Source organism: Apodemus sylvaticus, chromosome 18 (assembly GCF_947179515.1).
Source record: "Apodemus sylvaticus chromosome 18, mApoSyl1.1, whole genome shotgun sequence".
NCBI classification, from domain to species: Eukaryota; Metazoa; Chordata; class Mammalia; order Rodentia; family Muridae; genus Apodemus; species Apodemus sylvaticus.
Genome location: NC_067489.1, coordinates 59528765 through 59672943, shown reverse-complemented (window position 1 = coordinate 59672943; position 144179 = coordinate 59528765). Strand labels below are relative to the sequence as shown.

At 37.3% G+C, this 144179-nt stretch overlaps 1 protein-coding gene and 1 pseudogene across 1 annotated transcript; both read left to right on the top strand.

The window, feature by feature from the left end:
- The first annotated feature begins 14480 nt into the window (after positions 1-14480).
- Positions 14481-15328, top strand: LOC127668483 (40S ribosomal protein S3a-like; annotated as a pseudogene).
- A 43128-nt stretch (positions 15329-58456) lies between these two features.
- Positions 58457-143414, top strand: Anxa10 (annexin A10). The gene is made up of 12 exons (XM_052162128.1): positions 58457-58687; positions 103579-103660; positions 107722-107816; positions 124104-124217; positions 125860-125950; positions 128517-128596; positions 135918-135971; positions 136064-136157; positions 137335-137430; positions 139339-139397; positions 140093-140215; positions 143216-143414. The coding sequence occupies exons 1-12, from the start codon at positions 58457-58459 to the stop codon at positions 143282-143284; spliced, it is 1188 nt and encodes a 395-aa protein (XP_052018088.1). The 3' UTR covers positions 143285-143414.
- Positions 143415-144179: the final 765 nt, after the last annotated feature.

Here is a 144179-nt window from a genome sequence, read left to right as displayed (position 1 = left end):
TCTGATCTCTCTGGAGTCCGAGAACCAAGATGGAGGCGAGTCTCTCATGACTGGCGGGAGGCAGAGTTCTGATGTGGTTTCTGTGTGGTGAAAGGCACCATAAATCCGCCACTGCTTGCAGCCTGGCTGACCAGCGAAGATCAGTGGTCACGGGCGCAGGACCTGCCTGAACCCTGTCACCTTGGTTCCACTGCTGATGGCCCTTCAGATGGACCAGCCACTGCTGCCACAGCGGCTGCTCCTCCTTAATCGAGTCTTGATGTTCTTGTCATACAGATCTTTCACATGTTTGGTAAGAGTCACCCCAAGGTACTTTATACTGTTAGTGGCTATTGTGAAGGGGGTCATTTCTCTAATTTCTTTCTCAGCCTGGTTATCCTTTGAGTATAGGAAGGCTACTGATTTGCTTGAGTTGATTTTATAACCTGCCACTTTGCTGAAGTTGTTTATCAGCTGTAGGAGTTCTCTAGTGGAGTTTTTTGGGTCACTTAGGTAGACTATCATATCATCTGCAAATAATGATAGTTTGACTTCTTCCTTTCCAATTTGTATCCCTTTGACCTCCTTACGTTGTATCGCTGATACCAAAACCACACAAAAATCCAATGAAAAAAGAGAACTTTAGACCAATTTCCCTTATGAATATCGATGCAAAAATACTCAATAAAATTCTTGCCAACTGAATCCAAGAACACATCAAAATGATCATTCAGTATGATCCAGTAGGCTTCATCCAAGGGTTGCAGGGATGGTTCAATATATGGAAATCCATCAATGTAATCCACTACATAAACAAACTCAAAGAAAAAAACCACATGGTCACTTCATTGGATGCTGAAAAAGCATTTGACAAAATTCAGCATCCTTTCATGCTTAAAGTCTTGGAAAGAACAGGAATTCAAGGCCCATACCTAAACATAGTAAAAGCAATATACAGCAAACCAGTAGCCAGCATCAAACTAAATGGAGAGAAACTTGAAACTTGAAGCATAGTCACTTATGAAAATCAATTTTCTTTCAGTGTTGTTCTACTGTTCAGGATGTTGTAGATTTCTGCAAGGTATCATTGTTGTTGCTGCTGTTAATGATTTAGACTGATTTCCTAGTAAGAATTACTAAAATAGGAGTATTGATATCCTTTAAAATTGTGCATCAATCTACAGTTATTTTCTTCTTCTCATTATCTATGTTGTTTTCATGTGTTAGTCTAGAATTAGAGACATTTATTTTCAGAGTTATTTTGCTTAAAAACTCATCGATTATGTCTCTAATGGTAGGTATATAAGCTTTCTAATCACTTAACTTTTATGAATGCTATGATTGGAGCTTTCTACATTGTAATAGAACAGTAGACTATATCCTGGAGAGAATTTTTCTTTTAACATATGATAGCCTATTTTATCAGTTCCTATGTATTTAAATTATCTTGAATTTTATATACCTGCTTTTCTCTTTCTCCTTGCTTCTCATATGTTTGTGTATATCTGTGCAATCTAACCTGCCTGAAATGCATGATCCTCCATCTTCATCATCACAGGTGCTGGAAATAAAGATATGCCACCATGACCAGCTTCAAATTAAGTTTAGACATTTCTATATGAAATACAAAGTTACAAAATTCCAATTTTGCATGTTTTTCCTTTCTATTCAATACCTGGAAAATATACTTTGACTATTAGTTAGACTGTTCTCTTTTAGAAAAACTTTGCTCACTAAACTTATCTATATTCTTTTTAGTTTGTGTCTACTTTTAAATTTAATTTTTATTTTTGCACTTTAGAAAATGTGTCAATGTATATTTTATAATAGCATCTATAATTATATATTATAGGCACTCAGTGTTCTGATTTGTAGATTATAGTTACCAATAAAAAATTTTGGCTTCACCTTAGTCTTCAGGGAAATGCAAATCAGAACAACTCTGAGATTCTACCTCACATCAGTGAGAATGGCTAAGATCACTCAGGCTACAGCAGCTGCTGGCAAGGATGTGGATAAAGAGGAACACTCCTCCATTGCTGGTGGGATTGCAAGCTGGTACAAACACTCTGGAAATCAGTCTGGCAGTTCCTCAGAAAATTGGAACTATTTCTACCTAAGGATCCAGCTATACAACTCCTGGGCATATACCCAAAAGATGCTCCAACATATAACAAAACACATGCTCCACTGTGTTCATAGAAGCCTTATTTATAATAGCCAGAAGCTGGAAACAACCCTGATGTTCCTCAGCATAGAAATGGATACAGAAAGTGTGGCACATTTACACAATCTGTGGATACAACTCACAGACCATATGAAACCCAAGAAGAAAGAAGACCACAGCAAAGTGTGGATGCTACAGTCCTACTCAAAAGGGGGAAGAAAATAATATTGGAGAGAAGAAGGAAAGAGGGATCTTGGAGGAAGAGAAAAGGGAGAGAGAAAAAAGGGGACAGTTCAGATATAGGAGGTAATGAGGTAGAAATAAAGAGGGTCATGGATATGAAAGGAGTTGTGTAGCAGTGAGGGAGAGGGAACTGGAGGTAGCCAGTAGAACGTCCCAGATGCCAGGGACCTACGAGATTCCCAGGATCCAACAGGGAGGAAATTAGCTAAAATACCCAACAAAAGGACAATACAACCTGTAGAGACCATATCCAACAGATAGGCATGAACCCCAGTTGAGAGATGGTGCCACCCCAGCCACCTCAAAAATATTAAATCCAGAATTCCTCATGTCTAAATGAAATATAGGGACAAAGAGTAGAGCAGATACTGAAGGAAAGACCATCCAGAGACAGCCATACCTAGGGATCCATCCCATCTACAGACACCAAACCCAGACACTATTATTGATACCAAGAAGCACTTGCTGATATAGCTGTCCCTGAGAGGCTCTGACAGAACCTGACCAATATAGATGTGGATGAATGCAGCAAAACATCAGACTGAGCATGGGGACCACAATGGAGAAGGTAGGGCAAGGACTGAAGAGCTGAAGGGGTTTGAAACCCCATAGGAAGAACAACAATATCATCCAACCAAACCCCCTATCCCCCAGAGCTCCCAGGGTCTAAACGCTCATGCAAAGAGAACACATGGTGGGACTCATGGCTCTAGCTGGTTAGGTAGCAGAGGATGGCCTTATCAGGCACTACTTGGAGGGGAGCCCCCTTGGTCCTGTGGAGGCTTGATGCCCCAGTGTAGGGGAATGCTAGGGTGCAAAGTCAGGAGCATGTGGGTATGTGAAAGAGTACCCTCATAGAATCAGGGAGAGAGGGGAATAAGGGAGTTGTGGAGGGGAAACTGGGAAGGAGGATAACATATGAAATGTAAATAAATAAAATGACCAATAAAAAAGGAAAATTAAATTTAAAAAGAACTACATCTCAAAAAAAAGTGGCTTCAAATATTTATTCCTTTTAGAAGAACACCTGTGAGCCCATGGAATGGCCCAGTGGATAATGGTGACTGCCACACAAGCTTAGCAACTGGAGTTCTATCATCTGAACCCAATAAATGTGGAAACATAGAACTCAACTGCATGCAGTTATATAGACTTGCACTCATACCAGGGCAAGCACACACATCCTACAGCATACATACACACACGATAATAATGAAATCAAAATGTAAAAATTAAAACAGCAGTTGTATACATGCTAAATGTGTAATGCTCCCCCACATGTAGCTAATGAATGTTTTTAAAGTACTTTCCTACTTAGGTCTATCATTTAACCTGAGTGGCTCCTGACACTATTTTTTAAGTGCTCTGATTTTGCTGACCAATGCTTTTTAACTTTAGTGTCTTGCATTCATTCTGCTTGCCCGCTGAATATTTATTTGAAAAAGGAATCCTGATGTTTTGGGCAAAACTCAAAAGAAAGTAAACCATCCATGATTTTTTTGATAGCAAGTAGTGTATAAAACATGACAGGGTATTGCCAATGCTTTATTTTTGGCTACCCTACAGGACTTGACAGAGTCATAAAATATGAATAGAATCAGCTGAGCTTCATCTGGAAACTTCATCTGCAATGCCTAGCCTTCATAATGCTGGAAGGTTTTATGTGCATTTCTGTAAGAAGTAATCTTACCTACCAGTGAATCTAGCAAGCTAAAATAATGATTGTTCTGACATGATATGCCCAGTAGTATACACTACAGGTATTAATATTATGGGATTATCCAACCACCTTCCAGTTGTCTCTAAGGCCCTACTTCATAAAGTAAAACCTATACCTGTTACTGATAAGGTGGCCAAGAACCTGTGACTATCTGAGTCACAGGCCCTAAAAGAGAACTTATTACCATTATTCTGCCAAAGAGACATACAATTAAAATAATTACTGATGATTTGTGTCTATACCCATAGATCAATCTTTCTGTCCTCATTGGAGAAGCCTCTTCTTTTAGTAAATGGAAATTATCATAGACACTCCTATTTTATCAAGATACAGTGAAAAAGTAACTGTGGAACAGAAGCCCTAAATGGGAAATCCACAATATGTACAACAACACTACTTAGGGTTCATAACTCTTCACAGAAGTGGGGCAAAATATTTTTAAAACCAGAGATGAATAAAGAAAATGTGGTACATTATACAACGGAGTATTACTCAGCTGGTAAAAAGAATGACATCATGAGATTTTCAGATGAATGGATGGAACTAGAAAAATCATCCTAAAGGAGGTAACTCAGACCCAGAAACACAAACTTGGTATGTACTCACGTATAAGTGGATATTAGCTGTACTTTTCATAGGCCTAGAGAGGCTAAGCAACAAGAAGAGCTTAAGGGGAAATATAAGGGTCTTCATAGGAAGAGAAAATGTAATAGATTTCATGGGTAGACTGTAGGTTGATTTGGATGAGAACAGGAGGGATCAGGTCTGGGAGAAAAGGAGAATACTGGGAGAAACAAATGGAATTGGGGTCATTTCTGGGGTGAGGTGAAAATTCTAGGGACTCTGTAGGAGTGACCTTAGCAAAGGCTCCTGGTAATAGCATTCGTGGAGCCCGAGCCAGCTGCCTTCTGTAAACAGACAAGGCCTCAAGTGGAGGGGTTGGGACACCAACCCAGCCACAAAACGTTGGGCCTACAGTTTGTTCTGCATGTAGAGTGTTTGGGGGCTGGGGCCTAGCAGAATCATCATCAAACAGACCAGAAAGACTTCATCCAGAAGCAGATGGGAGCACATGGAGAGCCCCACAGTCAAACATTGGGCAGAGATGGGGTATCCTAAGAAGGAGTGGAGAGAAGGATCAGAGGAATCAGAGGGGTTAGGAGCATGATGAGAATGTGGCCTGCACAGGGAACACAGGAGTGGCAGAGCAGAAGGGACAGGGTCTGTCCATCTAAACTCCTCCTGTACCCAGGAACTGGGCAGTGTCCCAGACATCTGTGCATGGATCCTGCCAGGGGAGAACTGCTCTGGAGGGAATAATTTGATTCCTGGGTTTGGAGGTGAGGCTACAATCTTCTCTCTTGAGACTGAGAAAGCAGGTACAGCCAGGAACACAGGGAACACAGAACTGGCAGAGCAGTTGGGACAGGATCCATCCAGGCTCCACCTGCACCCAGGAGCTGGGCAGCACCAGAGCACTCTGCGCCAGGAGAGAGCCAGACACCCAGGAATATAGAAACAGGCGTGCAGGCACACAGCAGGGACATGCACCAGCCAGAGACAGCAGGACCAACTAACACCAGAGATAACCAGATGGCAAAAGGCAAACATAGGAATGTTACCAACAGGAATCAAGGCAACATAGCACCATCCAAACCCCATTCACCCACAACAGCCAGTCCTGGATACCCCAACATACCAGAAAAGCAAGATATGGATTTAAAAATCACAGCTCACATAAAGCCAGACACTCTGAAGCTAATAGAAAAGAAACTGGAGAAGACCCTTGAGGACATCGGTACAGGGAGAAAGTTTCTGAACAGAACACCAATAGCGTATGCTCTAAGAGCAAGAATTGACAAATGGGACCTCATAAAATTACAAAGTTTCTGTAAGGCAAAGGACACCATCAAGAGGACAAATCGGCAACCAACAAATTGGGAAAAGATCTTCACCAATCCTACATCAGATAGAGGGCTAATATCCAATATATATAAAGAACTCAAGAAGTTAGACTCCAGAAAACCGAACAACCCTATTAAAAAATGGGGTACAGAGTTAAACAAAGAATTCTCACCTGAAGAACTTCGGATGGCGGAGAAGCATCTTAAAAATGCTCAACTTCATTAGTCATTAGGGAAATGCAAATCAAAACAACCCTAAGATTTCATCTTACACCAGTCAGAATGGCTAAGATTAAAAATTCAGGAGACAGCAGGTGTTGGAGAGGGTGTGGAGAAAGAGGAACACTCCTCCACTGCTGGTGGGGTTGCAAATTGGTACAACCACTCTGGAAAGCAGTCTGGCAGTTCCTCCGAAAACTGGGCACCTCACTTCCAGCAGATCCTGCTATACCACTCCTGGGCATATACCCAGAAGACTCCCCACCATGTAATAAGGATACATGCTCTACTATGTTCATAGCAGCCCTATTTATAATTGCCAGATGCTGGAAAGAACCCAGGTATCCCTCAACAGAAGAGTGGATGCAAAAAATGTGGTATATCTACACAATGGAGTACTATTCAGCCATTAGAAACAATGAATTCATGAAATTCTTAGGCAAATGGATGGAGCTAGAGAATATCATACTAAGTGAGGTAACCCAGACTCAAAAGGTGAATCATGGTATGCACTCACTAATAAGTGGATATTAACCTAGAAAACTGGAATACCCTAAACATAATCCACACATCAAATGAGGTACAAGAAGAAAGGAGGAGTGGCTCCTGGTTCTGGAAAGACTCAGTGAAACAGTATTCAGCAAAACCAGAACGGGGAAGTGGGAAGGGGTGGGTGGGAGAACAGGGGAAGAGAAGGGGGCTTACGGGACTTTCGGGGAGTGGGGGGGGGGCTGGAAAAGGGAAATCATTTGAAATGTAAATAAATTATATGGAATAATAAAAAAAAAATCACAGCTCATGATGCTGATAGAGGGCTTCAAGAAGGACACAAATAACTCCCTTAAAGAAATACAAGAGAACACAGGTAAACAGGGAGACACCTTTAAAGAATTACAGAAAAGCACAACAAAACAGGTGAAGGAATTGAACAAAACTATCCAGTATCTAAAAATTGAGGTAGAACCAATAAAGAAATCACTAAGAGAAACAACTCTGGACATAGAAAACCTAAGAAAGTCAGGAGTCATGGATGCAAGCATCAACAACAGAATACAAGAAATAGAAGAGAGAATCTCAGATGCAGAAGATAACATAGAAAGCATTGATGCAACAGTCAAAGAAAATGAAAAATGCAAAAAGCTTCTGACCCAAAACATCCAGGAAATCCAGGACAAAATGGGAAGACCAAACATAAGGATTATATGTAAAGAAGAGAGTGAAGATTTCCAACTTAAAGGGCCAGTAAATGTCTTCAACAAAATTATAGAAGAAAACTTCCCTAACCTAAAGAAAGAGATGCTCATGAACATACAAGAAGACTACAGAATTCCAAATAGGTTGAACAAGAAAAGAAATTTCTCCCATCATATAATAATTAAAACACCAAATGCACTGAACAAAGAAAGAATATTAAAAGCAGTAAGGGAAAAGGACAAGTAACATATAAAGGCAGATCTAGCAGAATTACCCCAGAATTCTAGCCAAAGTCTATGAAAGTCAGAAGTTCCTGGGCAGATGTCATACAGAACCTAAGGGAACACAAATGCCAACCCAGGCTACTATACTCAGCAAAACTCTCAATTACCAAAAATGGAGAAACCAAGGTATTCCATAACAAAAACAAATTTATACAATATCTTTCCACAAATCCAGCCCTTCAAGGATAATGAATTGGAAACACCAACAAAAGGAGGGAAACTTCACACTAGAAAAAGCAAGAAATTAATCTTTTAATAAACCAAAAAAGAAGAAAGACACACAAACATAACTTTACCTCTAATAACAAAAATAATAGGAAGCAACAATTACTTCTCCTTAATATATCTTAATATCAATGGATTCAATTCTCTAATAAAAAGACATACACTAACTGACTGGATGCATAAGCAGGACCCAACATTTTGCTGCATACAGGAAACTCACCTCAGGCACAAAGACAGCCACTGCCTCAGAGTAAAAGGCTGGAAAACAATTTTCCAAGCAAATGGTCCCAAGAAACTAGCTGGAGTAGCCATTCCAATAGCAAACAAAATCGACTTTTAACCTAAAGTAATCAAAAAAGATAAGGAGGACATTTCATACTCATCAAAGAAAAAATCTACCAAGATGAACTCTCAATTCTTAAAATATATGCCCCAAATACAAGGGCACCCAAATTCATAAAAGAAACTTTACTAAAGCTCAAAGCACACATTGCACCCCACACAATAATAGTGGGAGACTTCAACACTGCATTCTCAACACTGGACAGATCAGGGACACACAAACTAATAAGAGAAACAGTGAAACTAACAGAAGTTATGAACCAAATGGATTTAACAGATATCTATAGAACATTTTATCCTAAAACAAAAGAATATACCTTCTTCTCAGCACCTCACAGTACCTTCTGCAAATTGACCATATACTCAGTCACAAAACAGACCTTAGCAGATATAAGGAGATTAAAATCATTCCATGTACCTTACCAGATCACCATGGACTAAAGCTGGTTTTCAATAACAACAAAAACAACAGAAAGCCCGCATACACATGAAAACTGAGGAACATTATACTCAATGATAATGTGCTCAAGGAAGAAATAAAGAAAGAAATTAAAGACTTTTTAGAATTTAATGAAAACAAAAGCACAACATATCCAAACTTATGGGACACAATGAAATAGTGCTAACAGGCAAACTTAGTTCTGAGTGCCTCTAAAAAGAAACTGGAAAGAGCATACACTAACAGCTTAACAGTACAGCTGAAGGCTCTAGAATGAAAAGAAGCAAATACACTCAAGAGGAGTAGATGGCAGAAAATCATCAAACTCAGGGCTGAAGTCAACCAAGTAGAAACAAAAAGAAATATACAAAGAATCAACAAAACAAGGATCTGGTTCTTTAAAAAAGTCAACAAGATAGATAAACCTTTAGCCAAACTGACCAAAGTGCACATAGACAGTATCCAAATCAGCAAAATCAGAAATGAAAAGGGAGACATAACAACAAATACTGAGGAAACTCAAAAAAATCATCAGATCCTACTACAAGAGCCTATACTCAACAACAGTGGAAAATCTAGATGAAATGGACAATTTTCTAGGCAGATACCAGGTACCAAAGTTATATCAGGGTCAGATAAATGATCTAAACAATCCCATAAACTCTAAAGAAATAGAAGCAGTCATTAATAGTCTCCCAACCAAAAAACCCCAGGACCAAATGGGCTCAATACAGAGTTCTATCAGACCTTCAAAGAAGACCTAATACCAATACTCTTCAAACTATTCCACAAAATAGAAATAGATGGAACACTACCCAATTCATTTTATAAAGCCACAATTACTCTGATACCTAAACCACACAAAGACACAACAAAGAAGGAGAACTTTAGACCAATTTCCCTTATGGATATCAATGCAGAAATACTCAATTAAATTCTTGCCAACCCAATACAAGAATCCAAGAACATATCAAAATGATCATCCACCATGATCAAGTAGGCTTCATCCCAGGGGTGCAACGATGTTTAAATATACAAAAATCCATCAATGTAATCCACTATATAAACAAACTCAAAGAAAAAAACCCACATGATCATTTCATTAGATTCTGAGAAAGCATTTAACAAAATTTAACACCTCTTCTTGATAAAAGTCTTGAAAAGATCAGGACTTTAAGGCCCAAAGTAAAAGCAATACACAGCAAACCAGTAGACAACATCAAACTAAATGGAGAGAAACTTGAAGCAATACCACTGAAATCAGGGACTAGACAAGCCTGTCCACTCTCACCCTACCTGCTCAATATAGTACTTGAAATCCTAGCCAGAGAAATTAGACAACAAAAGGTCAGAGGGATTCAAATTGGAAAGGAAGAAGTCAAAGTATCACTATTTGTAGATGATATCATAGTATATTTAAATGACCCCAAAAAATTCCACGAGAGAAATCCTAAACCTGATAAACAACTTCAGCAAAATGGCTGGATATAAAATTAACTCAAACAAATCAGTACCCTTCCTATACTCAAGGGAAAAAGAGGCTGAGAAAAAATTAGGGAAATGATACCCCTCTCAATAGTTACAAATAATATAAAATACCTTGGTGTGACTCTAACCAACTAAGTGAAATATCTGTATGACAAGAACTTCAAGTCTCTGAAGAAAGGAATTGAAGAAAATCACAAAAGATGGAAAAATCTCCCAAGATCGTGTATTGGTAGGGTTAATATAGTAAAAATTGGCCATCTTGCTGAAAGCAATCTATTCAATGCAATCCCCATCAAAATTCCAACTCAATTCTTCATACAGTTAGAAAGATCAATTTCCAAATTTATTTGGAATAACAGAAAACCCAGGATATCGAAAACTATTCTCAAAAATAAAAGAACTTCTCATGGACTCACCACCCCTGACCTGAAGCTATACTACAGAGCAATATGATAAAAAAAACTGCATGGTATCGGTACAATGACAGACAGGTAGATTAATGATTCCATTAATCAGAATTGAAGGCCAAGAAATGAACCCTCATACCTGTGGTCACTTGATCTTTGACAAAGGAGCTAAAACCATCCATTTAAAAAATAGACAGCATCTTCAACAAATGGTGCTGGGTCAATTGGCAGTCAACATGTAGAAGGATGCAAATTGATCCATTCTTATCTCCCTGTACAAAGCTCAAGTCCAAGTGGATCAAGGACCTCCACATAAAACCAGATGCAGTGAATCTAACAGAAGAGAAAATGTGGAAGAACCTGGAGCACATGGGCACAGGGGAAATTTTCCTGAATAGAACACCAATAGTTTATGCTTTAAGATCAAGAATTGCAAAGCTTCTTTAAGTCAAAGAACACTGTCAATAGGACAAAATGGCAACCAACAGATTGGGAAAAGATCTTTACCAATCCTACATCCAATAGAGGGCTAATATCCAATATATACAAAGAATTCTAGAAGTTAGACTCCAGAGAACCAAATAACCCTATTAAAAATGGGGTACAGAGCTAAACAAAGAATTCTCAACTGAGGAATACTGGATGACTGAGAAACAACTAAAGAAATGTTCAACATCCTTAATCATCAGGGAACTGCAAATCAAAACAACCCTGAGATTCCACCTCACACTAATCAGAATGGCCAAGATCAAAAACTCAGGGGACAGCAAATGCTGTGGAGGATGTGACAAAGAGGAACACTCCTCCATTGCTGGTGGGATTTCAAGCTGGTAAAGTCACTCTGGAAATCACTTTAGTGGTTCCTCAGAAAATTGGACATAGTACTACTTGAGGACCCAGCTATACCACTCCTGGGCCTATACCCAGAAGATGCTCAACATGTAATAAGGACACATGCTCCACTATGTTCATAGCAGCCTTGTTTATAATAGCCAGAAGCTGGAAAGAACCCAGATGTCCCTCATCAGAGGAATGGATACAGGAAATGTGGTACATTTACACAATGGAGTACTACTCAGCTATTACAAACAATGAATTCATGAAATTCTTTGGCAAATGTATGGAGCTAGAAACTATCATCCTGAGTGAGGTAACCCAATCACAAAAGAGCACACATGGTATGCACTCTCTGTTAAGTGGTTATTAGCCCAAAAGCTTAGAAAATCCAAGATACAACTCACAGTCCACATGAAGCTCAAGAAGGAAGAACAAAGTGAGGGCATTTTGATCCTTATTGGAAAGTGGATCAAAATACCCATGGCTCACAGCCAACCAATAGAATGAACATAAAGTCACCAATGGAGCAGCTAGAGAAAGGACTCAAGGAGCTGAAGAGGTCTGCAGCCCCATAGGAGGAACAATATTATGTTACAACCAGTACCTCCAGAGCTCCCAGGGACTAAACCACCAACCAAAGTTTACACATGGAGGGACCCATGGCTCTAGCTGCATATGTAGCAGAGGATGGCCTTTTCAGACATCAATGAGAGGAGAGGCCATTGGTCCTGTGAAGGCTTGATTCCTCAGAATAGGGGAATGCAAGTCAGGAAATTGGGGTGGGGGGGTTGCTTGGAAAGGGGATCCATTTGAAATATAAATAAAGCAAATATCTAATAACAAAGACAAATAATTTTTAAATGAAAAAGTAAAATTCCCATAATCTCATTAATCTGCTCTCATATTTTTATACATTAGTTCTCAATATACAGCAAATAAAACATGTTTCAAGAGAATCAAATTTTGTAACACTAGAGAATCCAATATAAAAGCAAGGGGAAGAAAATACTTTTATAATTGACATTGAAAGGTTAAACTTACGTTTTTTGTAAAAAAAAGAAAAAAAGACTGTAGCCTGCAGAATTAGCTGGCCTGAACTTATTGAGGAGAGGAGAAATCAGGAAGCCTTAGAGATTTGACCTAGGTCTTCTGCATATATGCTACAGCTTAGTAGCTTGGAGTTCTTATAAGAATTCTAACAGAGGAAGGAAGGGTGTCCCTGACTCTTTTGTCTACTTGTGGGACCCCTTTCTTCCTAGTGGTTTGTCTCATCTAGCCTTGATGTATGTATATGCACAGTCTCATTGTAGCTTGTGAGGCCTTTGGATGATATCCCTGGGAGGCCTGCTCTTCTCTGAGAGTGTGGAGCAGAGGGGTGTGAATCCAGTGGAGAGAGGAAGCTGAGAGGAAGAGGAAATTGGGAGAGGAGAGGGAGGGGTAACTGCATTGGAAAATAAAGAAAACAATGGTAGATGACTTCAAAGAAATAGTGTTTTCCAGACTGAGCAAGGCATTTCCATATGAACTCACAGCCATTGAGAGAGCAGGGACAAATTCTGCATAAGCTCAAGCCACACTAAATTCCAGCAAGGAGATTGGCAGTATCAGTAAATCCCACCACTAGATGAGAAGCTATTGGTATTGGATAGCTTCTGGGAAGAGAGCCAAGAAGGTTAACCATAGTCCAGCAGCCAGATTCACACCCAAGAATAGTTGGGTAACAGAAAGTGGACTTTACAAATAAGTCAGAGGAAGAGGAGGAAGAGGCAGCAGTATACAAAATTTGTGTGAGTTAAGAACTGATAGTTGGCCCTGATCCTAGAAAGGCTTGATCTAGCATTGGAGGGGAGTACCAGGACAGAGAAATAGGAAGGAGGTGATTGGAGAATGGGTGGAGAGAAGAAGGCTTATGGGACATATGTGGAGGGGGGAACTGGGAAAGGGGAAATCATTTGGAATGTAAACAAAGAATATAGAAAATTTAAAAAGAACTGAAGGTTGGGTACATTTGGAAAGTAGGGGGTAGATCTGGGAAGTGTTGGAGGAAGGAAAATAAATATAATCAAAAATCACTATATGAAAGTGCCAAAGGATTAATATAAAGCATCTGGATGAGAAATCTGGTCTAGGCTTAGAACTCATTCTATTCAAGTATGTTCACTTAAGGCCACCTGTTATATCAAAGTTCAAAACACGAACTTCATAAACTTTACCCATGGGTAATAGTTTATGAGTTCCTCATTAAGAATATTAATAAATGAGGAGAAAATGACAATTATAAAAGATTACAAAAAAGAAAAATCATATTAGATATGGCAATTTGAATTCTGACACCAACAGCTTCTGTCTCCCAGAAAAAGAAAATTTGAATCTGAAGCTTTGTGTTTAAGCACGTTTATAACAGAAGGCTTGGGAGGTACCTCAGAAGAAACAGAGCTGCAGTGTTGGCAACAGAGCTAGCTTGCCAAGCATAATCTATTGAAGGAAAAGAAGTTGTTGGAATATGAACAGTACTGTTTTTCTTTAGCTGAATGTGTATGTTTTTAATTAGAAGAGTTTGAAACTCTTCAAATTTTAAAGGTTGTCTTCATTAGCAAACATTTATCACAAACGTTGAAATATTTTCTCTTCACTTGTAGGGAATTTGCAACCTGGCAATAATTTCATTTGTCAGTTTTGCATTAAGTTAAAAAAAGAACAGCTGATTCCTTAACATCTAAAATGTGTGTTCAAGCACCTAATCTGTGGTAATGTTATAAAAAGAAACTTCAGGGTGAGTTAAGACATTCATAGTAAAGAGTGAAAGAAAAATATTGGTAGCATGAGTTGAAAATCTTTTCAAGTCCAGTGTCTCTGAGCTTACCTTATCTCTGTGTAAGTGGTGTATCAATCCATACAGTAGGTAGGAAAAAGGAAGTGATTAGCTTTCAATGAAGTAGTAATCTCATGTAATAGGTGCACAGTTTATGATAAACAGTACCTATGAAAAAGTTGCTTACCTAAGCAACAGTGATCCAAAAACCCAAGCTTAAATGGTTGTTAGTGACATACAAAAAAATAAAGATGCATTTTTGGCTGAATGGCACCAAGCAGCCAGCAAGAACAAATACCTAATGAAAGGCTGGGAGAAAGGGGCCAAGAAGAAAGCGGTTGACCCATTTTCTAAAAATAGCTGGTATGATACAAAATCTCTGTCTATGTTCAGTATTAGAAACATTGGGAAAAACACTAGTCAGAAGGACTCAAGGATCCAAAATTGCATCTAAAGTCTTCAAGGGTCATGTTTTTTAAGTTAGCCTTGCCATTCTACAGAATGACAAAGTTACATTTAGAAAATTCAAGCCAATTACTGTGGACATTCAGGGTAAAGCTGTCTGACTGACTTCCGTGACCTAGATCTTACCCAGAACAAAATGTCTTCTATGGTCAGAAAGTGACAGCCCATAATTTAACCTCATTTTGATGTCAAGATGACTGATGGGTATTTGCTGATTTATCTGTGTTGGTTTCACTAAAAAAAATGCAGCAATCAGATACACAAGACATCTTTTGCGCAGCAGTAGACGGTCTGACAGATCTGGAAGAAGATGATGAAAATCATGACCCCAAGAAGTACAGACAAATGACTTGAAGAAATGGTTAATAAACTGAATCCAGATAGCATTGGGAAAGACACAGAAAAGATTTGCCAGTCCATTTATTCTTTCCATGATGTCTTTGTTAAAAAAGTAAAAATGCTGAAGAAACACAAGTTGGAATTGGTAAACTCACAGAGCTCCACAGTGAAGAGGGTAGTTGTGGGGAAACAGCTGGTGATGAGACAGGGGCTAAAACTGAATGAGCTGATGGATATGCACCACCAGTCCAAGAATCTGTTTAAATCCATGCTTTTAATAGTGACAAATAAAAGTCCTGGTTGTAAAAAATAATTAAATAAAGATGAATGGTGAACTCAGCTTTGCTTACAAAGTTGGAACAATTAAAGACAGGACCTGCATATATGTGTGGGTGTTTTAGACAAAGGGTTTCAGGAGGGCATAGGAACAGGAATCTGCAATCAGTTGTATCCAAGACACTTGATAATTTATTTCCTTTCACATAAGAAAGTAACTTATGTGTTATTAGGCAAAATCGTTTTTCTTAGTTTTTACTTTCATGAAAATAAAAAATTGTGACAAATGTAGTTTACTACACACATTGTGCTAAGCTTGTCTTTTACAGCCATATAGTCATAAAAACAGATCTTGCAATCATTTCATCCCAAAAATGATTACTCTAAACTTAGTAGAAAGAATAAAATCATTTAGGTTTAAAGAGACCCTAAACATAAACATAAAATCAAGCATGTAGATCACTTTGCATCCAAATCAACTTGAATAAAAACTTAGTTACTTTTTTGTTTGTTTGTTTTTTTGTTTTTTTTTCTTAGTTACTTTTATTGATGGAGAAATTTACAAAGAAGCATTTGGTTTGTTTTTTTTTCATTTTTTTCTTTATTGATATATTTTTATTTACATTTCATTTATTTACATTTCAAATGATTTCCCCTTTTCTAGGTCTTCACTCCCCGAAAGTCCCATAAGCCCTCTTCCCTCCCCCGTTCCTCCATCTACCCCTTCCCACTTCCCTGTTCTGGTATTCCCCCTATACTGTTGCACTGAGTCTTTCCAGAACCAGGGGCCACTCCTACATTCTTTTTGGAAATCATTTAATATATGGATTATGCCTTGGGTATTCAAAGTTTCTAGGCTAATATCCACTTATCAGTGAGTGCATACCATGATTGATCTTTAGAGACTGTGTTACCTCACTTAGTATGATGCTCTCCAGCTCCATCCATTTGTCTAAGAATTTCATGAATTCATTGTTTCTAATGGCTGAATAGTACTCCATTGTGTATATATACCACATTTTTTGTATCCATTCCTCCATTGAGGGACACCTGAGTTCTTTCCAGCTTCTGGCTATTATAAATAGGGCTGCTATGAACATAGTGGAGCATGTGTCCTTATTGCATGCTGAAGAATCCTCTGGTTATATGACCAGGAGTGGTATAGCAGGGTCCTCAGGAAGTGTCATGCTCAGATTTCTGAGGAACTGCCAGACTGATTTCCAAAGTGGTTGCACCATCTTGCAATCCCACCAGCAGTGAAGGAGTGTTCCTCTTTCTCCACATCCTCACCAACACCTGCTGTCTCCTGAATTTTTGACCTTAGCCATTCTGACTGGTGTGAGGTAAGATTTATTTATGTTATGTTTGTTGGCTATACTGTTGTTCTTTTCAGATGCATCAGCAGAGGGCATCAGACCCCATGTCATTGCTGGGAATTGAACTCAGGGCTTCACTGCTCTTAACTGTTGAGTCATCTCTCCAGCCCTGATATAATTTTCTTTTAAATAACATTTCCTGGGGTATTTCTATATGTACTAGTATACCCATTGTATCATTGAGGGTTCCCTAAGAAACAACCAATAGGAGATTAGGTTCCAAAATAGACAAAGCACAGTCTCAATGTGTGTCTAAAACCCTGAGACCCAGGAACTCTGGCAGCATAAATTTCAGTCTAAAAATCAACAAGTTCATGCTCACCCAGCCAGTGCCCTTTATGAGAATCTGAAGCCAGAGAACGCAATGTTAGGACATTAGGACATTTCAAATGATCAAACAGCAACAGTTCTCCCTCAGCTTTACACAGAGCAGATGGGAATGAAAATAAGATCAACTACTATAGAAAGCAATATGGAGTTTCTTCCAGAACACAAAAGTAGACCTACCCAGGCAGACACTCTACTTCAAGATACTTCCTGAAGGACTAGGGTCAGGTGTCACAGAGATGCTGGTACAGCAACATTTGTTGCAGCATTAGTCACGGTAGCAAAATGACAGAATAGGCACATGCCTGACAACAGAGGAATAAGAAAAATGTGTTTTGTATGCACAGGGAAATCTTATTAATCTAACAAGATCAGTAAAATTATGCCATTTATAAGAAAAGTAGATATAACTGGAGAGTGCCGAGTTAGGTAAAGCAAGACCCAGAGGAAAAAATATCATGTTTTCCTCTCAGTTCTGGATGCTACACTAGATACATAAAACCAATACATGCACATATGACAGAAAAGTACAAGGAAAATTATCTAGAAGAGAGGGGATTGATGAGGCAGTGGTTGAAGACTGACTGATGGGAGCCAGAAATGAGGAAGGGCATATGGTCAAAGTATATTACGTGTTTGAATAAAAGTGCCCTAAGGAAGCTGTTTGCAACGAATTTACACCATTTTTTTTTCTTTAAGGAGATTGGGAAATGCCCTCAGTTCAATACTTCAGTGATTAGACAAGACACTCATAGTAAGGAAAGACATCAATATTTCTCAATCTTTTAACTTAAATGTTGCTCTCATCCAGAGTATTCTCACAGACACACCTAGAAAAATCTTTGTCTGCCTGCCTCGGCACTCTGTGGAACAATAAATTTAAGTCACAAAAAGGACCTGGGTGGGAAAGGGGACAGGGAGAAAAGGGGAATGTGATCAGGTATTGGATGGAGGGAACAGGACTGAAGACCTGAGGGCCAGCAGAAAGAATTGAAACAGGAAACCTTAGGAGATAGGAGGTGGTAGACCCTTCAAAAGGTACCAGAGACCTGGGACATGGGAGACTCACAGGACTCAAAAGGGGGGGGCCTTAGGTGAAATGCCCTTCAATGGGAAGAGGGAATTTGCAGAGCCCATCTCCAGCAGAAAGACAGGGCATCAAGTAAGGGAGGGGATTGTCATCCCACAGTCAAAACTCTGACCATAATTGTTCCTGTCTGAAAGAACTGCAGGGATGGAAATGGAGAGGAACCTGAGGAAAAAAAGGTCCAGAGACAGGCCCAAACTGGGATCCAGCTCAAGGGGAGGCCCCAAGGCCTGACATTATTACGGAGGCTACGGTATGCTCACAAAAAGGGGCCTATCATCACTGTTTTCCAAAGACCTAACAAGTAGCTGAAAGAGTCAGATGCAGATACTTATGGCCAATCAATGGACAGAAGCTGCTGACTGCTGTGGTTGAATTAGGGAAAAACTGGGAGAATCTGAAGAGGAGGGTGACCCTTTAGGAGAACCAGCAGTCTCAACTAACCTCCATTCCCGAGATCTCTCAGACACTGGGCCACCAACCAGGCAGCAAACACAAAGCTGATATGAGGCCTCTGGCACATATACAGCAGAGAACTGCCTGGTCTGGCCTCAGTGACAGAAGATGCACCTAACCCCCAAGAGACTGGAGGTCCCAGGGAGTGGGGAGGTCTGGTGGGGTAAGGAGTGGGAGTCTGGGGATGGAAAGGGGAAGGAGGTATAGGATGTGGAACAGTCAGAGGGTAGACTGAGAGGGGGATAAAACCTGGACTTTAAAAAAAGATTAAATAAAACTTTTTAAAAAATAATTATCAAATTTATCTGATCAAAAATTTTATAACACAATTTAGATTTTCACTGGTAAACTTTATTATCTTAAACTATTCCATTAATTCTATTTAATTGATTTGGGAAAATATTAATTGTACCAATGTTGAGGAAATTCAATGAATAAAATCCAAAATGCACAACTAGAATTATGAACATGTATAAAGCCAGTCAATGATAAACCTCTGAGAAAGTCTAAAACTTTTTGAACAATCTGGAAAGTGTGATTCACTGCTGTAAATTTCTCATCTCTACAAACTTATGATCTATATATGTATGAATACAATTTTACACACACACACTAAACTGATGCACATATCACTTTAGCTAAGTTGGAGCTATTGTTCTCAATTTCCTTTTTGCATGTGGTTCAAGGTTAGAGTTTCTCAAGTGAAACATTGGGAAGGTCAAATCAAAGTAGCAGTCATTTTCATGGGACCTTCAGACCTCTAGAACCAGGATGTCATATCAACACTGTTGATGGATTGTGTTTCAGTGTGGATACGGATTGTATCACCTCCACTACCCCAACCTCTACTGAATGACGTCATCTGAAGTTTCTGACAGGCACAGTGTGATGGCAAAGGGAACATGCTAAGCCTGAAGCTCAATCTAGACAGAAAAGATGGAGGCAGCATGTGATGCAGCCTCAGGCTTGTCCGTGTGAGTGTCATTTGTCCTGGGGGTTCTTTTGTTTTCTTTGATCCCAGTGCATGACAGCTTCTGCCATGTCTCCTCCTGTGACTTACCTGGAACAAGGATTTACATAAGACACAGAAAAGGGCCTCCTAAAACCCACCACAGCAATTTCACAGCTGCACAGTGTCTGATTATTATTGTAATGAAGTCCTCACTTCCTGATGTTCATAATCACAGACTGCAACTTGATACTAAGATGCCAGGCATCACCATAACAACAAGCAAAGCCTGTCCTCATATAATGCGCTACAAAGGAAATTCATCATATATTCCTGGTCAAAAGGAAAATAAAGTCTAACTTTGTAAAAGCCAAAGTTAACCCTCAGACAAACATATATTAAAATATGCATAAATTAATTGGCCCATGTTGCCAAAATGTCAAGGTCATACAGCTCAAGAATCTTAAGAAGTTTTTCAAGTTAGAGGAGAATTAGAAACACTACAGCAGAAAGCAATTCAGGCTCCTTGATTAGATCCTAAGGAAAGAACAAAAATAGATATAAATGCCATTAGTGGGACTGCTGGCAAGACTGAGCACGGCATGGGGATCAGGCAGGAACATGCTGTGCTCCATTTCATCATCCGCAGCACTGCACCAAGAGTCAGGAAGGACTTCTTTGCCCTTAGGTAATACCAAAAAACATAGATAAAAGCACACCCTTATGGTGAATTCCTATGCATTCAAATGATACAGAATGCAGGTTTATCATAGGACAGTATGAATGCTGAAAAATTTGAAAATATGAGAAAAAAAGGACACGAAAAGAGACTGCAAGTGAGGATGCAGATTGAAAGAAAGTTGGTAAATGGTGTAAGCAAACATTGAATGGATATTCTTTTCATTTGTTTTCTCCATATAATTTTTCTGTAACTTTGAAATTATATGAAATAATTTTCCCACCAAATATTAAGTGGCAACCTGATATTTCCAAGACTTTCAGCTAAGTATATTATAAACTTCTGAGGATGGATCATGTAGACATATATATATATATATATATATATATATATATATATACACACACACAGATGTTATAGGAAGCTAATATTTCTTTGAACAGTTAAGCCATGATAATCACAATCGTGTGCATTCTTGAAAGTTATTTCATGGAGAACTTTCATAGTCACTTTAAAACCTTAAGCATTCAGGCTTAAAATTCAATGCCTTATTTATATAGATTTTGAACCTAATAGCTTAAATTGATAAGAGAACCATCCTCCCTATGTTACAAAAGTAAATTATGAAATGAAAACATCATGCCACAAGAATGTTAAATTCTAATTCACAACATCTAAGAATTACAAATTTTCATATTCAAAATGATCTTTCTATAATAATTTAAAAGACATCAGCAGATACTATGTGTTCAATTATCTGAATTACTTTGAAATATAAGGTGAAGTGTTGAAATTGCTAATTAAATATTGTATCATTCAGAGACAGGAGTTTTTAATAATAATAGAATATAACTATACTTTAAGGAAAAACACACCATATTCATTGCCAGCATTTTAATCAAGGCAAGTATTGGTATTATTTATAATAAATACAAAGAATGATGGGAAATTACTCCTATGTTGTGTTTTTATATATTCTTATCATATCAACTTCATAATATATTTAATATTTATTGTATTCTTATGGCTGGTACCTTGAATGAGAAATATCCCCCAGAGGTGCATGTGCTTAAATGGGTCCTAAGGTTGTTTGGAAAGTTATGGAATCTCTAGAAGATGGAGGCTATCTGGAAGGAGGTGCAGGCATTCCTACCTTATAGCCTGAGTCCACTTTCTATCCACGCTGCTTCCTGAGTGTGAATGGAATATGACCATCCATTTCCCTAGCCCCATGATTTCCTTGTTCATGACTATGTTTCCCTGAAATGATGGAATGATCTCTTTGAACTCAATAAATAAACCAGAATATACCCTTAATTGTGCCTTGCCAGATAGTTGGCTATAGCAACAATAAAAGCAACTTTGACAGAATGCTAAAAGAGTTGTTAAAATTTTATATACATATATATATAATTATATATAAATGAATATAAATATATATAAATAATATATAGATATAGTAAATAATTAAATATCTTATTTATATATAAATTATATATATATGTACATATACATGTGTGTATATGTGCTCACAGAGAATTGAAGTTCAACTTTACACAGTAATTTTTAATGAAGCAAAACATACACTTTTATTTGACATGATTAGACTGGAAAAGAAAAATCTGGACATGCCTTTGGCATTTTTAATTCAATTAACAAAACTTTTCTTGGAAATAGAAATATACACACATATATATGTACATATATCTATGGGCCAGTAAAATGGTTCACTGGGTAATGATGCTTGTCAGCAAGCTAAAGGACAGAAAGGAGGAATCTGCCATGGGCCAGATTTGCGTGGGCAGGAGAAACATCAATTAACAAGGAGTTTTATATCTGGGGAATAACTTAAAATTGTCCTAGGTATGCCCAATCTAGGCATTTAGTTTATAAATAAAATATCTGTCTTGCATGTCTTTTATACTAGCTTATTAGAACATTAATTTCAACAACAGGAAGCGATACTATTAGGAGGTATGGAAAGTAAGTGTGGTCTCCTAACCCTTGAGAAACTTGAGGCCACAGGGAGTAGGGAGGCCTGACAGGTTGTGGAGGCATGTAGGAGGGTAGGGACATCCTCTTGGGGAGGAGGAATGGGATGAGTTCAGAACAGGGGGGAGATAATGACTGGACTGTAAAAATGTTTAAAGATAATAAAAATCAAAAGTAGGTGTGGTTGTGTGGGAGGAAGTATGTCAATGTGTAGGTGGACTTTGAGGTCCTATGCTCTGGCTCCACCCAGTTCAGAAGAGACCTTCTTCCTATCTGCACATGAGACAGTCTCTCCTGGCTGCCTTTGCATCAAGACACAGAAGTCACAGCTCCGTCTCCAGCACCATGTTTTCCTGCATGCTGCCATGTTTTCTGCCAGAGGACTAATCCTCTGAAACTGTAAGCCAGCCCCAGTGAAAGATTTGCCTTTATAAAGTTGCCTTGGTTCCACAATCTGTCCATTAGTGAGAGGAGTGTGCAGGGAGGGACTCATGGCTCCAGATACATATGCAGAAGAGGTTGGCCTTGTCTGACATCCATGGGAGGGGAAGCTCTTGATACTGTGGAGGTTTGGTGCCCCAACATAGGGGGATGCTGGAGCAGTGGGGTGGGAGAGAGTGGGTAGGTGGGGGAGCACCCCTGTCCCGACCCCAGGACAGTCAACAGGGTCCCTGTACCACCTAGGAGAAGGCGAGAGATAAGAGACGCGAGAGATGGACAGCAAGACAGTATTCTGATCAAGTTGTCAAATTTTATTTTTTACACAAGGCAATTTAAAAGAAAGCATGCAGGGTTTGGGAGGGGTAAGGGGGAACAATTTCAGGGGGCTGGCATCATTTCTAAGAAAGAGTTCCTCATGATTTCTGGGAAAAGCTAGTTATTGCTGCTGGAATCTTGGCATGATAAAGGGGGTCATGAGGAAGTAAAGTGGAAAGGAGTTGTTATAGTAATCTATCCACAGATGAGCTTCGACAGGAGGGGGTTTTGAGATCTAAGTGAGAATGACTCCTGGTATCGAGATCTCCTGGCATAGAGATCTAAGTGAGGATGGCTCCTGGCACACCCTCATAAAGGCAAAGGAGAGGGGAAGAGGGCAGATATGGGATGAGGATTTGTGGAAGTGTAACAGGGAAGGGGCATATCATTTGAGATGTAAACAAATGCAATGATTAATAATTTTAAAAAAGTTGCCCTGGTCATGGTGTCTCTTCCTAACAATGAAAACCCTAAGACAATATTCTTGTTGTAGATTGTATGCATGTAGCCTCAACACAATCAGAAGCTAAAGGCTAGTGTGACTGGCTTTGTCCTTCTGGACTATACTGAGTTAACTGTAATATCACCTTTTCATTTCTATCTTCATCCAGAGGAATGATAATGGTGGATTAAATATTTCTAATTATCTACTGTGCTCTGTTACCATCGGAAGCCCTACTTGCTATAGATTATACACATAAGAAAAGTAGCAACCTCTTCTTTTTACACATGCTTCAAACAGATAAAACAGAGTATATAAAAGCACATTTTTACTGTTCACAGGGAATTGAAGTTCAGCTTTACACAGTAATTTTGAATGAAGCAAAACATACACTATTATTTGACATGATTAGGCTGGAAAAGAAAACTCTGGACATGCCTTTGGCATTTTTAATTCAATTAAAAAAACTTTTCTTGGAAATAGATACACAACACAGACTGTCTAAATCAAGCTAATTAGCCAACATCTGCAGTACTCTACACTCTTGGGTATTCATTTTGATAACAGTTAACATCTACTATTGACAGACAGTATGAATCTGAGGATAAAGGCCCTATCTGTCAAACACAAAGCCTGAGTTAGATTTTAACATCCCAAATTATAGAATAAAATCCTGCACGTTGTCCGCTGAACTCTACATGGATGCCCCAATCTCTCTGCCTCTGTCTCTGTCTCTCTTTCTCTGTCTCTGTGTCTCTGTCTCTGTGTCTCTGTCTCTGTGTCTCTCGGCATATCTATCTATCTATCAATCTTTCTTTCTATCTATCTATCTATCTATCTATCTGTCTGTCTGTCTGTCTGTCTATCTCTTTATCTCTTTCTCAAGCATACACCGAGTAAATACAAGTTTGAACTTATGAAATAAAGACAAAAACTCCTGAGCAATTTTTGGTTAAAATTTACCAATCCTAGGAAAGGCTGGAAAATCAATAAACTAGAGGGCAGCCTGTTCTACATAGTCAGGTCCAGGTCAGCCCAGGTTCCTTAGTGAGACCAGGTCTTACAAAGCAAACAAAGAGGCAAGTAACAAACAAAACAAAGCAAAGCAAAATATGTTTTAACAAAAAATGATAGGGACACAGACAACTTTATATTTAATAGGCAATATTACTGTCACAATACTTCTAAATATTAAATCATTTATATCAAATCCACAACAGTAAGATTCTGAAGTTCAATGTGACTCCCTATGAATCAGTTTTGCTAAAGAAAAATTATGGTGTGCTTGTTTGTGTGTGTGTGTGTGTGTGTGTGTGTGTGTGTGTGTATGAGTGTTGTGGTGTGTGTCATGTATGTGGTGGTACTCTATTAGTGATTTTGAGTTAATGTGTGATACTAGAACAAAGATAAACATTGACTGGTTCCTCATCTCCATGGAGAAGCAGCTATATGCTCCATGTATGGTAAACCAAATGTATGACCATTTTTGAATTTACTAGCATTACTTGTGCTGTTAAAATGACTTTGGTTAAGGGTTTGAGAGAGTAAAAAAACAAAAACCCTTCCTGTGGACTACAATTATAATAGTTCTCTATATCTGTCAAGTTTAAATAAAAAGTTTCAGTAGGCTTTTCAATGCTCTGAAAACAAAGTAACCAAAGAAAATTGGCTTCATTCCCTTTTGCATACAATTTCACTTTTATTATAAATAATAAAAGTTTAATATTCAAGGTAGTCTGGATGAATCATTCCTCTAGATTGGCTTCCTAGTGTTCTGATGACAGACTCTTATTACAAACCCAAAACTATGTTAAGAGGAAACCTAGTATGGTAGAGACTACCTATGATCCAACATTCAGAAGGCTGAACTGAAAAAATTATAACTTTGAATCCAACCTGAGACTTACAATGAGGCTGTGTTTCCTTTTAAAAAGTTAAAGGTTAACAAATTAGATATCTTCTTCATTTACCTACATCGACTTGCAGTCAGACAGACACAGAGACACATTCACATAGAGAAACAGACACTTCAATGTAAAGTTCAAATATAGATAGATAGATAGATAGATAGATAGATAGATAGATAGATAGATAGATAGATGGTTGATGATAAATAACCTAAATTTAGAAAACAATATAATATATAAATTATGAAATTTAAAAATTAAATCCGGAGGCTAAGTAAATATTTGATATGTCACACAAAAATAACAACACAGAGAAGAATATGAAGGATAATAATAAAAACTTGGGACTATATTGTTTTGATTTGTGATGCATTTTATGCTACTTAATTTTATAAATAAACCTGGTTTTAACAGCCAATCTAAATGTTTGGAATCTATGGGCATAACCATACTCTTTTAAATATTATGTTAACTATAACTGTGTTGAGTAAATATCATCATTGGAACAATGTTTTACAGAGATAAAATTTTATGTGTAGACAATACAGAACACCAGAAAACCACACAAATATGCATTTATATAATAAAAACCTGTAGTCCTGGGTGCAGAAAAATAGCTTAGCAGGTAATAGGTTTTGCCATGCCACAAAACCTGGCTCACATGGCCCCCCAAGTAATACATAAGTACATACACAGATACACACACACACACACACACACACAATATATATACACACACAAATATACACACACATTTATGAATATATATACATGAATGCAAACATACACAATGCAATAAAGTACCATTATGTTAGTCAATTTAACCAAATTATATATGACACATAAAACAATAAAAATGTAAATTCAGTCTGACTTTTACGAACAAATATTTTCATACTGTAGAGTGAAAAGTCACCACACATTCAACTCTAAAAGGAAAACTATCATATTTAAGGTAAAAAGAAATGGCCTAATCAAATTGAACAGTACAAGCGGTAAGCACGCGTAAGACCATTCAACAATTACACACACCTTCCATTTAATTTAAGGACTGTTTCTAGAAAAATCCCAGATCTTCTTCCTCATTGTCGAACAAAGGGAAATTGCAGGCTTTTGTTTTGTTTTGTTTCGTTTTGTTTGGTTTTACACTCTTCCCCTTCTATCCCCTAACATTCTATGCTATGTACAGAGCCATATTGGGGCAGTCATGCACAGGGTCAGAGTTTGACTTTGGTCAAGGTTAACTTCTCCCAGATAGCCAGGATCCTGCTCCACCTAGGGTGGAGTGCTTGAAGTAAAGGTTGAAGTAAAGGTTAAGTTCATTGTTCCTCCAGGTCTAGGAATTCCTGAATTAAGCAGGTGACCCACCCAGCTGCTGGAGCAGTCAAGACGAGGACCTCCAAGAGAAGCTAGACAACTTCCACAGGAACTCAGCCCAGAGTCTGGGGGAAAGGGTTTGCCCAAACTGTTAAAAGGTCTGGCGCCATTAAAGTTTCTGGCTTTGATCAGTGAATATTGTCTTAGCCATACTTCTTTTCGCCCCTCTTCCCTATTTATCCCTCAGCTTCTGTTCCAGAAACCCACTTCGTAATAGCTGCAGGCAGCTATGGAACCCAACAGTGCAGGTGCCTGAAGACACCAAAAGAGGATGTTAGATTACTGGACCTGGACCTGGCCAGCAGATGTGTGTAGACTGAAATGGGTGCTGGGAACAAAACTTGGGCTGACTATAGTAGCCACACACATCCATAGAGACATCATTCCAGCTCCAGAACTGCTTTCTTAACTAGTCACTGACATCTCAAATACCCAAAATTTCCAGTCAATGCAGATGAAACAAAAACCACCCAGCTGCACACATATTGGCAGACCCTTCCATCCTGTTCTGTGCCCACCACACAGCTAATATCCCACATCTTATAGACATACCTGCAAAATGACTTTGGTGAGGAATTTTGTCCTCGTTTTTAAGCCAGTTTCAACTGTTTGAAACACCAGATGTTACATCAGAGGCCACTACCAGAATCCCTCTAATAAATGTTTCATTTCCTCACTAGAGTGCTGGGATAGTCCCCCATCACCAGTGCTCACAGATGCGTGCCAGTCAGACACTGTGACTTTATCAGTTTCCTTTTGTTTTGCTGAGCTGATGATAATGTAAACGTTCTCTGCAGAGTTAGTCTGTCCATTCTTTCATTAATATCATCTGGGGCTTGAATGGATAAAGTTCAGCTATGTAGGACCTGCTTAGACGAACAAGGTCTGGAATTCAATCCTGAGCACTGAAAACAAATGAGTCCTGCCCTTAACTATTTCCTAGAAGAGGTTTATAGAGTTTGTCAGTCTTTCAGTACAGGAAAGTTACTATGTGTACATTAATCTTAGAAACATCAACCACAAATACTTTTTTTTGAACAATTCTAGGTCAGTGTTTTTCTTAATTTTTTTTATTTATTTTCTATATTCTTTGTTTACATTCTAGAAGCCTTCCACTTTCCCAGTCCACCCCCCCCACCCATATGTTCCAAAGTCCTCCTCTCTCCATCCATTCTCCTATCTTTCCCCCTCCCTGTTCTCTGTCCTGGTACTCCCCTACAATGCTGGATCAAGCCTTTCCAGGATTAGGGCCCTCTTCTTCCTTCTTCATGGGAATCATTTGATATGCTAATTGTATCTTCAGTATTCAGAGGTTCAGGGCTAATTAATATCCACTTATCAATAATTGCATTCCATGTGTATGTATTCTTTTGTGATTGTGTTACCTCGCTTAGGATGATATTTTCCAGTTCCATCCATTTGCCTAAAAAATTCATGTACTTTTTATGATACAAGTTTCCTTTTGATTTTTTAAATCCCATGTGTCTTTATGTGTTTTGCCTTCATGTATGTCTGATCATGCATGTCTGGTGCCTGAGGAAGCCATGGAGTCATATTCCCTGGGACTGGAATTACAGGCAGTTGTGAGCTACTGGGTTCATATAAATGTGTGTGTGTGTGTGTGTGTGTGTGTGTGTGTGTGTGTGTGTGTGTGTGTGTGTGTGTGATCAATGATAAAAATCAAGGAACGAGAAGCATGGAAAATAGAGATGGGAAATTACTTTCATCTTCCTAATCTTCAGACCATTAAAAGCATTACATTTACTTGATGAATGAATATTTAGTTAACACCATAAAAAATCAATTACCTTTTGCAGTCGTCTGCATGTGCAGTACCTATTGTGCTGAGATGGTCACAATTCTACATTTAAACTAAGAGCTGTTAATAAAAGTGCTTGCTTAAAAAGAAAATCAGTTCACTTTACAAATGAAACTAAGGTTAGTACCAATTACCAGTTGTCAAGGCAACAGTTGAATACACAAAGGTGGGCATTTTGTTCCTTTAGCTTATTCAGTTAGCTACCTACATGGAGCATAGGATATGAAGTTAAAATTACAATGTTGGGGTCAGATCTTTCCCCCTTAGCCTTTACACACTACCATTAACATTATCTTGCAACACTATTAATTAGCTTTGATTGTCTCCTTGTCTAGCTTTGAAAGCACATAATTATAGAGTATTTATATTCTACAACGTCCCTGTATTGCTAGTTAGAAAAATATTCTAATATTGTGAGATTATATTTAAAAAAAACTCATTTTGTTCAATGTTAAAAAGATGGTTCATGCAGTCACTTGCCTTTCATATAAATCATATACAAAACTTTAAAAACACAAATTTATGTAACATTGGAAACCTTAAAAAAATCTTTTATTGTAATTGTATTGTTTTCTGATTCTTTGAATTTTAAAATCACACATAAGATCATTTGTCTGAAAGCTAATTTTATGCAATTATTTTTGCATTTCTTAAATATTAATTTGTAATTGGTAGCTTTATATCTCCAGTGTAACAAAAGATAATTTTCTCCTACCTGAATACACTATGTAAATTGTCTGTTTAAATCAGACTGTTTAAAAATCTTTAGTAAATGTAGTATGCTTTATTATTTATCTGTATTAATCTCTCATAAAATTTTTGATATTTCTTCACCACTTGTTTGTGAATAATTTTAAAAGAATTACACAACCATAGTGAGGCTATTTACAGTAAGGATATTAGAAACTAGATTGGTAGCTCTCATAGCATAAACCAGAGAAACATCTATCTAGAGAGACCTATGGGATCAGATTAAAAATTTCATACACAGAATCTGTTAGTCTGATTAGAAAATCCTACTTGTTAAGAAAATGTGTACAAAAAGTTTCAGACGTCAGACTTCTCCAACACCAGATTATAGATACATGTTTGCTTATGGCATAAAAGAAAACTTGAAGCTAGAAGTGTTTAATAAGAAGATAATACACATTAAGGTGAAGTTTTATCAGCATTTCTGGTGTTAATTTGACCTCAAGTAGATGATGGTAACTCCCCTTTTCAGCAAAATTAAATTTATAGCTCAATGTTTATTCTTAATATTTTTAATATGGGATACACAGTACTAGTCCATATACATATTTTTGCTCAAAAGCAGAAAATAGACCAAATTGGTAGGAGAAGCATCTCTAAGCTAGATAATTGTCTATGGAGATCAACAACCCCAATTCTATCAATCTTGAAGTTTAGAGCTGTTTGAACATATTGAATTGTCTCTCTAGCAGACCATATCTTAAAGCTTGTGGTTTGATAATAGCAAGAAACACAAATGCCAGGCCATGCTAACAAGAGAAGTACAGAAAAACAGAAGACAGTTCATAGGAAAATTTTTAATCCTGGACTTCAAGGTCTCTATCCCCCTTGACACTCAGTCACAAAATATTTTTGCTCTCCCATGAACTGATCCTGACACCCACCTCTCTGCCCAACTCACTTGTCCTACTCCAGGGGTTCCTGGGATAACCCACACCTATTTGGCCAGGCCTTGGCCTCTGATCTGCTCCATTTATCCCTGAAACTAAACTCATATAGTATGTAGATGACATTCTCCTTGGCAGTACATCCCTACAAACTAGCCAAACTAACACCTCTGCTTTTTGAAATTTCTTATGTAGTTCTTTTTATTTCTATTTGGTTGATTTCAACCCTGAGTTTGATTATTTCCTACTGTCTACTCCTCTTGGATGTATTTGCTTCTTTTTGTTCTAGAGCTTTCAGATGTGCTGTCAAACTGCTAGTGTATACTCTCTCCAGTTTCTTTTTGGAGACACTTAAAGCTATGAGTTTTCCTTTTAGCACTGTTTTCATTATGTCCCATAAGTTTTGTTATGTTGTGCCTTCATTTTCATTAAATTCTACAAAGTTTCTAATTTCAGAGGTGGATGCTTGAAGCCAACCATTGAACTGAGCATGGGATTCTCAATGGAGGAATTAGAGAAAGGACTAAAGGAGCTGGAGGGGTTTGCAACCCCATAGAAAGAATAACATTATCAACCAACCAGACTCTCCAGAGCTCTCAGAGATTAAACCACCAACCAAAGAGTAGACATGGAGGGACCCTTGGCTCCAACCACATATGTAGCAGATGGTGACCTTGTCTGGCATCAATGAGAAGAGAAGCCCTTGGTCCTGTGAAGGCTAGATGCCCCAGTATTGGGGAATTCAAGAGCAGGGAGACAGAGTTTGCAAGTGGGTGGGGTAACACCCTCATAGAAGCAGGGAGAGGAGAGATGGGATAGGGAGTTTCAGGTGATGAAACCAGGAAATGGGGATAACATTTGAAATGGAAGTAAAGAAAATATCTAATTAAAACAGATTTTCATGCTTAAATTATAATCTACAAGGGATTCCAAAAATCCTGCTGTGCCCTAATGTCTGATACTGAGATGATTGGGGGCACAAGCCAGATAACATTTTGTCTCTACAGCCTACATCCCTACTATAAATCACTGACACTTGACAAATTCTGTCCTATCTATGTCAGCTCTTTCATCCTAACACCCAATTCTTTTCTTACCTTTTTAAAACCTAGCTGCAATCTACCCTGGAGAATTTGAATTTCATAAGGACTTTTACTGCTTCTTGTAAAATCTATCAAATTTCAGACCCCAACTCCAGATATCACAGCCCTCCTTTTTCCTACCCATGAGGCCAGAGGCTCTTTCCCCAGATACCCACATGCCCAGAGCCAAAGTGGATAAGCGCCTCCTGGTCTTGGGGAACACATTCTCAGGGTAGGTGGAGGCATTACTGACCATCAACAAAAGGGCTCTTGGCACTCTCTGACCTCCTTTGAGGGATCACTTCTCACTTTGGAACACCTACCTACCTCCAATCAGACAATAATCCTAAATTCACCTCCTTTATTTTCCCAACCCTAAAGCCCTGAACATTCCTTAGCCTTTCCATATCCTATACCATTTCCAGTCCTCAGAAAGAAAGAATGAAGTAACAGCTGTTTAAAAAAAAAAAAACACCCGTGTCAAACAGTCACAAGAATATCACCTCCATTTGGCAAAACTCCTGTCACTGGCCATTTTCAGGTTATAGACTCCTCAAGCCACCTCTTTCTGTTTCATTGTTTGATCTCATGTATGGACCACCAGTTCAGATTCTCAGTCTTTCACTGTAACCTTTGTCTTTCCCTGATCACCTACTCACCCTCCTACTCTGTCATCTCTGCTCCCCCCTATGGAACTTTACTGATCACTGTATACCTTGGCCACACACTAAGTCCTGTCTACTCCCTATCAACATTGGAGATAAGGTCCTTCTTTCCCCTCTAAACCTTCATTTCTCATCACTTTCCCTAGATGGCAAGCTCCTTGGAGATAATTCTTGAGACCCTGAAAGCTGCTAAGCTTGAGGGTCTCCCCCATTGGTTTCACCTATCACACCTCAAGCCCTTTTCTCCCCAGCCTCAAGATAATTTCCCTTCCTACCTATCAACCCCAACAGGACACTGCTCCATTAAGTTTCAGAGGATGCTGAGATCAACCACTTAGTCCCCAGTTCCAGAAGAATGAACCTTCGTTCACCCTGGCAGTCATGCTCATCTCTACTGGATTGGGAGTATACACTTTTTTTTCTTTCCCTCGTATTTGCTTCTATCGAGGGTAATACTTATATATGGAAACTCGAGGTTCAAGAAACCCTCACTTATAACAAACAGTACTTCCAAATAAGGTCTGGAAACTTCCATAACAGGCTGTCAGGAGCCAATTAGAATTCCCATCACACTTAAGTCTATTCCTCCTCCTTTATGTAATGACTATTTTATCTGCTTCCTCTGTGACCAGACAGATAGTTGTGGTTAAGAATTGCCAGACAAGTATGGAAGCTGCCCATATTGGCCTTGCCAATACTATTTGCCATACATAAGAAACTCTTTTATCAACAAATTAGGGCCTTCTAGCAGAGACTGAAGAAAAGGCCACCCAGAAACTGTCCTTCCTGGGGATTCATCCTATAAACAGTCACCAAACCCTGACACTATTATGGATGACAAGAAGTGCATACTGAAAGGAACCTGTTATGGTTATCTCCAGAGGGGCCCTGCCAGAGCCTTCCACATAGAGAGGCACACACTAGCAGCCAAGCATTGGACTGAGCAAGGGGTTCCCAATGGAGGAGTTGGTGGGAGGACTGGAGGAGCTTCGGGTGTTTGCAGTCCCATGGGAAAAATGATGATATCAGCCAACAAGATGGCCCAGGGCTCCCGGGGACTAAGCCATCAACCATGGTACACATGGTTCCAGCCAAAAGAGTGTCAGAGGAATGCCTTGTCAGGCATCAGTGGGAGGAGAGGTCCTTGGTCATGTGAAGGCACAATAGATGCCCCAGCGTGGGGAAATCCAGGGAAGTCATGGGAGTGGGTTGTGTGGAGAGGCATACTCTTGGAGGCAGGGGATGGGAGAACAGATTGGGGTTTTGGTGAGGGGTTAACCAGGAAGGAGTAAAACATTTGAAATGTAAATGAAGAATATATTCAATAAAAAAAAAAAACAGGACCCTCTATATCCAGGACCCATGGGATCCCTGGTAAGAAATGGTCTTTCCTAGAAAATTCTGCTGTTGCTTAAACCACAGACACCCAGTGAGCATGATTAATATCCAGAGAAAATATACACCGAATACCCAACCCCTGAAGATAGGGAAAGTAGAAGCGATAATTAAACACTCCCCCAAGGACATTGCCTCTTTGACATCCTCTCTCCTTAATAGTACAAACTTATCATTTTGTCTATTAATTCAGAATCTGACTTCAGCCTACCAACTCTTTAATGTCACCCAACCTGTCTGCTTTGGAGAATACTAGTTGTGTGTTCTTCCTGTGTCCTGACCTACAGGACAGTCAACAGGGTTCCCTGGACCACCTAGGAGAGAATGGGGGACAAGAGACACAAGAGACAGACAGCAAGAGAGTATTCTGATCAAGCTGTCAAATTTTATTGTTTTACACACTGTGATATAAAGGAAAGCAAGTGATAGGGAGGGGGTAAAGGGGGCAAGACATTATCTTTAGGGAACAATCTCGGGGGCATGCATTGTATTTCGGGAACAGTTTCTCAGGATTGTCTCTCAGAATCTCATAGAAAAGCAGCTGAATCTCAAGGAAATTGGCTAGGTAAAATGATCACAAGGAGGTGAAGTGGAAAGGAGTTGCTATGGTAACCTAACCACAGGTCAGCTCTGTTTGTTCTAGCCCACTCAGGTGAGCTCCGTGTGTGCTGACCACCTTGCTACTTGGCTAACTTGAAAGCTAGTATTTTTCCTTCTAAAAGCAAACTTGAGCATGTAACATAAAAGGAGGAGGTTTGGAGATCTATATGAGAATGGCTCCTGGCACTCCTGGAACTCATAATTGCCACTACAGCTTCACCCATCAAATGACCTTACCTTGCCATTGACCAAATGCCCTGACCCTGGTGTTGCTGTGACTCCCTACCTTTTTCACATCAACTCTTTGGCATGACAAACTCTTCTAAGGCATCTGGGACACATTTTGTGAGGGCATTAAATCCCCTAGTCTGCAGCAAAACAGCAATCCAGTGCCCTGCAATCTATAACATTCCAATATTTGGGGCATTCAAGTCTACTATAACCTACCTGCTAGTTGGGCAGGAGTTTGTATGCTAGCATTTCTCTTCCTCAGGTGGGGGTGAAACATGAAGAAGAACCTCTATCAGTTCAGGTCCTGTATTCAATAGCTGTCCACAATAATAAATGAAAAGTTCAAATTTTGCCCCTCCTGGCTATCATGGAAATAGCTGTAGGCATTGCCATGGATACAGCAGGACTGACCACTTTCCTGACTTTGTATCTTTAGTTTTCTTTCCAGCTCATTCAGGACCTCCAGCAGATTGTCCAAACCATACTCACATTTCAAGGGCAAATTGACTCCCAAGCTGTGGTGGTAGTCTGATAGGGACTAGATCTTCTTACAACTGAAAAAGATGACCTTTGCCTCTTCTTCCAAGAGGAATACTGCTTCTATGTCAGCCAACCAGGTATAGTAAGAAGCAAAATCTAGCAACTTCGAACATAACTAGAAAAATGAAAGGAACAGAGCAACACCTTCAACCCTTGAGCCTTCAGAAGCCTCAAATGGAAGTGGGTATCGCCCTTTATGACCCATCACCTTCTCATTTTCCTGCTATTACAAATATTCCCCTGCTTTATCAATTTGTTCTCTACAATTTTTCTAAAGACAAAATTTAAAAGAAAAAAATTATTAATCAAAGAGTTACTGTTACAAGACTATCGTCCACTAGCCACAGAGCCTGAGATTCATGACTACTGAGTGTGCCCTGATTGTGAGGACCAACAAGTGCCCCTACAATGACTATGCCCCCAGACAACAGAAAGTAGTCTATGGAACACAGCACCCTCATCTTTTATAATAAAGAAAAAGGAGAAATGTTAGTAACCAGACATCTTCACCGCCTGCCCCAGGGACCTAGCTACAACAGTCTACATCATCACTAGCTGCCAAGATGTCTTCATGAGTCCCATATCTTCCTGATGTGTGTGTGTGTGTGTGTGTGTGTGTGTGTGTGTGTGTGTACTATATCCTTAAAGCCAGTGCCTCCTCTCCTTGCTCTTTTTTTCCCTCCAACCCTTTCTGAGAAGTACCTCTGACAAGCCCTCCCCCAATAAAGCTCCCACATGGGATCTGTGGCATGGGAGGACTTCATGACATCCAATACATCGAACATAACAGACTTGCCTTCAAAGGTAAGCCAAGTAATGAGACACCAAGGAAGCATACAACTGAATGGAGACCCTCACATTTGCAATTTCACCACATTTTATTGTCTTTTAAACCTAACTACTTTTCTCTACATGCTGTGCTATGTAGAAAGTTTACATGACACACTATTTTTTGTTTGTTTGTTTTGTTTTGTTTCTATATTCTTTGTTTACATTCGGAATGCTTTCCCCTTTCCCAGTTCCCCCCTCCGCATTGGTCTCATAAGCCCTCTTCCCTCTGCCCATTTCCCAATCACCCTCCTCCCATTTCCCTGTCCTGGTATTCCCCTACAATGCTGGATCAACTCTTTTCAGGACCAGGGCCCTCTCTTTCCCTCTTCCTGGATATCATTTGATATGCTAATTGTGTCTTGAGAATTCAGAGCTTCTGGGCTAATTAATATCCACTTATCAGTGATTGTATTCCATGTGTATTCTTTTGTGATTGGGTTACCTCACTTAGGATGATATTTTTCAGTTCCAAACATTTGCCTAAGAATTTCATGAATTCATTGTTTTTAATTGCTGAGTAGTATTCCATTGTGTAAATATACCACATTTTCTGTATCCATTCTTCCATTGAGGGACATCTGGGTTCTTTCCTGTTTCTGGTTATTATAAATAGGGCTGCTATGAACATAGTGGAGCGTGTGTACTTATTGCATGCTGGGGAATCCTCTGGGTATATGCCCAGGAGAGGTATATCAGGGTCCTCTGTAAGTGTCATGTCCAGTTTTCTGAGGAACCGCCAGACTGATTTCCAAAGTGGTTGTACCATCTTGCAATCCCACCAGCAGTGGAGGACTGTTCCTCTTTCTCCACATCCTTGCCAATACCTGCTGTCTCCTGAGTTTTTAACCTTAGCCATTCTGACTGGTGTGAGGTAAAATCTCAGGGTTGTTTTGATTTTGCATTTCCCCAATGATTAATGATATTGAACATTTCTTAAGATGCTTCTCAGCCATCCGCAGTTCTTCAGGTGAAAATTCTTTGTTTAGCTCTGTACCCCATTTTTAATAGGGTTATTTGGTTTTCTGGGGTCTAACTTCTTGAGTTCTTTGTATATATTGGATATTAGCCCTCTGTCAGATTTAGGGTTGGTGAAGATCTTTTCCCAATTTGTTGGTTGCCGTTTTGTCCTTTTGACAGTGCCCTTTGCCTTACAGAAACTTTGTAATTTTATGAGGTCCCATTCGTCAATTCTTGATCTTAGAGCGTAGCATACACTATGTTTTAAACTTGAGTTCGTAACATTTCTCTTAATGTGTAGGTAATTTATGTTATTTTGGTTTTGTCAGTTTTATTTGGTTCTGTGCTAGTTCTCTGGGCTATCTAGTCTCAAAAAACAAACAAGCAAAATGAAATGATTTCTAATAAGATTCTGCTGTATTCATAGATTGGTGTATTGTCCAGTCATCATCAGAGAGGCTTCCTCCAGCAGTAAATGAGAGAAAGTAGAGAAATCCACAGCAGATACTATGTAGAAAGCCTAAATTGGAGGTTGTCACTGGGTCCTTCCCTAGAGACCAGCAGAACTATGATAAAGAGAGGAGGAAAGATTATAGGAGTTAGAAGGGAAGGAGGACACCAAGAGAACATGGTCCATTGAAACCATTAACCAGAGTTTACACAGGCTCACAGAGACCAAAGCTAAAAATGACAGCCTACATGAATCTTAAGCAGGTTTTATGCATATGTTATGTCTGTTAAGATGGATGTTCTAGTCCTCCTAGAAGGAGGAACAAAATACTCACAGAAGGAGATACAGAGACAAAGTTTGAAGAAAAGTCTGGAGGAAAGATCATCCAGATACTACCCCACCTAGGAACCCATCCCATATACAACTACAAAATCCAGACACTATTGTGGATGCCCTCAAGTGCTTGCTGACAGGAGCCAGATATAGCTGTCAACTGGGAGACTCTGCTAGTGTATGGCAGGTACAGAGGGTGAACCTCTCAGCCAGCCATTAAACTGAGCACAGGGTCCCCAAGGATGACATATAGAAAGAACCAAAGGAGCTGAAGGGGTTTGCAGCACCATAGTAGGAACAACAATATGAGTTACAAAGTACTCCCAGAGCTCTCAGGGACAAAACTGTCAACCAAAGAGTACATATGAAGTTACCCACGGCCCAAGACAGATCAGCAGCAGAGGATTATCTTGTTGGACACCAAATAGGGGAGAGGCCCTTGGTCCTGGAAAGACTTGATACCGTAGTGTTGAGTAATACTAGGACAGGGAAGCAGGGGTGGGTTGACTGGGAAAGGGGAGATGGCTTACAGGATTTTCAGGGAAAGGGGAACCAGGAAATGGGATAACATTTGAAGTGTAAATAAAGAATATACCTAATTTTTAAAAAAATTTTTTTAGATTTCCTTTTTTTTCTTCTTTTTATTTGATATATGTTTTATTTGCATTTCAAATGATTTCCCTTTTCTAGACCCTCACTCCCCGAAAGTCCCATCAGCCCCCTTCCCTTGCCCTATTTTCCCACCCAAACCTTCCCACTTCCCTGTTCTGCTTTTGCCCTATACTGCTTCACTGAGTCTTTCCAGAACAAGGGGCCACTCCTTCGTTCTTCCTGTACCTCATTTGATGTGTGGATTATGTTTTGGGTATTCCAGGTTTCTAGGTTAATATCCACTTATCAGTGAGTGCATACCATGATTCATCTTTTGAGTCTGGGTTACCTCACTTAGTATGATGTTCTCCAACTCCATCCATTTGCCTAAGAATTTCATGAATTCATTATTTCTAATGGCTAAATAGTACTCCATTGTGTATATATACCACATTTTTTGCATCCACTCTTCTGTTGAGGGATACCTGGGTTCTTTCCAGCTTCTGGCAATTATAAATAGGGCTGCTATGAACATAGTGGAACATGTATCCTTATTACATGTTGGGGAATCTTCTGGGTATATGCCCAGGAGTGGTATAGCAGGATCTTCTGAAAGTGAGGTGCCCAGTTTTCGGAGGAACTGTCAGACCGATTTCCAGAGTGGTTGTACCAATTTGCAACCCCACCAGCAGTGGAGGAGTGTTCCTCTTTCTCCACATCCTCGCCAACACCTGCTGTCTCCTGAATTTTTAATCTTAGCCATTCTGACTGGTGTAAGGTGAAATCTCAGGGTTGTTTTGATTTCTAACAGTAAGGGTTATGTCTCTGACTCCTTTGCCTGCACTCTGGACATTCTTCCTCCAATTGGGTTGCCTTGTCTGGCATCAGTATTAGGGCTTTTCTCATATCTTCTTATTTCTTTTTGCCTGTTCACCTCATAGAAGCCTACACCTTTCTGAAGAGGAAAGAGAAGGGGAGTAGATCTCAGGGAGAGTGGAGGTGGTACAGGTGCTAGAAGTAGAGGGAGGAGAGACTGTGGTCAGGTGGTATTGTATAAGAGAATAACCAATTTTCAATAAAAATTTAAAGAAAGGTGTAGGTAAAATTCAATATAGCTAATGCAGATCAATCTCAAGTCTGAAATATATTAAAATATTGTTTTAGTTATTGGATGGATGCCATCATAAAGTGAAGGAAAGTAAGTTGGATAAAAATAGGTTCAACTAGAACAAGAGTATATATTACTTTGATTTATAACTTAACTCAAATGAATTTTTATGCATCCAGATAGTTTTTATTACTGGTGGATGACTTTGATCCATTGTCAAATTAAAATTGTCTTAGGACAAAGGAGAAATGATGATTGGAAGGCTTAGAACGTAATTTAGCACAAAATACTTGCCTAATGTATCTAAGGATATGTGTTTGGTCCCAGCTCTGCAAAATAAGTATATCAGTACAGTAAAATACTGTGGGATAGAGTGTGGGTTCACACAGTAGCATCGTTTTATAGCAGATTTTGCTAGCTATTTCTTGCCAGACTTCTTTCTCTTTACAAACCAAACACTCTCCCTATAGTTTCCCAAACTCAATACTATGTTGATACCAGAAATGAATCAAAAATGGGATACAATAGGTCCAAAATTCAAACAAATAATTTTATTAGGTCATAATTTTCTTACTTTTATAAATTCTTACTTAGTAGAAAAGATTATAAATTTGTATAGTTACTTCTTGCTTCACAAGGTCAAGTATAGGGCCTCATGCAGAACCTCCACACAAAGGTAAAGCAGCCATCGACCACATGACTCATTGAAAATCAAGACTTGTTGAGAAAGAAAAATACACTTAATAAAAAGTTGAAAGTTATTTGGCTTCCATGAGTTTTATCTCTTTAAGCATAGAGTTATTTCCATTTACTATGTCTATACAAGACTAGAAATGAAACCAAATATCTGAGATGCAGCCTTCCTAGAGTCACCTATCAGCTTCCCTGTGAGGGTAGAAGTTATGGTTGCCTGATGGTCTGATAGGAAGAATTCTGAAACTGTTTCTTATGAAAACAATTTCCTGTGAATTATTCAAAGTTTTATTTTTTCTAGTAAAATAGATACAATAATTTTGTTATCTCTTAAAAATGTAACTTAAATATAGTTATAAATTTTCCTCTTTTTCTCATCCACCTAACCCTTCCCATCCATCCCTCATTCCCTTTCAAATCCATTGCCTTTTTTTCTTTAATTATTACTCTCAGATGTATACATATATAGATGCATACATACATAAATGCAACCTGATAAAGCTACTTAGTACTGCTGATATGTATGTTTTCAGGATTGAGCACATGTTTTATAATCAAGTAAAGGACTCATCCCTAGGAAAGATTAATTCTCCCTCTTTTAGCAGTCTTTAATTGTTGTCTGTAATTCTTTGTCTAGGGATGAGGATGCTTAAGACTATCTCTTTCCAAAATGGCATGTCAAGTATGTTCATGTTTGATCTTATTAGACAGTACATGATTGACACATCATGGGTGTAGTTTCCACGTCATTTCTAGTAAATGTAATCTTACAGTAGACTTCTAAATTTTCTGCTTCTTTCAATCTTTTCATTCTTCTTCCTCCAAGTTCCCTAAGCGCTGAGTTCAGGATTGTGCTGTAGATATTTTTCTATGTCTTAGAACTTGACTTTCTCCTATATTTTCATAGAAATTTTATTTTGCTATAGATTCTTACCTTATCAGTGTAGTGGGGTTAATTTTTAACAAGTTTACATTCATCTTTCTTCCCAACAAAGACAATACAAGATTACAAGCCACCAAAAGCAGAAGATGTGTAAGAGAGTTTACTGAAGAAACAGGTAGCTGTAGAAAGTAGCCCTTGCTCTTCTCTTCCTCCTTGCTCTTCACAGGGTTTGCTGATGAGGACCAGGACTGTGAAGTTTTGAACTTCCTTAAGTCTAATTTGCCTTTTCAACTCCCCCAAAGAGTACTTTCCCAGGGCCTGCCTATCAATGGCCTACCAAAATCTCATGGTTGGGCTCTTGTCACCTGTGTAAAGATATCAGTCATTTGAGGAAACAAACTGGGCAGAAAATAAGTATAATATCTAGAAAAGAGTTCTTGAGTATAGGTGACCCAAAAGGTTTCACATTGCATAAATTCACACATTTAAAAATTCAACAAGAACAGGTGGTGGTGGCACATGCCTTTAAGCCCAGTACTCAGGAGACAAAGGCAGGTGGATCTCCAGGTTCTGGGTCAGCTTGATCTACAGAGTGAGTTCCAGGATAGCCAAAGATAAACAAAGAAACTCTGTCTCAAATGGAAAAAAAGGAGTGCAACAAATGATAAGAAATAAGCACAAAATAGAAAGTGCCTTAAGTTGAAATAAATCAGGGACCTTAAATATATTAACATATAAATATATATAATATCTACTCTATATTCAAACCTTTAAGTATACTGGATTGAAGCTAACATAGCCAGCATGGCAGAACCTTGTTTCAAAAGTAAAAATACTTAAAGTAAAACTTTGGTTTCTTGTTTAATTATGTATTCATTCAAGTTCACTTAAAGGAATGAATATAAAACTCCTAATATGTTTTCCATATGATCTCTAGAATTCTAAATACAGCAAGATTACAAGGCCCCTTTCCACATTTAGATGCCTATATTTTAAAGAACTCGTTTTGATGTTGGAGGAACAGTAAATAAATCTATAATGAAAGTCCGTATGCCTATAGATGTTCCCAAAAAAATAAGATAAGTATAGTGTGTGTTAATATATATTTTTTTAAAAAGACATTTAAAGTTAATCAATTAAAGCTTTAAAAGTCAGCTGGAATGTTTTCAAGCAGAGAAAGATTTCATTTCTTCCTTCAAATAAAGTAAATTTGAATTCAACATGTACATTCGAGTCTCTCATGTGTTAAAATTGTAGTTTTTGTTAGTTAATATTCTCTACACTGTTGACTTTACCACAATAATTCAGTGTAACAAAAAGATCATCTCTCAAAATTAAATTGCTGTTTCCAAACTGTAGTTTTGCTAACTGTGCCTCTTACCATACCATATCATTTACATTCTCTGTGAAAAAAATGACACATATACAATTTCTTATAAATAATAGTTTGTTGCATAGATGCCCATGCATCTTATTTTAAGTAGGTAGGTCTGCAATTTGCAATTGATTAAATAAATTAAGCTGTGTGATTATACAAATGAGGCTGAAGAGCTTAGAGCAAATCAACTGGTAGGTACATAGGAGTACATCATGAAGAATGTGATAACTAGAGTTAGAGCTGTTTCATTACCTAAACAAAAATATTCAGCCAAGTGTAGAAATTCACAGGCTAAAGTACAATGTATTGGTGAACAGTCCAAATGTCATTGGTTGTAGCCAAACAGTGACTGAAATTCCCAGGTGAAATCAGAAATGATTGAAAGAAGGTAAACTTAACCTTCTATTATTCATGTTATATTACACAGAACGTTCTTGGCTTGAGAGCAAAAGCTTCTTTTTGAAGTCATAGACAAGCTTAAGATCTTGCTCTTGGTTTTTAACAACACACCCCTTTCTTTCTCATCCCCAAACACAATGGTCATTGCCCAGTCTTCCATTTTACAGCAACATAAGACAATGGCACCAGCTTGTTCCTGAGCAAGTTCATGCTGAGAAGGATCTGAAGAGGAATACAGTGTGTAAGAGTTATAGATATGGACAATCAGAGCAGTTCCTCTTGAATTACAAATCACTAGTTCTCAACAATTAATCCTCTAAAGCTGATTCTGCATTAGAATCATTTGAAGAATTGGTTAAACAGACACCTTCATAAAACAGCCAGTGGAAAGTGGAATTCATCTATACACCATACCCCTTTCAGCAATTTCTTCAGTTCTCTTGGTGTTGGTGATTTTTATGCCATCTTATTTTATTTTTACTCATTTTGTCATTTTTAGTCTACCAAGCTTTTGTTAAGTTAGTTTTGCCTTGTCTAGCATCTTATTCTGTTTTCATATAATAAAAAAATAATTTGACACACAATAATTCTATCTAGCAATGGTAAGCTGTGACCCAATGATTTGCATAGTGAACGCATCAACTCTGTTATAAACTTCTTTCTAAGTAACAAGTTTTTCTGTGCTCAGGATCTGGAATTTTTCTGTTTCTTTGACACCTGCAATAGTCCTCAGTCAAGATAAGTATACTATCTTTGATCACACTACAAGGCTGTATTCTTGGTCCTTATAAATTTCTCCATAACTAGATTGACTCTAATTAGCAAGAAAAATCAAGGATGAGCCACTAATAGCCTCATGTAGCTTTTCTTCTCATTCATCTTTCTCCCCAAGAAATCACTGTACATGCGGCTAAATACAAGACTTGTATTTTACCCAATTCCTAACTGGTATAAGATTATGTTCTACCTGTAAGGAATTGGTCTCTCACATAGGACTCAATGACCTAAGAAGATGACTTGCAGACATAAGAATGTTTACTTCTTTTTAAAATAGCAATAATTACTAAGGTAATGTTTGCTTGTTAGTGATTTGTGTGCCTATGGTCCATATCTTCAAAAAATTTAAATATACACTGGGCTAGAAAAAATATCTTAATATTTGCTTTCATTTGGTTTTCCATATTCTCTTAGGAAACAAGTTTAAGGCCAAAAATCATCAGAAATTTTTCAAAAAACAATTCTATCTCATTGTGTGTATTTTGTCCCTATGAAATTACATAATGCCAAGACATCAAAAGCTTTCTTTTAAAAATATAAAAGATTGCTTCACCAAAATAAGACTCCCTTATATTTAGCATAGCCACAAAATGTTAATTTTACAATGATTAATAATAATTATACACATCGTATTGTTTTCCATCATACTAAGGAAATAATTTTATTAAGGAATAGGAGGCACTATCATACCACACACCAAGAATATATTTTTGCATTACAGTTTTCTCTGTGTACAAAATGCTCAAGTAGCACACTATATAGCCGAAATCCAGAACTATCTCCCTCACAGAACCCACCCATGCAGTAAAGAGGGCCCACAGGATTCTATAACAACTAGCTCTACCTCCCAAAATGAATTACTTCAACTGAATTACTTCATGGCTCAAATGAATGCTGGGATTTGAACAGACCACAGAGCCTAAATTGTTTATATACATTTTATTCCTGATTAGTGAAACTGCACTGAGACTCTTCATGGGTGATCATAATAGAAAGTACGAACATAAAGTAATTGAATTTGTTTTATATCAAATAATTACAATAAACATGAATTACCTACAATAGGCTAGAGACTGTGCTACTTTAGCATGTGACAAAGATTAAGTTGTAGCTCTTGTTTACTATAAATTTTGCTAATCGGTATTTACAGGCAATTCAAGTGATAGATTATTTCACTTGGTGTAACTAAGCTTTACTGGGGCACTTCATAGGAAATGATACTGTAGCAGATATAAATGACTGTGAGCAGCACATCAGGTGGCATTTTGTTAGATGCTACATTTTTAAGCTCTTAAAAAGAAATCTGGTAATTCAGTTGATATTGTGAAGATTATAAATGTCTCTAAAAGAGATTGCATGTTCTACAGAGGAGCTTGCAGAGATCTTGGACACCCTGCAGGCTTAAAGCAGAATGTATGGATTGAAACTCATGCTCTACTGCCTGTAAACTGTGTGAATATCTGAATGTCAGAGAAGAGTCCATTGACAGTTAGGATAAATTCCCTCCACTAATTATCTGTAGGGTCAACTGAGAAAAGGAATTGGATTGTGGTTAGGATAATGTGGATGGCTCCACTACTCATTCATAATGTGCCATAATGTGATGGGTTACTCCTAATATTTCTACATATTCTTAGTTTATTAACTGTTTAGAAATAAAATAACCTCAACCAGAAATGTAGAGATCTCTGCTAAGAATCATATTTTATCACACAAATCTTGTTTCTTTTCAATCATGAAATCAACTGTAAGCTGTGCCATCAGCATAGTAAATGATGACTATCTAACAATGGTGTCTTCATGGGGATTATTAAAGATGAAAAGAAGGGAAGGAACCATCATTACAAGAACAGCTGTTCATCTCTGGCACAAATTGTTCCAAAACCATAGAGTTCTCAGCAATGTTTGAAGGAAATGAGACTTGGGGATTTCAGAGAGGCTAATGTGCAACTCATGGATGAAGCTAAAGTGATCACAGAAGAAACTTGTAAAGACAAGTTTAGCCAACCAAGAATATTGGTTTGTACCTCTCTCTTTTAATAAATGGCTGTATTGTCTGCCAGGCAAGGTATGCCTGCTGATGCAATAGTAGCATGCCTGTGTGTTTGGGGCTACCCAAGTATTTTCTGAATTGGTCTGAGAATATCTCCAAAGAGAGAATACATCTTGTCTACTAATTCAAAAGTCTGTAGCTATAGATATCCTTAGCAGTGAACCCTCTTCACATTTCTTTAGACAAATGGACATATTGTCCAAATGTTTTGTAAACAATGGTGCTTATATCCATATACTAGTGCTGCTGTAGATGTTCATCAAAGAAGCTCTTCATTGCAGAGGGTCATGTTTAACTCAGAGACTTATAGCTGAATAATGTGATGAATAAATAATTATTGAGTACTCAGCCACAAAAGAGACATCTGTAGCACTCTCCCCAGAGTGCCTGGAATTCCACATAATGCAAGATGGAAAGACACACATCCAGGGGACAGGGTACCATAAACCACTGTCATCACATATGCCATAGCCCTGTAGTCATAAGCTCACAGCAACTATACATATCTCCACACACAAGACCTACAAAGATGAGGACCTTTCCACACCACAAACAAAGTAGATACCCATTATCCATGAGGCCATACTTTTTTTTGTGAGGAAATATTGATACTTAGTGTCTTGGGGAAGAAGGTGGGTTTTTTTTTTTGTTTGTTTGTTTTGGTTTTGGTTTTTTTGGTTTGTTTTGTTTGGTTTGGTTTGGTTTGGTTTGGTTTGGTTTGGTTTGGTTTGGTTTGGTTTGGCTAATAGTTTCTGGGTAGTTCCTTTTTCCCCAGCAAATAACCATCTATGCAAACAACCCTAACTAAACTGTGGATCAAAACTGAAACAGAACTGCACAAGTAGGAAGAAGACTAGGAAATAAGTAGAAAAGGTTCAAAGAAAGAACACCAACCAAAGAGCTTCAGGAATATGAATGTAATAATGTATTGTATGCAAGTATGAAACTGATTTTAAAAATTAGATTGCAGGAAAGGAGCTAGTGAATTTCAGAGCCACTGGTTTATAGCATTTTATTCACAATTGGGTATAATGGTCCACAGCAGTTGCCAAGATACAGGTTTACCCAGAATAGGTGGCTGAATGAATGCAAATCACTCACTGTAGCACAACCAGGATGGAATTACTAGATTGCAAAAATACAAGTATATTCTGAGAAATGGGTCATTTAGCCTGTGGATAATCAAAAACTCATTTTCATATCTCTACTGAAATCAATGCTGTGCATGGGCAATCCTCTGGTCATTTCTGTCAGGTCTGATTTTATCAAAGGGATTAGTCCATTAGTACTCTCTTAAGCGCCTCACTCAGTGATGCTCTTTTAGAGCTGTGAACAAATCTGTTAAACTGTTCAAAGGCAAAAGTAAAGAACATAACTTACATAGAAGTGAAACATTGTCTAAATTTGCCTTTTGTCTTAAATGGCTATTTAAGAGGCAGCTAAAATGTGGAGAAAATAAACAACTTATATAAATTGCAATAATTCTAAAGATCCTCTTGAGTTTACACTTGCAGTAAACATATGGTAGATACTACTATACACATTGTTAGAGGCCTTTTGTGATTGTTTCTGCAAGCGCAGTCACTGGTAAAAATGGGGGAGGGGGAGGGGTAGCTCTGCTTGGCTACTTAAAATGATATATCATGATGATAAATAGTTCAAATTATTCAAAAGAGAGGAAAATGGTGTTAAGAGGTTGGAAATTTTAACTTAATGTGAATTCAATGATTTAAAACAGCATTTACCAAGAGGAGATAGATGGATAGACAGACAATGTAATAAGTTACCATATACAAACAAAGCAGTCATACCATGACAGTTCCCTAAACTGTTGAGAGCTATGACACTTTCTGAACTTCCCTAGCCTTAATAGATTATTTAAATTGTCCCTGTTGTAAAGAAAAGAATTTTTAATTCTGTCAAAGTTGGTGCCAAGTATGATATAGTAGAGAGGTGAAGGGTGTGAGTGTCCCTGACTAAGTGACCTGGTCATCTGGATCTGGCTCCTTGTCCAGCAAAAGGTCCCAATCTGTTTAATCTAATTGAGGTAAAATGACCCAAGTGTGTGAAGGAGGCTTAATCAGAATGCTGGACTCTGGTCCCAATATAATATGACTCAAAAGTAAATGATAACAGGCAGTCTAATTGAAGTACTTGAGCAGCTGCTTCGGATGTCAGGTAGAAGCACTATGTTAAGTACAGAGGTGCATACTTGTCTCACCCTGCAGAAATGGGCTCTAGCTATCAGACTTGCCGCTTTGAAAGACTCTTAGCTGACCTAAATGATTGAGAAAAATTTGTTCTGAAAGTCTATTCTTCGCCATCCTGTAATGGAGCATAGAAAATGGGCAACTTTAGAATTATGTAAGCTTACTCAAGTGGCTAATTTAAAACAATTAAAGAATAGTGTGGAATGGGCTAGGGTTGAATACATGAGGTGTATAAAGAATTCTGGGGGGGGGGAGATCTTTTAGATGAGGGTATATCAGTATCCACAAACTCCTTGCTTAATGGCCTGCGAGCAAAGCTGATGAATCCTTGAGAATCACTTTACATTGTAGAGATATTAGTAAATAATACCATGTGACAAGCAGAGTGCTGTATTGTATTAACTATTCAAGCTGTGCAGAAGCAAAAAGAAGCTATTATTCTGCAACCAATTTGGCTAATGTCTTTCTTTTCATCTCTACTTATAAAGAAATTAAAAGTAAATCTGCATTCACCTGAAATGAATGAAACCACACACATTTCTTATGTTCCCTGCTTCCTATCATGCCTGATAAGATGTGGCAGAGCTTGATGCAATGGAAATTACTGTAATTCATTGCATTAATAAAATAATATTTATAGATTGAGTTGAACACAAAGCCAAACTGAATTATAAATGGTCATTAATCATATTATCCCAGAGAATGGCCGATTAACCTAACTACAGTACCAATACCCAGAAAACTGGTAAAACTACTAGATAGTTTCTAAACAGGGATTCCTTCAACAAACAAATGTAAATTATTTTCTGCTTTTTAATCAAAGTAGCAAAGTATGGTTTCAGAATAAATTACACAGAACTTATGGGACATATACTTGCTGCTACTAAAAAGTACATATGTGTATGTATATGTGTGTATGTTTTACATGTACATATATGTATGTATATATGTGTTTATGTATATATGCATATATGTATATGTGTACATGTGTATATGTATTATACATGTACATATATATGTGAGTATGTATATGTGCACATGTATACACATGTATATATGTATATGTATACATATGTGTATATTATATAGCTATATAAGTATATGTATTCATGTGCATATGTATATATAGAAAGATATGTATAGTATATGTATTTATGTATATGTGTATATGGATATATACACATGCATTGTATACATATATGTATATACATATATGCATACAAGTATATATGTGCATATGTATATATGTATATTTCTATATGTGTAGAGATGTGTGTATGTGTGTATATGTATAAATACTTTATTGGTATTTCAAAGAAACATGACAAAACAGCAGGTTTTGTGACTAAACCACACCGTCCAACCCCCTAAATATGCTTTTCAAATAAATTTAAAAGTGTCTCATAAACTTCAGCCAAGAGGACTGGAATATTTGGCAAAAGTCCGTTACTGACACCCAGAGGTAACTGCAAGCAGTTTCAATGGTGAAACAATATTAGAGCATTAATGCAAGCACAATTTCCCTGTTCTAAATGCTACATTAAGTCACACCACCCCCCAAGGCCCAATGGACATGTCTGAAGAGCAGACAGAAATAATGTAAAACAGGAGACAAGGGGAAGAGCCATGGAATTCGATTCTTAACTTAAATACCAATCATGAGTACACAGGCAGCTGTGCTACCTGAACACGACTAGGCCATGTTGTTGTACTGCTTCCTGGAGGAACTATGGTCAGTTAATGGTTGCTGGGGTCGTCACATCATTTTCTTCAGTCACACAGCCACTGGTAAGTAGGACAGGGGCTAGTTGAGAAGAAACTCAGCACAAGAGGGAGGAGTCAGAGATACATAATTATGTAAAATTGCATTATATGTATGTGAAATTATCAAAAATTAATAAAAAAATAATGGCTACTGTTATTTGACTTTTAGTTCAAACTGTTTCTTTTATAGAATTCTATAAACTGTTTTTGGAGTTGACATATTCTGACTATCATGTGTTTGTGAGATACTGTGGTACATGTTTCCCTGTGCTGGCTTATATCACTAAATACATCATCTGTGTCATCAGTGTGGTCTCAAAAGTCAGGACTGTATTGGATTTTTGTGCTTGCTCTTTTAATTTCCTTCATGCATTATTTGACCCCTCAATTTGTTTTCATATCTTTGCCCACTCTAAATCTTCCATTTCTATTTTTAATATTCTGCTTAGTAATTCTTTGAGATGGCCATACAATGTATGTTGAGTATTGTCACACACGCGCACACACACACACACACACACACACATATACACACACACATACACGCACACCCTACAGCTCCTCAAAACCCACCATCTCGGCATTAGCTTCTATCATACCCACTTTTAAATTTTCTTCCCCAGAGCCACATGGCTTGAAGTCTATTCAGCCTACTACGTGGCGGGTCATTTGAGAAAGCTTACTCTCCTTCTCCAAGCAGCAACAAATGCCAATAGCTCCACAGCCATGGGTAAGCTTCTGTTTGTATTGAGTTTGCTTGTGATACGGTCAGAATCGCCTTGAGTGAGTTCATCCATGGAACTGTCCTGTTGTGTCTGAAAAACTGTTTTCTTAAAGTTATCCTCCACTTCTTTCTCTTACTATTTCTTCCCAAAGTTCCTTAAATCTTTGGGGAAAGTGTATGATAGTTATGTTCGATTTATGGCCGAGCATTGCACAGTCTAAAGCACTGAATTCTGAGCAGCTGAGAGTCTCTGTGTCAATGGCCATCTACTCCAAAAAGAAACTTCTCTGGTGAGAGGTCAGAGGTGCATTGTTCTATGGGTATGGCTATAAGTCACTATCAGTGCTATGTCCAATTAGTAGAATAGGCCCTGGCCTAGCACGTAGGGCCTATCTAGTCACATATTCTTTTTAGATATATCTCCAACAATAGGTTAGCTGTACGTATTGTATGCTATTGTATAGAGGAGTGATTCTATTTTTTAAGATGTGTGTGTGTGTGTGTGTGTGTGTGTGTGTGTGTGTGTGCACTCCACCCACATGTATGCCTGCATGACAGAAAAGAGGATCAGATTCCATTATAAATTGTTGTTAGCCACCATGCGGTTCTGGGAATTGAATTCTAGACCTCTGTAAGCACAACCAGTGCTCTTAACTACTGAGCCATATCTCTAGCCCTAAGTGATTTTATTTTCAATGTCCTCAAAAGCAAGACTCTTACCCTCAATAGCTTAACTAATTTATGTCTCTTGTTTTTTCTCCATAGTCTCACCAGAATTTTTATTTTTTTTTTATTTTTTTTTTTTGTCTTTTGAGTATTACCAATTCTAACCAGAGTGGCAACTTATTTTCTTGTTCTTTCCTTGGGCATCTCCCTGATGATTGGTGATGCTCAGCACTTTCATAGACTCGTTGGCTCCTTCTGGGACAATTGGGAAGTGTCGATATAGGTCTATTGCCCATTTTAAAACCAGAATATACTGGTATCAAAAATTTTAGTTTGTTTTATAGTCTAGATATTTTTATTCTGGATATTAATCCCATTTTCATCTTTCTTCATTCCATTGACTGTATCCTTTGATGATCAAAGATTTTTAAGTTTAATAAAATTTCCTGGGTCTATTTTGCATTACTTTCTATTCTTGAATGCTGGTGAACAAAATCTTTTCCCACTCCAATGTCCCGACAGTTTTACCTGTTTTCTTCTAAGTGCCTTCATGCTTGTACACATAGCACAACATTGTGTCATTTCAGGTTGGTTCCTGTAAGTGGCGACATGTATTAGTTTAGTTGTTCTTCTGCATAGAGAAACCCAGTTTCACTGAAGGTCACCATTGCAATGATTCCTCTTTCTCTAATGAGCACTTGTAACATCGTCATGAGAATCAGTTGGCTCTATGTGCCAAAAACTGAGAAAGCCACCTGCCATTCCTTTGATGAAGACGTCACCTATTCTATCTTAGATTGTAAGTTTGATAAAAGGTAAAAATCAAGGCTGGAGAGATGGCTCAGAGATAAGAACATTGACTGCTTTTCAGGAGGTTCAATTCCCAGCATTCACACCATGGCTCACAACCATCTGCATTGGGATCCAATGCCCTCTTCTGAAGACAGAGAGTGAGTATTCACATACATAAAATAAATAAGTACATCTTTAAAATAAAAAGTAAAAAATCATTACTGACCTTTTGTGACATCAGGTGTGAGATCTCAATTTTTGTAAGTTATTTCTGCTCTTTTTGTTCATATGTCTGTTACTTCTTTGGGTTCCATTTACATGGAATATTTTTTTCTATCTCTTGTCTTTTACCCTATGAGTATCCTGATAGAGGAACTGTGTGTATTGTTAGCAGCATGTCCCATTTATTCAGGACCTTTAAATTACATAATGAAAGACTTTTCCGTTTAAGGTAATTATGAGAGTTAAGCTCCTGTAGTTACTACTGTGTTACTTTCTTTAGCTGCATTGTAAGCTCTTTTCACTTTCTCCTTGCTTTAAACGCTTCCTCTGTGGGCAAATGACTTTTTTTCAGTTGTATATTTTGACAGTAGCTTATTGCTTTTGCTCTGTGGATCATAGACTCATATTCTGTAGTTACCATGTGGCTTACAAAATGTTGACTATAATAAGCTACTTTGAGATGATAGGAATTAAGAGAAGTAAAGAAAGAAAAACATAGATAGGTTCAAAACTACATGTGGAAGAAAATAAATACATACAAAACCCATATATACACTGTTCATCCATCAAGAAAATTCTTGGTGTTCCGTTTCACATCTTTGTACATAGTCCATCTCATAACATATGAATATCACTTTTTAATTTTATTTTCCTTCATTTTAATCACACTATCTTTATTAGATTCTACATTTTTCTACAGTTATTCTTTCAATTGAATATTCCACATTTAATATTTTCTTCGTGCCCATCTGTCTTTTATTTTGAAGTGCTCCCTTTAGTATTTCTTGTAGGAGGTGGGTTCTCTCAGCTTTTGTTTCTGTGAAAGTGTCTTTTTCTCTACTTCTTGTATAGCTTTGCTATGAACAGTATCCCAATTGGCAGTTTCTGTATAGCTATACTGTTAAGAAACATTCCTTCCCACTCCCTTCTGGTCTGAAACGTTTCTACAGAGGAGACTGCTCTCATGTAAATTATTTAAAAAATATATCTTTTATGTATTATATCTTTTTTTGCTACTTCAAAAATCTACTTATTGTCATTTTCATTAATTTATTTATCTTTTCATGTTATAACCCAATATCAGCCTCTTCCTCTTTTCTCAGAACCCTAATGCAAGTCAACCCTGAATCAAAATCTCAACACAATTCTTTAAAGTCATGGACAGAGCAATTCTCAAATTCATCTAGAAAGGCAAAAGAACCCAGAATAGAGAAAACAATTCTTAACAATAAAAGAACAGCTGGGGGAATCACCATCCCTGACCTCATAAAAACTGCAAGGTATTAGTACAGAGACAGACACATTGATCAATGGAATAGAATTGAGGAACCAGAAATAAAATCACACACTTATGGATGTTTGATCATTCACAAAGAAGCCAAACATATACGATGGAAAAAGAAAGCATCTTCAATAAATGGTGCTAGTCTGTAAACTAGCTGTCTGTATGTAGAAAAATGAAAATAGACCCATATATGTCATTTTACACAAAGCTTAACTCCAAATGGATCAAGGATCTCAACATAAAACCAGATATACTGAATCTAATAGAAGAAGCAGTGGGAAAGAGCCTTGAACACATTGGCATAGGGGGAAATTTCCTAAACAGAATTCTTTGTGTGTGTGTGTGTGTGTGTGTGTGTGTGTGTATGTGTGAAGACACATTTTCTTTTTTTTTAATTTTTTTTATTCGATATATTTTTTATTTACATTTCGAATGATTTCCCCTTTTCTAGCCCCCCACTCCCCGAAAGTCCCATAAGCCCCCTTCTCTCCCCCTGTCTAAACAGAATTCTAATAGCTCATACCCTAAGATCAAGAATTCATAAATGGGACCTCATGAAACTGGAGAGTTTCTGTAAGGCAAAGGACATAGTCAATAAGATGAATTGACAACCTTCAGACTGGGAAAAAAATCATCACTAACACCCCTATCTGATAGAGGAATAATATCCAAAATATATAAAGAAGAATATATAAATATGTAATGATGCTAACCACCAAAAATTCAACCAATCAAAAAATTGGGTATAGAACTAAACTGAGAATTCACAACGGAGGAATCTTGAATGGCTAAAAAGCATCTAAAAAAATGTTCAAAGTCCTTAGTGACCAGAGAAATGCAAATCAAAATGACCCTGAGAATCCACATTATACCAATCAGAATGGCTAAGATCAAAACTACAGGTGACAGCACATGTTGGAAAGAATGTGGAGAAAAAGGAACACTCCTTCATTGCTGGAGAAATGGGATTGCAAATTGGTACAAGCACTCTGGAAATCAATCTGGATGTTCCTCAGAAAGTTGGAAATAGATCTACCTGAAGACCCAGCAATGTAACTCTTGGTAATATACCCAAAAGATGCCCCACCATGCCACAGGGGAGCATGGTCCACTATGTTCATAGCAGCCTTGTTTGTGATAGCCAGAAGTAGGAAACAACTCAGATGTTCCCACAACAGAAGAATGGATACATAAAATGTGGTTCATTTATACAGTGTAATACTAATCAGTTATTAAGAATAAGGACATCCTGCATTTTGCAGGCAAATGATGGAACCAGAAAATATCATCCTGAGTGAGGTAACTCAGACCCAAAAGAGCATGCATGTCATGTATTCACTAAAAAGTGACTATTAACCCCAAAAAAGTAAAAAAAATTAATCAAGATAGAGTCCATAGAACTCAAAAAGGTCAACAAGCTGAAGGGCCCAAGTGAGGACTCCTTAGTCACACTTGGGCAGAAGAAAGCAATCACAAGTGGGAAAGGGAGGGAGGGAGGAAGGGAGGGAGGGAGGAAAGGAGGAAGGGAGGGAGGAAAAAGGGGAGGGAGGGACATAGGATGGGGTAGGAGGTAGAGTGGAATCTGATCTGGTATAGGTGAGGGGAAAGATCTGAAGCCCTGAGGGCCAGCAGAAGAATGGAAACAGGCAACCTCAGGAGGTATGAGGTTGGGGGAAGGGGACCCTCCAGAATGCACCAGAGACCTGGGAGGTGAGAGACTCTCAGGACACAGAGGGGGGATCTTGGATGAAATGCTCTACAGTGGGTTGAGGAGACTTATAGAGCCCACCTCCAGCTGGAAGACAGGCTATCAAGTGAGGGAGGGGGTTGCCATTCCCCTGTCAAAATCTCTGACCCATAATTGTTCCTGTCTGAAAGAACTGCAGGGATGAAAAGGGAAAGAATCCTGAGGAAAAGAAGGTCCAACAACAGGCCCAAAGTGGGATCCAGCTCAAGGGGAAGTTCCAAGGCCTGATACTATTACTGAGGCTATGATGTGCTCACTAAAAGGGACTTATGACTACCCTCCAAAAGACCCAAGAGGCTGAAAGAGTCAGATGAAGATATTTGTACCCATCCAAGGGACAGAAGCTGCAGAACCCTGTGGTTGAATTAGGAAGAAACTGGAAGAAGCTGAGGAGGAAGGCAACCCTGTAGGAGAACCATCAGTCTTCTCAATTAACCTAGACCCCCCCATGATCTCTCAAACACTGAACCACCAGACAGGGGATAGGGAGGAGATATGGGATATGGAAGAATGGGAGAGTGAACTGTAAGGGGAATAAAATCTGGAGAATAAATAAATAAATAAATAAATAAATAAATAAATAAATAAATAAATAAATACAAGATTATTAAAAAGAAAGACAAAAATAATTATTATTTTATTTATTTACATTCCAAATGTTACACCTTTTCCCGGTCCCCCAACCATGATCCCATCCCCCTCCCCTTTACTTATGAGAGGGTTCTCTCCCACCTACCCACCCACTCCCACCTCACCCTACTAGCCCCATTCTCTGGGACATCAAGTTTCTACGGATTAATCTCATCATTTCCCACTGAGAACAGACAAGAGAGACACCTGCTACATATGTAGTGGGGGCCATGGGAACAGCTTATATACGCTCTTTGTTGATGACTTAGTCTCTGGGAGCTCTGAGGGGTCTGGGTTAGTTGATAACTCTTGTTCTTCCTGTGGAGTTGCAATATGCTTCAGCTCTTTCAGTCCTTCCCCTAATTCTTCCATAGGCGTCCCTGACTTCATCCCAATGGTTGACTTTAACTATCTGCATCTGTCTTTATCAGCCATAGTGGAGCCTCTCAGACGACAGCCATGACTGTCTACAAGGCTCTGTCTGCAACTACAACATGGCGTCAGTAAGAGTGTCAGTGTCAGAGTTTGGTGCCTGCCCACCTTCTAAGTTGGAGTGGTCTCTGGATGCCCTTTCCTTCAGTCTATGTTGCATTTTTTGTTCCTAAATTTCCTATAGACAAGAACAATTCTGGGTCAGAAATTTTGAAGATGGTTGGGTGGCCAAATGTCACAAATGGGGGCAATGTCTAGCTACTGAAAGTGGAAGTCTCCTTAGGTTCCATCTCTCCACTATTGAGAATTTCAGCTAAGGTCATCTCCATTGTGTCCTGGGGGGCCTCTCATATCCCTAGTGTTTCTAGATGTTCTCTCCACTCCCCACCCCCTACAGCAGCATATTTCTATTCATTCATCCGACCTTCTGAGTTCTCTCCGGTCTCCCTCACACCTTTTTTCCCTCCCCCTCCCATCCCAGGTACCTCTTTCCCTCTGCCTCCAGTAATTATTTTGTTCTCCTTTCTAAGTGGGATTGAAGGATCCACACTTGGGTGTTCCTTCTTGTTAAGCTTCATATGATCTGTGAGTTATATCATGGGTATTCTGAAATTTTGGCTAATAACCACTTATCAGTGATTACATACCCTATATATGTCCTTTTGTGTCTGGGTTACCTCAGTCAGGAAGATATCTTCTAGTTCTGTCCATTTCACTATAAAATTCAAGATGTCCTCATTTTTAATAGCTGAGTAGTATTCCATTGTGTAATGAACCACATTTTCTGTATCCACTCTTCAGCTGTGGGACAACTGGGTTTTTTTCCAGCTTATTAACTTTCACCTCTAGGTCTTTATATTTTGGAAATAGGGCCTTAACATTATAGTCCAGGCTATCCCTAGGCTCACTGTGAAATTCATGCTAGCTTCTAATTCATAAAATCTCTCCATTTCAGCTTTCTATCTATTTTAGTTTTTTTTGGGGGGGGGTTAGGATTCTCTGATAAAGGATTAAATGATTTAGCTGTGTCTTCTTTAATTCACTGAGTCTCATTAAGACAGCTATTTGAATGCCCCCACAGGAAAGTACACTTACTGGTTGCAATGTGCCAGGTTTCACCAGTACAGAAGAGTTTCCAGGCACTGTGATACAGTTACTTCCTGTCCTGATTCTTCTATGAATAAAGTCTGCTACTTATGCTGGGAGGTTATGGCTCTCAGGCTAAAAGTCTAAGTTTGGTCAATAGGGAACGATCTTGAAATAAGAACTTAGAGGTTCTATCCACTGTTGAGTTGTCTTATGACAACCTTATGACTGTATAAACTTGTATGAATTCCCTTTCTCTCTGGCTCACTGCTAGGATTTTGGGGGTAACAATACCAATGGCTGTCTCCTTTCTGTCTTCCACAGCATCTTTTCTTATTATGCCATACTAAGTATTATGGTTTTCATTGTGGTGGTGGTGGTCGTTGTTTTCCTTTTTCGCTCTTATAAAGTTAATTTGTTACATAAATAACTACTTTTATGTTTCTGTGAGATGCCCACTGGGGTCATCTTCCTCAGTCATTCTCTTGCTGCATGTATGAGATTTGTTGAACCGGATATAGGAGAAAAATGTAATTAAAATTAAAAAATTCAATATAGCTAGATAAAAGAAGCTGAACATGGGCCTCCACATCAAGCAATTTCTCATAAAATTGAAGGTCTCCAAGTACTATCTTGGTTACAGAAATAGAAACGAAGGTGTTTACACTAATGCTCACAGCCAAACATTGAATTGCATGTGGAGTCCTCAATGGAGGCGTTGGAGAATGGAATGAAGGAGCTGAGGGGCTTTGCAGCCCCATGGGGGAAGCAACAGTGTCAACAGGACAGACACCCTCCCCCAGAGCTCCCAGGAACTGGACCACCAACCAATGAGTACACATGGAGGGACCCATGGCTCTAGCCATGTATGTGGCAAAGATTGGCCTTGTTGGACATCAGTGGGAGGAGCGGCCCTTGGTCCTATGCAGATTCAGTGCTCCAGTGTAGAAGAATGCCAGGGCAGGAAGGAAGAAGTGGGTGGGTGGGGGAGCACTCTCATAGAGGCAGGAGGAGGGGATAAGGTTTTCCAGAGGGAAGACCTGGAAAGGGGATAACATTTGAAATGTAAATAAAGAAAATATCTAATAAAATAAAAAATAATTCCCTAAGGAAAGCTTATTGAATAAATGACAGTTTGGTCTGTCATGAAACATTCTGTGTGAATAATATGGACCTTCATATGTGAGCCTACTATGTTCCTGGTCTCTCTTTCTCTGCTGTACTGTGTCCTTAGTATTATTTGTGAAAATATGAGTAAAAGTAGCATTACAAGGATTTGAACAAGTTATATTTAGCAACATATACATGTTAACCTCAAAAATTAATAAATAAATGCCTTATACAACATTGTTTTATGCAGCAATTATCTGCATAGAATTTTCATATTTTGTGATATTTATATGTATTGCAGAATAATAAGCACACCTGGTTCATAGGTTGTGCAAATGATTAAACTAAATCACAAAATATTTAGAACAGGAAATATTTAGACTGTGACATTCAGTGCTTAAAATAGCATTTTTTTAATTACTGAAACCACAGCATCATTGTGATAGTTCATGTAAGATCCTTGACATTAAAAACATGCATTTATTATTTACTTAGGGTCACACATCATAATGGAGTTTTGAATTATATTTTCCAAGATGTTTCTTCTATTAATAAAACATTATGTGTGTAACTTTAATTTATTCAAAGCCTACTTTTAATGATGGTTTTTAATACTTTCACCTCCCTTCTAGCCTACCATCCATGAGAGGTAAAAGGAAAGAAAGGATACAGGGGAAATGGATCTGTTTAGAAACGGTTCTTTGGAGCCAGTGGAAGTGGACCTGTTTAGAAATGGTTCTTTGGAGCAAATACCATCCGTGTGGTCAGGAAATCAGCAGTTCAGCTTACAGGTCAGCAGCGGGAGCTCAATCAACTTGCAAACACTCATGTGTACACCAGCAGTCCAGTTCGGTAGAGTTACGATAGCAAGCATGAATCAGCAACAGTGGCATAACCTAGCAGAGACAGTAAGGCCTCAGCCAAATTGGCACGAGTCAGCAGGAGAGACCAGGAAGGATGTCAGGAAAAGTTCTCTACCGTGACTCTCTCAGTGCGGCAAAGATCAGTGAAGACATGAGACCACAAACATTGTACAGCTAGCTCTATGAGCAAGCCAAGGTCAGCCTCCATCACTGTCCTTTTTATATTTCCTCTAAACATCATGTGCCCTCTACAAGACTTACCTCAGCACTGACTGTATACTGTCTGTATCACCTGACATCACTCTGACAATCAGCCCAAGTCCATAGAAGCAGTAGAAACTGGAGCACACTACCAGAAGTTTTTTGGCGCATTTCTCTCTGTGGAGTCCCAACAAATGGAGTTCAACTATGCAATGCAAGGCAAACCAATACATGTGTGTCGTTAGTGAAAATTCCTTCATCATGGGTCCTTTCATGTGCTTGCTTAAGAGAACTTCCTTTCGCCTGAGTCCACTTCAACAAAACATTCCTTTACATGTTTGCCTTAGCAAAAGACCATCCAACACAACTGACTTTTCAAAGAACCCTTAACTTTCCACTTCATATGTACATGATGAAAACAGATTATTTTCATAGTACAAGAGCTCTTTTCTCTGATTACAAGGAAACTCAGGCAAATGTGTTGCTCTTCTTCCACATTAAATCCCTAAAAACATATTCTTTCCTATGACCAGAATTCTGACCTGAAGATGTTGCAAAATACAAGACTAAAGCATGCATAAATCCAAAGAAAAATAGGACAGAGAGACACTCAATGCTACTTTACAATATGCTTTTATTTTAACATTAAGATATCCCAAAAGCAGTAATATTCAACAGAACAATTTAGCACAAATATTTCTTAGTCCTTAAACAATACTATGATTTCTGATGCTTATGAAATATAAGCAATTACTATTCCAACACTTTGAATTTTGTTTCAAATTAATATACATGACTAATAAGGCAAAATTTAATTTTCAAAGTGGGGACAATAATTTTATAGTAAGTTAACCTTTTCTTTGACTTTTAATTAAATTTCCATCTATAGGGATTTAAAAATATTATTTGGACAATAATAAAACTGGTTTGTTTTATTGCTTTAAAATGGAAAAGGTCAATGCAAATTCGTAATGAGAATGAATCACAAATGAACTTTAGAATATCACAATATGTGCAAATTTTATGAATAGACGCTTTAAAACACATTTGGTTCATTTACTTACACCATGGATACTTATGTTTTGAACACAGAGTTAGCTGACATGCCGCTTGACATTTGGCAGCAATTATTTTATTAAAAAATTGTAGTGACCCATTTTCCTAAATGCAATAAAGTCTATAATTATAAATGATGGTACAAGTCAAAAAAGATAATCTTTGCCATTTTTCTTTAGAAAGGACTTGAAATATAGAAATACTGAGGCTAAAATGATTACCAGCTAAGTTGATAATATGAGCATTTTAATGTTCTTTAAAGAAAGAAGTAATAGGCTGTGGTGATCTAGCTTTGGTGTATATGCTCACAGGTGACTTACTGGTTATCAGAGGTGAAGACTGCTATAAGAAAATAAGCTCACCAGGAGATAGACTGATAGAGTTATCAATGTGGTTGGTGGTCACACTCCTGTCTGCAAGTTCAGGCAAACAAACACTAGTTGCTTAATGTTTTAAAAAAATGTAAAACTGCTTTGATTGTAATTGTAAACAGAATCAATGATTTTTTCTATACTTTCAGATTATATTTTAGTGGTAGAAACACATTAAAAATATCAAAAATAAAATTTTAATTAGTTAAAATATAAGGAAAACACAGAATGAGTTAGATGTGTAAGTGTAAGTATAATATGCAATACTAAAGCAGAAGATATAAGCAGTAAAATCCAAATAGAACTAAGCCTGTGATACTTAAGGAGTTTGTATTAAGGATTGTATGCTCTCAGCTTTGTCTAGAAGAGAGAAGGACTAATCCACATTATTTAAAAAGATGCTAATCACTCTGGGGGAACAGCAAGGTTAGTGTTGTGAGAGAAACCCTGATTGAAGGGAAAATCAAGTACACCCACGTGTAGAGAGTGGGTGTCAATAATTGGAAGAGTTTTCTGTCAGGAAAGAGAATGTTAAAATGGACTCTGTGAATAGAGAACATGGCCCCAACAGAATTTGGTTCCTGGATTTCTGTTTGGTTGCTTGCTTTTGAAATCTTGGTCACTCAAGACTTAGAACTACTGGAAATAAGATAATATGGTGATAAATACTGAAAAAATCACCTAAGAATTGATGGTCTTGGACAAATGAGATAGCATGATTAAGACAAGTGTATGGTTGGAGACAGCAAAAGAGGGTCAAGAAGGACAAGATAATGAACAATATTTGATATTCATAGTCCAGATACTGGTGATATCTATTGATATTATTAGTACATATATTATTAAATATGTTATACAATACATTATTATAAAATAATGTTAATATACTATTAGTATTGACAAAATAAATTTACATTCAGATGACAATTTCTATTTATGGTTATAGCATAGAAATAACTTTCATTCTACTCAGGGACATAGTGTCCACCATTTTGGAAAACCAGTGCTATTTAATGAGAATTTATCTTTCTCTCAGAAGTTGATTCTGATTGACAGAATTATAAATATATATTTATTTCCAGAATTATAAACTAATATATTTCCAATTATGAAGTGAAATTACTAAGATTTTCACCTAAAAGTTATAAGTGATTGCACTTTTGTCTATTTGTCTAGGTTTTGCACAAGACTTAAAGAAAATTAAGAAAAATAAATTTTAGGAAGCAAATAGAGGTATTGGGACCTGTATCTAAGCATATCTTTTTTTCAAGGAGATGCATTTGTGTAAAGACCCAATGTGAGAATGTCACAATGACAAGCAAGACAGCAACTAGAGACCAGTCCACTTTTAAAAAATACATTACCTGCTGCCTACTTGAATGTGTGTACTCCTGTACCATGTGCAAATGGAGTAACAAAGTAGCACCTCATATTGGCTTAGAATAATAGAAGAAAGTTTGGAGCCAGAGCAGAAGTGGGAAACTGGGTATCAGTTCCTAGAGACAAAGCACAGGCATTAGGCTATCACATGCTATTTTATTTGTGGTTTCTATTGTTGTTAATATATACCATGATCATAGCAACTTTTACAGAGGAAGACACTTTATTGGAGCTGGCTTACACTTCAGAGGTTTAGTCCATCATTATTGTGGAACTGGCAGAGTACAGGATTCCTGTACAAGTTATGGTGATGGAGAGGTAATAAGGAGTTCTACATCTTGACCTTAAAGCAGCAGAAAGAGACTGTGTGTCACCATGGGTGTAGCTTGAGCAAATATAGGACCTCAAAGCCCACTTCCACAGTGACACACTTCCTCCAAAAGGTTACACCTACTCCAATAAAGCCACACCTCCTGATACGGTCACTCCCTTTGGACCAGGCATTCAAACACCTGAGTCTATCCAGCCATACCTATTCAAATGACCACAATACTGACTATAAAAGTGTCTAAAAGGACAAAAATTAACAGAGAACTGAATACAGAAAAATGGAAACAAGACAAGGAGAATAATAGGTTTAAGTAACAAAATTAGAGAAACTAATCAGCTAGTGAGAGTAGGGAAAGATCAAATCCAACAGTCCCCACAAGAGTGCAGCAGTATCCAGGGTTTCCATGCTTAATACTGCTTACACCCCGTGCTTTCAAAACAACAATCATAGAGCTTTAGATCCAAATCCTAACTGTGTCCATGTGTGAACTTATGAGAAAATAATCTTAAGTTCGGTTGGAAGGGATGAGAAAGAAAGTTGAAAACATGGGAAGGCAAGTTGAAGGTGGTGAATATGTTCACATTATAGTGCATAAAATTCTGAAAGATCCCGGGAAGAGACCCTGAGAGACCATGTCTCACAAGCTAAGGCCCAAAGCTCCTGAGAAATGGCACCTGAGATTTACCTCTAGCTTCCGCATACATATTACACATCTAGCATTGATAAGCAAAAATAGGAAGGAAGGAAGGAGGGAAGGAAGGAAGGAAGGAAGGAAGGAAGGAAGGAAGGAAGGAAGGAAGGAAGGAGGGGAGGGAGGAAGGAAGGGAGGGAAGGAGGAAAGAAGGAAGGAAGGAAGAAATGAAGGAGGGGAGGAAGGAAGGAAGGAAAGAAGGAAGGAAGAAAGGAGGAAGGAAAAAGAGAAATTGAGGGAAAGAAAAGAGGAAAGAAAAAAGAAAGAAGAGAAAGAAAGAAACAAAGAAAGAAACAAAGAACGAAACATCAGCACATAGGCAGGCAAGAGAGAAAAAGGAAGGAAGGAAAGAAGGAACAAACAAAGGAGGGAAGAGGAAAGAGAAATGAGGTCATATGAAGTCATAACAACTGGGTATTCTCAGCGAAAATGATGTTATTCTATAGAAAATATAATTAAAATTAAACAGATATCTTATTCAAAAGTATAACTATAAACTTAATTTACAATGCACATTATGACTGTAGAAGGGAAATATCTTTTTAAAGCAAAGAAAAAAGTAACAAATAAAATTATTAATTGAATTTTACCTGGCTAATGATTTTTGAATGTGTTCATAAGACCCATTTCAAAAATGAGAAACTGTCTTACAAAAGAGAGTTGTTATAAATAAAAATGATTAAGAGTGTAGGTTCAGAACTTATTTTTAAATTTTTCTTCCTGAACCCTTGTTTTCTGACCTACTGGCAACTGCAGGATCAGGGCCAGGGGTGGGGAGGTCCACTAGAATCCAATGGACCATTCCAAATCAGTGCCAGACAAGTATCCTAGTTAACATGAAAATGTCTAAAACAAACCAAAGAGCAATAATGAAGAAAAGTAATCTGCAAATTTATACAGAGAGAAGCAGAGGTGGATTTAAGAGATGAGGATAAATAGAATACACTATTGTTATGCAAGAAATCATCAAAGAAGAAACTTAATGACTTAAAAATCGTGTTGGAAAACTGCTGATACAATTGATTAGCAATGCTGCAGACTAGATAGTTGAAAGTAACACTTTGACCCGGCAACAAAAGAAAGATGATTTTCATGCTCTTTTTTAAAATTATGTATTTATTTTTATTTTGCGTGTGAATGTTTTGTCTACATATATGGTTGTGCACTGTATAGAAACCTGGTGCTCACTGAAGTCTAAAGAGGTCATTGTACCCTGGTTCTACAGGATCTGTTAGAGAGTGTTGTGAACTGCTGCATATGTGCTGGAAATAGAACCTTGGACCAACACAAGACTAGGGAATATTTGTAACTGCACAAATTTTCACATAATAATAATAATAATAATGATAATAGTAAGGCATTTACAATGCAATAAATGCTGAAATTAAAATTCAAGATAAATTTAATAATTTACATAAGAGCATGTAAAAATGTCAATTTAGTATAAAATATTAAACTGCAAATTAGAGTCACACTGGGATACGTTTACACTTGATTTATTTATGTGTTTGGCTGTTTCCTGCATGTATGTCTCAGGGCACTATGTGTGTGCCTGATGCCTGTGGAGGCCAGAAGAAGGTATCAATTCCCTTGTAACAGGAATTGTAGAGATCTTTGAGCCACAATGTGGGTGCTGGGAATAGAACTCTGGTCATCTAGGAGAGCAACAGTGGCCTTTAACTGCAGATCCCATCTCTCCAGCTTCTTTGTACAACTTTTGTTTTGTTTTGTTTTGTTTTTTCAACATTTCACAATTATTTAAAGCAAGATTCTTAGTGTTTTAAAATAGTACCAAGTCACTAAGTCCCAATATTTAAATACTTCCTTTGATTACATATCTAATATAACTTAGAGAAGTACTGCTCATACATTGACCCAGGCCTGTGATGTCACATTTGTTTCAAATGTGAAATGAGTTATAGTACAAATCTTACATTAATAGCTGAGCCCTCCAGACAATGAACATAAGGGAAACTGGGGAAACTGACTCAAGATGGAGGGAAATTAATAAGTTTGGTGTTGGAGAGATGGTTCGGTCATTTAGAGCACAGACTGCTCTTGCAAAGGACCTGGGTTTGGTTCCTGTTGCAGAACATAGTAAAAAAAAAAATAAACCTACCAACCCTGTGGGGGTCGGACCATGCTCCTGCACTCCCTTCTACCACTGCCAACTCTCTGGAGCTAGACCCTGCTGTGCCTGATTACAGTGTTCCCAGCTCTCGTCCGCTTGTCCCTGGCACCGCTAGTTCTTCCTCAACCATAAATCCATGTACTTGGAGACCCCATATCCCAGTAACTAAGTGGAACTGCCAACCTCATGGTTACATATCATAATACCCAGTAACCTGGTAAAATCAAGACACCTATAGCTTAATTAGCAATCAGATTTATCTATCAATAAAATCACAATTAACAACATGCCAGTCCAATAATTTCTGGGCCAATTGATAATGATAAAAGTCAATTAATACCTTTAATAGCAATTGATCTAACTGGATTTCTGACGGGGTTGAAAAACTACAGAGGGAACTAGTGGCTCCCAGACAAGTAAACTAGTGGCTCCCAGGACAAGCGAGCCAGATGCTGTGGGGGCTAGCTGGAGAGAGTTAATATTTCCAACAACATATGGCACCCAACGTGGGACTGGGCAAGTATCCACTAAAATTTAAGATCATTACCCTGAGAGTTAGAGTTTTATTTTATTTTATTTTATTTTATTTTATTTTATTTTATTTTATTAACTGAGTAACTGGGTAGTGCTAAAAATAAGTCACGTGACTCAAGCTGAGGATTTTAAACAAAGAAACTGCTAGCAGTGCTGAGGACCCTGCTGTGGGAAATTACAGGCTGCTCTGAGTTAGGAAAAGAATGAAGTTGGCTGCTCTAGGCAAAGAGCCAAAGAGAAAGATGGTATAGATTGTTTAACCAGCCACATAATACTCATATGAATTCTGCTAATGTGGGCTCCATGGGATCTTGGGTGTTTTTCCTGCTTGGCAAGATAGAAAAGGCCTAAGTACAGGCACATACTGTATCTTAATTTACTTCATTTGCTTTAGATTGTTTTGATTTTCAAAGTGGGTATGATTTCGAGTTTTGTGGTTATATTATTCCTCTGGGAAAGAGGTCTAAATAAAGGGTTTTCTGGTTAATGGCTCAAGGATATGCTGATTTGGCGAAAAGGTTTTGTCTTTGTGTTTTTGGAAAAGGTGATTAAGGTATTTACACTGTAAGGCTCAGGAAGCTTAACTCACTGGTGACCCCCTGAGTGAACAACATGGACACAGGAATCGATGCAAAAAGCAGGAGGAATTTTATTTAATCCAGAATGCTGGGGCTACCCTGCACAAGGGGAGAGAACAACCACACACAGCCCATGTAGCAGGCCTTTAAACAGTCCTCAGGGCAGCCGCCATTAGGCACAATGTGATTGGCAGAACAGTGCTACTTTTAAACTAATTGGTTGTTAGGGAATTGGAGGTAGGGGGTCCAACAGTCTCTGGGCCTCCCCTAGCTGCAGAGTTTTTCCTAGCCCTGTCATCTAAGGAATGTAAATTAGCCTCTCTCTTCTGGGAGGGGCAAGTCTTCCTTGACATTTCCAAAGTTCCTCAGCTGAACCTTTCAACAATGTCCAGAGGTTTTGTTGTGTGTGTGTGTGTGTTTTTTTTTTTTACATTTTTATGAGATATTTGCTTTATTTACATTTCAAGTGTTATCCCCTTTCCTCATTACCCCTCCAAAACCCACTATCCCATCCCCTTACCCCCCTCTTAACAATCCTCCTTCCACTTACCTGACCTGGCATTCCCCTACACTAGGGCATGGAGCCTTCACTGGACAAATGGCCTCTCCTCTTCTTGATGTTGGAAAACACCATCCTCTGCTACATATGTAGCTGGAGCCTTGAGTCCCTCCATGTGTACTTTTCAATTGGTGGTTTGGTCACTGGGAGCTCTGTATTAGTTGGTACATATTATTGTTTCTCCATGGGGATGCAAACCTCTTAAGCTTCTTGGGTCCTCTCTCTAGCTCCTCCATTGGAGACCCTATGCTCACTCTATTGGTTGGCTGTGAGCCATGGGTATTTTGATCCCCCCTCTAAGAAGGATCAAAGTATCTGAACTTTGGTCTTCCTTCTTCTTGAGCTTCATATGGTCTCTGAGTTGTATCTTGTGTATTCTGAGCTTTGGGGCTAATATCCATTTTACAGCCAGTACATAGCATGTGTGTTCTTTTGTAATTGGGTTACCTCACTCAGTATATTTTCTAGTTCCATCCAATTGCCTAAGAATTTCATGAATTCATTGGTTTTTGTTTTTGTTTGTTTTTTTGTTTTTGTTTTTGTTTTTTTGTATTTTCAGCCACATTTGTTTATTTCAGAATTCATTGTTTTTAATAGCTGAGTAGTACTCCATTGTGTAATTGTGCCACATTTTGTATATCCATTCCTCTGTTGAGGGACATCTGGGTTCTTTCCAGCTTCTGACTATTATAAATAAGGCTGCTATGAACATAATCGAGCATGTGTCCGTGTTACATGTTAGAGCATCTTCTGGGTATATGCCCAGGAGTAGTATAGCTGGGTCCACAGGTAGTACTGTGTTCAACTTTCTGAGGAAGCACCAAACTGATTTTCAGAGTGGTTTTATCAGCTTGCAATCCCACTAGCAATGCAGGAGTGTTCCTCTTTCTACACATCCTCTCCAGCATCGGCTGTCCCCTGAATTCAGTTTCTTACTAAGCTGAAGTCATAATTTCTTAAATGGTATATAATTTATTTTGATACAAAATCAAGGGCTTAATTTGCATAAATTTCTTCTATTGATACAGAATTTTGTAAGTAAAAGGATTAGACCCAGTCCTTCTATAACTGTTATTTTAATCTAATCTGAGATGTTTAAGCTTGTGAGTTTAGCAAATTTATGGCTCTGAGTTTATTGTTAGGATATTTTCAAGATTTTAATTAGAAATAGCTGAGAGTAGTTAATGGACAACTTTCCAGATTACTTTACATAGATAGCTGGTTTTCGAAAACATCAGAAATTCACAGAATGTGACATTTAATGTCATTTATTTACTTGTTTAGACTAGTCTGCTCATGACAGCTTTCCCTGTCTTGGATTCAAAGAAGAAATTAAGCATCTATGGGTTTTTCCAGTTGTGGCGATACAGCCACTAGGCAAGAATTGCCTCATTTCATCTACAGATATAATACTGTCCAAAGAAAGAACACAATTACAAGTAAGGACAGCTTAGTTCTGACAAGACAGAGTAGGCAAGTCCTTAATGTTTCTCTAAGGTCTGTCAGATGATCCTGGCCAGAAGGCTGAAGACTGATGCTCCGTTTTGAAGGGACTGTCGAGGTGATCAGCGGTCTCTATAAACTGGCTAAGTTTTGGAAGCTGTCTTAGGCTTCCTATATATTTTCAATTAATATCTGTTGTTCTTGGATTTCTGATGAGGTTGAAAAACTAAACAGGAATTCAAAGTGACTATATAGCATGTTATTTCATTTCCATAATGTTCTATTGCATAATATTATTTCAGGGTATTTGATCACACTGTGGACCTGAAGGCTATATTATTTACTGAAAAGACTATTTCTAGTTGCAGTGTTGCTCAGCCCAGACCTTCCTATTTATGGTAAATAGGATTAAATAAACTCAACCACAGACCAAGAGGTAGAGCAAGCAACCAGCTGACAGGGAGTGAACATAGATTATTAAGGAAAAAACCAAGAGTAAGAAGTAAGAAGGACAAGTAGAAAGAAGAACAGAAAGTAGAAAGGAGGGACATTCAGTTTAAAAGGTTTTTGAGTAGGAAAGCTTCCTTTTTCTTCTGGGACATCGGCAGTAGAGGAAGGTCAGCCCGGTGCTTTCTCTGTCTCTCTGAGCAAACAGGCTTTCACTCCAGCATCTAGCTCCTGAGTCATTATTAGTAAAGCCAAATGTTTGAGATTCTGTTAAAAACAAAAGAACATGGATTAAATGTAGCCTGGCACAGAAAAAAAAGAAATGGAAAAACTACTTGGATAATGAAAAATTCTAAATCTTGATTACATAGTTAGTTACGCAAATGTGTAAACCTTCAAAAGTTACAAAATAGTAGATGGAATTAATTCCTGAGAAGCTATGCTTTGTAAAATAAACAAATACTCATAAGAAGATTAAAAAACAATTTTTTAAGAAACAAAATGCAGAAAATATAAATATAATCTATAAGTATATAAGATAATTCCCCAAAAATGTAATTATAAGTTAACTAAATGTATTAACATAAATTATTTAAATGCATTAATATAAATGTATGATATATATAAGTATACGCTTTGATAAGTTTTAATAAATAAAGTGGAAAGAAGAGTTTAAAGAAAAAGAAGTTATAAAATACTCGGCTATTAAATAAGAGGGAAAGTTATTCTTTTACATTAATAATTATAGATTTGAATTGCTAGTGTTTAGATCCTATTACCTACTTTAGGAGAGGAGAAATAAATTGTAACTGTCTAAACCTGAAGCAAAACTCCTTTATGTGTCAACTTTAACAGAAATAAACAAGTAAATAATTTGTTAGAACTCTAGGTAACAATGATGCAGAACTGTTATGTCTGTTTGGAAGCTATAACTATATTTTTCTATTTATTATTTTCTAGTTTCTTCCATATTGTTAGATAGTGGAGGTGAATGTCCGTCTTCAAAGAGGCCCTGTCCGCGGTATATAACTTACTTGTATAAAGCATGCTACTTCTCTGAGTAAAAAATATTTCAAATCATTAATTAAACTTAAGGCAGAGATTTTTGAATTATTCAATGATGTGTCAAATATCTATCACATTCTCAGAAAATTGTCTAATTAATGCTTGCTATTGTGTTACCACAACTGCAAGAAGGTTTAGGCAATTGTTTAATGTGATACACGAGAGAATTTCAGATATTAGCTGTAAGCTAACATCTGCCATCTGGCAGATGATTTCTGATTTTGCCTCCTCCCACAGTCTTCTTCAGTACACTTGAGTACAGACCAATAGTTACCTACAGAATAATGCCAGAAGAAGCTCTGAAGACTAATACAGTGATGAATGACATCAAAACAAGTATGACCAAAAAGAAGAGGCAGAGGCAGGCTGATCTCTATGAGTCCAAAACCAGCCTAATTCACATAGTCATTTCCAGGACAGCCAGTGCTACATAGTGAGACCCTATATCAGAAATTAAAATAATAAGAAAAGCAGAGACTTGTAGAATGCTAATTTTACTCTGAGCCCCATACCTTCGAATTGAAAAGGAATTCCCAATACCCAGATGGATTTTTAGGGGTTGATGCATGTACCACACATGCAAGATACCAGGTTTCCAAGATCTGAGAGGTGTCTTTGCTCTGAGATCACTCTATTTAAGGATCAGAGACATGATATGAGATGATTCTCATTAAACACAAAGAGCAAATGGAGAGAAGTGTCATAAGACCATTCCTTACAGTGTTAACTCCTTCAGTCCATCCAGCTTCCAATTTCTTTCTTAAAAGGATTTAGCTAATCATTCCCAGCATCTCTTTGTAGGACTGACCTCTAATAATTTTGTGTCTGAGGACAAATATAGACTATATCTAAGCAACAAGATCAATATGCTCCACAATGGTCTGCATTGATAACTCTAGCGTTCCCTGAAGATTCATTAGAAGACATTATGTCCTGGATTTCAAGTGTTTCTCAAAGATCCACCAGATAAATGCTTAGTCATCTCTTGTTTCATAATTGAGATATCAGGAGAGCAAATGATGGAAGTTAAGTCCTTGGAATTAGGCAATGGAAATAAATACTGAAACACCAGTCCTTTCCTCTCCTTACCATAAGGTAAGCAGTCCACTTGCTCCTATCAAGTTATACTGCCCCATCTCAAGTCCAAAAGAAATTGTTAAATAATCATGGAATGACATTTTTAAGACCTATAGCCAAAATTAACTTTCTGCTTTTAAGGTTATTGGTGTTTTGTCATAATCATGAAAAGTTGGCCTATACCTGATTCTGGGATGTCCCTATAGCTGAATGAAAAGTTTAGGTATTCCCCACAGCTGTATTACCACCTTTCTCTAACAGACCTCAACTCACAAGTCTCCCTCTGTAAGGACGGTGTAACACATCTGCTTGTTTGAATAGAATGGTTGACTCTGCCTACACCTTCCTCCCTGGCTTGATCTGACAGCAAGTCTGGACCTCTAGACCCTTACTAGAAGTTCTTTTTATAGACATCAAGCCACCCACTTGTCTAAGTCCTTATTTGAAGGACTAGCTGATAGATCTCTGGGAAGTGATGGGCTTTGGACTCCTAGACCTCAAAGGATAATGCAAAGATAACTTTTAAGCTTGTAAATGTTCACAAATACACATTCCGAAGTTAAAATGGTCTATACAGAATGTAAGAATTTGCAATAGCACCTGTTCTTGCAGTAGAGGAGATTGGATGGAGGAACGCTGACTCTCAGTTTCTCTGAGTCTAGAGGACACACGAGGACTCCTTCCTCTTTTTGCTATATCTAGGAAACTAGTTTGAAATTCGGTTGTTTCTGGTTATAAAACTAACATTCTTTGATTCTCTACTTCATTCATACCTCTGGAGTGGTAAACAAAGTGCTTTTACCTTTGAGCCATTTTGCTCCCCCTCAAGCCCAAGTTCTGTACCAAAATGATTTGCAGCAAAGGTATTAGGAAACTCAAGAGAAAAGAAAAATATCTTCAATGAAAAAACTGAATATCCATAAACAGAAGAATGAAATTGGCTGGTATTTGGAATAGAATAAAAAATCTCTGAATTCAACTCCAAATACAGAGAAGAAAAGTGGGGAGAAAGAAGAGAAGGCAGAGAAGAAAAAGTAGAAGGAAGAAGAAGAAGACTTTAGATATCTAGCTGATTGTTATTGACTAATGTATATATAACATTAATGTGTCATTCTTATTTATTTTCATCCATATTTTAACATTTGATATATTTTGAAACAATATTTTTATAAGTACAGATATTGGTCTGTTTGTAAATATCTTATTATAGTCTGTTCTTCAGAAAAGGGTTACTCATATTTACTACTTCAAAATCAAAATGAGCACAGTGTCTTATTCATTAATGATAACACAAATTTATTTTATATTTTAGAATGATGTATAAGAAATTTGTGAAGATAGACAGTTCCTAATATAATCTTTGTTTTGAAGAGTTTTAAGTGCTTGTTTCCTTCAGATTAATGAAGTATGACAATCATGAACTTTATAATGAATTTTGAAAATAATAGCACCTGTATTTCTTCAAAAATTTCTATTACCAGACAGCCACTTAGATACTAAATACAAGTACAGTATGCTTTAACAAAGACTACCTATACAGTAACTACTGCTCTGCTCAATGCCAATATTAAAATGACTCCTAATTATCTATTGTGATATGCATAGATCAGAGAATCCCTCAACCCAAATCAGAGACTTTTATGAAATAGATGGCAATTAGCAGAGATTTCCTATATGGTCAACATGAAGATAAGGAGATACTCTGAAGTTCTCAGTCTTATATGGGGCATCCATATGACATCCTCCCATGCAGGGCTCAAGGATCTTCATGGAAGAGGGGGCAGAATGATTGTAAAAGACAGATGAGATAGATAACCTCAAGAAGGCAACATTTTCTAAATACAAAGTACATGTACAGATGGACTCATAACTATGGAAACGGCATGCACAAAACCTGAGAAAACTCCAGACAGACAGGATCCTATCATAAAGAGGGAAAGTAAACATGAAATCCCACCATCAGCAGAGAAGCTGCTGGCATCTTATATCTCTCTTTAACAATATGATTCCCAATAGGTTAAGTACACACCAGCGTATGCTCTACTCTCAAGAGTAGTTGGAGTCCAGAAATTGGACTCAAGGGATAAAGAAGACCAAGTGACCATAGGTGTGTTGGTTCATTTCTGGGTCTTCAATCCTATTCCATTGATAAATACCAGCCAATTTCATTCTTCTGTTTATGGATATTCAGTTTTTTCATTTTTATGGAGATAGCATTTAAAATATGATAATAGTAGATGAGAACTAACATCGAAGAAGATCTCAGAAAATGGAAAAATCTTCCATGCTCATGGATTGGCAGGATTAATATAGTTAAAATGGCCATCTTTCCAAAGGCAATCTACAGATTCAATGCTATCCCCATAAAAATCCCAACCCAGTTCTTCATAGAGGTAGAAAGAGCAATTCTCAAATTCATCTGGAATAACAAAAAACCCAGGATAGCTAAAACTATTCTCAACAGTAAAAGAACTTCAGGGGGATTCAGTATCCCAGACTTTAAACTCTACTACAGAGCAATAGTGATAAAAAAAAAACTGCATGGTATTGGTACAATATCAGGCAAGCGGATCAATGGAATAGGATTGAAGACCCAGAAATGAACCAACACTCCTATGGTCACTTGGTCTTTGACAAAGGAGTTGAAAGCATCCAGTGGAAAAAAGATAGTCTTTTCAACAAATGGTGCTGGTTCAATTGGAGGTCAGCATGCAGAAGAATGCGCATCGATCCATTCTTATCTCCTTGTACCAAGCTCAACTCCAAATGGATCAAGGACCTCCACATAAAACCTGAAACACTGAAACTAATCGAAAAGAAACTGGGGAAGACCCTGGAGGACATGGGCACAGGGGAAAAGTTCCTGAATAGAACACCAATAGCTTATGCTCTAAGATCAAGAATTGGCAAATGGGACCTCATAAAACTACAAAGTTTCTATAAGGCAAAGGACACCGTGAAAAGGACAAAACGTCAACCAACAGACTGGGAAAGGATTTTCACCAACTCTAAATCCGACAGAGGGTTAATATCTAATATATACAAAGAACTCAAGAAAGTAGAACCCAGAGAAACAAATAACCCCATTAAAAAGTGGGGTACGAAGCTAAACAAAGAATTTTCACATGAAGAACTTCGGAGAGCTGAGAAACACCTTAAGAAATGTTCAACATCATTAATCATTAGGGAGATGCAAATAAACAACTCTGAGATTTCACCTCATACCAGTCAGAATGGCTAAGATCAAAAACTCAGGAGACAGCAGGTGTTGGCGAGGATGTGGAGAAAGAGGAACACTCCTCCACTGCTGGTGGGATTGCAAGATGGTGCAACCACTTTGGAAATCAGTCTGGCGGTTCCTCAGAAAACTGGGCATGTCACTTCCTGAGGACCCTGTTATACCACTACTGGGCATATATCCAGAGGATTCTTCAGCATGCAATAAGGACACATGCTCAACTATGTTCATAGCAGCCCTATTTGTAGTAGCCAGAAGCTGGAAAGGACCTAGGTGTCCTTCAACAGAGGAATGGATACAAATAATGTGGTATATTTACACAATGGAGTACTATTCAGCCATTAGAAACAATGAATTCATGAAATTCTTAGACAAATGGATGGAGCTGGAGAACATCATACTAAGTGAGGTAACCCAGTCTCAAAAGATCAATCATGGTATGCACTCACTGAAAAGTGGATATTAGCCTAGAAACTTTGAATTCCCAGGAAGGACATAATCCACAAATTAAATGATGTCCAAAAAGAATGGAGGAGTTCTGGAAAGACTCGGTGCAAGAGTATAGGGGAATTCCAGAACAGGGAAATGGGAAGGGGTGGATGGAAGAACAGGGGGAGGGAAGAGGGCTTATGAGACTTGCGGGGAGTGGGGACCCAGAAAAGGGGAAATCATTTGAAATGTAAATAAAAATATATCAATAAAAAAAAGGATAAACAAGGAAAACTAAAAAGAGACAAAGTATCAAAGATGGCTCAGAATGAAGGAAGAATGTTATTGAAACGAATGTAATGGCAGGGAATATGTTCAAAATACATAGCATAAAATGTTCAAATAATTCATAAAATATTATTAAATTTTTTCTTGGGAAAGTCTTAATAAAATCACAGCCTAGAAATTGAAAAAGAAATGAAACTAGTGCTGGGAACCTCAAAGCATCTGGGCATTAATAATAATTAATCAGAAAATAAACCATTAACTCAGTGCCTAATCGGCTTACCTTTCCATGAGTCATCAGCTTTTACAAAAGGTTACACTTCTTCACTATTTGGCTAATGTATTTCCTTAAATTAACGCATAAGCAAGGGTTTGGGCTAGTGGTTCTATTTATTTTGTGTAATAATTCTATTTACATATGATTGATAGCCAAGTATAAATACTGTGTCTTGAGTCATGCTGTTCCTGATTTGCCTTTGTATGTTCTTGCCTGAGATATTTGATCAGGCAGATATATTTAAATTTGGAACTGCAGAGAACCTCACCCACTCTGGCCTCATAGGGAACCAGTCTGTGAAGCAGGACCTTTACTGAAATCCTTGTGATCTACTACGGTTATTTCCTCTCTTCAAAATGTTTTGCGGAGAATACGTGAGTACATTAATTATTTCTATAAAACTTTTTAGTCTTTTGAGAATTAAGTTACTTGGCAATTTGAAGAGGAAATATTGGTTTTACTTTGTCTTCATTAAAATTTTAATTAGTTATTGTCCAATATAACTATTAAATAGAGTTAATATTATTAAGCCTTAAATCCATGCTAATATATTATTCTATTATAATTAAATTGCTTCTACTTTAATAAGTAGTCTGACTCAGAATCATGACTGGTCATACTAAAATTTGATCTTCATGTTTATTTCTTAATATAAAAAATTAAAATAATGTTGAATGCAACTCTTGGTCTTAAATGAGTATCCATTTTAACTTAGTTCCATTTTTTCTTTATATACATTATTTCAGCACAAACCCTGTGCTAGTCCACCATCTTTGGAACAACCAAGAGAGAGAGTCATCTGTATATGTGTATATGAATAAGTATCAATATCATATGGTAGTTTTATATACAAATGTATACAGGTAATGATTATCTTAAATCTATACTAAAACTATTCTTTAGAGATGTTTTATGCCAAATATTTCTGAATTCTGCAGAATAAAAATATTTTCTTTACTCATATACACAGTATTAATTCCTAGAAATTTCAATTTTTTTATTTCATTTTTCAAGACAAGCACTGAATGAGCACTTTAAATGTGACTAGTTTGTATCACTTTAGTTTGGCAGTTACATCTGTAACTTTAAGCTTCATTAATTATTTCATAGTTATACTTCACTATGCAGAAATTAAGTGTTCTGTAGTATAAGACCAAAACATAATGAATCAATTTATGAAAATCTTTAGTTTTCTAGCTTTTTGATTTTTAGTAAAATTACATGAAAGTATTTAATGTTGTACCAGTCTTATACTATTACTTATACCATGTTAACAAATGTTTTTAAAGAAACTTTTATAAGATATTTGTTCTAAATTAGAGATTAAAAGGTATCATTACATAAAAGTTTTGAGATATACAATTCGCTTCACTTGTAGAACCAATAAATTATGAAAATTAAAGCGGTACACTTAACCTCATCTAAACTTTGTTTTAATGATTTTGACTAACTGTATTGTAAAGCAGTGTTACAAACTTCTATAACAATCGCAATATGAATGGAGAATAATATGAGCTTAAGTCTAGCATCATCAATGTCATTATAGTATGAACAAACCTCCAGTCTTAAGATATTTGGTCCAAGGGTCTAGGATTTAATGTAAGGCAGCCAATATTTAAGGGAAAATTCATCATTAAGTCTCCATTTTGCATGGTGTGTCTTCAAACAAGAAACAAATTTTCCATCAAGCAAGAGAGTTCTTATTTTCTAACAGAGATAATTGATCAGCTTGATTCTTGACTGACCAGTTGAAAGCAAACTCCTAAACCTTCTACTTCACAGTTGTGGTTTATAATTTGAACATATATGTATTTCTAGAAGTCTGGAGTTAAGTATGTCCTAGTGATTAATACAGTTCAAGAATGTTTCACATGATCAAAAGCGAGGCTTACCTTTGACATCACTAATGTGTTTTATTTATGTGCTATGTGTAAGGCATCTGTTGAAGATAAGATTAAATTGGTTACTCCAAACCTGAAATCATTTGACTTATTAATTAAATGTGCCATGTTTCAGAAGAAATAAAGGACATTATAATAAATACTATTAAAAAAAATCTTGCTCAAAACAGGATTCAAACCCAGGCATTCCAACATCTAAAGAATTCAAGCTTTTCAAACAAAAATGATCTTTTTAGAATGCATTATGCTGATTATTCTAGGGAAATGTTTCCTAATTTTGTCTTATCCTGTCTTCAACGACTCCCAAGTGTTGTTTTGTTAGCATAAGATTTTATTTATAGATCCATTGATATGATGATAAGTTTATTTTAATTCTGCTACTTTTCTATTCATCTTGAGACTTTTACATTTATTGGCTCACAGAATAGCATTAATCATTGCAATATTTAAAACAATAGAGTTTATTCATACTTGCACCAAATATATATGTCCAATACCTAAATTAACATGATATAATATGTAGAAAGTTGAGAAATTATTCCAATCTTTGAGTACCTACTAAAGAAACTTACAATTAGAGCTTTATCTATTTTAATATTCACACTGAACTATTTCATAAGAATAGAAATTAATAGGCTAAAGATTTATCAATTTCTTCTAGTTCTTACCAGACACCCTGCTCAGTGATTTCAGATATAAGATTTTAGACTTCCCTAACTTCAAGGAAGCTAGCCCCCTTATATCCAAGATTAAAATTCAAAAATTGAGCAACATTAACCACTTAAAAGCTAGAAAGTTGCAGACACAGGATCATGCCTAACAGAAAACAATTTATGTAAGAGAGGTAAGAGGGGAGAAAGGCAGAAAGAGAGGGAAGAAGAGAGAAAAAAGGAGAAGTCAATATGATTACTCTACATAATTTCCATCTTTATGAAGAAAAAGTAGGCTAATTTTTCTATAGGTTGATTGACTTATCTATTAGTTTTCTGTGGTAACAGGGAATAAACTCAGGACAATTAAACTACATCCTCAACCTTTACTGTACTTTATTCCAAAAGAGGGTCTAACTAAATTTTCCAGTCCGGCCTCAAAATTTGTGGCCCTCTTGAATACATCTCAGCCTATCGAACAGGCCTACTCAGTCTCCTGAATAGCTGAAATTACATATGCAAATATTATCAGGCAAAGAGAAGATTCTTTGTGAATCCAATTAAGAGATAGAAAAAAATAACAGAAATATTTTTACAAAGATGTCTCTCCTCTTCTAAATATGAGGCAGTGTTCATATGGACAAAGAGATGTTAAATAATTGAACACAATGAGGAAGGAATAAACATATTCATTTTGACAACAAAGTCCATGAAGCAGGAAAAACGTCAAGATGCATAATCGAGAAGTAACTGGGTAAAATCAGGTAAGAGTTGAGGTTGTTCATATCTCAAGATTATTTTCAAAGCAGAAGTAGAAAGGTTATTTCTGAGAGAAATTTCCCTCCCAGATATCTAAGTTGGACTGTTTATCTGTAATATGACTTACTGAGCAAATATTGTTAAAAGGTTATTCATATTTCAGATTGCTTTTCACTATCACAAGACTACATTGTGTGAACTTTACACATATGATTCAACAAAAGTTGGGAGTTATGCTGGGTATGGCTTCAACCTTTATTGAAGTCTTGGTGGCATTAATAAGTGTTGGAATGAAAAAACTAAGTGCAAGAACATTTTCTCTGGAGTAAAATGTCGGCACACTTATATTTTTGGAGGAAAAAAATGCTTGCTTTATCAACTATTGATTTGCCTTTAAGGTAAGAGCTGAGCAAACATAAAAATGGCGGCTAAGCATACAGGCGAGAACTTCTCATGTGTGATGTAGGATCCATGTGGTCCAGGACATTTTTCCCCTTTGAGTCTAGTTGCAATTTCTCTAACTTTTAAAGAATATGAGATTGGGGTAATGTTGCAGGTCTGCAATCTCAGGACTCAGAGAAGCAAGAGTTCAAGATAATCCTCTACTGCATAATGATCCTCGGCAGCCTGGGCTAACTTAGATGCTGTATCAAAAAATGCATACCACTATCTCTCTTTCAACTCTCTCTTTAGAAGTAGTTAATATATAATGCTTTAAGGAATACCGGGAACACAGAAAAAAATACCCAAAGTGAATTACTTTTTTTCAGGTAAATTAATCTTTTCTTGTGTGTTTTCTAGAAAAGTGAGATATCATAGACAGAATATTCTGAATCAATTTTAATTAAAATAAAAACCCTATACACCATTCTTTTGTTTCAGAATGTTGAAGTTTCGATGTGAAACCACTTGGGATTTTTGCTGTTTTGCTTTTGTTCTGGTTTTTGAGGTAGAGTTTCACTAGGCAGTTGTCTCTGTCCTGGGACTCACTATGTAGCTCAGGTGGGTCTCAGACTCAAATAACCAAGCTCTGACAACCAAGTACTGGGGTTAAAATTGTGGGCAATCACACTGGACCAGAAACTTATTTTGAATTTATACCTCTACTTTTAGCATTAATATAGTGTGTTCATTTAAATATTAGTTTTAGTTCTCAATCTGAATAAAGAAAATTCAATTTTGTTCTTCCTAATTAATCAACCCCGAACAAACAGTACAGGAAAGAAATCATTAGGTTGTCACAAATTATGAACTTTTGAAATACTATTTAATTGTAAGATAAAAGTCTTGAGAAATTGTTTGGCCAATAAGAGTCACAGTACCTTAATGAGTCATGCATCTCTGTAATTGGGGGAGGAGAGCAGAAATGTTACAAGACATTACTCACTGGTTTCCTTTGCATCTTGTAGCTTAGTCTCACAGACCAACACCCAAGTTTCTAAGTACTAGAGAATTCGTTTATCAGCGGAAGGCCCTAATAATCAGGAGTACAGGAGTAGCTCAGACTGACTCACCAAGAAGAAGAAAAAAATTACAGGAATTTTAAAACTATTTTGGAGTCTGTGCTGTCAAACGCAAAGTTGTTTTATTCAATTATCTTCAATAATTCACAAACATTTGTTTATAGTTTGTAAATATGCATTTCTTATCTAAAGAACAGAAGCTGCAAAATTCTAGGGCCAAGTTTCTTGGTCCAATGTCACATGTATCACCCCTCATATATTCTCCTATGTGCTATAGAATTTTTTTATCTATTTGTATGTAAGTATGCATATGTATTCATGTATGTATTATGTATGTATATGTGTATGTATTTATTTATCTATATGCATTCTTTTTGTTATGACATCACAGAACACCTTCTGACATTCTATTTAATTATGCCAGCAGGAAATAGAAAATAATTAGACTATCACAAGTATCATGTACAAAACATAAAAATAATTTGTACACACGATTGTGTGCTTACTGTATGGCTGTCATGAATCAAGTAAGAATCGGTTTCATTCATGAGCTGCTTCAGATCCCCTTTTCATCTTTATATTGTGGCAATCTATAAAAAAGAAGTAACAGGATACCTCAGTATGTTTATCATTCTGATTCATGAAAGAACATTGGAATGATTTTGCTTTCAAGAAGTTGGAAAGAGAGACCCATGGTTAGACTTTGCAGGTTATGAAAAGAGAAAGCACTTAACCCCAGCAGACTCATCGATGTGATACTCTGCTGCTAGTGTTTGGAAGAACTAAGAAAATCAAATTATCTTTTAAAATGGGGTCATTCTTTTTCTTACTGCCATCATTTCAATAGCAATCTTCTCAAATCATTGTTCAACTCCTCGGAGATATTAAAAATATGTATACAACCCTTCCCAGGCATCCACTGTGTGGTCAGTCTCAAAAATGTCACTGTTTTAAAGGGTTAAGTAAAAAACTGACAATGGTTCTGAAAAACAGAGGCACTACTGCCTGGGGACACAGGCTTCTTCTGTGTATCTTTCATTTGCTATTGTGCTGACTTCTGGGTGTTTAATCAGGCATGCAGCTGGAATATAGAAGAGCAAACATTCACAGTGAATGCAGTAGTCATATTCATGAACCTTGGGCGATAAGGGACCTAGGGCTTTGGATATGGGGATGTTGTGCATGTGTGACAAAAGTCACAACTGAGCCTCTCAGCTAATCAGCAGAGCGCCTTGTTATTCTATTCCCTTACAACACTGACTCTTTCTTCCCAGATATTGCAAATGCTGGGGTTAGTATTCGTGGATACTCCAGATCGTTCTTCATGCTATTCAGTGATTTACAAATCCAGAAGTTAGTAAGCAGGATGGCATTTAGCATATTATGTCAGTAATGAAGAGGTAGGTTTGTTCCTTCTTAGGTATTACACACCTTACCTTTCTTAATAACAGACACAAGAATACAAATTTATGACCCATTTTGTTTTCTTTCTTTCTTTGTCCATATATGTGTACACACGTGCATGCACACACACACACACACACACACACACACATGCACACATAAATATATACACACATATACACACACATATATTGACCAAGTCCTCTTAGTCAGTCATCAAGTTCTCCAGCGCAAGAGTAGGGATTAAAAAGAGACAGACAAAACTGCAGCATGACCCCAGTCAATTCTAAGACTGAAGGCGGGTTTAATAATTTCCAATCCATTGCTTTTGGTTGAGCTTAAGACCGACCAGCCTTAGGCTATGGTGATCTGATAAGGTACATGGAACAATTTCAATATTTCTGTTATCTGTTGATGCCCGTTTTGTGAGTAATTATATGGCCAATTTTTGAGGAATGGTCCTTGGTCAGGTAAAGGCTCAACAGAGGCCCCAACAAAGGGAAACCAAGGCAGGGGAGGTGGGAGTGTGTTGGGTGGAGGGGCATATACAAGGAGGCAGGGGAAAGATGAAGGGAAGGGGTTGGGAGTCTTAGGGGGGGAATATCGGGAAAGGTTTTACCATTGGCAATGTAAATGAAGATATATTCAATAAAAAATAATAATTTCCAATCCATTTTTATACCAATTTAATTACATGAAGGAATTAAGATCAATAGTAGTACAACGAGGAACAAGCAAGATAGTAAACACAAAATTATCAAGGCAATAAGCAAAGCTCTGTGACAGTTGTTTCCAAGGGCTTGTCAGAATGACCAAAATACCTAAGCCTACATCCTTGTCCAAGCCCAAAATCTTGCCTGAAGCCTGCTTCTCTCATTCCACCCTAAGATAAAAATTCCTGCCGTAACCTACTTCCCTATTATGCCCCCTGTCAGATTCCTGCTTGAAGCCCTTGTCCTTGGCCAATGTCAGGTTCCTGCCAGGCAGCAAGCACAGCACCCCAATAAGGCTTTCTACAACATCTATATACAAACACACTTACATAGTGAAGTATATGTGTGTACATGCATACACATACTTTGTGTGTGTGTGTGTGTGTGTGTGTGTGTAAGCCACAGGCCAACATCGGTTTTTATTTGGATGCCATTTATCTTATTTTGTGAGACAAGATCTCTCATTGGCCTGAAGCTCACCTAGTAGGTTAAGCTAGATGGCCAACCTCTCCTGTCCACACTCCCAACCCCCCAACCACATGCCTAGGATTACTAATTCAAGTCACTGACATCCTTAAATTTCAGATAGGGATCTAGGGAAAGAACTCAGGTGCTCTCAAGCTTGCAATTGCAATTATTTTACACAAAGATATATCTTCCTAGCCTCTGTTTTCCTTAATAATTGTATTTCATTGTTGAGAAAATATTCATAGAAAAACTCATGTCATTTAAAATTGTTATTTGAATTAGCTAAGATGTGGAAAACTTTTCAGAGTGGTGGAATGATAGATACATTGTAATTAAAGGTATCTGACTAACTTCTATAGCATTAGCCACATTTTTATTGAGTGGTCCCCCTACCACACTGCCCAGCAGTCTAAAGAAGCATATAAGTTGGATAACTTTTATAAACTTTAGTGTCTCTGGCCATGTAGCCTCCTTTTTCCTCAGTCCATTTGGTTTTACAAAAAATGTCACACCTCTGCCTGAGATGAAAAGAGATTCACTACAGAATATTGAATCTATGAAATTATCTGTCCCTTCCCTCTGGCAACATAGGAGGTGGGATAGTTATGGCTATAGTACTATGTTACCTTTCAAGTCACAACTTTGTTCCCTCTGGAATGTCTCCACTCAAGATAATTCTAGTTTATCTGTATTCTGGTGCTTTTCTCCATTTAAAGGCAGCTCCGACCTATCTCTTCCCTGAGACCCCTCATTCTCATTACCATGTTTCAAGCTGTGACTTACTCCTCCAGCATCACTGACACATTACTGTTAGAAACTAAATTCAGAGCATGGCCAATAGAATCTCGTTTATGTATTTATGAAAATAGACTTGAACCTAAAACCAAGGCACTTTATTTTGAGAAACATTTAAATTCAAACGGATGCCATACAAATGATTTAACACTGAAGAGATGTCTCAGTAGTTGAAGCAATTTGCTCTTGTAGAGGACCAATGTTTGATTCCTAGCAATCACATATCAACTCACAACCATCTGTATTGCCAGTTTCAGGGGGCCTGACCCCATCTTATTACTTCCCTGGGCACTAGGCATGTGCATAGGGTACAGACATACATGTATGTAAAAAACTCATACATGGACATATAAAATAAATAAATATAATTTTTAATGATTTAAACTTCTAATTGTCCTTTCTCTAGCTCTCTATTTATATTTACTGAAGTCATAAAAACTAGAATATTATAACAAATTGAGTAATAGTATCTAAACCAAGAACAGAATGTAGAGTATATCCAATTTTTCATAAGTTTCATATACTGTGTCAACAATTATTCAAACATATTGCATCTCCTTATAATATTTTTATCTCTAACAATCTCTAATCAACCCTCAGCTTTTCCGTCAATTTTCTGACCTTGACACTTTTCAAGAATTATAAATGAAATGTCTTTTAACTTATTTTTCTTAATTAGGTTGTACTTGTGTTTTGTTCAAAAGAATAGTTTGAATGCATTGTATTCTTTCCAGTGCATGCTATGAGAGAGATCACAGTCTCAACCATCAGTACTGGATACGATCACTTAATTGCAGTGAACTTGGAAAGATGACTGTGTACAGATGTCCCACAAAATAGGATGACTATGTATTATCGAATAAATGCTTTAAGAATATTCAGTGGTCTTTCCATCTGAATTTTGTATTGCCAATTTCAGCAACCATATTGGTCTTTGTTTTCTAATTCTCTTCTACTTTCAACTTTTAATAATTGAAAATCTTTTTTGAGGAAGATATATAGGCATAATCCTATTTATTGACATACTAATGTATTAAAGATGAAAAAGCATTCATCTCCATCTTTGAGTAAAGGCACACTCCTACAAGCATTTGTCTATTTCTTCAAACTATTCTGCCTATGGTTATTCAAAACTATAAAGTCAACTCTTTATTACACTTTTATGTGTATGTGTGTGTGTGTGTGTGAGTGTGAATATATGTGTATGTATGTGTGTGTCTGTGTGTGTGTGTGTGTGTGAGAGAGAGAGAGAGAGAGAGAGAGAGAGAGAGAGAGAGAGAGAGAGAGGACATTAACTATCAGGAGCTGCTTCTTTCTGCTTCTGTCATGTGAGTACTAGAAACTGAATCCAGCTCAACAGACTTACTACTAAGTGTCTTTATCTTCTGAGCCATTGCGCTAGCCCTTGACTCTTATTTCCAAAACCTTTTATTTTTATTTTCTGAGCTTTCTGTTGCTTTTAATATAAGATATAACAATTTCATTTTTTATTTCTTCTGCATTTGACATAGAATTCACTGCTTTCCTAAAGTTTTCTGATTCACTAAACTTAACACTGATATCTGAACATCTGAATATTAAATGTACTTACTGGAGTAACTGTTATACTGTTAAGTTGTTATAATCTTTTGATGGACAAGGCAACAAACTATGTACCCATTTGTCTACATATAATTATATTCATTTCTATGCACGAACACAAATATATGCCTGTATGCTAATCTTGCTTTTATTTGCCTGATGTAATTGTCATCTCAGAGCCTAACTGCTAAATAGACTCACCCTTTCTAGTTCTTTGTAAACTCTCACTGGCTGGTTCAATTGAGCTGTTCTTACTCAAACTCCTTTCCAAACTGACTGTTTCAACCTGACTTCTCTCTGTTCCTTACCGAATTATCCTGCTTGGCCTCAAATAATTTCTGGCCATCTGTTCTAATCTTCTAGCTCCTTCTTATTTTGTGGCTTAAACTGCCTCTGCTGACCTGCCCTAAGCATCATCAACTCACAAAAGAACTTAACTCAGCTATACTCCATTTTACTGCACCGCACTGCACTCAAAGCACTAACTCCCAACTGCCTCAACCCCACTGCACCGGAGGCAATAGAACAGAACAGGCTGACCCTTCCTACACTGCTCTGAAATAGCTTTTCTCCTGAGAGTTGAATATATTCTCTCTCTAACTCATTCTGTCAAATCTTTGATTCATCACTCTGTCTGCCCCTCAGAAGTCACCTTTTAGGATTAAAAGTATCTACTAAAGGACTCAAACCAGGTGGATTAAAGGTGTGTACTAAAGGCATGTCTATATTCCAGCTGGATCACACAGACCTAAACGGTCTTTTAATGTGATCAGAGGAGCCATGTATGAACACCTGTATGTATCTGCCTGACTGCAGACCATTCTCTGTCTACTCACCCATCATGTGTCTTCTTTCTATTACCTTTGACATAATCAATGTCACTATTTCAGTCCTTCTATGTTTTAACTTCTTTCTCAGTCAAGAAAAAAATGTAAGTATCAATATTTTAAATCAATTTCAATATTTTCTCTATATAGTTTTATGTTTAGTTTAAATAGTTAAGCTATTTGCTTAGAAACAATAGTTTATTTTCATTCTTAATTTATCACCTCAAGTCAAAAACATCGTTTTCCAAAGTTGACTAGAACATGTGGCAAAGTGTTCTCCATTATTTTTCCTAGAAGAAAATCTATAGTAGTGGTGTTATTTATTTGTTACAAGAGTAACCTTGAGTGAAACTCTGCAGGTCTGGCATTTCCCTTGATGAAAGATTTTCAGCTAGTAGCTTCATTTCCTTGGATCTATTAGGATGTTCAGATTATCTGTCAACAACCAGCCTTGGTTTGGAGATTGGTTCAGAGGAAGGGCTGTCTGAGAGCAGCAAATGAAATGAGTCAAAGTCAAATCGTGGGTACGAGCTGACAGCCTGTGTTCTGCTTGGGACAATTTTCCTGCTAGATCTCTGCTTGAGACAGCTCTGTGCTAGAGCCAACTTTCTGCCAGAAAGAGCTCTCTGCTAGGGACAGCTCTCTCATGCTAGAAAAAAAAAAATTCTAAAAGCTTTTTTGATATCTCATAGGTTTTCTGATCAAAGTCAGAAAATCTGTTAGAAAAAAATCCCTGGATTTTCAGGTGAAATCAGAAATCCTTTTTTAAAAAAAAATCTGAAAGTAATTCTTGGGTTTTCAGATCAAAATGAGAAAGCCAGAAAAAAAATCTAAAAGAGCTGTGTTAGCTCTCCAAACAGTTTTTCTCTAGGTTGTTATCTCTCTAGCAGGCCAAGCCAGTTTTTTTATTTGCATATCAATTCAATCATTTATTGCAGGCTCTCTTTTGATTATTCCAAGAATAAGCATTCTATGACCTAAACCCCTTGATTCTTAGAAAGAGACAAGCACATTGCTTTTTAACGTCACAAATGAATCCAGAGATCTGCCTGCATTTGTAAGCACAGGCAGTAATTTTAGCTGGGTGGGATCCTATCCTAAGATTACCATTCCTGCCTGGGCCTGGACCTGGAAGTAAAGGTCCTCCCTATGTCCCAGGTTGACCTTGAACTCAGGAATCTGTCCACCTTTGTAAGCACAATAAACTTAACGAGTAGAATCTTGTCCTTCAATGACTCAAAATCTCTTTATCTCCTTCCTAAGTATCTTCCTGACAAGGTGGCTTACTAGTGCAGCTGCTTTTGTTCTTTTAGGTACATGAAGCTATACAATTCATATTTTGCATTGTTGGGAAATTATATATTCTTGAACTTACATTTTCAGAGTTCTTTCCAACAGCCTTAAGAGCTTTCTTGAAGGTCTCAGCATTTAACACTTAGCTGAGACAGTAAACACACCCTTGCCTCCCAAACTCATGGTGCCATTAACCTCAGCAGGGAGAATATTTCCCAAAAGAGAACTATGAAGTTAAAAAAACAGATTACTACAAACAAGCCCCAGGTATAGCAACCACAAACCCTTATGGAGACCCATACACTGCTGGCTCTGTTCCAGGGGTAGAAAAACCACATCACACAGTCTCTTCCACATAGTTCTGCAGGACTCAGCAAATAGCTTCTTTTTTAGAAGAGAGCAGGCTTTCTTACTCATCTTTTGGCACTGGACAACTCTTAAGGAGAAAGTAAGTCAACATTGCAAGAAAAGAAAATTGAAAAGCGTAAATCTTTATGGATACAGCTGTAAATATATACAATCTAAAGAAATATATGAATGTGGTAATTTATAAAAAGAAGACTCTAAGAGGGAAAGATGAGAGGAGTTATCTTAATAGAGAATGGTACTATCAACAGTGAAAGACCAGTGAGTTTATTACAAGTAAATTAAAACAAGAAAGTCTTGTGGTCTTCAAAATAAAATGCAAAATTTACAACTTTAGCACTATTGATGTTCAAAATTCTCAATAAACTTGAAAGAAACACAAATTTGCTTGCCTTTATAAAAAATATACTTATACATAACCCCTATAGCCAACACACCTAAAGGCAGAATATCAAAGTACTTATCTTGGTAGCCTTGTCTTCTGTATCAGTTTTCACAGTCTGAAATCAAAGCAAAAATTTCCTCATTAGGAACTTAATGTCATTTCTTTTTAATATGAGAATAATTATAAACAAAGGACAAGGACAATACACTGTAAAACCCTGAACTTAATGTCATCACCCTCTTGTGTTACCAATTATTATTCCAATGGATATTAATAAATTTTGAATTATTTTTGCATATATAAATCTTTGCAATGGAAACACTCGGCTTACTTTATACAGTCTTGTTGATATGATTTATTAGACCACTCATAAGAAAGTTTGAGAAGCATGTTTAAAACTCTTCTATGGTATTTGTTTTCAAAGATAAGAAAATAGCAACATCAGAAATGATTTTATAAAGTATAAGAAAGGGTAGATTATTAAATAAGATGCAAAAGTTAATCAACTAGGGAACAAATTCTATATGACTATGTCCAAAGATATAAATAGCATGAAAGAGTACTTGATATACTATGTTTTCTAGTATCTTTGATTAAAATTCTCAACAATTGTTTGTACTAAGAAGAGAAATTATTTTAATTATTTTCCAGAGATGTCAACATTAACAAAGTTGATTATATTAAATATTTATTTATTATCTAATGTTTTTAAAATGTTACCCTTCTTTATCACAAGACTTGTTATACAGTAAAAATTCAGTTATTGCTGACTATTACTTTGCATTGATTTTAAACATCAATATTAATAATGCGGACATGTTTCTCCCATTTACTTCTGATCATTGATTCCACTTTCATTGGTTAAAATCAGTCCTAGGCATTATTTATGAAATAATAGGCAATTAGTATTTTCCTTTCCCTTTCTTTTAAGTTGTCATTTTACTGGATTTAAGACTTTTGAGTCCTAAGCCTTTTCCTTAGAGATCTATAAGGGATCAGGTGTGTATTCACATTTAATATTAAGGAAGAAAATTTTGATATCATTTTATTTCCTTTGTATTTCCTTTAAACCTAAATGTGTCTAAATGTAATGCTATAAACATGAAGTTTAGTCTTTTTATCAATATTTACTAATATGAAATTATCACACTGCATTCTTACTGATTAATTTTTTATTATCTGAGATAATAAAAGATTTATATATCCTTCTTTCTTTTCTCATCTCTGTCATTTCCAGTATGCAGATATTTGTTGTGAGTGCAAGAAATCTGCTTGGGGATAGATAAACTTGTGAAGTGGGAGTTTAGAATTGATGGACTCAGAGACAAGGATTTCAACCAAATGATTTAATTTCCTAAACACCTGTAGCAAATCATAGAGGACAAACCCCATAGCTCAGACCCACATAGTTTCATGATCCTTGAGTTCCAAAGTTCTAAAAATCTACAGCTAATTCCATTAGCCTGAACTTAAGGTATCAGCAAAACTAGTTTCTGCTGGAGACTCTAAGAAATAAAGTGTTTCCTTGCCTTTCCCAGCTCCTAAAGGACACCTACATTCCTGGGTCATGTTTCCTCCATTCTTACTCAACGTGAGCAGAAGAAAATCTTGCTATTATCTTGTTGCCTCCCTCCCATTTTTAACAGTCATATCTCCCCTTGACTCCATCTTATGAAGCCAGTCATATTTATGATTTATTCAGACAATCCAAAAGCAACTGTTTCACCTTGTGACATTTAATTTTATAGGACCTAAAAAAGTCTATTTGGTGTAAAGTAATATTCACATGTTCCAGGCATTAGAAAGTAGATATCATATGCTTTTAAAATTAAACAGCATTTGAAGTTTTCTATTTTACTGTAATTAGCTTGAGTTTAGTACCCTTCTATTGAGTAAAAGTTATTTGTAATTACATCTTCCTGAAAATTGTTTTCTATAAATTAACTATTTTGCATGTTAACTTTTAAAAGGCTGTGTAAATGAGATCAGATTGTTTTCTGTCTGTCTTAAATTCCTGAAAATCTAACTGCTAACTTAGAAAGACTTTATATTCACTAATTTAGTAATTGGATCTTATGTATAAATACTTCTCCATCAATTTTGGAAAATATATGATTGCCCCATCTCAATAGCACTAGCTGTGGCAGTACTAATAAACTTGCCATCTGTTGATGAAATTTTATTTTTATTGAATAAAATATACATACTTACTTTGCAAGATATAAACTGAAGTCATAATGCCCTTTCAGTAAAAAATTAGATTCATAAAAAAACATATCTCAGCTACTGCTTTGCTAAAACTCTTCATAAGCTTGAGAATGCAGAAAGTAAGGTTAATTTTTCTCTCACTCAAAGTTGAATTTTTGTTTCCTGAGATTAATTAGTTTAGGGAATATCCAGCCAGCACAGGCCTGTTTTGATTTTTTTGTTTTACACTTGAATCAGATTTGGAGTTTATTAAGAGAATTTAATGTAGATTTTAACCCATTGGGTTGAAAGAAAAGTAGTCAAAAAAAGAAAGAAAGGAAGGAAGGAAGGAAGGAAGGAAGGAAGGAAGGAAGGAAGGAAGGAAGGAAGGAAAGAAAGAAAGAAAGAAAGAAAGAAAGAAAGAAAGAAAGAAAGAAAGAAAGAAAGAAAGAAAGAAAGAAAGAAAGAAAGAAAGGAAGGAAGGAAGGAAGAAAGAAAGAAAGAAAGAAAGAAAGAAAGAAAGAAAGAAAGAAAGAAAGAAAGAAAGAAAGAAAGAAAGAAAGAAAGAAAGAAAGAAAGAAAGACAGCACAGGTAGAACACTGGCATGACCCTCTCAAAGGAAAGGGCCATGCTATGTCCTCTTAATGACAGGTAACCCTGATGTGAAGCAGTCTGATGCTTTCATTCTCTCCCAACCAATCTACTGGGGATTCAATACAGCAGATAAATTCAAATTGGGATTATGCAGATAATTTAAAATTAAATATTAGATATTTTAAAATATTTAGAACCCAACCACTGGAAATTTACATTTGGTTGTCCTTCCTTTATCCAGTATTCCATCTAACATACATGTGTAAATAAATAAATGTATACATGCATACACACACACACACACACACACACACTATACTAAGAGAGAAAGATGCATGCACACACATAGAAACACACACACATGGGCGTGCATATAGCATTGCTGTCATCTTTCACTTTAAATTGATATAATAACAATTTCACTTATATAACTTTGTAGTTTTCTTATAGAGACAGACCTTCAGAAATAAAAATATATTTTCTTTTTTATAAATGAGAAACCCTACTCAATAGAATATGCTATTTCATCTTACAAAACCTAGTGCTATAATGAAAATGGAGCTAACTATGAAGTTAAATGTGAATTTGAGGGTTTTCTTCATAACATACCATCAGTATGTTCTTAAGCAGCTTAGCATCATAGACTTCCCATACGTGAAGAAGACAAATAAAATAACTCCCTTAAGACTGCTCACTGGGATGCAGATGAAAATAGAAAACACTTAGAAAATAAGCTGCTCATATGAATGATTAATTTTAGAAAAGACTACTGGGTAAATTAAAGATCTCCATCCTGGTTATATTTTTTTCCACCAACTTGACAGAAGCTAAAGTGAGAAAAGAGCACTTCATTTGACAAAATATCTCCATCAGTCTACAGGCAACTATGTAAGATATTTTCTAGATTGCTGACTGATATCAAGAGCGCTCAGTCCATTGTGAGTGGTGCCACATCCGAGTAGGTCATCCTATGTTATATAAAATATCAGGCTGAGCAAAACCTGAGGAAAACGCCACTGAATAGCTTTCGTCATTGCTTTGGTTCCTGCCTCCAGCTGCTACCTTGAGGTCCTGCTCTGTCTACCCTTCATGACTGACTATGAGCTATAAGATGAGATAAACTCTTTCCTCTCCAACTTACTTTAGGTCATGTTTAACACAACAATAAAAATTTAATATCCTTGTGGAATTTTGGAATCCTTCTGATATATAAAAAATATTTGAGTCCACATTATATTTAATGGAGTAAATTAGTTGCCCACTGGGAAGTTATAATTTAAACATATTGAAATGCAGAATAGAGGGCCACAGGTAACATAGGTTGAAAGCACTCTTCGATAAAATCTAAAGTGATGCCATGTAATTGGCAAATCTTTTTTTTTTATTCGATATATTTTTTATTTACATTTCAAATGATTTCCCCACTCCCAAAGAGTCCCGTAAGCCCCCTTCTCTCCCCCTGTCCTCCCACCCACCCCTTCCCACTTCCCCGTTCTGGTTTTGCTGAATACTGCTTCATTGAGTCTTTCCAGAACAAGGGGCCACTCTTCCTTTCTTCTTGTACCTCATTTGATGTGTGGATTATGTTTTGGGTATTCCAGTTTTCTAGGTTAATATCCACTTATTAGTGAGTGCATACCATGATTCATTTTTTGAGTCTGGGTTACCTCACTTAGTATGATGTTCTCTAGCTCCATCCATTTACCTAAGAATTTCATGAATTCGTTGTTTCTAATGGCTGAATAGTACTCCATTGTGTAGATATCCCACATTTTTTGCATCCACTCTTCTGTTGAGGGATACCTGGGTTCTTTCCAGCATCTGGCAATTATAAATAGGGCTGCTATGAACATAGTAGAGCATGTATCCTTATTACATGGTGGGGAATCCTCTGGGTATATGCCCAGGAGTGGTATAGCAGGATCTTCTGGAAGTGAGGTGCCCAGTTTTCGGAGGAACCGCCAGACTGATTTCCAGAGTGGTTGTACCAATTTGCAACCCCACCAGCAGTGGAGGAGTGTTCCTCTTTCTGTAATTGGCAAATCTTAACTGGGTTTTGAATTCAGGAGCAATATAATCCTCTTAGATAGAACAAATGCCAAAAATCTACATTCCAAAATCATATCTAGTAAATTATTGTGGAGTGGCCTCTTGATAAATATGAATAAAGTTCAAAAACTGAAACTTCAGATCTGTGCTTCTTCATAGGAAAACCAATCTGCAGTTTCCCTCCTAGCTGATTGTGCTTCATATAGGCTCAATACCAGAGTTTTGTTACATCATTCTCTTGTCACCACAACAATAAATAAGAACAATTGGAAATTTCTCAAAACAATCTCTCCACTTTCGAAAGTTCACAAGCTACTAAATAATTCATGCCTGAGACTTTTTACTAACTTTATGTAAAGGTACTGCATTAGCATATATTTTCTTTATACTACAGAAAAAAATTCCATGATACCTAACTTTCAAATGTTCTAAAAAGCTAACAAATACATTTCCACTATCATTGGAGGATTACCTTAAAAGTCAGAACCATTCTTCATATAAAATAACTGAGACAGGCCTCAAATATGCAAAGGATTTTCCAAAAGTAGGATAAATAAAAACAAATCCATCTACATTTACAAGTGCAAATACTTTATGATGTTTGATTGTTTGAGTCTACAGATAAAATATATGCAATTTATCACAAGTTTTTTAAATTAATAATTGCATACAGATACATTAACATATAACATACTTTTAACACACACATAAAATGGCGTTTAACAGTCTTCTTACTATATATATAAAGAAATCTTGCTTTGACTAATTATAAGTACCCAATTCATTGTTAAATATATTCAAGTGTTTCTAAAGTCAAATTAAAACATGTATCAAAGAATGTTGAACATTTTATGCTTTCAGCTGTTTTCATTTTTAGCAGAAATAAATCACATTAGTTCACAGTTTTATATTACACTGTTGATATTAATGAAATACATATCAAACTTTCAGTCAATCTACTTTGCTATTCCATGGTAAACAGATCAACGACTATTGCAAAGCTATGAGGAATAGGAGTGTAATGTATTTTTAACCTTATTACCATGGACTACTCTGCTGGTTTCAATAAGAGTTTCCTCCCATTGACTCATGTATCTGAACAGTAGTCTCCTGCTGGAGGCATTCTTTAGGAATATTATGGAATCGTCAAGAGGTGGAGCTTGATGGGAAAACATAAAAACATCATTGGGGGCAGGGTTTGAGGGTTTAAGTCTATCCCTGATTCCTGTTCCTTCTGCTTCCAATTTATGGATGAAAATGCCAAAGATCATGCCATTAATATATTGCATTATACACTCCTTTATGACATGGCGTAGAAAGAGGTTCCAAATCCTCACCACTGACTGAGAAGCACAGGCAGTGATAACTTCTGACAGAGAAACAGTTTTCTTTAAAGACGTGGTCCCTGATTGACTATGCCACAGTGTATGGCCCCATTCCCAAGAGTATATGACCATAAAAAATTAGACTCAATAGGGAAAATAAAAAGACAACAAGCTGGGGGTTGAGGAAGTAAGGAGGATCTGAGAGGAATTAGGTGAAGAAGTAAGTAGTGTATGTTATAAAAGTTTTTTATGCAGGTTAGTATTGTCAACTTGACTCATCCTGGGAAAGAGACCTCACGTAGGGAACTGCCTCATCAAATTAGCCTATGGGGCATTTTCCTAATTATTCATTGATGTGAGAGGGACCTGCCCTCTTTGAATAATCTTAATCCTGGGCAAATGGGTCTGGCCAGAAGATCAGGCCCATAACCAATTTTCTATGTTTTCTGCTTCTAGCTCCCACCTTGAGTTTTTGGGTTGGCTTCTTCAATGATAAGATCTAAGCCAAATAAATCCTTTCATCCCCAAGTTAGTTTTGGTCACTGCTTTATTTTAGCACCATGATTCAAGCTAAGGCATATATAGTAAGAAATTCCTAAAGAATTAGTAATATATTCTTTAATTTTAATTATTAGTTTGATTTGTTGTTAGGCCTCCATATACTGATTTCCCTGTGAATTTAGTATATGAAAACTTATACTTAGACCCAAGAGTTTACTATCTTTTTTCAACTTTTTTTATTAGATATATTTTTATTTACATTTAAAATGTTGTCCCTTTTCCTGGTTCTCTACCCCCCCTCGAAAACTCCATAGACCCTCTACCCTCCCCCTGTTCCCCAGTCAACCCTCTCCTGCTTCCCTGTCCTGGTAAATGGATGGACCTGGAAAATATCATCCTGAGTGAGGTAACCCAATAACAAAAGAACACACATGGTATGCACTCACTGATAAGTGGATATTAGACCAGAAGCTTGGAATACCCAAGTCACGTTTCACATATCAAATGATGTCCAAGAAGGAGGAAGAACAAACTATGGATACTCTGGTCCTTCGTAGAAGAGTTTAGTATCTTACACAAAGCCAATCTTCTGTAAATATATTCTGATCACCATATGTAAACTTTCCCATCATAATACTATACACACTGACCTCTCAGTACCAACTTCCTTGTCACCCTTGCTTTGATCACAATTTTGGTGAAATTCTTTCAATTTTCTTCCAGTTTAATCAAAAGTTAACTATAGATTTTTTTATGTATTGATTTTATTGTATGGAGATATGTTTCTTCTGTTCTGAGTTCCATCTGATCTTTTAACATATAGATATATTAGTTATTAGTTATTCTTTATTTGAGAAATATATAATATCCTGCTTTCTGTCTTGTATATTTTACAACATAATTTTATACTAAATAATAGAAAAGACATTTGTATAAAGAATAAAAGACAGAAATTCTAACATTGTATACATTTTGTATTTGTAATGTTTGTTTATCTGTTTGATTATTAGTGGATTAGTTTTATTGAATTGTTTCCTGTGGAGACATTTTTCCACAATCCATCAATATCTCTCATGGCTCTTTTGTTCTTCTTACTTCTAAGTATGTTTTATTCTATGGATTGCTTTGACTACTGTTATAGTTGCCATTTTCAAAATGCTAAGCACTACCCCAAGTCCTAGCTCAAAAGATATTTCATTTCTAGGGGACTCCATTATATTAAAATCATATTATCCCTACTTTGTAATGGAAGGAAAATGAGATACATTGAATTTAAATACTTCTTTACCTATACTATTGCTTACAGACATAAAGGAAACTTGAATTCAAATCTCTCTGATGTCCAAGACAATACATTTATGTACTTTCCTAATCTCTTGAGATAATTATGTTAATGTGTATGATATTTACTCTAGCTACATTTTACCATATAAAATTTTTGTTATGGGCCACAATCAAACTGTATTCCTCCTTTGTAATTAATGATGCTTTGTGCACCAAAGGAAATAGTTTGAAATCTGTAATGTTTTTAAAACTTTGCCCATTCATTAACCAAAGAGTTACTAGGCCTTCAGCTAAAGACATATATAATACTCACTGTGATACATTCATTTCAAAACAAAGTATAATGTGAAACTTTGAGCCTAGGTACTTGAAGATGGTGAACTCTGTACATTACAAATAGAGTGGATGCTTTGTGGAACTATTGTCTCCTGAAAATCTGTAACTCTGTGATTCCATGACAACAGCTATAATAAAAATTTGAGATTATATTTTTCAATTTATGTGAATAATTACATTGGATATTTGGTGGGGATTACACAGAATCTGTACATTATTTTTTATAGGATGAACATTTTCACACATGAAGCATTCCAATCAATGGCCATGGGAGGACATTAGATCTTTTGATGTTTTCTTCAGTTTCCTTCTTAGTTGTCTTAAAATTTTCATTGTGCAAGCCTTTCATTTCCAAAGATACTTTTGTTTTGTTATAAAGAATGATATTTGTGGTGGTTTGAATCATAATAGCCTCTATAGGCTCTTATGTTTGAATGTTTGATCCCCAGTTGGTGGAATTGTTTGGGAAGGATTAGGAGGCGTGGCCTTGTTGGAAAAAGTATGTTACTGGGGGTGAACACTGAAGCTTCAAAAACCCATGCCATTTCCAGTTAGCTTGCTCTCTCATCCTCCCTTCTCTCTCTCTCTCTCTCTCTCTCTCTCTCTCTCTCTCTCTCTCTCTCTCTCTCTCTCTCTCTCTCTCTCTCGCCAATTGTTAACTCAAAATGTAACTTCTCGACTATGGCTCCAGTGTCATGCCTGTCTTCTGTCTGTCATGCTCCATAATAGTCACAGACTCACCCTCTGAAATTGTCAGTTTCATCCCATAAATTCTTTCTTTTATATGCTGTGTTGGACATGATGTCTTCATAGCAATAGAAAAATAAATACTCTGGTATTGTTTCACTGATTGCTTTATTGCTGCATTTACTATTACTATATTGAAGGCTACTAAGTTCTGTGTGTTAATTTTGTATCTTACTCCTTTTTTGAGTGTGTTTATCAGCTATAGAAACCTTCTGGTGTAATGTTTTGAATATTTCAAGTATAAAATCATGTTATCTGCAAATGTAAATATTTTGACATTTTCCTTTCTTACCTCTTTCTCCATTATGGCCTTCACTTCTCATATCACATTACTGAACAGAAATGGATACACTGGGTTTTAGGGCTCATGATTTTTTTAAATGCTTAGCCAGGTCTTGGTTAAGTCAGAGAGGATGCACCTAACCACAACAGACTGAATGTCCCAGGGAATTTAGAGATCAGTGGAGTGTGGGGTTGGAGAGTAAGGGGTAGGGGGACGTCCACATGGAGACAAGGATGGGGGAGAGAGAGAGGAGATATGAGATGAGGAACAGTCAGAGGGTAGACTGGGAGGGGAATAAAATCTGGGGTGTAAAAAACAGATTAAATAAAATTTTTAAAAAATCACAAAATAGGTTTGTATTTGGCTGGTAGCACGTAGCAAGTTTAATATTATTAAGGTACTAAGTGGTAATTTTCAAGTGGTGAGTTAACTTCCAATTACTATTATAACACAAAAGAAAAGAAAATATTTTAATAGAGTAGAAACTATAGACCTCTTACAACCTTGAAGCTGCTGTGTGATATCATAACAGTAGATATAATGATTCATATACTCCTATAAGTTTGTCACCTCCACAAATGAACCATAATATAAAATATGAGCTGAAGATTATTACCTATCAAATTGATCTATGTATCAAAGGTACTGCTCTGATAAATATTGATGAGAGAGGATATACATATAGAGATGAGCATAGGGTACATCATGATAAATCAATACCCATTCATCTAAATATGCTGAGAAACTAATATTGTCTTTTTTTTATTCGATATAATTTATTTACATTTCAAATGATTTCCCTTTTCTAGCCCCCCCACTCCCCGAAAGTCCCGTAAGCCCCCTTCTCTTCCCCTGTCCTCCCACCCACCCCTTCCCACTTCCCCGTTCTGGTTTTGCCGAATACTGTTTCACTGAGTCTTTCCAGAACCAGGGGCCACTCCTCCTTTCTTCTTGTACCTCATTTGATGTGTGGATTATGTTTTGGGTATTCCAGTTTTCTAGGTTAATATCCACTTATTAGTGAGTGCATACCATGATTCACATTTTGAGTCTGGGTTACCTCACTTAGTATGATATTCTCTAGCTCCATCCATTTGCCTAAGAATTTCATGAATTCATTGTTTCTAATGGCTGAATAGTACTCCATTGTGTAGATATACCACATTTTTTGCATCCACTCTTCTGTTGAGGGATACCTGGGTTCTTTCCAGCATCTGGCAATTATAAATAGGGCTGCTATGAACATAGTAGAACATGTATCCTTATTACATGGTGGGGAGTCTTCTGGGTATATGCCCAGGAGTGGTATAGCAGGATCTTCTGGAAGTGAGGTGCCCAGTTTTCGGAGGAACCGCCAGACTGCTTTCCAGAGTGGTTGTACCAATTTGCAACCCCACCAGCAGTGGAGGAGTGTTCCTCTTTCTCCACACCCTCTCCAACACCTGCTGTCTCCTGAATTTTTAATCTTAGCCATTCTGACTGGTGTAAGATGAGATCTTAGGGTTGTTTTGATTTGCATTTCCCTAATGACTAATGAAGTTGAGCATTTTTTAAGATGCTTCTCCGCCATCCGAAGTTCTTCAGGTGAGAATTCTTTGTTTAACTCTGTACCCCATTTTTTAATAGGGTTGTTTGGTTTTCTGGAGTCTAACTTCTTGAGTTCTTTATATATATTGGATATTAGCCCTCTATCTGATGTGGGATTGGTGAAGATCTTTTCCCAATTTGTTGGTTGCCGATTTGTCCTCTTGATGGTGTCCTTTGTCTTACAGAAACTTTGTAATTTTATGAGGTCCCATTTGTCAATTCTTGCTCTTAGAGCATACGCTATTGGTGTTCTGTTCAGAAACTTTCTCTCTGTACCGATGTCCTCAAGGGTCTTCCCCAGTTTCTTTTCTATTAGCTTCAGAGTGTCTGGCTTTATGTGGAGGTCCTTGATCCATTTGGATTTGAGCTTAGTACAAGGAGACAGGGATGGATCAATTCACATTCTTCTGCATGCTGACCTCCAGTTGAACCAGCACCATTTGATGAAAAGGCTATCTTTTTTCCATTGGATGTTTTCAGCCTCTTTCTCGAGGATCAAGTGGCCATAGGTGTGTGGGTTCATTTCTGGATCTTCAATCCTGTTCCATTGATCCTCCTGCCTGTCACTGTACCAATACCATGCAGTTTTTAACACTATTGCTCTGTAGTATTGCTTGAGGTCAGGGATACTGATTCCCCCAGATTTTCTTTTGTTGCTGAGAATAGTTTTAGCTATCCTGGGTTTTTTGTTGTTCCAGATGAATTTGATAATTGCTCTTTCTAACTCTGTGAAGAATTGAGTTGGGATTTTGATGGGTATTGCATTGAATCTGTATAGTGCTTTAGGCAAAATGGCCATTTTAACTATATTGATTCCCATTTTTTGAGGTCTTCTTCTATTTCCTTCTTCAGAGTCTTGAAGTTCTTGTCATACAGATCTTTCACATGTTTGGTAAGAGTCACCCCAAGATACTTTATACTGTTTGTGGCTATTGTGAAGGGGGTCATTTCCCTAATTTCTTTCTCAGCCTGCTTATCCTTTGAGTATAGGAAGGCCACTGATTTGCTTGAGTTGATTTTATAACCTGCCACTTTGCTGAAGTTGTTTATCAGCTGTAGGAGCTCTCTAGTGGAGTTCTTTGGGTCACTTAGGTAGACGATCATGTCGTCTGCAAATAATGATAGTTTGACTTCTTCCTTTCCAATTTGTATCCCTTTGACCTCCTTATGTTGTCGAATTGCCCGAGCTAGTACCTCAAGTACAATATTGAAAAGATAAGGAGAAAGGGGGCAGCCTTGTCTGATCCCTGATTTCAGTGGGATTGCTTCAAGTTTCTCTCCATTTAGTTTGATGCTGGCTACCGGTTTGCTGTATATTGCTTTTACTATGTTTAGGTATGGGCCTTGAATTCCTGTTCTCTCCAAGACTTTAAGCATGAAAGGATGCTGAATTTTGTCAAATGCTTTTTCGGCATCCAATGAAATGACCATGTGGTTTTGTTCTTTGAGTTTGTTTATGTAGTGGATTGTATTGATGGATTTCCGTATATTGAACCAACCCTGCATTCCCGGGATAACACAACTGGAGAATCTGGAGGAAATGGACAATTTCCTTGACAGATACCAAATACCAAAATTAAATCAGGACCAACTAGACCATCTAAACAGTCCCATAATGCCTAAAGAAATAGAAGGAGTCATAGAAAGTCTTCCAACCAAAAAAAGCACAGCACCAGATGGCTTCAGTGCAGAATTCTACCAGACCTTCAAAGAAGAGTTAACACCAATACTCTTCAAACTATTCCACAAAATAGAAACAGAAGGAACACTACCCAATTCCTTCTACGAAGCCACAATTACGCTGATACCAAAGCCACAAAAAGATCCAACAAAGAAAGAGAACTTCAGACCCATTTCACTTATGAACATCGATGCAAAAATACTCAATAAAATTCTTGCCAACCGAATCCAAGAACACATCAAAACGATCATCCACCATGATCAAGTAGACTAAAATTGTCTTAAACAATATATTGTTAAAATTCTTTTCTCAGTGAATAAAATACATACATACACATATATATGCATATTTTATAAAATACAGTAATGGTATCATAATCTCACAATTAAAGTTAAGTGACTACTACTTCCAATATTTAAACCTTAAAGCCATCTAGGATTGAAACATTAAAAAGAAAATGTCCAAGCTGGAGAGATGACTCAGTAATGAAGAGCATTGCTGTACTTGTAAAGGTCTGGGCTAATACCCACTTACGAGTAAGTGCATATCATGTGTGTTCTTTTGTGTTTGGGTTACCTCACTCAGGATAATATTTTCCAGTTCCATCCATTTGTCTAAGAATTTCATGAATTCGTTGTTTTTAATAGCTAAAAAATACTCCATTGTGTATATATACCACATTTTCTGTATCCATTCCTCCATTGAGGGACACCTGGGTCCTTTTCAGCTTCTGGCTATTATATCATAGGGCTGCTATGAACATAGTGGAACACGTGCCCTTATTACATGCTGGACAATCCTCTGGGTATATGCCCAGCAGTGAAGGAGTGTTCCTCTTTCTCCACATCCTCTCCAGCACCTCTTGTCTCCTGAGTTTTGATCTTAGACATTCTGACCACTGTGAGGTGAAATCTCAGGGTTGTTTTTATTTGCATTTCCCTGATGACTAAGGATGTTGAACATTTCTTTAGGAGCTTTTCAGCCATCCGATATTGCTCAGGTGAAAATTCTTTGTTTAGCTCTGTACCCCATTTTTAATAGAGTTATTTGGCTCTCTGGAGTCTAACTTCTTGAGTTCTTTGAAGATATTGGATATTAGCCCTCTGTTAGATGTAGGGTTGGTAAAGATTTTTCCCAACTTGTTGGTTGCCATTTTGTCCTATTTTCAGTGTCCTTTGCCTTGCAGAAAGTTTGTAATTTTATGAAGTCCCATTTGCCAATTCTTGATCTTAGAGCATAGGCTATTGGTGTTCTGTTCAGGAAATTTTACCCTGTGCCCATATGTTCAAGGCTCTTCCCCAGTTTCTTTTCTAGTAGATTTAGTGTGTCTGGTTTTATGTGGAGGTCTTTGATCCACTTGGACTTGACCTTAGTACAAGGAAATAAGAATGGATCAATTTGCATTCTTTTGCATGGTAGCCACCAGTTGAGCCGGCACCATTTGTTGAAAGGCCATCTTTTATCCACTGGATGGTTGTAGCTCCTTTGTCAAAGATCAAGTGACCATAGGTGTGTGGGTTCATTTCTGGGTCTTCATTTCTATTCCATTGAGCTACCTGCCTGTCACTGTACCAATACCATGGAGCTTTTAACACTACTGCTCTGTAGTACTGCTTGAGGTCTGCGATACTGATTCCCCCAGAAGTTCTTTTACTGTTGAGAATAGTTTTAGCTGTCCTGGGTTTTTTTGTTATTCCAGATGAATTTGAGAATTGCTCTTTCTAATTCTAGAAAGAATTGAGTTGAAATTTTGATGGGAATTGCAGTGAATCTGCAGATTGCTTTTGACAATATGGCCATTTTTACTATATTAATCCTGCCAATCCACAAGCATGGGAGATCATTCCATCTTCTGAGGTCTTCTATTTCTTTCCTCAAAGACTTGAAGTTCTTGTCATACAGATCTTTTACTTGTTTGGTTAGAGTCACACCAAGATACTTTATATTGTTTGTGACTATTGTGAAGGGTGTCATTTCCCTAATTTTTTTTCTCAGCCTGTTTATCCTTTGAGTATAGGAAGGTTACTCATTTGTTTGAGTTAATGTTATATCCAGCCACTTTGCTTAAGTTGTTTATCAGCTTTAGAAGTTCTCTGCTAGAGTTCTTTGGGTTGCTTAAGTATACTATCATATCATCTGCAAATAGTGATAATTTGACTTCTTCCTTTCTAATTTGTATCCCTTTGACCTCCCTTAGTTGTCTAATTGCTCTAGCTAGAACTTTAAGTACTATATTGAAAAGATATGGAGAGAGGGGGTAGCTTGTCTAGTCCCTGATTTTGGTGGAATTGCTTCAGGTTTCTCTCCATTTAGTTTGATGTTGGCTACTGATTTGCTGTATATTGCTTTTACTATGTTTAGGTATGTGTCTTGAATTCCCGATCTTTCCAAGACTTTTAACATGAAAGGATGCTGAATTTTGTCAAAGGCTTTTTCAGCATCTAATGAAATGACCCTGTGGTTTTTTCTTTGAGTTTGTTTATGTAGTGGATTACATTGATGGACTTCTGTGTATTGAACCATCCCTGCATGCCTGGGATGAAGCCTACTTGATCCTGGTGAATGATCATTTTGATGTGTTCTTGGATTAGGTTGGCAAGAATTTTATTGAGTTTTTTCATCGATATTCATAAGGGAAATTGGTCTGAAGTTTTCTTTCTTTGTTGGATCTTGGTGTGGTTGTGGTATCAGCATAATTGTGGCTTCAAAAGAAAGCATTTACTCCTCCAATTCCTTTACTAAATATTTTTATATCAATGGATTCATACTCATTTAACAATAAACTATGTTCTTTTTCTTTTTAAATAATTAATCTCCCATTAGACAATGAATATTAGAGAGCTGCATAATCACATAATATTCCCCAAAGCACTAGGTTAGTGGATGAGTTTTTAAATCCTCATATGCTCATTCACTATGAGATAGCAATTTTTATTTTCCAGAGTTCCAGACACACTGAAAACAAATGTAGAGAGCTGACCCTTGTTCTTAACAATATCTGATTGACGGCTCTTTCTGTTGAGGGTGAGAATAGGGCACAGAGTCTAACTGGTTCTATCTGAATTCAGAACCATGTGACTCTTAACATATTTCATAAATGTTCTGCTATTTTATTATTGTCAAGACATCACAGGGTCATTGTTTTTTGTTTTCTATGCAGCTGGGTTCTTTGGGCAAATAATATAAGTCTTATCCTTGTTCCTCCATTTTTTTTTATATATTCCAAACCCACATTCAATTATTTTAATTTTTTCATATGATTTTAAGTTTACTTTTATGGGTAAAAAGCTATAGTGGTGAATGACACAGTTCAGATGAATGGACTAAATCTTTCCATATACTTTTCTTTAAGTTTTATAAGTAGTCATCAGCTTCAAAGAAAATGTGTTTTACATTTAGTTTTAAATTTTATAATTGAACCTAAGATCTCAACTTTTTTTCTTGATGATAATGGCAACATAATAAAAATCACTGAATAAAATACACTTAATCAAGTCACCTTTCTATATTTAACACACAATTATGCCATGTTTGAGAGACAACAGTGAGGTACACTAGAATAAACATTTAAAATATATTTCTGTAGGTATTTAAGTAGATGATTTTGTTGAAACTTTTCATTGAAATTAGTACAAGCTCTTAAGTGTTGATTCTTCCTGCCAGGTCCAAGGAACCATCTTCCCAGCTCCAAACTTCAATCCTGTGATGGATGCCCAAATGCTAGGTGGAGCACTCCAAGGATTCGGTGAGCCTGGGAAAAACATTCATTGGTTATTGTATTATCCTTTTTAAACCTCATGTTAACATGATATCATGAGTGTAAACTAAGGTTTTGTTGAAGACAGATATAAGAGTATAGAATTAGAAGAAAATAATGGAAGACAAGATGCTGAGGAGAAATTACAATGTGGGTCCTGAAATGTGTTCCTTATGCCCTCATATGCCTCATTGTTGAATCCTCCATAAGGTTCCAAAGCATAAATTTGATCAAAAGTAACACATCCTGTCAACCTCTGCATTCGTTTTCTTTCGACTTTCTTTTCTGTTGCTACTGACTCTTACACCCAAAACTAATCTCCTATTGTCCCAAATGGCTGTTTGTCCACACCTCAAAAACGCGTCCCAATATAATCCTTGCCTGAGATGTTATTTTGTTTCTTGTCTGTTTTTAACCTAAGTTCTCCAAATGAATATCCTCTGTTTCCTTCTCTGTGGCTTTAACAACTGTGCCTACACAGGCATCTTTCTCCCTAGCCCCTTCTCCTTTGCTAATCAAATGCATTGTGCCTGTCCGTTGTACCTGCCAATTGGTCTGAGTTCCTAAGATGAGCAACTTGGCTTAGAAAACTGATGGTCATCTGATAAGGTCATAGTTCAGAAATAGGAAGAATTGAAACTTTTTTTAATTCTTTAAGGATTCTTTAAGTTTCGATGTGAAACTTAATAGTCATATATTTTCCTTGAACAAAACTGATTTTTAATGACTTCTAAATGAGCAGGTAGATAGACACAGACAGCATAAAAGAAATTATTACAGAAAAGCATTAATCTTATCCATAGAAAAACGAATGTTTAACTTTGGGACAAGGTTACCTGCTTTGAATAATCTCTCTCTCTCTCTCTCTCTCTCTCTCTCCTTCCCTCTCCTCTCTTTTTCTCCCACCCCATGTGCATTTTTGTCCTGTACCTGAATACATACTACAATATTGTGTTTGCATCATGAGTACTATAACACACATAAAAATAATTGTTAAATATGAAATATGTTCTCTGAATTTGCCTTTAAGAGTTGGCAAACATTTCATGTCTTTTGAAATGTCAATAATTACTAGAAAAACTACAGAGACAATGTAACTTTGTTTTGTTTTGTTTTTATCAGAATTCTGACTGTGATTTTCTTCTTGAAAACTAAGTGCTAGAGCAATCTGATCACCAAAAATAATTATTATCTTCTACATTTTCAGTTTTCCTATAATTACAATCTAAGAGTGAAAACGTGGATTCATTTTGACTGTCATAATGATGTTTATTTGTTTGTGTTTGGTTGGTTGGTTGGTTAGTTGGTTGATTGGTTGGTTGGTTGGTTAGTTGTATGAAGTTTAAGATGAAATATTCAAGAGTGTTTGTAGTTTGATAGCACAGTATCTGGGGAACCATGCCAGAGCAAGAACACAATTTCACATGTATTAAGAGTCTGTCTATTTTAATGACTTTGTTCAAGAGCAATTGGAAAAGATAATTATCAATTGTATTACTCAGATATTCTTATTTAATTAACTATGAAAATAAAGTGAACTCTAAAACAAGTGAAAATCAGTAATTTTGGCAAAAGTTGTAGAATACATATTCATTCAACCTAAAAGGGAATACTCTTAGCTGTGCATTGCATAATGATACAATTAGATTCTTAACTCACCACCATTAGTAGCTATTTACATACATGTATATTCTCAGAAGAGCTGTGTGCATTTTTTAAGTTAAAAGCTATATACATTCCAAATCTCCATGTAACCCTAGATAACTGAAAGCCCTATTAATCTATATATCTAAATCTTTTTTTTAAATATATATTTTTATTTTCTATATTTTTTGTTTACAATCCAAAAGCTTTCTCTTTCCCAGTTCCCCCCTCCCCATATGTCCCATAAGTCCTCTTCTCTCCATCCATTCTCCTATCTTTCCCCTCCCTTTTCTCTGTCTTGGTACTCCCCTACAATGCTGGATCAAGTCTTTCCAGGATCAGGGCCCTCTTCTTCCTTCTTCATGGGAATCATTTGATATGCTAATTGTATCTTCAGTATTCAGAGCTTCAGGTCTAATTAATATCCACTTATCAATGATTGCATTCCATGTGTATTCTTTTGTGATTGTGTTACCTTGCTTAGGATGATATTTTCCAGTTCCATCCATTTGCCTAAAAAATTCATGAATTCATTGTTTTTAATTGCTGAATAAAGGGGTAGACATTTCAAAAGTAATCTATTTTGAAATACAATCAGCATAATGTGGCCACCTTCACTTTGTAGAGGGCCTTTCTCAATGTAACAATAATCATGGAATTTTGCAGATGTCCTTTATCAGACTGAAGAAGTTTCTGCTGATTCCTACTTTAGTTAAAATTTTTGTCTTGAACAGCTCTTGTGTTTTGTCCAATACCTATTTTTACATCTTTCCTTATTGTCATATAAATTTTCTAGTTTAAACTGTCTATGGCTTAGGTTACATTGATTGTCTACTGTTAGGCCTATTTATAATTCTTCATAAACATTGTTGTATACAATTTTTGAGGGTTTTGTGGGGGGTGTATCATTGTTCATGAAAGATCTTTCTCAGTAGTTTATATGTAATGACTGTCTCTGATTTGAACATTAGATTAATAAGGGTTGTCATCCAATACCATTTCTGGTATGTGGAAAAAAATTGTAGACAACTGGTTTTTCTTCTTTTAAAATTTGCATTTATTATTGAAACATCTAATATTAATACTTTGATTCCAAGACACTATCAATTATTGATTCAATTATTATAGATATACATCTATTCATAGTGTCAATTTTTGTGTATAAATTTGATTAGATCGTATCTTCAAAGAAATTAATTCATTTATCTAGACAATTAAAATTTGGAGCATAAAGTAATTTATAATATCCTTTTATTATCTCACTAATAAAGTCAATTAATAATGGGCTCTCTTTTATATCAGTATTTTGTTTCTGTATTTTAATTAACACACTTTAATAAAATTTTTGAGATCCATTTAAAATTATTATGCAATATCTCATAAAGAATAAATGAAGAAAAATGCTATAAAAACTAATAAACACAGAGTAAATCAGAAGGATAGTTTATGTATAATCTCAGCAAAACAACAAAAACAGATGAGCATAGTAACTCAATAAATGTTATGATTATAAGAAAAACAGTGGAAATCAATGAAAATCTTCTATTTATTATTTATAAATATGTTCATAGTCTTCTCTCTTTCAAAATCATCCATCTTTGCATCTTTTCTTAGATGGATGGGTAGAATAAATGAATTATAGGTATGATAAGTAGATAGGTATGTGCTGATGAAGACAGATGGTAGAAAGATAAATAGATAGACAGAGATATATTTCCAGGTTATAAAACTGATAAGAGCAAGAATATTTCTATCTCTCAGGAGAAAATAGAGCATTTATACTTCTGTGTTTTCTGAAATAATAACCCTAAGAAAAAGGAGGTCATGAGACTATTGATAAAAATGAATCAGTTTACATTCTAGTCAAGCTGAAGTTAAAGTTATCTTGGTTACTCAACTCCCAATAGTCAAGAAATAAAGCACAATAGAAAGCAATTATGAAATACAACTTCTATTAGTATTGCAAATGTGATATGTCATGTCATGCCATGCCATGTGGTATTGTGATATTAATAAGTGACGGGTACACAGCACAGAAAGACAATCTAGGTAATGGATGAAAGAAGAAGCCATGTTCCATCCACAGATTGATAGGCTCACTTCCCTCAACTAAATAATGAAGACACCTTGTGCTTTCGTTATTTCCTTCTGTGTTTTCCTGTGGCTCCTACAAAAGCAGCCTTATTTGTATAAGACAAGTTTATTATAAGCCACATCTATTAAATATACTTCGGGAGCATGTCGGATTCATCAAGCATTGCTATTGGATGGATATTCAATAGTGTTTAAAAATGTAAAGTACTAATATGTTTAACACCCGCCTATTTGTTTTAGTCCATAAAGGATGGAGTCTTCCTAGCTACTGAGTAAGCACTAACTTTTGTTTTATTATGGCTTCTTCCTAGACTGCAACAAAGACATGCTGATTGATATCCTAACACAACGCAGCAATGCCCAGAGGCAAATGATAGCTGGGGCCTATCAGAGCATGTATGGCCGGGTAAGACTTCCTCACCTTAACCTGTTTCTAGGTCAAGCGCATGAGCGTCAACACCCTTCTCAGAGAAATGGATTTATTATTTTCCTCAGTCTCACTGAGCACAAGCATTTCTGAACTCCATGTTAGTTTAAATAATTAATGTCTTGCTCTTACGTGTTTCAAGGGATAAAAGCTATATCATGAAAAGCATGTGCCTTTGAGGTATAATCACATTCACAATGGCTACCTGTGCTTTCCCAATTCATATGGCATCTGACAAAAGAAAGATTGGATAACCTTTTATTCCTCTTGGTCCAATTACACTATAAGTGTTGGGCCGGGAACGCCTATATGGAGCGTTAGGGGTGGCACAGAGCACACTAATGATGACTGGGGTCAAAAAATAACATCTTTTGCTCCAGTTCTCTGCAGGTCCCAACCTAGCTCTGAGCCAATATGAATTTTCTTCTCCCCAGCATGCAGTGATGGAGACCATTAACAAAAGGAATGGCGGTTTAAAAATAGTTTAAGGCAATAAAACTATCCATGTTTTAAAGTAATCACATTCTAATTTCAAAGCAAGGACCGTTAAGGAGTCTTTGCTTTTTGTTATGCATTTAAACCACAGATTCAGAACAAAAACTCTTCAGGCCAAAAGGGCCTGGAACAGCAATTACTTTGTCAAGTGAACATTATCGATGAAACGCTCTCATAAAACTTTCTCTACAGAGTTAGTCCATAGAAACTGACTCTGTCTCTAAAGCTCAGCCTTTGAACAACCATAACACATGTGAAAAAAAAACTAGCCCTGTGTTTTAGAATGGTTAACAATCCAGAAAGCTCTACAAGTAGAGACATGAGTTGAATTAAGCTAAAGAAGACAGTTCTACGTTTTGTCCATATAAAACTGTCAGCTCAGCTCATGCTCCCAGAACTACCTTTCTTGCAAATGATATGTAAAAATGTTCAAAGTAGCACAGTTGTTAATCTATTATGATCTAAATGCACACAATTCCATAAGTGGTGCTATTTCTCAGGAACATTTTTTAATACAAGTGTGTACATAGATCCTACCTTTTCATATAGCTAGTTAATTTTGGCAAAAGAACTTCTGTGTATCAAGTTCTGCAAAAAGCATGCCAAAGCAGATTAAAATAAGGCATGAGTTCCTTAGACTCAAGGGATTTAAAACCCATCAAAAAATAACTTCCACTAGAGAGAACCCCTTTTCACTGAGGTCTTAGGGTTGTTTATCCTATGCTTTGGCTGAATAATCGTCATGTCATGACTGATCACTAAATTACTGAGGAAATAGAACAACACGGAGCCAGGATTGTCCCTCACCTCAGAAATCGCATCGTCATTCAGTCAGTTGTCAAGTCCTGCCATTTTTCACCCCCTCACATTCTTCCCTTTCCCCATTACAGATTCTTGATTTAGATCACCATGGTTTTCAGCCCAGACTAATCCTAATTGGTTCCTGCTACACAATCTCTTCCCCTCTCCCTCCTCCCTCACTGACTAGATCAGTCCACCTATAACTACAAAGAGCAAAACTTAAAAATTCTCTAACATTTGTTCTATTACTCCATCATAAGTATGTGTGCATGACATAAACCTGAGTCCTTTCATCCTTTCTCTCTCTGTGTCTCTCTGTCTCTGTCTCTCTCTTTCACCCTCCCTCCCTCCACCCTCTCCATCTTCCTCTCCCTTTTATCACTCTTGCTCTATCTTGCACTCCTTGACTGTATCCCCAGGAAGCATCTGTAGTTTCCCTCAGCACTCCTGCATGCTTCTGCCTCCCCATCATGCTCTTTCATTGTCTTCAGTAGTCTCACTTCTCTTCACATTGGCTGTACCTATCAAACTTTCAGACACTGCATGCCCACTCCTCAAATTCAGCAGAACCTAACACATGAGTTTGTTCTGATCTGTTCCTCACTACCAGTGTGCTAACTTGGAATAACGTTTATTTGGCAGAGCTTAGTATAAATGCTTACTGAACACCAAGACTGCTTGACTGATGTCGGCTGGGACCTCAGAGCCAAATGAAAGCCCTCCAGTAAGATGCAGTCAGACTTCAGGTGCTCCTGAAAAGTTCTCTGCTCTGAATGAGCTGCTTCCTGTTTGAGTCCCAGAGGTCTCTGTACATAAAACCATGATAATGGCTGTTGGTTCATGTTTAAGTCTTACCAAGTTCACTAGAACATCTAAAATAAAATAGGAAGTAGTTTATTTTTGTACCTTGTCTCTAGAACTCAGTCCAAGGTCTAATATGTAGGAGGTTCTTTATTTAGAGTATAAGTCAATCTAGTGCATTGTGTTCTGCCCATCTGTTGTCTACTACCTTCTTTGAAAATAAAAAGTAAATAGAAAGGGGGGATTCCCTCATCATCTGCTCTAGACTTAGAATGTGTATTCACAGTTGCCTGGGTTTCTGTTTTCCCTCACCCCCCTGCATGTTAATCTTCAACCTTCAGGTAGGTCCACCTGACCTCTACCACTGAAAACATCCAGAATTGCTTCTTCTATTTGACATTTACTGCACTGTGTTTTCTAGGTGGAAAACACAGATTATCTTCTGTGTGGATTGTTGATATTTTAATTTTCTATTCACATGAATAATTGAGCATTGATGACAGACTTGTTTTCTTAGCTGTGAGGAGCACACAATTCGAGGTACACTTTATAAACTCCTTTTGACCGATAGTTCACATTAGCACCAGGCTTTTGAAATTCATTGGCGTCATTACTTCCCTAATGTAACAGAATACAAATCCTCAAGCTAACAGGAGAGGTATTTACTGCGAAGCTCATTGGCATAGTTGTCAGTATAAATAATGAGATGACCCACCAGTCTTTCCTGCCACAGTAAGTGTTGGCCTGCTGACAGTGCAACTGGACTAAGGGTTGGGGAGAAGGTTGTCCATCCACAGCAAGCTTTACAACAAGACAATGGTTCCTCAATGGTCGAGTGAAGCAGTAAAGCTATGTGTGTTCCCAGTTTTCAGCTGTGACAGGCTAACTCCGAAATATGTTGATTTCTATCAACCATATCTAATCACAGCATTGGTTGTGTAATTGTGGGCAAGGCCAGAACAATACCATATGGCTAAATTGTGCCTTCCACAGCCTCTCCTTACTGCCCTTTGTTCTCAACTGAGAAAGCATCAGAGTCGTCAAAGGCAGGGAATACCCCACATTCTTCAAGGTCTTGATTAGCTACTCCAAAAAGTTTAATATATTTGACAATGTAACCAATCCAAGGTATATATTGACATTAATAACTCCCTCTCATGTTCTTTGGTGTGTGTGTGTGTGTGTGTGTGGTGTGGTGTGTCCATAACTCTTTTTTTGGCGGGGGGGGGGGGGGGGGGCGTGGCTTGGTTTTTCAAGACAGGGTTTCTCTGTATAGCCCTGGCTGTACTGGAAATCATTCTGTAGACCAGGCTGGCCTCCAACTCAGAAATCTGTCTACCTCTGCCTCCCAAGTGTTGTGCGCCACCACCACCCGGCGTGTCCATAATTCTTATCATCTTAATACATCCATCTATTACTCATGATGTATCCCCTCCCTCTGAAACACAAGCTCCAGAAAGGAAGGGATATTTGTTTGATTTACCAGTGTAGTGTGCCCAGAGTGCCCACCACAATTAAATTGAAATGGTTGACACTATTGATGGAACCTGGGTCCCCAAAATATATGTCAGAGCCCTATCTCCACTGTGATTATAACTCAAAATAGAGTTCTAATGAGACAAATCAGAAAAAAACTGAAAACGTAAAAAGGATAGATCCCTCCTCCAGTGGGAAGGTTTTCATAAGAAAATGAAGAGACCCCAAGGTGTGTGTGTGTGTGTGTGTGTGTGTGTGTGTGTGTGTGTGTGATGAAAATGATGTAACCGTGTGCACGTCAGGGAAACAGAGCAAGCCAACACACGAAGACATTTGACTTTTGGTCCTCAGCATCCTGAGACAGAAATTCTGATTAAAGCCCATGGCATCCTGTCATGGATGACTGAGCGGTGTAGTTCCACTGGCACTCTATAAATAGATGTTAATTGCAAAGTGTTCGTTCTTCAAGTTCACCATGTTCTCAATTACACCTTCCCTTTCTGTCCCTAAGCTTCATGGTTAAAAATATCAATATCTGAAGAGTAATATTGCTAGAAAGTTGTTTGATAGAAATTATCTGGTCTACTTTATAGATATGTTTCCCCTTCCTATAGAAGAATACTTTTTCCTTCACACCTCAATTCTAGTTTGAATAGGAGTAATAGAAATAGTTTTAGTCCAAAGACTGAAATAGATTATATAGTTTGTCACAAATAAATGTTTTATAAATATTAAATAGGCATTAATATAAATTAACCAAATCTCCTGATAAAACTGGGAATTAAATTAATAAATAAAACTTAATTATTAACTTAAAATAATTTCTAATTTTTAAAAAAAAATTTAAAGAATCAAAATTGTATGATTTCATAAAATCACCTATTTAATTTTCTTATTGAAATTGTTAATGACATGTACAGTAATGAAGACAGAAAGGAAGAATGAGAAGAGAGGGGAAGAGGGAAAGGTAAACTGACAATACAGTTATCTCTGCATTAAAAGTAGCCTCGCTGGGCTTCACGTTTCTCTCTAAGGCACTTCTGTGAGTTCCCACTTGTACCCACAATACATGACTCCTGTTTTCCTTATGTGATCAGTAACACTGGATGATACAAAGCTTCATCAGGTTAATATGTCTGCCATGTAGGCACAACTGAAATTTCACAGCAGTTTTAACCACTCTATTATGTGTGTGTAACAGAAATCTCACTGTAGGTTTTAACTTTCCTTCTTTTCCATGACAAGTGTATTGGAGGATAGCTTTCCATGTCTCTTTTATAGACAAGATGCTGCTTCTTGGCAATTAGCAGTCTGCATCCTCTATGTGTTTTTTATCGGCATTTTGCCTTTATATTGATATGTATGTCTTCATACTTTTATACTACTCATTTTTTATATTATGCTAATTGAAAATATTTATATAGGTATGTTTTGTATTACATGATTGTTTTAATAATCATAACTATATAAAACATAATATAGATAGATAAAATATATAATTATATAGATAAGCATTGAGAACTATGAAAAGTGTAGGATATTAACTTCTTTACAAGATAGCAAGTTAACCAATCAAGATAACACGGATGCTGGTACAGAAGGCCCTTGAGTCAAAGACAGAAGAATTTCAGTACTCTCATTAGGAATGGTCAAACATGTCTCAGCTGTTGTTAGTAGGTTCCTGAACTGCGATTTCCCAGGGATCAATGTGAAGAGCATCTTTACATATGGTGGGTCACATTGTAGCCAAGAAACCAAGAGATCACAAAACCAAAATTCTTTTAATGGACAAAATGCATGCCTGTGTTTGCTCTTTATGGAAACCTTATCTCTGTTTTCACAGTGATATAAAAACATTCTTACAGAATCAGGACAAAACGAAAAGCTATCAGTGACTCACTGTGCATAGATTTCTAAATATGAGGCCCAGAGAAAACTGCTATCTACCTGTATTGACCCCAATTTCTATACAACTTTGGCAACTTACAAATGTTAACAATTGTGCCAAAGGTAATTAACTCTTACGGCACTGACCAACAAAGTCTGACAGATCACCAATTTCTCTTGATTTTCATTAACGTTCTTATAAACAGGAGTCTGCACAACACAAAAAAGTAAACTGACGTATTATTTCTAATAGTACTTTCACTGAGTCCTAGGTTCAGTGAGCTAACAAACATTACAATATCATTGGGGACTAACCAATCTTCTTTTCAAATTCAACTCCCCCTATTTGTCTTGAAATTTTAAGCTGGATCATTCAGTAAAATATCTTAGCTATGCGATTGTTTTCACCTTGGTCATAATGAAAATGTCTAATGTGACTCTATCATCTGTAATAACCTTAGCTGTTGCCACTGTGAATGCTTTCTGTCTTATTCAGGGTTTCTATTCCTGCACAAACATCATGACCAAGAAGCAAGTTGGGGAGGAAAGGGTTTACTGAGCTTACACTTCCACACTGCTGTTCATCACTAAAGGAAGTCAGGACTGGAACTCAAGCAAGTCAGGAAGCAGGAGCTGATGCAGAGGCCATGGAGGGATGTTCTTTACTGGCTTGCTTCCCCTGGCTTGCTCACCCTGCTCTCTTATAGAACCCAAGACTACCAGCCCAGAGATGGCACCACCCACAAGGGGCCCTCCAGCCTTGATCACTATTTGAGAAAATGTCCCACAGATGGATCTCATATAGACACTTCTCCAACTTAAACTCCTTTCTCTGTGATAATTCCAGCCTGTGTCAAGTTGACACACAAAATCAACCAGTACACTTTCCCAGGTCAATATAATTTAATTATGCAATTCAACCCAGCCCAAGGTGTAAGGCAATTGTTCTTCCTTTACCAAGAGAAAACTATCAAATTCCATTTTAGAAGCATCAATTTCACCTTTTCTTATAATATCTCCAACATATAACTGGGACTATTTGGAATTGTTAAGTTGTGGAGGGGCAAGGTCATTTTTATAAGTTTCCAGAAAGCTAATATATCCTACAAAGAGACAATAGTTCAATGAGAAGAAAATACTCTTTTATAGTCCAGGACTACAAAAATCCTAAAATAATAGAAGAAGATAAAAACAGTAAACCCCTATGCACACTTTTGGTTAGACTGCTAATGAGGATAAGAGTGTAGACCGAACATTGCGTCCAGATGTAAGCCAGGAGAAAGAAATGAACATCAGGCTCAGGAACGATTCTGTTAGAATATCGAATATTAGGCAAGTCTACATAATTTTGCTTCACCTCACTATGAGCATTGCCAAGGAAAAGACTGAGTAGATATGACATTTTTCTCTTGTGGGGACCAAGTGTCCTACTGCACTGGGCACGACTATAGAATGAGAAAGAACCAGAGTGAGAATTCTTACTAGGTTGATGAATTAAGAGCATATAAATGGTGGACCACACTATAGGTGTATGGGATGCCTGGATCCTACCCTATATTTGAGATGCTTTTCTAAAAAAATTACAAATGAAGACATAACATGGTCAGTCCAGAAATCCTAAAACACAGCATGGATTGGTGTCAAGTACTAAGGTAACGTGTGACTGGAAACAATCGATTGACCAGAAATAGCAGCACTGTGACTTGAAAATGTTTAACTGTGGGTAGCTCCAAAAAAGGAACCTAGTCTGCAACGCTCTGTGAGGTGATTTCCTTTCTGTGGAAAACAAAAAACAAAAACAAAAAAAAAACAAAAACAAAAACAAAAACCCCATCAAGTTATATTTAACAAAAGTTGCAAGATTGGCAAGCACTGGCAACTTGGAATGTAAGACATCGAGGACTTCACTACACTCCTAGTTTATGATGGGATATGTTTTATGATGTCCACTTCACTAACAGACCACAGAGACAACAGTGTAATGTGGAGAATGTAGTCTAAATTACTACTAGCAAGATTCCAGGTTTTTTTTTTTAATTTGGTTATCTTATTTATTTACATTTCAAATGTAAATAAATAAATAAATAAATCCCCCTTCCCACTTTCCCCTCCACAAACTCCGTAACCCCTCCCTAGTCTCTCCTGCTTCTAAGACTGTGCTCCCCCACCCATCCACCTACTCCCTCCTCAGCGCCCTAGCATTCTCTTATGATGGGTGATGGAGCCTCCACAGGACCAAGGGGCTCCCCTTCCATTGATGCCAAATAAGGCAATCCTCTGCTACCATGGGTCCTTCCATGTATATTCTTGCTTTGTGGTTTAGTCCATGGGAGTTTTACTTGGGGGGGTCTTATTGGTTGGCATTGTTGTTCTTCCTTTGGGGTTGGAAACCCCTTCAACTGCTTCAGTCCTCCTCCTAACTCTTCCATTGTGGTCCCCATGCCCTGTCCTATGGTTGGCTGCATGCACTCACATCTGTGTTGGTCAGGCTCTGGCACAGCCTCTCAGGGTACAGCTATACCAGGCCCCTGTCAGCAAGTGATTCTTGGTATCAGAAATAGTTTCTGGGTTTGGTGACTGCAGATGGAATGGATCCCTAAGTGGGGCAGTCTCTGGATGGCCTTTCCTTCCATCTCTGCTCTACTCTTTGTCCCTGCATTTTCGTTTGACAGGAGTAATTCTAGATTAATAGCTTTGAGGTGGGTGAACAGCCCCATCCCTCAAACAGTGGTCATGCCTACCCACTGGATATGGTCTCCACACGTTCTTTCTCCACTTTTGGGGGTATTTCAGCTAATATCATCCCTGTTAGGTCCTGGGAACCACTTTGGTCCCTAGCATCTGGAACTTTCTAGTGGCGACCCCCAGTTCCCCATCCCTGACTGCTGCACACCTCCATTCAAATTCCTGACCCTCTACACTTCTCCCCCTCCTCCAATACCTGATCCTTCCCCCATTTTCCTCCCCCTCCTCTCTTACTCCCAGATCCATCCCTCCCTCTACCTCCTGTGATTATTTTCTTCCCCCTTCTGAGTAAGACTGAAGCATCCACACTTTGGTCTTCCTTCTTGGATTTCATATGGTCTGAGTTGTATCATGGGTATTCTGAGCTTTTTTAGCTAATATCCATTTATCAGTGAGTATATACCACGTGTATTCTTTTGTGACCAAGTTAACTCACTCAGGAAGATACTTTCTGGTTCCATCCATTTGCCTTTGAATTTAATGTTTATGAGAAAGAATAATGACTTCCTATGGCTGTAAGAATGCCCTCAAAGGCCAGAAGTCATAATATTTTCAACAGCTACAGACCCAATGAATTAGACAATTTATACTTTTTTATTTATAATTTTTATTTTCAATATTCTTTGTTTTCTTTTTTTAATTTATTGATATATTTATTTACATTTCAAATGATTTCCCCTTTTCTGGACCCCCACTCCCCGAAAGTCCCATCAGTCCCCTTCCCTCCCCTGTTTTCCCACCCAACCCTTCCCACTTCCCTGTTCTGATTTTGTTCTATACTGCTTGGTTCCCCCCTCCCCATAACTTCCCTAAGCCCTCTTCCCTCTGCCCATTCTCCTATCAACTCCCTCCTACTTCTCTGTCCTGGTACTCCCCTACAATGCTGGAACAAGCCTTTTCAGGATCCAAGACCTCTCCTTCCTTCTTCTTGGGAGTCATTTGATATGTGAATTGTGTCTTGGTTATTCAGAGTTTCTGAACTAATATCCACTTATCAGTGACTGTATTCCATGTGTGTTCTTTTGTGATTGGGTTATCTCACTTAGGACGATATTTTCCAGATCCAACCATTTGCCTAAGAATTTCATGAATTCATTGTTTTTAATTGCTGAGTAGTATTCCATTGTGTAAATATACCACATTTTCTGTATCCATTCCTCCACTGAGGGACATCTGGGTTCTTTCCAGTTTCTGGCTATTATAAATAGGGCTGCTATGAACACAGTGGAGCATGTGTTCTTATTGCATGCTGGGGAAAGGGGGAAAGTTCCTGAATAGAACACCAATAGCTTTTGCTCTAAGATCAAGAATCAACAAATGGGACCTCATAAAATTACAAAGTTTTTGTAAGGCAAAGGACACTGTTAAGTGGACAAAACAGCAACCAACAAATTGGGAAAGGATCTTCACCAACCCTATATCTGACAGAGGGCTAATATCTAATATATACAAGGAACTCAAGAAGTTAGACTCCAGAAAACCAAACAACCCTATTAAAAAAATGGGGTACAGAGTTAAACAAAGAATTCTCACCTGAAGAACTTCGGATGGCGGAGAAGCATCTTAAAAAATGCTCAACTTCATTAGTCATTAGGGAAATGCAAATCAAAACAACCCTAAGATTTCATCTTACACCAGTCAGAATGGCTAAGATTAAAAATTCAGGAGACAGCAGGTGTTGGAGAGGGTGTGGAGAAAGAGGAACACTCCTCCACTGCTGGTGGGGTTGCAAATTGGTACAACCACTCTGGAAAGCAGTCTGGCGGTTCCTCCGAAAACTGGGCACCTCACTTCCAGAAGATCCTGCTATACCACTCCTGGGCATATACCCAGAAGACTCCCCACCATGTAATAAGGATACATGCTCTACTATGTTCATAGCAGCCCTATTTATAATTGCCAGATGCTGGAAAGAACCCAGGTATCCCTCAACAGAAGAGTAGATGCAAAAAATGTGGTATATCTACACAATGGAGTACTATTCAGCCATTAGAAACAATGAATTCATGAAATTCTTAGGCAAATGGATGGAGCTAGAGAATATCATACTAAGTGAGGTAACCCATACTCAAAAGGTGAATCATGGTATGCACTCACTAATAAGTGGATATTAACCTAGAAAACTGGAATACCCAAAACATAATCCACACATCAAATGAGGTACAAGAAGAAAGGAGGAGTGGCCCCTGGTTCTGGAAAGACTCAGTGAAACAGTATTCGGCAAAACCAGAACGGGGAAGTGGGAAGGGGTGGGCGGGAGGATAGGGGAAGAGAAGGGGGCTTATGGGACTTTCGGGGAGTGGGCGGGCTGGAAAAGGGAAATCATTTGATATGTAAATAAATTATATCGAATAAGAAGCTTAAAAAAAATGGTGTACAGAGCTAAACAAAGAAGTTTCACCTGAAGAACTTCGAATAGCTGAGAAGCAGCTTAAAAAATGCTCAACATCATTAGTCATTAGGGAAATGCAAATCAAAACAACCCTGAGATTTCACTTTACACCAAGTGGCTAAGATTAAAAACTCAGGAAACAGCAGATATTGGCGAAGATGTGGAGAAAGAGGACCACTCCTCCACTGCTGGTGGGAATGCAAGTTGGTACAACCACTCTGGAAATCAACTTATACTTTTTAAGTATTAAACTGAAGCTATCAGCCCAACATCCCAAACACGAGTAACAAGATAAAATCATCAAAGGGGGATAATTCACTTACCAGAGCTGTGAGGACAGCCTTGCTTATGCCCCTGTATAATTATTGGCCAGTTCTACTTGACTTAACTATCTGTGTCAACTGACCCAATGAATATTTTCCTATCTGCATATACTACCCAACATTTCACATTAATGCCCAAACCAGATAGTTTTCAGAACTAGTATAACTAGTATAACTACCCATTACTTCCTAACAGAAATAGAGTGAGGACTGAGTGTTCACATAAGAGCCTCCAAGGAAAATCCAAGATTCAGACCGTACCAACTTCAATATGCTGTGTTTCTCTAGAAGACTAAACTATTATTGTTCCCATCAGACAAAACAGAACAACTCAGGTCTGCATCAGAACCTGAAGCATTAAACAAACTGTGTGTGGAATGCGGCTGTTTAGAAGAATATTTTTTTACTGTAACAAAGTAATGCAACTTGCACAGATGTCTTTATAATGAAGCACAATTGTATATTTATACATGAATCTCACAGTAAGTAGAATTAAGCCAGATTTAAACTTTCACTCTACGTGCTGGCCTTTTGAGTATTTTAATAATAGGCCTTGTTTTTATGATTAATTAGGAAAAGGCATACAAGTTAAAAGCATATGCAAGCGTTCCCCTGAGTATATTCAAACAAGTAGAACATCATAGTCCACTTTTGACCCCCCATTTCATCCATAAGACAATGATGTGAATAAGAAGTCATGGATGAGAAACTGTTGTTTCATTTTTAATTTAATCAGAGCGGTCAGATGGTTTCAGCAGTGGCACCGAACATCTCAATTTGAAAGGCAAGTACTCATTAGCTTAATGGAAGGCCAAGCTGTGATTCCAGCAGAGCCTGCTTCAGGGCAAGGCTTCAGAAAATAAGAAATCAGAGGCGATGAGGCTGGGGAAAGTCACACTCCAGAGGTTGTGTCTGAGAAGTTATTTATATAACTCCAAGTGAGAATGTAAGGGTCTAATTAGGAAGCCAACTTGAATGTTCCTCTTTGAACTTTCAAAGTGTACTTATTTAAACATACAATTCAATATTTATCTTGCCAGCTGAAGGCACAGTCTCCTTCCTGGTGCCCTGAGAATAGCATGCTGTTTCTCCTTCTATAGAGTTCAGCCTGCTGTGCACTGTGCCTTGGTGATTTTCCCTGATTTCTGTGCCCTCCACTCAGGGAAAGCTGCTGGGAATAGAGATTGCTTTCCTTGTTTATTTTTACACTAGCCAAGAATGACTACAAACAAATAATTGTTGAATTACATGTTGTCCTATCCATTCATTTGCTCGCTTTGTAATTATTGTACAAGTACTTAGTAGTTACCAGGCACAGCTCCATGGACTGATGGAAAAGCGGTGGATAAAGCAGGTCAGGTCTCTGCCATGGTGGAACCGATGCCTGCCTTGGTGGGAAGGAACGTTATTTGGTAAAACCTATCAGTCTGAAGTGGGTGCTGTGGAATAAGACAAAGTCGAGTGAGAATTGCAGGATGTGCTGGAGGGACTGGGTGAATGAGTGGCTCTATATGTTTTCTCTGAGAAGCCTGAAGGGTGAGGAAACATTGGGGAATAATATGAAAGGCAGAGTAAAGGTCAAAGCCAAGCACCAGAGCAGACCTGCCCTTCCAGAAGCAGGAAGAAGCCCACTATAGCTAGAGTAGACCAATCAGGAGCAAAGAGAAGAGCAATGTGTGCCAAGGTATGATCAGAATGTACTATGACTCTTTTCAATGCTGGTAAGAATGTACATTGATATTTACCTGCAATAACATACCCAGTGCCTGCTTTCTTCTGAGATAAACCATGGTGAAGAAGGACAACGTTTTCTTTTTGCGTAGAGGAACATTTAAGGCAGAATAGTTAGTCTGATTTCCTTTCTATTTTCAGGAACTTGTCATCATATTTTTAGAGAGAAAACAGGGAATAAGCACAGGAGAGCTCATCAGATCATTGCTCTGTTACTGTGGAGGAGAGAAGATGAAGGTCTGGCCCAGGCGGGTAGAAGGGGAAGCAGCGAGGGTTGGCCAGAGATGGCCAGTACTGTTGGCCAGTTCAAGGACTGTAAACACATGCTGCTTACCAAGGACAGGGGCTGAGCAAGGCACAAGAGGCATTCATTGTGTGAACATCACAGACTGACTGTACTTGCTCATATTAGGAACCTGAGAGTCACTAAGCTCTGGGAACTTCCCATCTCCTTCGTTTTCATATAGCATCACCATGTGTACAGAACATGGCTCTGTTTCCAAGTTAGAGATGATAGACTGTACTGACACCGGGTATGGTGAAAATAGAAGAAACGAAAGATAACAGACGAGGCTCTGAGCAGTGGGGATAGTAAAAGACACATACTGTGAAGATGAGAAGATGGAAGCCATACTATATTGCCATTGTTTATAGCCATTGTTTATAGCTAAAGACTACTGATATGCAAGCTTTTTGAATATTTTGGAGGGAATGACATTTTTGGAGTACATTTTGGAGTGTTAAAAGTATTTTTAACAATTCCTTTCAAGTCTTATGACACTTGTATGGGTCCTGTGAGGAGGGTTTTTGTTTGCTTTTCTCAGAAAGGTAAAACATGCAAAGAAATTTAGTAATATTCTTTCAATCTCATGCCAATATTATACACAAGATTAAAACTATAACATAGTATCAGTAAAGAGCGTCGAAAACATGGCTTCTTTCACTAACCTGTTATTTAACTGAACTTTTTTTTTAATGCCTGAACTTTTACATTTTTTTATTCGATATATTTTTTATTTACATTTCAAATGATTTCCCCTTTTCTAACCCCCCACTCCCCGAAAGTCCCGCAAGCCCCCTTCTCTCCCCCTGTCCTCCCACCCACCCCTTCCCACTTCCCCGTTCTGGTTTTGCCAAATACTGCTTCACTGAGTCTTTCCAGAACAAGGGGCCACTCCTCCTTTCTTCTTGTACCTCATTTGATGTGTGGATTATGTTTAGGGTATTCCAGTTTTCTAGGTTAATTCTTAGGCAAATGGATGGAGCAAGAGAACATCATACTAAGTGAGGTAACCCTGACTCAAAAGGTGAATCATGGTATGCACTCACTAATAAGTGGATATTAACTGAACTTTTTAAAACAAACTTTCTATAGCATTCTCTTTTTCTCTGTCTCTCATACACACAGAGATACGAAATAAAGACATATATTGCCATCTAGTGGCAATTCCAATCAAGGTTAGTAGTGGAATACATATTCAATATTGTCTAGAATTGGTGTAATGTGTAAAGAAACAAAGGAGGTGTTATATACATATGGAGTAAGAGCAGTGATCAAACAAATATGCTAAAAGATTAAATCAAAGACTTGGGATGCTCAAGTAATCTTCAACTTGAAGAGTACATTTATTCTTTGCAGATAATAAAATCTATTTCTCTTTCCATACTCATCTATTCTTTTTTTTTCCGGGTTTTGTTTGTTTGTTTGTTTGTTTGTTTGTTTGTTTTTTGAGACAGGGTTTCTCTGTGTAGCTCTGGCTGTCCTGGAACTCACTCTGTAGACCAGGACAGCCTCAAACTCAGAAATCAACCTGCCTCTGCCTCCCAAGTGCTGGGATTAAAGGTGTGCACCACCACCACCACCCGGCCCCACTCATCTATTCATAAGTTTGTTTATTCTTTCATTTTTATTGATCTACTTACATATTACAAATGTTCTATCTACATGTTGTACAACACTATATATAGTTAAACACTGACTTTAGGAAATTTTTTGAGACAATCTATGTGTTCATAGACACTGGAAAAATATATGCATATGAAGTCTTACCTTGATTGTTACAATAAATTTCAAATAAGCACTCAGTTTAGGATTAGAGAAAAACTGGTATCTCAGGAGCCAGTTCAAGTGTTAAACCTTTATATTAGCTGTCTGAGCATTGCTATCTGTCTATAATGGCATATTGAATATGTCTGTCTGCATGCACTAATAGTTCCAATCCACTGTATCATCTCTAAGTTAACATAAACTCTTCATTCTTAAAACATATGCTGTATTCCCAATCTAGGCTCCCTGTTCCCTAGACACTATTACAAAACAGACTGGCTAAGCTTGGTGGCATGCACTTGTAATTATAGTATTCAGGATACTGAGGCAGGAGGATAGTGAATTCAAGGCCAACTTAGGCAGTACAGTAAGACTGTCTTTTAAAAACCACAAAGGGATCATATCCAGGCCCCTGCCTCTTATTTCTCACCTAAACCAAGCACTATTTACAGCTAATTGCAGAATTGATGCAGTGAATCAAAATTCTTTTCACATCCTCAAAGCGCATACTAAACAGTGGCTACTTAAATTCTCACACTCTTCCATTTGCCTTGTTCAGATCCCAGTTTCTCAGGGCCATTCCTTGTGCACCAAAAAACAGGTTGGAATAAATAATGTCTGAGTCTCCATGAACATTTAGATTTTAAACCAACTTGATGTTGACTTAAAGTTAGTTTGCCATTTTATATGCATATTCTATTTTACTCAATGTCTTCTCAGTCCTTCAAGTTTGTCTCTTCTAATATCTTTGCCATGCAAATAAAGTATAACAAGATTGAATTTATTCTAATAAATTTTGTTATGCCTTAGTAATAGTCTAAAATACTAAATACTATTGCACACTTTTAAGTAGAACTAGATATACTTTATACATTTTAGAAAAACTCTATAAACTTTAATATTTTTCAATTGTCTGGATGAACTGACAGAAATGTAGTTAGCATAGTTTTTAATTTCTTAGTATACCAGAAAACTAGAAAGAAGTATTAATTTAATATTTTATATCTTCATCCCAAGAACTAAAATCTGGCATTTATGTTTATCTATTTACACAATTTTCAATATTTTACATAATGTGGATTTATTTGAAAAATGTATAAGATTAGTTCATGTAAGTTTTATTCCACAGAGTAACTAAGTACACCCTGCTGAAAGAGACTTTGTATAAGGAAATAAGGTAAAACACATATTTTATTTAAAGATTAATGGCTCATTAATTATGTCCAGGAAAACCAAAGACTGTGGGCTCAGTGTTTGCAAGTTCAATGTTTATTTTCATATGGAAATCAAAAGAAGCATGAGGGTTGAGGATTATAAATGGAAATAGCTCCTCTACTGCCGTAACTAAAATTTCCACACTCTATCATTCACAGACGTGATTAACAAATCAGTCATTTCAGTCCCTCAAGTCCATTGTCCAGTGTAACCCAAAGATGTGTGTGAATCAAAACCACACTTATTGTTTGACAATATGAGAAGGACATTTTCATAAAAGATTCCTCACAGTCATGTTTCTCTTCTACATTCGGTGCATGTTTTAATTTTTATGTTTACTTCTTCCTCCATAGGACCTGATTGCAGACCTGAAGGAACAACTTTCATCTCACTTCAAAGAAGTGATGGTGGGCCTGATGTATCCTCCACCATCTTACGATGCTCATGAGCTCTGGCACGCCATGAAGGTAAATGGTCCAGTAACATACCTGCATCAGACACAGGCTGATCCAATAATACACCTATGACAGGGACAGGCTCACATTTCAACAAAGGATAGACTTATTGGTGACAGTACCACAATTTGTATAATCAGAGAGGCAAAAGAGCATAACTAACCCATTGTCAAACTATGGAAATAATGTGGTGAAAAGAGGCTTTCTGGGAAAGGAGAGTGGCTGAGTCACGCGGCCAGGCCAGCCTATTCTTCAGTTGTAGAGACTCAGACATACTCGGATCTCTTCAAGCTCAGGTCCAACAGGAATGAATGAGGTAGCTTCTGGTGATGTTCAGATTTATCTCTCTTCCATATGTGACCTCATGTTGGAAAAGATATGTTTAAATTCATGAGAATCCTTTAAACTTATTTGTAAACATTTGGCTCAGAATCGAAATAAAATACTCTTTCAGAGTCAATATCAATATCAAATATCAATGATCAATTGTTATTTTTATGACCATAAGTTAAGTTAAATACATATGGAGATTATTGCTCAGATGTATCAAAATTATTTCTCTAAAACAAATAAGACCTTTCTGAAAAGTCATTTTATGAAATAAATTATAGATTTTATTGTATGGGGATTTGGGGGGGGAAAGGACCTTTGACTCCTTTGAAGTACTGGCATTCAACACCTTTAAGATCATTTTAATACCTCCATAAAGTGCTTGCCAAAGACCAGACCACCCTAGTGTGTGGCAGAGATGAGGCAAGAGACAAAACATTAAATATACATGGATTTTATCCATAATATATACTGATCAGAACAGTGATTTTATAAAATTCTTAGAAATTCCAACTAATCGTATATTTTTTTTCAAATTTTACATTTCAATCACCATTTCTTTTTTTTAATATTTTTATTTGCTATATTCTTTGTTTACATTCCAAATGATTTCCCCTTTCCCAGATCCCCCCTCCCCATATGTCCCATAAACCTTCTTCTCTTCATCCCTTCTCCAATCACCTCCCTCCTTTTTCTCTGTCCTTATATTCCCTTCCATGTAGAAGAAAATTGTAAGAGTGTGGTCTCATGTTACTGTTTAGATGGAAACAGCAACCTTTCTCAACACTTCACAGAATGGTGAGGTGTCCCCAGAAGACTTCTGTGAAATTGCCTTTAAGACCATACAGATTAGAGAGATCACTGTGTGCTAAATGAAAGCACAGAACACAGCAGTTCAAATGCTGAGGCCATCTGAACACAGTTCCACAGCCACAGAGAGGCAAGCATGGGGCCCCGAGACTTAATAAATTATGAGACCCATGTTCTAATTTCAAACTGCTTAAGAACTGATATTCCAGCAACACGGAATTTCAAATTCCGCTCTAAAGGAAAGTGGAATCATTTAGTGTGTTTTCCCATGTTGATTAGCAATGCCCATAGTGTTGTAAAGTGACCAAGTTCCTGCAGAAGCATCATCCTTCTCAGGCATCAAACAGTGAACAGCTGATAGAGACCTGAGAGTGAGCTGACTTTTAACCAGAACGTGCTTCCTTTCCCATCTATCTACTCAAAGAACACCAGGAATGCTTTGTTCACTTATTGTACACAGTGTAGACCTATTGTTCCACATAAAAGTATCTTCATATTTCTCTTTGACTTTTAGGGAGCAGGAACTGATGAGAATTGCCTCATTGAAATATTAGCTTCGAGAACAAATGGGGAGATTTTCCAGATGCGAGAAGCCTATTATTTACGTAAGGAAATACATAAATATGTATACAAGCATGCTTTGCGAATGACACATAAAAGTATTCTATGTCATGTATTTATTTTAAATACATTTAAGGCACTGTTCTGGTTTATTTTCTGTTGCTCGGGTAAAACATTGACCAAAGCAAGAGGAAAGGGACAGTTTATTTGACCTACATGTTACAGCCAATCTCTGACAAAATTCAGAACAGAAACTCAAATGGAAACCTGAGGCAGGAACTGAAGCAGAAATAATGGAGAAACACTTCTTCCTAGCTTGCTTCCCCTGGCATGCCCAACTACTTTTCTTGTCCAGCTAAGGACAACCTGCCCAGAGATTACACCACCTACAAGAGGCATCACCCTCCTACCTCAATTAGCAAACAAGAAAATCCCACTACAGACAGGGCCACACACCAGTCTAAAGGAATCAGTGCTTCACATGATGTTGCCTCTTCCCAGATGCGTCAAGATGACAGCCACGATGACAGGCACTCTTATATTTGTAATGTGATTCACTGAAGTAAAATAAAGGTTTTCGGTAGCTCTGGACTCAATAGAAGGAAGGATGGCGAGGCTGATCAACTGCGTCACTGTCCCAGTTACATTGGAGAAATAAGTTCTGATAGTGTGCTTGATAGTACAGTGAAGAGAAATAATAATAATAATAATAATAATAATTAATAATAATAATAATGTATCGTGTATGTCAATGTAGCCGGCAGAGGACTGGCTATTTCAAATAAGAATGATACGTGGCAGATATCATTACACAATATATGCATAGATTGAAACATTATATTGTACCATATAAATATATACAATTATAATCAATCGGAATACTAAAATATGAAAGACCAAAAATTAAGCAATATGACTTATTGAAAAACCAATTGGTTCAAAAATAAAGCTGATGATTATGACCCCGAAAAGGAAATAATTCCCGAGAAAATCAAGCAGATTTTTCACAAGTGTGATAACAAATATCTCTGAGGCTGATGCTTTCATATGACTGAATGTGCTCAACATCTTGATTCGGGGGAATGTTGTCCTTTACCCAAGAGACACCTTGAGTATAAACAAAATACAACAAATGGTTACTATTGCTCAACAAATATCTTTTTACTTTATGTAAATGTCACTGGCCCAACAAGTTATCTCAAAATCAACCTTTTTTTACTTTTTAAAATAAAAATATCATTATTTTCATATCAAAAAATGCAATGCATTAATTTCCATCCCACTGTGTACTGTGAGCATTGAGCAGTTCTCACAGTCACCCCTTCTGCTTCTGAACAAAAATGAAAGTTTTTCTTTTTTTAATTATCCTTTTTATTCGATATATTCTTTATTTACATTTCAAATGATTTCCCCTTTCCTGAATCCCCCTCCCCCAAAGTCCCATATGCCCTCTTCCCTCCCCTGTTCCCCAATCCACCCCTTCCTGCTTCCCTGTCCTAGTATTCCCCTATATTGTTGCACTAAGCCTTTCTAGGACCAGAGGCCTCTCCTTCCTTCTTGGGTATCATTTGATATGTAAATTGTTTCCTGGGTATTCCAAGCTTCTGGGTGAATATCCGCTTATCAGTGAATGCATACCATGTGTGTTCTTTTGTGATTGGGTCACCTCACTCAGGATGACATTCTCCAGTTCCACCCACTTGCCTAAGAAATTCATGAATTCATTGTTTTTAATAGCTGAGTAGTATTCCATAATGTAAATATACCACATTTTCTGTATCTATTCCTCTGTTGAGGGACATCTGGGTTCTTTCCAGCTTCTGGCTATTATAAATAAGGCTGCTATAAACATAGTGGAGCATGTGTTCTTATTACATGCTGGGGAATCCTCTGGGTATATGCCCAGGAGCGGTATAGTGGGGTCCTCCGATAGTATTATGCCTAGTTTTCTCAAGAACCACTGGCGAAAGTTTTTCTTTAATCCCAGCACTTGGGAGGCAGAGGCAAGCAGATTTCTGAGTACAAGTGAGTTTGAGCCTAGTCTGGTCTACAGAGTGAGTTCCAGGACAGCCAGGGCTACACAGAGAAACTCTGTCTTGGAAAACCAAAACAGAAAGAAAGGAAGGAAGGAAGGAAGGAAGGAAGGAAGGAAGGAAGGAAGGAAGGAAGGAAGGGAGGGAGGGAGGGAGGGAGGGAGGGAGGGAGGGAGGGAGGGAGGGAGGGAAGGAAGGAAGGAAGGAAGGAAGGAAGGAAGGAAGGAAGGAAGAAAGAAAGAAAGAAAGAAAGAAAGAAAGAAAGAAAGAAAGAAAGAAAGAAAGAAAGAAAGAAAGGAAGGAAGGAAGGAAGGAAGGAAGGAAGGAAGGAAGGAAGGAAGGAAGAAAGAAAGAAAGAAAGAAAGAAAGAAAGAAAGAAAGAAAGAAAGAAAGAAAGAAAGAAAGAAAGAAAGAAAGAAAGAAAGAAAGAAAGGAAGGAAGGAAGAAAGCAAGCAAGCAAGCAAGCTGGCTGATGGCTTCCTCATACTTAACATTCACTAGCATAGGCTATGTAAAGCCCATTGATATAAGGTTCTGTAATAAGTCACGTTTTTAACATGGATATTTTATTGCCCAGAGTACAGCAATAACCTTCAAGAGGACATTTATTCAGAGACCTCAGGACACTTCAGAGACACTCTCATGAACTTGGTCCAGGTATGACATTGCAAAATCATACCATTTTATACTCTTTATAAAATAGAGACACTTCATTCTTACTAAATAGGACAGAAAGTTCAAGTTTATTATAGTTGTATACAGGCTATGTAATAAAATTTAACATCAGCCAAGTTTGAGTAGCTTAATTTAAAACGACATAAGTATGAATAGGTACTATCTCTGTATGTGTGTTTGCATGGATGTTGTGTCTGCATGTATATCTGTGTGCCACATGCATGCCTGGTGCTAACAGGTGTCATAAGAAGGCATGATGCTCCCTGGAAATTGGGTTATAGATATTTGTGACCCAGCACAGACCCCAGTGCAGGGAATTGAACCAAGGTCTTTGGGAAGAGCAGCCCTTTCTCTTAATCACTGACCTATCGGTCCAAGCCTGTATTATACTTTTTAAACTACTAGATAAGTTGCAGTCATACGACATTTCCTAGACAGCTACTCTGTGCTTATTGTTGTGTGGTGACTTAATGTCTCACCTAATGCAACAAAATCATATAATGCAAACGGATTCTCTTACTCCATTTTGCACCCCTTTTTCCTGAGAACCATTTATTGCTACCTCATGCTTCTCTTTCTAAGTTATTGTCAGTTTTTTACCTAAGACTAAAGACAGTTTAAGAGAGAGCACCAGAAGAGAGTTAATAAAAATACAAATTATAATGAGGTATACTGATGGATATACCATGATGATATCATTACTTCATATACTGACCTAATTCTTTTCACTTAAAAAAAAACAAAAATAGAGAAACACTTTTTTGTAAACTGCCAATGAAGAAAAATACTACTGATGTCACACTGGGGAAGATCATTAATGACCAATCAGATTCTCTCAAATTTCTCCATTTACACAAGTGAAGCATATTGCCCAGCCTCAATACAAAGGCTTTCTCCTTGTCTTGTTATATTTTGTTTTGCCCTGTATGGCTGTTGTCTCTTGGAGACATGCTCTTTTCTGAAGAGGAAATGGAGGAGGAGTGGATCTGGGAGAGAGGGAGCTGGAATAAGAGGGAGAGGCTGTGGTTTGGATGTATTGTATGAGTGACTAAACTATTTTTAATAAAAAGTAAAAGAGGCAAATTCTCAAGCAAATATATTGGCCTATTAGTTAAACTAAAATTTACATTTTATAAGAAATTGAGCACTTGTTTCATTGCACGTGCTATTGGTTTGGCTGGGTTTGGTTAGGAGTGCTTGTTGTGAATACACAGCTCATAAAATTGCCTTTATCACTGACCTTAATTAGTCAAGACCTGTAGTGATAAATTTAACTTCTAGTAACATATAAAATGAAGAATGGACTGCAATTTATCATCACCCAAATTAAGACCTCTGAGTACAGTGTCACAGTGATGATAATACTTTGATTTGAAATGGAAGGAGGTTTTTGTATCAGAAAATACTTATATAACATTTTAAGATACTCGGGATTATGTCGATAGCTCCTTTCTAAACTTTGCATTTCATAAGGTAAATTTTGACTACACTGTGTGGTTCTCTCATGCCTGCATGCCACAGCACACATGTGGAATGTGGGAGAGACACTTATAAACGTCAGCTGTCTCCTTCCACCGTGGAGGTTCTAGGGATCAAACTCAGACCACCAGGCCTGTAGGCAGGTACCCGAATCTTCTTGCAGGCCATCATGAGCTTAATTTTAATTAAAACATACTCTAAATTTAGGGCTATCTTTTTTTTTAAGTAATGATGCTTCATAATATAAATTAAAACAGTATCCATTCAGAGAGTCTTCAATACACCTGCATTACAGTTGAGCAAGAGGGAAAAATACTGTCTGTCTGTCTGTCTGCCTGCCTGCCTGCCTGCCTGTCATTGTGTCTGTCTGTCTATCTATCTACCTATCATCTCTCTGTCTATCATCAATCTAATCTCCTTTTTTGCATTTTTAAGGTGTAAGCCATGTTTTTGTGACTGCATTTCACCTAACATGGTTATAAATTGACAAGATAAAGTATTAATTCTTAAGTGTGATGATTAGAGTCTGAACATTCTCTCTCTCTCTCTCTCTCTCTCTCTCTCTCTCTGTGTGTGTGTGTGTGTGTGTGTGTGTGTGTGTGTGTGTGTGTAACCCTGAGGCAACATAGAGTATAGTAAAACTTTCAACAGAACAAAATGAGGGTGAATTGGAAGTTAGATTTTGCAGGAAGCAAGAAAAGTGATAAATTACTTAATTTATCACTTTACTAAAATGTACTTGCTTCTTTTTATTTTATTTGTTTCTTTTCCTTAACATTCTGTACGAACAATGTTTATTTAATTTAATTTTACATGCTTACATAGTTTCACAGTATACTATCCACAAAACAAAAAAAAAATAAAATAATGCATATTTCATGGGGATTAGTGAACGCCTAATAGAAAATTGAGAAAACAAATTTCACTAATATAGTTTTAATATGGTTTCATTTATTTATAGTGCCTTTGAAGCATGGAAATTCTATGTTTATTCAGAATGCTTATTGAACTTTATGATTTTATAGACTTCTGATGTCTATATTCAGTAACTACTTTCTTGGGTTCCCTAAGTTATAATTTATTATTTCCAAAACAGTGATTTGGGAAGTAGAGAGTTGATCAGGTCTCTGGACCATTGGGAGCTGATAGTCTTTGACCAGACAGCTGGGGAATGCAACAATTTAGATTGATCTCATCTAGCCTTGCCTTTACCACACTCAAAGAGATATCATGCTCTCTCGGGCTCTGCTTCTCTCTCTCTCTCTCTCTCTCTCTCTCTCTCTCTCTCTTCAGACATGCATGCTTATGAACTTGTACACAAACACACAAACACACAGACACACACACCAAAAGAGATGGATAGGTGATAGATAGATAAATAGATAGACAGACAGACAGGTAGATATAATACATACATACATACATACATACATACATACATACATACATACATAGGCAGACACAGACAGACAGACAGACAGACAGACAATATCTTTTCCTCTTCCTCTACAGTTGTATATCCTTGGATTAATCACTTGACCTTTTTGAAAACCAGACTGCTACTCACTGAATTAAGGAACATGAGCTAATTCTCTCAGTTCTTCCACAATACAAATATTCTAGTACCCTTCGGTTGTAGCAATCATGCCATCTGGCCCCATGTCCACCTTTACTTCCAGAATCAAAGGAACGATACTTATAGATTTTATTTTGCAAACGTCATTAAAATTCAGACCCACCACTTTTGGCATTATGGTGAAGACGGGGAATTAGAACATGGGAGATTTAAGATGTTCATGAGCTACAAAGAAGGGAAATCACTGCTATGATTTCTGGGAGGGAACCCTTGTCCTTAGACTGCACAGTTTTCTGCAAAGAAACAACTGAGATGGAACACACTGACCTTGAAAACCCGATGCCTGTAATTAAGCCGGCCACCAACACTTCCTGCATGCTTCTGTTGCACTAGACTTGTGGAGGGTCTAATTATCTGTCAAATAAAGAAGGATTAGTCTCTTGGAGATTAATTAACCAACATGTGCAAATTACATTGTGAACAAGTGCTTTCTCAAAGAGAAAGAAGGGAAGCTAGCAGATTAAATACTCCAGCCTCCCTCCTCATCTTGGCTGTCGGGGGTCTCCCGAGGGTCCTTTCTGAAGTACAGTGAGGCAGCCAGAGCATCTGTCATCATCCTGCTTTCTGTAATCGTCTGGAGTCAGTTTCTCTACTCAAGTATTTTCAAGTAGTTTTCCGTGCCTTTAATGTCTGTGATCTTTCCCCTTACTCAAATCCTCTACTCACATACGGATGGACACCACTGCACATTAAATGTACAAGATTATCACCTTTCTAAGCAAAAGCTCAGATAAATAGAAAGGCAGAAAAATCTCTAATTTTCACACATGCTAGAGATTACGTAGCTGCATAGTTAAAGATCATACTTCAAAGTTAAAAAAAAAAAACATAAAATTATGACATGCAAAAAGGACTCTTTGCCTTCCCCATGAGGAGTTCTTCAATACTCATGCTGTGTCAAATATGATTTCTAAAGATTGGGAATCATTCATAAATAGAGGAGACTTCTAGGTCTTAATGAAATTCACATCTGAAAAAAAGTAAACTATAGTATAAGACACTAATAAATAAGGGTATTATAAAAAATCTTTGAAAAGTGATAAAAATGTAATCAATCAGGATGTGGGAGACAAGGACTGGGCAGAGTGGATAAGTTGCATTGTGATATAGATTGGGCAGAGTTGGTCTCATTAAACATATAAAATTTATTCTGATTCATTTTCCCTCATCCTAAAAATATATTTTCATAAGAAACAATTTGATAGTAATTGATAAAGTTAAACTATGATCCAACTTTACTTCTGATAAATGAAAATTAATTCACATGAAAATATATAAGATTTAAACAAATATAGACATGAAAGAATGAATCAAACCATGAATAGATGTAATAGAGTGAACAGTCAATTCACAGAACTGGAGAAAAAGTCCAAGGCAAGTGTATTAGTCTGGGTTCTCTAGAGTCACAGAAAGTATGGGCAGTCTCTATATAGTTAGGGAATTTGTCGATGACTTACAGTCTATAGTCCAACTCCCCAACAATGGTCAGCAGCATCTGTGGATGGAAGTCCAAGGATCTAGCAGTTGCTCAGTCTCACAAGCAAGCAGGCAAGGAAGAGTAAGTTTTCCTTCTTCCAATGTTATATAAATATCCAGCAGAGGGTGTAGCCCAGATTAAAGGCTGTAGGTCTCCAGGAAAGGGTGTGGCCCAGATTAAAGGTGTGTGCCTCCAAGCCTTTAATTCCAGATGATCTTGAACTCGGAGATCTCCTTGTCTTAATCTTCTGGAATTCATAGCCACTATGCCTCATGATCTCCATGCCAAGATCCAGGTCAGAAACTTTTATCTCTGAGCCTTCCAATTCTAGATTGTAGTTCATTCCAGATATTGTCAAGTTGACAACCAGAAATAGCCACAACAGCAAGATAAGAACCAGATAAGGTTAATGAAGCAACAAATGCTAAGGATCAATCAAACCCTTTAGCCTGTATAATCATGGAATTTATTCTGAGTGGCATAAAAACATAGAGACAAGCACAGAACCAGAAGCCTACATGAAGACAGTCTCAGCAGAAACCTAGGATGTAATGTTAACTGTGAGCCACATGACAGCACAGCAAGAATCAATAGCGCTCCTGGATGAGTTTGGGGGACAGTGTTTGTGTTAGCTACTCGGGAATTTTGTATGAAATATGAAACACAATAAAATATGACTCAGGTTTCACTCTGAGCAATAAGCATGGAGTGGCCATTCACAGAGAGGTGGAAAACTGGAAAGGGGTCGACCAGAAACTGTTGATGACCTTATGGAATTGAACACATAGAAGAAGGGTCATAGAGAGAAAATGAGTTAGCCATTGGACTAGACATACATAATACAAAATTCTGTAATGGATTCCTGCTAGAGAGCTTGAGTATCATTACAAGACGGACAGAAGAGAGTAGAAGGCTAGGGAGAGTAAAGGCAGACAAGAAAGCACAACACCACAGTGAGGAGATTCAACATGTTAAGGGATTGAATGTTAAAAGGAACCAGTTCCCGCCTGTCAGTGGTGGCACACGCCTTTAATCCCAGCACTTGGGAGGCAGAGGCAGGTGGATTTCTGAGTTAGAGGCCAGCCTGGTCTACAAAGTGAGTTCCAGGACAGCCAGGGCTACACAGAAAAAAAAGGAACCAGTTCCCAAGACTGGAGAGTTTTCAATGGAACAGAAGCAAAGAAACAAAGGCTACATAAAGTCAAGTAATGAAGTCCTATGAGGAAAAATTATGAACTTACACAAAAAAAAAACCTGCAGAAAAATCAAATGAGATAAAAAAAAAAAAACTAACAGTTACTGTGATAAGCTTATCAAATAAATAGTATGCATTCAGAGAAGATATATTACTTCTATTATTTTCACTTATTTTTTTTTTTGGTAAATTAAAATCATTACAGATAATTGGAAAAGGAGCCCAAGGATATTTTTTGTAAAGAATGACTTCTGGTATGGTAACTAGATCCCAGAGCAAGTAAAGCCACTGATATCTAGTAATTGTCCTTCTTTAACTCTCAGACCTAAAACAATTGATGTAATAACTCTAAGTCCATTAATTGTTATGTCCAAAATAAGAAGAGGCATATGACCTCTAGGGATCTTGTACTGCAATGTGTTCATGACTTAAACATAAAATACCCGTAATCTCACTAACCAGTGAAGTCGCTTTCATTCTTTAGATGCTGTCTTCTATTCCTAAATTTTCACAGCTACAAATTTATTCATAAGAAAATGTGAATTTATTTCTCTATGGAAATTAAACTTTCCTAGATGGGTTTAGGTTTGTGTTAGCAAACAGAACATAGAAATTGTTTAACTTAATATGGTAAATTAATCCACACAATACTTTGAAAGCCAAAATGTATGGGTACATATTCAATATTTTGATACTTTTATACTTTTTGATACTTTTATTGAGAATCTCATTATTCTTGCCATCATCACTTCTCTCCAGGATGCTGCTAGGTGGAAAAAAATGCATGTGCACACACACACACACACACACACACACACACACACACACCTTTGTCCATCTTCCAGTGTCACTGACTCTACTAGCATGAGCCCATTTCATGACAGGTAAAAGGCTCTGATATTTAATGTTATCTCATAATTAGTAATCTGTCCCTCCATACTTTGGCTCCAAACCTAAAATACATTCTAATCACAAGCCTCTGTCATCTCTCTCCTCTCTTGCTTGACCACAGAGTCTATTGGGTCTTGCGCTTTTGATTGGTCCTCCTTTCTTCTGTGTCAAAGGTCAAATGGACCCTCTGCTGTTTATAGTAATAGTATAAGAAATGGAGGTTAAACAATTTTACAAAAAATTCTCATTCGCAAAGCCTGGATTTCATCATGATTTTGATGTTCCATAAGCCATGTTTTACAAGGCAGACATGACTGTGTATTAAGAGTATTAAGCTCCATTGCTACCATGTCTGAGAAGAGATGGACATTCAGCTTGATCCGAGCACAGAGAGGTGAAAGTGGAAAACATCTCAACATTTTCCACTAATTACCTCTGTTGAGAAGAAAAGCTCAGAATTAAACTCCTTACAAAACTGCATAACAATTCTTCGTGTGTTGAAATGCCCAAATAATAAAGGTTAATAAAGAGTCACCAGTGTTTGATGGTTGGGGGATTTTTGTTCCAGAAACTCTATATTCTGTATTGAAACCATCTAAAAGAAAAATCCCTGCTTATTTCACAGGGAAACAGGGAGGAGGGATACTCTGATCCTGCAATGGCTGCTCAGGATGCAATGGTAACTGGGTGTGACTCCCCACCTGACTGATAGAGCTCTGGGTGAAGTGAGAGCTTGTTCCAATACTCCTTCCTGGCTGTGTAATGTTGCAGGTGCTGTGGGAAGCCTGCCAGCAGAAGACTGGGGAACATAAAACCATGATGCAGATGATCCTGTGCAACAAGAGCTACCCACAGCTTTGGCTGGGTAACTAGAAACAGGTTCTTCTCAGCTCCCTAACCAATCGAGTGGCATACAAGTAGCTAGGATGAAAGAAGAAATGTCACCTGGAAATATAGAAAAGCCAGTTACTGGGCTGAATTATGTCTATGCACTATGTCTCATTTAATGATACTGCAATGGAATAAAGCTCTGCCACTATTTAATTTCTTTCCAATAACTAAAGTTTATAGCTTTCAAATACTGACACTTAAAAGTTACCTATTCAGATCTATGAGCTCTTTCCTAGCAGACACATTATATTGTGTTTGAACAGTCTCTATCGAGCTTACTGTGGCCAGCCTATGAGTCAAGGTCTTTGTTACAGACAATGTGATTTATGAGATATCAGTAGTACCTATTGGTCTTCATGGTGTGCTCACATTAACCTACACTTGACATTCTTCAGATTCTGCAACCTTTCTTTCCCCTTATTAGAAAAACAAATTAAGTACAATTAAATGAAACATAAAGTCCTATCAATTTTTTAGCAACAGCCTCCTCTAATTCAACGATGCCCCTTTTACTTTGTGTCAATTAAAGATTAATACTAATCATAGCAACACTTCACATCTAAGTTGAAATAGCTGAGAACTAAAACATTTCCAAGGATAATGCCAGCTGAGTACATTCTTTGAAGAGGGAAGATTAATCGAACATTATTTTATGTTACTAATGAAGCCACTAATGGCAATCTCCTATTTTTCAAATGAACTCTTCCAACTTCTAACATCAATATCACTCAGAGGATTTTTGTATTTAGCTTTTATATTTAAGCTCTAACAAAATTTGCTGTAGACAAATAAATTTAGACTGGTTATTATTTGTTCTCTGTAGATGCCTCATAGACAATAGTTCACCCTGTGCTTTCCTCCCATTTATAAATGAGCATTTGAGTCATTGTTTCAACTCAAGATAACCATTGTTCCCCAGCCCAGCAGTAGTAGTTCTTTGGAGTTCAAGATTCATGCAGGTTTTAGCATCTCATAGGATCTATACTTGTTGCTAGGAGTAGATACATCACTATGGGTATTAGTACTAAGTAATGCTTCCGAGAACATACTTACCTTTGCTATGTATAATAATCTAGTATTTGCTATGTATAGTAATATAGTATCTAGTACATATTTATGAAAATCCCTTTTGAATCATCAATTTCTTGAAGTTTTCCAGGAATTTCAAAGTATTTCTGGCCAAGACCTAGTGGATGCCATCAATGACTGTTACGACGGTTACTTTCAGGAGCTCCTGGTTGCAATTGGTAAGCTGGATGTCATACGATGAACAGCAGGCCTTGCCTTTCACAGCACTGAGTGACTCTGATCGGATTACATGTGGCTGAGAAGAATCTCAATTGAAGCATTTTTCTCAGCGCAGTTATTTAAAAGATCCCTAAACTCTAACAATGTCTGTCAGCTAGTGGTCCAACTCAATGAACTTCCTTCGTGGAGACATTAATCAACTGGCAAAATTTCCCCAAGAATAGGCTCAATTTCCATATGAAAAAAAGAGAAGTCTCAGATGCCTGGACTCATAAGCAAATTCTCATAGCTTTCAGTCTATGTGAGGATCATTGACTTCCACCCATTTCAGGAGCAAATAAACGTAAACAGTGTGACTAGTTTCTTGTCTCCAAGAAGAAAGGTGGTGTTTTTTTTGTTGTTGTTGTTTTCTTTTGTTTTTTAGTTTTGCTTTTGATGGTTCTTTAAATTTTTACTATCTTTAATAAATTTCCCTTTAGAAATAAATCTTGTCATCAAAAATCCTAAGTTATTAATTAGTAGTCAGTTCTTCAGTCATGCCTTCCCAATGTTGTTAGAAACTATATGTCCACGGCTCTTATTCATCAATGCTATTCCATTGTTCACGCTTTACCATGTACTCTGCAATTTGGCAGCACAGACTGCAGAAAATGTACATAAAGGGTCATTGTGAAGTATCCTATAGTAGGTGCATCAAATGGACACTTAGATATGTGCTGAATGGACAATCACTGTGAGTTTACAATCCCAAGAATGTCTTGGCATGCAACTGAGATATCAGTTACCATACTTTTATAAATGATCTAGTATGAAATTTTTAAACAAGCACCCTATGAAAAAGATTTGGTATATTCAATGAGACCCCTAAAGATATGTGATATGATGGATTTTGTCTATGAATGTTTAGATAGATAGATAGATAGATAGATAGATAGATAGATAGATAGATAGATAGATATTCATCAAATTCCAAATAAATATAATTGTTATATATCACTTGTCAGCTAATTAGCAAAGGAGTTAGAATAAAACTAATATCATTGAAATCTCAAGGCAGCCCAAATAGTTTTCAGAAAACAGTGGGCATAAGGGAACAGATAGCGGACATCAGCAATACCAGGAAATACCTGTCCAGTTCATTCCATCATTCTCTACTGAAAGAGCACCTACTCATTTCTAATTTGGATGATACAGGCAGAATAGTGAATTAGCAAAGCCAAGAATAACAACACTAGCCTCTGCTCTCTGGGGGTTCACCTTCCAGAAATCACTACTCAGGTTTACTTGTCTCAGTCATAAAAACGAGATAAAGATGAAGAGATGGTCTCATGATCTAAAATAATTACCTGAACTGTACAGAAATAGTAATATGATTTTATTTTGAAGAGATACTACAGTTCCTCATTTATTATTAATTTATATAAGTATTCTATTCAGTTTTCAAATAAGGACTTATTGATGGTCTACAGTCTCAACTGATATTTAACAGGAACAACTGTTGGATAGGTGCCAGTCTGTTCAAAGCCCTAGAAATTGTGATCAAATAATATCTATAACTGGCGGAGAACTCAAAGAGCTGCTGGTATAGACCAGTTTTAGAAACCATTTGAATGGGTGGCATTCTGGAAGGTGAATGGATTGTATGTGTTTGATTTTATATTTTGCATCACATTTTTTTAAAAGTAACAATAACGGTCATATATTCAGTGAAGATCATTTGTCATTATAAAATATATTGACATGCTAAACTTTTCAATAGAGTGTGGCTAGTGCTATCATTCTAAGCATTGAAATCATAATACAATGTGATAATTCTGGAAAAATATGTAAGTGCTCTATTTATTACCCAACTTCTGAAGAATTATCTCTAGCCATTCAAATTTGTTCCTCGCTCTCTTCCTCTCTAGTTCGTTGTGTCCAGGACAAACCCAGCTATTTTGCTTATAAATTATACAGGGCAATCCATGTAAGTATAACATATATTTTTAATTTATTTAAAATCAATACATACTATTTTTATTTCAAGGAAAATGTGTTCAAGTAAAAGGAAACAAGTTAAACACCAAAAGCAAAATCCATTAAATGCAGATAATCTCTGCTTTCTACAGCACAGGTGCATAGGACATGTGAGACTTCAGGGTCTATAAATGCAGATAATCTCTGCTTTCTACAGCATAGGTGCATAAGACATGTAAGACTTCAGGGTCTGTCATTATCACACAGTTTAGAATCTTAGTATTTATCATTTTTTAAATTGATAATGCAAATGCACCATGACTGTGACAACAGCCTAATGCTTTCCCTGTGTATGACTTGGGCAAATAATCACAGTTATTCTGATTCCTGCCATGCCCTGATTCAGGGAACTTGGTCAGATACTTTGTTGTTGCTGTAATCACCCAAGATTATGAAATGTTAGTAGATTTATATTCAAAATATTCTGGTATAAAACATTAGATTTTGTTGAGTGACCACCAGATGTCACCATTATTCCATGTGAAAGACATCTGAAACTTCCCTGGGGGAACTCCAGGCATCCTATAGCAGTGACAGCAATATTGAAGACCTGTGGAGTTACAAGTAGATAGAAAAGGAATTGCTTCCATGCTGGACAGGCCTTTGAAGTACTCTTCTCTCTACCCACATTCCTGCTGTTTTTAGGACTTTGGCTTCCATAACAAAACTGTCATCAGGATTCTAATCGCCAGAAGTGAAATAGATCTAATGGCCATAAGGAAACGTTACAAAGAGAGATTTGGAAAATCCCTCTTTCATGACATCAAAGTAAGTCTTCTCGTCATAATTGCCTTTACCTCACAGATTATTCTTTCTGGACTATAAATAAAAGCTTTAACTGAAACAACTTGCTGTGGGGATCTAAGAAGCTACGTGTCTGACAAGGACGGTTAACTTAAAGAACTGAGACAGCGTTCAGTTCTTTAACAATCATCAACCTGGAAAGTCATTGCACCATGAAATAGGACTTTTTTTTATTCGATATATTTTTTAATTTACATTTCAAATGATTTCCCCTTTTCTGATCCCCCACTCCCCGAAAGTCCCATAAGCCCTCTTCCCTCCCCACTTTTCTCCCACCCACCTCTTCCCACTTCCATGTTCTGGTTTTGCCCTATCCAAATATATTTTAACAATTGTATGTTTCCGTTGTTATTGCCATCTAAACTGTATACTATGCAAATACAAAGACTGTGTCCGGCTTTAATTTTTCCTAACTACTATACATCCAAATGTCTAAGAACCACATTTAAAATACATGGGTCTTCTTTTTTATTATTATTATTCGATATATTTTTTATTTACATTTCCCCTTGTCTGCCCCCCCATTCCCCGAAAGTCACATAAGCCTCCTTCCCTCCCCCTGTTTTCCCCCCAACCCCTTCCCACTTCCCTGTTCCGGTTTTGCTCTATACTGCTACACTGAGTCTTTCCGGAACAAGGGGCCACTCCTCCGTTCTTCTTGTACCTCATTTGATGTGTGGATTATGTGTTGGGTATTCCAGTTTTCTAGGCTAATATCCACTTATTAGTGAGAAATAGGACTTTTTATCTTTGCTTTTAAACAAAAAATTTCAGGTAATTGTAGAAAATATTCACTCCCTATGACTGTGCTCCTCGGGTTCCCTTCTGATGTAAAAAGCACAGGATGAGCCGGGTGTGGTAGTTCACTGGTAATTTCAGCTGCAACCCTCACACTAGATCTACTGAGAATCCAGTAGGAAGAGCAACACTGCAAGGTCCCCTCCAATCCAAAGCAACTAGAGACTTGGATTCACTACTTGAAACCTCTCAAAGCACAAGCAAGCAAGCAAGCAAACAAACAAACACACAAAAAAACAATATTTTGCCACGGGAATGTATAAACGTCTGCATGGCAATACTCCTCATAGCGTCATAGAAAACAAGGCAGTCACTCAAATACCACCAACTGCCAGTCTGGAGAAATTTATTACTGAATATATAAAATTCTACATGACCAATCACTTCACAAATCAAAGGGCAAGGAAAGGATTCAAAACCAAACAAGCCAATTTCTTATTCTGATCTTCCTAAAAAATTGTAAAGGTCTTATATAACTTGGCAAATATGAAATGTATGGCCCATCTATGTAATTTGTGGGTGCAGAATAAAATCAATATGTTTAGTTTCTTCACCAAAAAAATAACCCCAAAAAGGTATTCAGGATGGAGAGAATAGAGCAGAACACAGACAATACTTGAGACTCTGTCTTAATTTATAACTTGGACATTCACATTGTTTTCAAGGGAAACACCCAGTCACAAGAACAAACAGTTTGGCTCCTTCTGTTACTCAAGTCATAACTCTCAACATCTCAGATTTTGAAGCCACAACTCCAGAGCACTTTCTAAGCCTTTGTAGAATCCAAAATGGCTCTAAGAAATTGATACATCAGTTTAAATCAACCTTATGTTTTTCATAAACTTTGATAAAAATGTTCATTATGTCTACCTTGAAAATCGAAAGCTGTTGGTGGTGATCAACACGTACTACTGAGTTAAAACTCAGCTTTTTTTTTTTATTAGATATTTTCTTTACTTACACTTCAAATGTTATCCCCTTTCCTCATTTCCCCTGGGAAAACCCTCTGTCCCATTCCCTTCCCCTGCTCACCAACCCACCCATTCTCGCTTCCCCACCCTGGCATTCCCTTACACTGGGGCATCGAAACTTTACAGGACAAAGCAAGGCCATCCTCTGCTACATATGCAGCTGGAGCCATGAGGCCCTTCATATGTACTCTTTGGTTGGTGGTTTAGTCCCTGGGAGCTCTGTGGGTACTGGTTGGTTCATATTGTTGTTCCTCCTATGGGGTTGCAGATCCCCTCAGCTCCTTGGGTCCTTTCTTTAGCATCTTCATTGGGGACCTTGTGCTCAGTCCAATGGATGGCTGTGAGCATCCACCTCTGTATTAGTCAGGCACTAGCAGAGCCTCTCAGGAGACAGCTATATCAGGCTCCTGTCAGCAAGCACTTGTTGTCATCCACAATAGTGTCTGGGTTTGGTAGCTGTATATGGGATGGATCCCCGGGTGAGGCAGTCTCTGAATGGCCTTTCCTTCAGTCTCTGCTCCACACTTTTCCTCTGCATCTCCTACCATTGGCAACCAACTGATTGGGAAAAGATCTTTACCAATCCTACATCCAATAGAGGGCTAATATCCAATATATATAAAGAACTCAAGAAGTTAGACTCCAGAGAACCAAATAACTATTAAAAATTAGGTACAGAACTAAACAAAGAATTATCAACTGAGGAAACACGAATGGCTGAGACGACCTAAAGAAATGTTCAACATCTTTAGTCATCAGGGAAATGCAAGTCAAAACAATCCTGATATTCCACCTCACACCAGTCTAGAATATTTAGATATGATGGAAGAAGATAAAAAGAAAGTAAGTTACCCTAATTCTCTACCACAGAGTCCCATTGATTTATGATAACAGTGATATTAGGGTATCAGTTTCTAAAATTGAAGAGAAGATTCACTTATTGTGCTCACAAATACACATTAACGTTACATCAGCTTTATATAAAACATATTGTAACAACTATAACATAGCAGTATTTTTAGTAAGTTTCACATTGAAGAGTACTTAGAATATCTTTAGACAAAAAATTAAATAAGTTTAGTGAAGGCTAATGGTGCACACATCTTTTATTCTGCAATTAGAAAATTTACAGTTGACCTTTAGAAACAGGAAGAGATTTGATTTTTACATGCTTTTATTTTTGTTTTCTTTACAGAATTTTGCTTCAGGGCACTATGAGAAAGCATTGCTTGCCATCTGTGCTGGTGACGTGCAAGACTACTAAAAAGAAGGAGGGTTTGAAGGTGATGGAATTCTCTTTACAGACACCAGATATATACCGTTGGACTTGTGCTGTCATTGACACTGAAACAAAGCTTTAAAATCATATTTTTCTTCTATCTCTACAATTATTCTGAAACAAAAAAATCTACTATTGGGAATGTGTAATCTTGGATTTGTAGCCCTTATTCAATTAGTAATCAATTAAATTGTGTATGATGGAATAAAAAAAAGCATTGCATTGGAGTTGATTTTATTTACATGTGAACTGTCAGTTCCTACAACAAGAAGGTCTGATCATGACTGTCTTAATATCAGTCTGAAATCTATAAAATTGAATCATCTGACCACCCTCAGTGTGACCACCCTCAGTGTGTGGCCACCCTCAGTGTGACGACCCTCAGTGCGACTACCCTCAGTGTGACCACCCTCAGTGTGTGGCCAACCTCAGTGTGACCACCCCCAGTGTGTGGCTACCCTCAGTGTGACCACCCTCAGTGTATGGCCACTCTCAGTGTGACCACCCTCAGTGTGACTACCCTCAGTGTGACCACCCTCAGTGTATGGCCACCCTCAGTGTGTGGCCACCCTCAGTGTGACCACCCCCAGTGTGTGGCTACCCTCAGTGTGACCACCCTCAGTGTGTGGCCACTCTCAGTGTGACCACTCTCAGTATGTGGCCACCCTCAGTCTGACTACCCCCCAGTGTGTGGCCACCTTCAGTGTGACCATCCTCCATGTGTGGCCACCCTCAGTGTGACCACCTTTAGTGTGTGAGCACTCTCAATGCATAATCCCTCAAAGGAATTTGAGCCTGGACTGTTGGACAAACACAATGAAACTGAAGCAAGAGCCTAGAATAGCTTTTACTGAAAATAGATTATAACAAATAAAATCTA

Bases quoted from the DNA above. Each gene is read 5' to 3' on its own strand.
- Anxa10 (XM_052162128.1), top strand. From the start codon at position 58,457: ATGGATCTGTTTAGAAACGGTTCTTTGGAGCCAGTGGAAGTGGACCTG. The intron at 136,158-137,334 runs GTAACTAGAAAC...AATTTCTTGAAG, and splicing joins CTACCCACAGCTTTGGCTGG to TTTTCCAGGAATTTCAAAGT. The intron at 137,431-139,338 runs GTAAGCTGGATG...CTTCCTCTCTAG, and splicing joins GGAGCTCCTGGTTGCAATTG to TTCGTTGTGTCCAGGACAAA.